Raw genomic sequence first — 144,179 nt, 5'->3', positions numbered from 1 at the left:
ACTTGACCAAATTTTGGGAGATGAGGAATTCTCTGGAGGGTGTGCTCTCAGAGCTCAGTAAATGGTCCTATTGGTTTGAGCCGTAAAGTTAGCTCATGCTGGTACCAAGTACCGATAGGAGATTTGTCAAAAGTCAGGGCTATCTCTACTCAGAATCCCTCTATGGTTACCAAATGTGAACCCTGAAAATTTGAAACAGGTCTCAGTAAATTTAGAGAGTTTATTTTGCCAAGGTTGAGGATACACACCTGTGACATAGCCTCAGGAGGTCCTGATGACATGTGCCCAGCATGATCAGAATACAGCTCAAACAAGCTCTGTTTCAGACTTTCAGTAGAAGCTCTGATGTTTGATAGGAACACATTCCTTGGTGTTATCTTTCTGGTGCCTTAGGGATCAAGATTTTGGAGCCTAAAATGAAACCCTACCTCTTACTATGTTGTGTGACCATGGGCAGATCACTTAAACTTTTCAAGATTTGAGCTTCTTATATTTAAATACTTTGCATATATTAGGCACATATTAATTGCTCAATATAGGGTTACTATAATTATCCTTATAAGCATGGTAAGATCTGAGAGACATAAATTAGAGTGTGATGCTTGGGGAAATACAAGGACAAAGCTCAACAGAACCATGATAGGTTTGGAATCAAAAGAGGCCTGGTTTTCAAAGTAGACACCTTAAGAGTACACAACCTAATTTCAACAATGACCATGTCGCTCAAGACATTATTGGAACTACTTTTTAAGGATTTTCTTTAGAGCTTATTAACCAAAGACACAATAAAAGGAATTCTGCCTGAGAGCTACAGTTCAATTTTGCTATTAACCAGCCTGAACATTCACTTATAATCCAGACCTCACTACAAGTTTTTTTTTTTGGAAGTTTTCTCAACTCTGAAGATAAAGTTTTCCTACTTGGAGCTTATTAAAAATTTGTGTGATTCTAAGCATAACTGCTCTTCCTCTTTATCACGTTTCTCTACCACATTTCAAGTCATTATTAGATGCCTTCTCTTTCAAAGAAGTACCACCATTCATGACATAATTTTAAGAATAAACAATTTGGTTCATGAGAGCAAAAGAATACATGATGTGATCTGCTTTGAAGCTATAATATCCTGCATTTCTTAAGAATAGGATGCACGCCTGTAATCCCAGCTACTTGAGAAGCTGAGACAGGAGAATCACTTGAACCTAGGAGGCTGAGGTTGCAGTGAGACAAGATCATGCCACTGTACTCCAGCCTGGGTGACAGAGCGACAGGGTGGGACTCCATCTCAAAAAAAAAAAAAAAAAAAAAAAAAAAAGAATAGTTGTTATTCTACTACTGCAGAACATTCAATTAACTGTTAGATGCTTTTTTTGACTGAGGGTTGAAAACCCCAAAGACACTAAGAAAGGAATGCATGGAACATGTATAGAAATGAAAATTGGTCCAGGGTGCCTGAAGCAAAATGTCTCTGTTGAAGCATGGTGAGATAAATGTGGAGATTGGGTTGTGAGCTTATTGTAGAGGACTTTGAATAGCAGACTGAGGTATTGTCTTTTGTTCAGTGAGTAATGAGAATCCACTGAATGTTTAGAGCAGGTAAATAACGTTATATAATGAGTCTTTAAGAAACTTAACCTGAAATATTTTCATTAGGCATATTAGAATATAAAAAGACTGAATACAAAAATATCAGTTAGAGAACTGTTAAAATAAGCCCAGGAGATGACCCAGTACTAAAATAATACTGAATCTTGGTGATAGAAAGGTAGGAAAAGGTAGGGGAGTTAATGTGGGGAAAAAAACGCTAGAGGTCTTATAACTTAGTGAATTTTGGGCTCAAGAAAGAGGAAAGAGTCAAAGATTAGAGTGGCTGGATGTAAAATGCTGTCATGAACAGAAACTAGAAATCAGAGGACAGAAATAATAAGAGGCAGAAAAAAATAATGTTTTGAAAATCCTTGTTTTGATGAGTAAGTAGATGCATAATGGACAGCTTGAAATGCAACATTGGTTCTTAGAAGGGGAAGTGAGAATTGAGACATTCATTTCATAGACAACTATGCAGAGATGACTTTTGAAACTATAAAAGTTAAGAAATAAAGATAAGAAAGCCAAAAATGGCACTTTGGAGGAATACCCACATTTAAAAAGTGGCGAAGAAAGGAAAACCTTAAAGAAACACATTCCAAGTGGTCAAAAATAGGATTATGGTAACAATTTGATAACTATACTCTCTGCCTCTACTTTGGGCTTCCTGGCCATCTTCTACATGAACTAGTAGAGTGATATTTCAGTGTTAGAATCTGACTGTGTTATTTCCCAATTTAAAGTAGTTCAGAGAACTTTAGCATCATGTGGCTTTGGATTCTAAATTCCCATTAGAGGTGTTGTGAAAATATCACATACATATGTCATTAAAGTCTCAAAAGGAGAGAAAAGAGAGAAAGAGGGAAAGAAGCAATACTGGTAGAGATAATGGCAGATAATTTTTCAAACCTGAAGAGATACATTAAACTACAGATTCAAGAAGACCTATAAACGTCAGGCAGAATAAATAATAACATATCACTCCTAGGCACATCACAGGGAAACTTCTTAAAACCAGTGATGGGGGGAAAGTGTCTTAAAAGAAGCTAGATTTGCAAAAAGACTTCCTTTCTACCAAAGCAGCAAAAATAAGAACGGCAAGTAACTTCTTAAATTAAAAATGAAAACCAGCAACAAGTGGCATAACTTCAAATTACTAAAGTAAAAATGGCCAGACTGTAATTCTACACATAACAAAAAATATTCATCAAGAAGAAAATATGTTTTGCAGTTAAAAAATCCATAGGACTTTATTCTTAACCCAAATGGGGCAGAATGGGAAAGAGAATTTGCAGATAAGCCAGTAGAGACCCTTCTGGTTTTACCAGAAGTCAGGGCAGTGCTTACATAACATGAAGCCTTAATTTTAGGCCTCATACCACAGCTGATCACAAGATCAATATTTTAACAATGCATTCCTATATGCCAACAACAAATGATGAAGTTTTAAAATGTCATTTGCAGCCAGGTGTGGTGGCTCATACCTGTAATCCCAGTATTTGGGGAGGCTGAGGCAGACTGATCACTTGAGCCTAAGCATTTGAGACCAGCCTGGGGATTCTATCTCTTCAAAAAAAAATTTTTTTTTAAATAATTGGGCATGGTACTGTGTGTCTGTAGTCCCAGCTATTCAGGAGCCTAAGGTGGGAGAATCACTTGACCCTGGGAAGGTTGAGGCTGCAGTGAGCCAGGATCATACCACTGCACTCCAACCTGGGTGACAGAATGATACTCTGTTTCAATAAAAAGAAAAAAACAACAACATATAAAATATATATCATTTGCAATGGCACCAAAAGGTAACAAACACTAGTAACTCTAATGAATAATATGTAAGAACTCTACACAGAAACCTATAAAACATTTGAGTAAGAAATGAAAGAAAACCTAAATAACTAAACTGTTATACCACGTTAATGAATTGGAAGACTCAATAATATAATTATGAGACTCCTCCCCAAAGTAATCTGTCTATTCAGTGCAATCCCAATACAAATATCAGCAAGTTTTTTTTGTGTGGAAATTGGCAAACCAGTGCTAGAGTATATGTGGGAGTACAAAGGGTCAAGAATATTCAGACAATTTTGTATAGACACAGAACAGCTGGAAGGTTTATACAACTAAATATCAAAACCTATAAAGCTATAGTAATTAAGATATTGTAGTACTGCAAAAAGATAATGAAATAGACCAATGGAAAAGAATAAAGTCCAAAATAGATCCACATTTATTAAAACACCTAAATTATGAAACAGGGTGGCACTGAAGAGAAGTAGGTAAAGATCTCTCTTTTTTTTTTTTTTTTACAATAAGTTGTGCTATATCAATTTATATCAATTTAATATGACAAACAGAAAAATCTTTGTCTTTACCAGAGATACAAGTTAATTCTATGTAGACTGTAGGTCTAAATATAAATAGTAAAACAACAAAACTTGCAGAGGAAGTAGCATTTTGTGTCCTTGAGGTAAGAAAAGCTTTCTTAAACAGGATGTATAAAGGCTAACCAAAAAGGAAATGATAATGATTGATAAACAACATTAAAATTAAGGACATCTGTTCATTGATGTCACAACAAAGAGACTACTAAGGTAAGCCTCAGTATGAAAAGATATTTGCAACACATAATTAGCAAATAATTCATACACACAAGGTAGAATATAACAAACTCAAAACAATAAATAATAAATGACAAATATACCAATATAAAATTAGGCAGAAGACTTCAACAAGTATTTTGCAAAAGAATATGGCCAATAAACATATAAAAAGTCCATAATCACATTACTAATAATGGAACTTCAAAATAAAAACATGAGATACAATTAAAAAAAAATCAGAAAAAGAAAAATCTAAAAATCCAATAATGCCAATTGTGAGTGAGTATGTAGAATAACTAGAACTCTCAAGCATGGCTGGCAGGAATGATGAATGTTACAAACACTTTGGAAAAAAGGCTGGCTGCTTTTATAAAGTTAAACATACATTTACCATGTGACCCAAAAATCCACTCCAAGATATTTACCTAAGAGAAATGAAAACATACCTGCATATAAATAATTGCATATGAATGTTCACTGAAGCTTTATCCATAATAACCATAATAGCCAAATGCAGGAAACAACCTAAGTGTCCACTAATCAATGAATTGGTAAACAAATTGTGTATCTGAACAATGGACGACAACTTAAAAATAAAAAAGAACAAATTACTTATACATGCAACAACATGGATGAACATCTAAACTACTAAGAAAAGTGAAATAGACTAGATTCAAAAGACTGCCTGTTCAATGATTCCATTAAAATGACACACTGTAAAAGACATAACTGTAGTGACAGGATACAGATCAGGGGATGCCAAAGCTTAGCAATGGTGTAAGGAGATTAAATACAAAGGGCCACAAGAAAACTTTTGGGGATAATAAAAATATTCTATATCATAATTATGATAGTGTTTATATGGGTGAAAATATTTACAAGGCTTATCTAAATGTATGCTGGAAATGAGTGTAATTTCCTATATTTAAATTAAATTTCAAGAAAGTTTATTTCCAAAACTAAACAAAAAAGTGCTAAAGAAGATAAAAAGTAACTAATAAAATTCTGACATTAAATGCTGTTAAATCAGCAATGAAACATTCAGTGTAAGTGATTATACCTTGAAAGATAAAAAACTATTCATCAGAGACACAATTAACAGGCTAAATAGGCAAGAACACAATGTGAGAAAATAGTCACAAAACATAACCAGCAGGGTGGTATCATGAAACATTCTCCCCTCTGTAAAAGCAATGAGAAAACTCATAAAAATGGTCATCATCAACATTTTTGAAACTCCAAATTCACCAAAAGCTTACAGCAATACAGGGAAGATTTACTCAAGAAAAATGGTGAAAGTTTGGTAAGAACAGTGAGCTTTGGAAATATTTTTATTTACACAATTCCTATTCCCCTCTCTTAAGCTCTGTGATGCCCTTAAAAAAGAGCAGAAGATCAAACACCGCATGTTCTCACTCATAGGCGGGTGTTGAACAATGAGAACACATGGACACAGGGAGGGGAGCACTACACACTGGGGTCAGTTGGGGGGAAATAGGGGAGGGACGGTGGGGGGTGGGGAGGTGGGGAGAGACAGCAAGGGGAGAAATGCCAGATGTAGGTGATGGGGAGGAAGGCAGCAAATCACACTGCCACGTGTGTTCCTATGCAACAATTTTGCATGTTCTTCACATGTACCCCAAAACCTAAAATGCAATTAAATAAATAAATGGGGAAAAAAAAATTAACAGCTAGCTATCATGTTGAAAACCAGTAACCTGGCAACCACCAGAGGGGCAGAACAAAATTGGAGGTCCTTCAAAGCCTCATTCCCAGAAAAGTGTTACTTTCCATGACTGTTACTTCCCTGGAATATTTCAGTTGCTGCCTAACTTAATAGAACCTGACTCACAGCTTACCCAACACTAAAGTCTTTTCCCAGGGGAAGTTTGATGGAAGCATTTAGAGGTAGTTTGAATTTGAGGCTGTCTGAGGAGGGTGAAAAGAGTTTCGTAAATGTTATGCTAACTAAAAACGAAAAACTGAAGAATAAGATATCCATAAGGAATTTGAAAAGCTCTGACATAGTCCTGGGAATTCAGAAGACCACAAGCATGTGCAGGGCTATGTACATACCGAGAGACATGTACATGCTCAGGAAAGACCTAAAAGGCCCTAAGCGGTCTTTTCTGGCTGACCTTGAAACTCTGCACAAGGAACAAGTATAGGCTAGGGTAGATTTATCAATTACCTGGCCGAGTATTGTAAATTTGACCCTACATGCGCACATAGCATCTCAGCAATAATGAGAAGACTATTCATTCCAGGTATTTAGGGGGAAATTTCTGTTGATTCATCAGTTTATAAGTCAACTAGCTAAGTGAGCAGAGAGTTTAGTGACTATGCACAACAAAGAATATAGACTTTACAGATTTAGTTCAGTAAAGTAACTGAGAAGCAGTCAGTGGCAACATTAAAAATAACAACAAAAACCAGCATTGGGAAGGGACAAAAATCTGATTTCTGTAGTAGACACATTATATTAATTAAAATGTCCAGTTTTGAACAAAAAATTTGAGACATGCAAAGAAAAGAGAAAATAAAGCTCTACACAGGAAAAAAGGAAATCACAGAAACTATTCCTGAGGAAGCCAGACATTGGACACACTAGAAAAAAATGATAAATCAGCTATTTTAAACATGGTCAAAGAGTTAAAGGAAATCATGTTTTCAAAACTAAAGGAAAGTATTAGAATGATATTTTACCAAACACAAACTATCAATAATGAAACAAAAATTGTCAAAAGCCCAAATAGAAATTAAGGAGTTGAAAAATACGGTAACTGAAATGAAAAATTCATTAAAGTGGCTTGACAGCAGAATTTAGCTAGCAAGAGAAAGAATCAGCAAACTTGAAGAAGAAAGTTGGAAGACTCATACTGTCTGATTTCAAAACATACTACAAGCCTACACAAATTAAGACAATGTGGCACTCGTTCAGAGTTAGGCATGTAGATCCAAGAAACAGAATTGAGAGTACCGAAACAACCTTTAAATCTCAGGTCAACTGATTTTCAACAAAGGAGTCAGAAAAATTAAATAAGGAAAAAGTAGCCTTGTCAGCAAATGATACAAGGACAAATGGATATCAGCAAGCAAAATGATGAATTGGATCATCATACACAAAAATAACTCAAATTTAATCATATGTATAAACATCAGAGCTATAAGTTTAAAAATCTTAGAATAAAATATTGGAGTGAATCTTCATGACCTTGATATGACAACAAAATTACAAGTGATAAGTGATTAATTACAGTTTGTTTTTATCAACATTAAAGATGTTTGCGCTTCAAAGGCCACCATCAAGAAAATGAAAAGACAGGGAAAAAATATTGCAAATAATATAACTTATAAGTTTTCATTTGAACACCTATTTTCAATTCTCTTGGATGTATACCTAGGGATATATACTAGAATATATAAAGAAAACTTACAACTAAACAGTAAAATGACATATAACTCAATTAAAAGTGGGCAAAGGTTTTAAATAGGCATTTCTCCAAAGGACATGTACAAATGGGCAGCAAGCCCTTGAAGAGATGTTCAGTGTCATTAGGCATTAGGGAAATGCAAATAAATAACACAGTTATATAACACTTCACACCCACTAGAATGGCTACAATCTAAAGGAGAACAGTAACAATTGTCGGTAAGGAAGTGGTGAAATTAAAATCCTCATTCATTGCTGGTGAGAATGTAAATTGGTGCTCACTTTGGAAAAGAATTTGGCAGTTCCTCAAAAAGCTAAAAAGAATTACCATCTGACCTAACAATTCTATTCTTAGATACGTAACTGAGAGAACTGAAAATAGGCATTCAGACAAAAACCTATTCATGAATATTCACAGCATTATTATTCATAATAAACAAAAAGTGGAAAAAACTCAAATGTTCATCAACCATCAATCAATGAATGGATAGACAACATATGGTATATACATATGCGAGATTATTATGCAGCCATAAAAAGGAATAAAGTACTGATTCATGCTACAACATAGATAAACCTTGAAAACATTATGCTAAGTGAAAGAAGCCAGACATAAAAGGTCACATACTGGATGATACTATTTATTTGAAATGTCAGTAATAGGCAAATCTACAGGCAAAGAACATAAATTAATGGTTGCCTGTGGTTGAACAAGGAGTTAGAGAAAGGGAAATGATTGCTAACGGGTAAAAGTTTATGTTTGGAAGATGGCCGTTTAGGAACAGCTCAGGATTGCAACTCCCAGTGAAAGCGCAGAGGGTGAGTGGACGCCGCATTTTTATTGCCCACAGACTAGGAAATTCCCAGGCAGAGGAGCTCCATGGGTCACCAGCGTGGCTGTTTCGGCCAGCGTGGCTGTGTTGACCAGCGCCGCTGCTTTGCCCCGCATCGCTGCTTTGTCAGTGCCCTAAATCCCTGGGACAGAGCACCTGGGAATAAAAAGCGCTCTATGAGTTCTGCTGCAGCAGACCTAAACGTACCTGCCCAGCAGCTCTGAATGAACAACGGAGCTCACAGCTCAGCATTTGAGCTCCTATAAAGAACAGACTGTCTCCTCAAGCAGCTCCCTGACCCCTGTATATCCAAAGAGCCACCTCATAAAGGAGAGATCAGACTGACACTTGGCGGGTATCCTTCTGGGACAAAGATAGCAGAAGAAGAAAACTGGATTTGATACTGTGCATGCTTCGTGAAGTTCTCGTGTTGCGTTTTTCAGCTCCATTAATTCACTTATATTCCTTTCTATTTTGTCCATTCTCGTTAGCATTTCGTCCAATCTTTTTTCAAGGTTCTTAGTTTCTTGGCATTTGGTTAGAACATGTTCTTTAAGTTCACAGAAGTTTCTTACTACCCACCTTCTGAAGTCTGATTCTGTCATTTCATCACACTCGTTCTCCATCCAACCTTGTTCCCTTGCTGGTGAGGAGTTGTGATCCCTTTTAGCAGGAGAGGTGTTCTGGTTTCAGGTGTTTTCATCCTTTTTGCGCTGGTTTCTTCCCATCTTTAAGGATTTATCCACCTGTCGACTTTGTAGTTGCTGGCTTTCAGAGTGGGTCTCAAATCTTTCAGATTGACGTTCTGTTTGTTGATGATGAGGTTCTTTCTGTTTCTTGGTTTTCCTTCTGACAGTCTGGCCCCTCTGCTGTAGGTCTGCTGAGGTTCACTCCAGGCCCTGCTTGCCTGGGGTTCACCTGCAGCAGCTGCTGAACAGCAAGGGTTGGTACCAGTTTTCTTCTGCTGCTATCTTTGTCCCAGACGGATACCTGTCTAGTGTCAATCTGATCTCTCTTTTATGAGGTGTCTTTTTGGATATATAGGGGTCAGGGTGCTGCTTGAGGAGACGGTCTCTTCTTTATAGGAGCTCACATGGCGAGCTGCGAGCTCTGTTGTTGTTCATTCAGAGCTGCTGGGCAGGTACTTTTAGGTCTGCTGCAGCAGAACTCATAAACTGCTTTTTGTTCCCAGGTGCTCTGTCCCAGGGATTTAGGGCTTTATTTATGAGTTTTCATTATGCTGCCTCCTTCTTCTTTTTTGTTTTCCTTCAGACCTGCCCAGCCCAGCAAGGAGGCAGCCTAGTCACTGTCAGCCTATAGCAGCTTTGCTGAGCTGCTGTGGGCTCCGCCCTGCTGCTGAGTGAACTTCCCTGCAGTCCTGTTTATATGGGTGTAGTTAGAACTGCTTTGGTGGTGATGGCCCGCCTCTATTGAGGCGGAGTCTCTTTGCTGTGGCGGGTTGCCTTGGCAACAGCGGGCTGCCTCAGCAATGGCGGGCTGCCTCGGTAATGGCGGACGCCCCTCCCCCACGGAGCTGGACCGTCCTGGGTTCAGCTGCGCTTGCTGTGAAACTCTCAATCCAGAGTTTCTGGTTGCTGTTCTTTTGTGGGGGTGGGGCCAGCCGAGCCTGATCGCCTGGCTCCCTGCCTCAGAGCCTTTTTTAAGTTGGTGTTCCAGTCGCCTGTTGAAGAGGCGCCGGGGTCTGTTTGTTTTCCCCTGCGGCCACTCACTGCGCTGGCTTAAACAGTGGCACTGAGGTTTGTGGCGCTTTTTTTTTTTTTTTTTTTTTTTTTGCCCTGGAGTCTACTGTCCTGGTTCTCTGCTCAGTCCCCTTTTTCAACCGGCGATTGGGAGACTTCCCGTGGCTCCAATCGCCAGCCAAAAGGGCCCCCGGACCGGTGTATTTTGCACGGAGAACCGCGGCTCCGGGGCGCCGACAAAGCAGCCGCGCGGGGCAAAGCAGCGGCGCTGGCCGGCACAGCCGCGCTGGCCGAAACCGCCGTGCTGGCGACCGTGGAGCTCCTCCGCCCAGGAATTTCCTAGTCTGTGGGCAATAAAAACACGGCGTCCACTCACCCTCTGCGCTTTCACTGGGAGCTGCAATCCTGAGCTGTTCCTAAACGGCCATCTTGGATCGTCCCCCCCGTACACTCTTTTAGCTGGAAACAAAGGACTCCAAAGCCCTAAGAGATGGTAAAGATTCAAAATGAAAGGTGACTGTCCTTGAATTGCCAAATGGAAGGCTAAATCCTGAACACGCACATTGGACTTTACATTAATGACAAACTACTATTGCATTAAGACACTGGGATTTATGGGTGTACCTGTCAAAAGAACAACTCTTACCTTAACTAATGCATTCATAGAAGATATAATTACCTATAGAGAAAATGCAACGAATATATAAATGAATAGAAATAATGACCATTTTGCAAAGGGAGTGAATGTAAAATCAATATATAAAAATCAATTTTCTATACCAGCAACAAACAGAAAAACATAATTAAAAATTATTTCAATAGCAGCAAAATATTAAAGTGCATTGGAATACAGTAAGTAAAGTTGTGAAAAATCTTTACATAGAAAATGATAAACTTTATTGCAATAATCAAGAAGATCCAAATAAATAGAGAAATATATTAGTTTGTGGATAAAAGTGTTGAAATTAAAAATATGTCAATTCTACTAAAATTTATACATAGATTTAATGGTATTCTAATAAAAAATCCAACAGTTTTTCAAGGAACTTGACAAGCTGATTCTAAAATTTATATGTAACAGCCAAAGGGCCAAAAATAGCTAAGACAGTTCTGAAGAAGAACAAACAAAAGGACCAGGAGGAGGAGGAAGGGGAGATATGGTACAAAAACTTGCCCTACCAGATCTCAAGACTGATTATAAAGCTATAGAAATTAAGACAGTGTGGTTTTACTGCAAAGGTAGAAAAATTGATCAATGGAATAGAATAGGAAGCCCAGATTCAATTTCATTCATATGTGATAACAACATATGGCAAAGCACATTGTAAATTACTGGGGAAAGAAGGGATGGCTGAATAAGAGCCAATTTAACAAAATAAAATTGGATCCCTATCTTACACCATTCCCAACATTTAATTCAAGGTGGATTAAAGACTTAAATGTTAAAGACAAAATTTTAAAACTTCCAGAGGAAATATAAAAAGAATACTTAAATGACCTTAGGATAAGCAATGATTTCTTATACAAAGCAACCAAAGGACTAACCATGAAAAAACATTCTTAAAACATCTATTTTTTTATTTCCAAAGTTTTATTGTATTTAATTTTACATAGGATTGTAACTGCTTACCTGATTGTTTACTCCACTAAGCTGTCAATTACTTGAGAATAGAGACTATATTTCATTTGTTTTATTTTCTCCCTTACCCTGGCATGTGTTAGTTGAGGATATGAGACATGATAGTTTTAGGAAGCCATGGTTAGATTTTACTTTTCTTTTAATATGGAGCTCTAGGGCTTTTCCTTCCCTGACAGCTACCCAAGTTTTATCTCCTTGTTAGATATGTGAAGTCACATTCACACAGCTATAACACTATTCTCCTCAGAAGCCATGTTTTTCATTGCCCATTCTTGGTCATCTTCCCCATTTGTAAACCCTTAGTCCCATATCACATTCCTTCATGACCTGAACTTCTGGGCTTTCAAAGGGAACAATTAAATAAAAAATAAAGCTCTAATAAAAACTAAAGAAAAAATCCATAAGACATCTTTCCCTGTATTATTTGTTCATTTCCTAATTAGATCTCCTGAGGTTAACCTCCAGAGGAGAGATTATAAAAGTGCAATTACAATTCAGAGTGAGAGGACTACGTGACTGCAGACCAGTCTTAGATCTGGAAGGCTCTTCCTGAGATAATCTGGTCTAACTATGCTTCCAATGTGAGAATTTCTTCTGTTACATTCTTGATCGTTAGTGAAACTGCTCAGCTGTAGTCCTTCAAACAAAACACTTCTGGTAACAAGGGGCTCATTGCTTCACAGAGAAGCCTGTTCCATTTTGTTTTGCCCCACCTCATTAATCTAAATCTAGAGAAGGGAACACACAGCCTTTGGGCAATAGGAGCTCATGTACATTATCAAAATTTCCAATTTCTGTAGGTGGTTTCCCAAAGTATTTTCTTCAGAAAGTTTTTCAACATAACGCCTTAGATTGCATAACTAATGACAAACACAGAATGCCCCAAAGCCTCTTGTATACAGAAAAGCAACTAGTAGAAGCTAGTCACCATTACGTAAAATCTGCATTCCAAGAATATCGAGTCATTTGAAAAGACAAGAGAAATTGAATCATAAAAATGGTACACCAGTCACTTTGTAGGGTATGTCAATAATGCAATTAACAATGAATCAGAGAAGAATGCTTAAGGCTGCTTTGGAAAAAAGTCTAAACAAGACATAAGGGCAGAGTGTCAACCAGTTTTATTAAAATAATCAAAATATCTCAAAGTATCCTAGAGATCATATAATCCAGCTGTATTATATAGAATACTAGTCCTGCAAGAGATTCTGAATCAGGAGGATTTCATGGTAAGTATGTGTAAAAACCTACATCATACTAACTTCCCCTCTAGAGGTGTCTAGATGACATTAACATGTTACAAGATCTTTATGATTGAAAGAAACCTACAAGCATTGCTTAACTTAGGGCATTCCAAACATATGTAGCTAATCACCCTTTTATTTAGTAATAACTAGCAAAATATTAATGCATCTCAAATATACTCCAAGAAATGCTAATCTAGTTAGATTTTCTCATTGTAAAGATGAGGGAAAAAAAGACTCAGAAAGTTCTGTGAAACGCCTAAATCAACAAAACTGCTTAGTAGCAAAGCCAGGACTACAACTCAGGTATTAAACCAGTTTATTAAGTCTGGAGCTTTCAACCACTCCTGCTTTCACTAGACTGGCTGACTGCTGTTTGTCCTTTCTTTCCTTCAGAAAGCCTTACATAAGGCTCAGTTATGTTCTCTTCATATGTATTTCAGTGTGGCTGAAAGACAAATGAGGTAAAGAAACAGAGAGAAAGGGGGTGGGAGGAACCAAGAGAGTGAAATGGTGGAGATGCATATGTACTCAGAGATAAGTGACATAGTGAAGAACTAATGAGGGACCAGATCATGAAGGGTCTTGTACCTCATGCAGTGAAATTTGTCTTTATCAATACAGCCATAGTAACACATAGAAAGATTTAAGCAGGGGTGTTATATAATTGGATTTGCATGATAGAAATTTGCTCAGGGGAAAAATCCACACTGTCATAGAAGGAAGTTTTTATTGTGCTCAAATTTTTCTGGGGCTTAATTTCTATTGTTTTAACCAGTGTAGCCCCTGGTCTGAGTGTGGAATGATTAATCTAAAAGGACCTAAAGAGGGATTATGGCAATCTAAATAACTCAGGGATTAAGGTATAAGAGTCAGTATAACAAAATGGCACAGCTGACTCAAGCAGTAACGGGAATCACCCCAGTCAGTATTTCAGTTGGAATAGTTCAAAAGGAAACTCACACTTTCTATTTCTGCAAGATAAGAGATTAAATGGGAATAATATTCTAACTAAAGAAATGAAAATTTTGAATTTTCTCTCATAATGTACTTGAAATCTTCATTCTTAGAATCAATTGTCCACCAAATTTTCTCAACCACTTTTACCTCAAGACATACATTGAAGAAGCTCATTACCACAACTGTTTTAAAGATCCTGCAATGATTGTAATGTAGTGACCCTCATGACCAATCTACCTGAAGAATGTTCATTTTACAAGGAATTATTGTCATGAAGGTGGCCAACTGTACTAGGGCCCTGTCCAGCTTAATTGTCATGGAATCTATATAACTCCGATGTCATATGACCATTCTTTGGTGCCTTAAATTCTTTGTCATCTTCAAGTCCCTATAAAATCCCTAATAATAATTATATAAGAAACAAAAATAATATGAATAATGCAGTACTTTCTATGTGCTAGACACCACATGCATTATCTCATGCATGTACAAAATGAGTTAGATACCGTTAATATCCCAATTTGACAGACGAGGAAATGAGCCCTTAGAAAGATTAAGTAAATTGCCCATGGTCACACAGTTGTTATACAGCACCTAGTATATGCTTGAAACTGTGGCAGTCAATTTATAAGCACACTATCATTTAACCTTCATACTGACCTAGCAAAAGGTAATATTATTCATATTTTACACATGAAGAAACTGAAGCTCAAAAAATTGATTTAAATTGTCGATGATTATACAAGTAGAAAGATGCAGAGGCAGGATTCAGATCTAGATTTCTCTGATTCTAAAGCTGTATGCTGTGCTTAACCACGGGTAGTTTCCAGGTATTCCCTATAGAACACCATAGCTCTGCATGACTGGGTCAACCTGACTATGTTAAAGGGAGGACCTGGCCGGGATTGCCGAAGGGAGACTGCATTGGTCAGTTCTCACGCTGCTAATAAAGATATACCGAGACTGGGTAAGTTATAAATAAAAAGAGTTTTAATGGACTTACAGTTCCAGATGACTGGGGAGGTCTCAGAATCATGGCAGAAGGCAAAGGAGAAGCAAAGTCATGTCTTACATGGTGGCAAGCAAAAGAGTGTGTGCAGGGGAACTGTCCTCTATAAAACCATCAGATTTCATGAGATTTATTCACTACCATAAGGACAGCATAGGAAAAACTCACCCCCACGATTCAATGACCTCCCTCTGGGTCCCTCGTATGACATGTAGGGATTATGGGAGCTACATTTCAAGATGAGATTTGAGTGTGGACACAGCCAAACCATATCACCTACAAAGGGATTATGCCTATCTTTCCCATTCCTCTTATAATGGTGGCACTTTGGGTTTATCCATTTTCTATTTTAGTGTTAAGACCACCAAACCAACACCAGACACAAAATCCCAAACATGACCAAATCTCTCACACTAGAAGAAGGAAGAAACAAAAACTTTGCAAGGGTATATACAGTGTTTCAAAACATGTTGAAATCTGAAGTCTTTATAAAGTGATTTTACTCATTTGCCAAAGGTTTTGCTTTGTTATAGACACCTTGTCACAGCTATTTCATTGTCAAAAATGAGTAAAAGAACATTCTAGCTATTATATTTGCCTCCCCTGATCTCATCTATTTACATCCATGGAAAATAGAGGGACTGAGTGACTGAGTTTAAAAAGGTACTAATAGTTTATTTGCTTGGTTAGCTGGAATATGGACTAAAAGATGGCCCACTGTGAACGAACTGAAAGTGCCTGATCTCCCTCCATTTAATGTAGAGGAAGAAATCCAAAGGCTTAGGGAGATTGGAATGGTGGAGTCGATTAGTTACTTTAGATCTACTCATCCCAGCTTGGAGGGTCCAGAAGATATACCCTTGACCAATGCCTTGTGAAATAGATTTGTGAGGGCCGCAAGTGCATCTTTGAAGAGCTCTGGATCCAATTATTCCCATTGTATTTAAATTTTGTAGTTGAGTGACTATGGTCCCTACTGTTAGATCTGACATACAGAGAAGAGCAATTACAGGGCTCTTCAAACTGTTGAAGAGCCCCTGTGCTCTTGTGACCATGGGCAACACTGTCAGTGGCATTTGGAAATTTCCTGTGGATAGAGAACTGGATGGACACCTCATGCAAGCATGCCCATGCTTCCCTCATACCTTTACTGAGATGGGAGGTGTCATACTGGCTGTGCATTCATGGTGGGCCACTGCTCTGCCCAGGGATTCTCTGCCCTTGAATCACCACACCACCAGATCCCCCACAAATATGCCCCACAATCCACTCTGACTCTGGTAAGCACAGGGGACCAACAGGTCCCTGGAGAGTTGCAGGACCCCTGGAGATCTAATTTTAGGTAGGGGCCACCCATAAGGGACAGTAACATAGCCCACCAGAGTCCCCCTTAGGACAAAGAAAACACAGGGGTGGCACCAGTCATTGAAGGGGGTAGCCCCAGCAGCCAGGAATGGATTTGGAGAGGGAGTCAACTCCCACTCCCCTAGTCTACTGTTTTGGATACAACAGAGGTTCTCTGAACTGGTTGCCAGCACATATGCACTTGGAGAAAGTGCTTTTTGCACTTCACATGGTAGCTCCATCCCCACTGAAAATGAGCCCACACAACTTAGGCTTGCATGAAGAATGGAGCCCAACTCACCCTCCCTACACAGAATGGCAGTGTCTTGGTAGTGGAGGGCAAACAAACCACAAGAGTTGTTAGACCAGAGGAGGAAGCTCTGCCCCAAGCTCATTTTGATGAAAGTGTTACAGTAGGTAGCTAGTCAGGCATGAGAAGGGCAAGAGAGGGCTCCCCTTACACCCCACCAGAAAAGTCAAGTGACCATCAGGTGGTGGTCAGACAGTTGTTAACTGTCCCTTTAAAATAATAATTAGACACAGCCAGCACCAGGGGAAGGCAGTTTCCCTATAGATAGGAAACACATGAAACTGGTGATCAGCACCTTTTGATCTTCAGGAGTTGGGCGAGTGGGCTCACACATGCACATTAAGAGCAAAATGAGAGATTTTAACTGGTATGTGACCCTCTGGGGTGTTCCACCAGAAAAGGGATGCAAGACACCAGAAGTAAACCAGCATAGAAAATCCTAAGTCCAACATCAAACGGGGCACTTTACCTCCAAGTTGGCTGCTTGGCCCTCTTCCAATTGTACTTTACTTTCTTTTCATTCCTGCTCTAAAGCTTTTTAATACACGTTCATTTCTGCTCTAAAACTTGCCTCAGTCTCTTCTTCAGCCTTATGTCCCTCAGTCAAATTCTTTCTTCTGAGGAGGCAATAATTGAGGTTGCTACAGACCTGTATGGATTCACCACTGGTAACAATAGCTACCAGAGCGGTATATCTGTGCCTCCTTTCCTTTCGCCAGAAGCCAAAAGACAACGTCTATTCAAACTGAAGGTCATGAGCCCTGGAACAGGGGCATGATAGGGAAGAAGATCACTTTCCTGCCTGCTCAGGAGGAAGAGCTAGTGCACTCTCACCTTCCCAACCCTACAACTGAGACCTCAGCACACTCCAACACAATCTCCCAACCACCACCACCTGCCCCCACAGTGGGGCAGGTGTTTCTACTAATTAGCCTACCTAAGGACAAACTGGATCTTACTCTTAGGAGTCACCTACAGACTAAAGCCTGAAATGCACTACCAAATAACATGCTTCCCGAAGGGCGTAGTGCTAGTGCACAAGATAAGCTTCCTGAGACATCCACACCCTTAGCCCTGCAAGAGATAGTGTGTTGACTCATATGTTCAGTACATGGCTACAACAAGCAGTGTAGGAAAAAGAAAAGAGAGAAAAGAGACAAATTGTTTGGAAATCTAAGTCTTCTCTCAATTAATGAGTAAAGGTTTTTGCCTTTTTAAAATTTTTGAGTTATTTTGGCTAAATGAGTGACTGATGGTAACCTGGGATTTGATATTTGTAAATGTTCCAAAATTAAATTATAAATTGTGTCTTTTTCTGACCTAATTAATCTTTTAGGCATTAGGTCCCCTAAAGTCCAAAACTAACATGTTTGGTTTATTTGGTATAAAAACCATATGACTTAGTGTTTGTTATCAATGGTTATAGTTGTTATGTAAAATTGTTACATGCCACAGAAGTAACCAAAATTTCCCTTGTCAATTGTGGCTTTAAAAGTGGCAGTCCTAACTAAAACTGTTTGTCATCCATGGACACTTGTTGTTTTGTTGGGTCCTCTTTAGCAAGTGGTTGTATCATCAGCTATACAACTCTAACAGGTGTTCTTGAATGCAGATTTCTAATAACTTTGGAAATTGTGACATTAGAATGGAGGAAAAGACTTTCAGGACTCTCATGGAGAGCTGAAATGTTCATGAATATCAAACATAACAGGAGTTAACTGCATGGACTGAACTAAGAGAAGATTGAAGTAATCTTTTTGACTTTTTGCTTAAAACACTGCTGATCCTTTGTTTTGTTTTATAGAGTCCAGAAAACTTTTCTTTTGAGCTGTTTACAGCTTTTAACAATTGATTAAAGTATACTCATTTAAAGAAAAGTTGAAGCGTATTTCTCTCTACCTGATTTCTCCAAATTTGGAAATTAGTGAATATTCTTAACTTATGGCAATATAGTTATTTGTGTAAGTGCACTAATTATCTGGGTTTTTTTTGCAAGAGGACACAATTGGAGAAACTGTTTTACCAAGGCTTTGGCTGAAATGGCATGCTTTCCTTTAAGGAATCAAATCTGACATATAAAGCCAATAAAAGCCCCTTGGAAAAACAGGCCTCATACCTTGTTTACACAGTCCCTGTGCAGGGTTTCTGACCTGTGGTAAGTAAAGAATGCCACTTTCCAACAGGCCCAGGAGCCCCAAGTTATCTTAGGATCTCAAGAGGAGCGGAATTTAACCAACTTATAGGTATTTGAGGATAAACACCAGGGCTCAGCTTAAAAAAATCTTATCTGAGATTCCTTTTATGGAACAAAGTTCCATCAAAGCCAATTTTAAAAAGCCTATATGAAGGCTGGGCATGGCGGCTCATGCCTGTAATCCCAGCACTTTGGGAGACCAAGTGGGCATATCACCTGAGGTCAGGAGTTTGAGACCAGCCTGGCCAACATGGTGACACACTGTCTCTAATGAAAATACAAAATTAGCAGGGCATGTTGGAACATGTCTGTAATCCCAGCTACTTGGGAGGCTGAGGCAAGAGATTTGCTTGAACCTAGAAGGCAGAGGTTGCAGTGATCTGAGCTTGCATCACTGCACTCCAGCCTGGGCAACAAGAGCAAAACTCTGTCTCAAAAATAATTTTTTAAGATTAATAATTTAAAAATTATTAATTTCTTATTAAATTAATAATTTTAAAAAATATTTTATGTGAAAAATAATTATTTTTGCTATACTTTATACAAATAATCAGGCCAATTGTAATAAAGCAAATCAGTCTTATCATGATTTGTCTTTAGTAAAAATCAGTGACTGGAGAGAGAAAAAAATTGTTTCAAAAACTATGGTACACCTGGCATTAGATTATATTCTCATTAGTTGTTTTTAAGGTTTTTTTCTGCAACTTTGACTATTGATTCCTTTGAACCAATCAGTGATCTCTGCAGCTCAGAAGAAACAAGGACAGCTAATGTAAAAATCCACATCAGTATTCTAATCCTGGATATGTATTATAATCAGCTAGCAACCCTATATCAGCTTGGTTCCAACAATTGCCCAATTCATGGAAAGCTTTCTTATTTAGATTACTTGGGGTCATTTTACTTATTTTGCTTTACTGTTGTAGAATATATTGCTGTTGCACTCTTTGTGTAGGAGTGTAGGATAAGCTTACTCAATGTTTTCTTACATTGAACCCTTATTAATCTTTCAGATATCACATTTTGTCAGAACTCAGAATTATGAATGGCTCTCACCATACTGACTCTTTCTGAGCTCCTCTGTACTCCAAATACAAGAGATCCTAATAGGCAGAAATATCATCGCCCCTATTCAGCCTGAAGAAGTTGCAGAAGATGAATCTTTGTACCTCTACAACCCTCAGGATTAAGGGTTCCCTTGTAAAAGGAAGGAAGAAATATGTCAGAGGTGATTATACCAGAGCGACTCCATCTTGAATAGGGACTGGGTAAAATAAGACTGAGACCTACTGGGCTGCATTCCAAGGAGGTTAGACATTCTTAGTCACAGGGTGAGATAGGAGGTCAGCACAAGATACAGATCACAAAGACCTTGCAGATAAAACAGATTGCAATAAAAAAGCTGACCAAAACCTGCCAAAATCAAGATGGCAACAAAAGTGACCTCCTCACTGCTCGTTATACACTGATTATAATGTATTAGCATGCTAAGAGACATTTCTGCCAGGGCTATGACAGTTTATAAATGCCATGGCAACGTCAAGAAGTTACCCTATATGGTCTAAAAAGGGGAGCAACCCTCAGTTCCAGGAATTGCCCACTCATGAATAATCGACCCCTTGTTTGGTACATAATCCAGAAATAACCACAAAAATGGCCAACCAGCAGCCCTCGGGACTGCTCTGCCTATGGAAAAGCCAGGCTTTTAGTCCTTTACTTTCCTAATATAGTCACTTTCACTTCAAAAGAAGATTCAAATAGTATATATAAAGCACCTAGCACCGAAGCTGTCTTATAATAGACACTTGATAAATGGTACTGCTCCCCCCTTGAAGCAGATGACTAACTCAGTCTGGATAGCTATATATTTACACTAGCACAATGTCTGGTATCCTGTATGTGTGCAATAAATGTTTAACTTGATTGAAAGATGAGTGAATGGATGGAAGGATGTCTGGTTAAAGTGATGTATAAGGTTTCAATCACTGATTTATAAATATAAAAATATGGATGATGCTTAGGTTTTACTAGTACAGCCTGAAAGACTGATCAGAACTGATGGTGGCTTTCAGGAGTGGCTACATAATTACCAGGCAATGATGAAGAGTAAAATATGTGGCCTCTTCAGAAATTATTAAGAAATTCAAGATGGCAACAGCAGATCATTAAATCATGTTTGGGCCCCTTCCAAGCACTGGGCCCTGTGTAATTGCACAGCACATATACTCAGGAAGGCATCCTTGCTCACTTTAGCCTTATAGTAGAGTCCTGAGGGACTCCTTCTGTGCCAGCTGTTAGTCCTTAGTTGCTAGATCTTGGGAAGTCCTAGGAGTAAGGATTCAAAGTGAGGGGCTGGGGCAGCACCAGGTGGCAGAAGACAGATGGGCAGGAGGGGGCAATGACTTAAGCCACTGTCTGTGTACCAAGCATTTGGGAAATATTCAATACCTTGAAACTCCCTCATAATGCAAAAAGAAAAAAAAATTAGAGTTCAAAAAAATTTAACTTCAGCTGGGTATAGTGGCACACACCTGTAGACCCAGCTACTTGGGAGACTGAGCCAGAAGGATGACTTGAGCCCAGGAATTCAAGTCGTATAGGTAACATAGCAAGAACCTGTCTCTAAAAAAAAATCAATTGTGATCATTAAAAAAATCAGGAGACAACAGATGCTGGAGAGGATGTGGAGAAATAGGAACACTTTCACACTGTTGGTTGGAGTGTAAATTAGTTCAACCATTGTGGAAGACAGTGTGGCAATTTCTCAAGGACCTAGGAATAGAAATTCCATTTGACCCAGCAAGCCCATTACTGGGTATACACACAAAGGATTATAAATTGTTCTGTTATAAAGACACATGCACACGTATGTTCATTGCAGTACTGTTTACGATAGCAAAGACTTGGAATCAATCCAAAAGCCCATCAATGATAGACTCGATAAAGAAAATGTGGCACATATACACCATGGAATACTATGAAGCCATAAAAAAGGATGAGTTTATGTTCTTTGCAGGGACATGGATGAAGCTGAAAACCATCACTCTCAGCAAACTGACACAAGAACAGAAAGCCAAACACCGCATGTTTTCACTCATAACTGGGTGTTGAACAATGAGAACACGTGGACACAGGGACGGGAACATCACACACTGGGACCTGTTGGAGGGTGAGGAGCTAGGGGAGGGATAGCAAGGGATGGGGAAATTGAGAAGAGATAACATTAGGAGCAATACCTAATGTAGATGACGGGGGAATGGATGCAGCAAACCACCATGGCATGTGTATACCTATGTAACAATTCTGCACAATCTGCACATGTACCCCAGAGCTTAAAGTATAATAATAAAAAAATTAAAAATTAAAAAAAATTTTGGGCTTACATTATTGTAATATTAATAAACTTACATATCTATCAGGTCAGGAGTTCCAGGGGTCTTTGTGGAGGGTCCAATCTATACACATTTGGTGCCACTTGATTCCATTTTGTTGGGGCAATTCTGATTGGGGTTTCTAGGTTTATGGTACAGAGTTCAGAATTCCTTTAATTAGTAGGGCTTGTTGTACATGCACTAAACAAGGGAATTAGAATACTAGGTTTCCAAGATGCATGCAGCCTCTCAGGATGAGGTTGCCTGCCATATCCCTACCTCACCTTGACGTCTTCACATCACATTCCTCCTTCCTCCCCTATGCCCCTTAACTCACTAAGAACAACTTCAGCAAGCTCTAGTTTGACAGTAATTGCCAATCATATTGCATCTTAAGTCACACTATCACAGGAGTTTTAATGTTTAACAAGGACAAGGCTACTTAGGGAAATGGTGGTACATCCTATCATTGATTACAAGTGACGGTAAAGGATGATATTCTGGTTTACACTTCAGTTTTAGCTTTTTTTTTTTTTTATCTTTTAGAGACGATCAGTGGCAATGATGAGCACAGCTGTAGCTACCCTTCCCATGAGCTTACCTCTGCATTATATTATTTTAGCATTTTGTATTCTAAAATACTGCTATAAATCAGTGCTTTTCAAATTGAGTGTGCAAATGAATCATCTGGGAATACTCTTAAAATGCAAATTGCTAAATGAGTAGGTCGGGATTGGAGCAATTCTAATAAGCTCCCAGGTGATGGCCACTCTACTGTGAACAGTACTAAATAGAAACTAGTCCAAATTAAAGCTGGGCTCTTGATTGTATTCCATAATCTTGATTGGAGTCTATTATTCCTTAAGTTTTAAAGCAATTATCGATACCTAGGATGCCACATTCCCTGAAGGTTGGGTGTCCTTTTAGAAAGCTTCTTACTAATTTCAGAGGTTTGTGCCTTTTGGTCCTTGAACCAAAAACAAATCCACACCATCAGAAAATATAGGAAACTCTCAAGCTTTTACTGTGTAATTTGTGACTTCCAATTTTTTAAATATGATTTCTAATCATTTTATTAGTTTTAACCTTTTAAGCACTGCATTCTTCCCACATTTTTCTTCATGAAATCCAAAGCATATATTTAGGACTATGAATGTATTTAAAACTTCTTGCTTCCTAATACTTTTCACAGGTTACATTTAAAGCCAAACAATTTTTTGATAGTGTATACTTTCATCCCAAGTGCAGTTTAAAACAAACAACAACAAAAGCTAGAATCTCATCTTCCAAGATTTGGTAATATCTCTGTGACTTAGTGCAAGCTGTGAAGTCACATTGTTTTATTAATACATCATAAATATAAAACCTGACTCATACCTTGATTTTTCTACATACAGCACTCTTACAATGAATTTATGAGAAAAGAAACTATTAACAGTTTCTTTTCTATTAACAGAATCCAGAAACTGTACTACTAGCTGAGGCTTTGAGTACTCAAAAGCCTATTTAAATAAAACAATACTTTTAAATAAGATGTATTCAACATTTGCAGGAAAAATTCACTTTATTGAGACTCGTATTTAACATTTGGCCATGACTGGAAACTGGTGAGTCAATACCATGTCTCTTGAAACATGAACTCTTCATTCATCGTGGAAAAATTCTGGAATTTAGAAAGAACTCTGTTATTAACAAATCATCATTAATAACACAAACTATTTCACTGAATATTAACAACTCAGATAATAAGCATAAGAGCATTCAGCAAACAGTGAAGCATTCTATACACATTCATTTTTCTGTCTATCTTGAAAAGATGGCATTGAGATATTTTTCTCAGTGGGGCACAGTGGCTGGCACCTGTAATCCCAGCACTTTGGGAGGCCAAGATAGGAGGAATGGCTTGAGCCCAGGAGTTCAAGGCCAGCCTAGGCAAAATAGTGGGACTCTATCTCTATATAAAAAAATTAAAAATTAGCCACCATGCCTAATTTTTAAATATTTTTTAGAGATAGACCCTTCTATGGTGTTGTATGCCTGTAGTCCCAGCTACACAGGAGGCTGAGGTGGGAGGATTGCTTGAGCCCGGGATACCAAGGCTGCAGTAAATCATGATTGCACCACTCCTCTCCAGCCTGAGTGACAGAATGAAACCCTGTCCCAAAAATATATTTTTCTTCAGATTACAGCTCCTCCTTACAGCCCCCCAACCCCTAGTGACCCTACTGTGTTCTGAAATTCTATAACATTATCTGTACAACTCAAATGGTAATCATCTGAAATAATCTCATAGGTTATATTTTTTGTATGGATGCTGCCTCCCTTAACTTGAGTGTGTGCTCCAAAGGCAGGCACCATGTTTTATCATTTGTATGTGGTCTTGTGCCTGTGGCACACTGGTAATATGTTTCAGTTTATGACCATTTTAATTCACTCTTCTCTTTATCCCAACCCTGCTTTTCTCTTGTAACTGTCTCCTTATATCACTCTCCAATCTAGAGTCAAATAGTATTTCATGTTCTAAAGTTTGATTTTGAAAAAAGTAAATCCACCTCAAAATGTAGTCTTGTAAGGTTAATTTTTTAAATTACTGTATTTTCTGAAGATATCATCATAATCCATACAGAACCAATTGTACACCCTCAGTGAACAGGCAAAATTATAAAATGTAGCTCCATCAGTTCTAATGCAGAACATTTAAAAAATCTCCTATCTCCGACTAAACATCATAATGTTACACATCTCACCATTTCTAAGGAGGTGTTTGGCTTATTCGAAAGTAGACCAGTTATAAATACAATAAATATTGAGATAAAACCAACTGGTATCAAGAAAAGTAGCAAAGCTTTTTTCAATAGGTCTTCACCTAGGATTAAAAATCACACAAAAAGGGGAAGTATTAGATATTTATCACTGTTTTTGAAACTGAATTATTGTATAAATAGTGAAGAACTGACTTAAGTTCAGAAGCCCCTGCCATATTTGCCAGTGCATAAATACCACAGTTGTGTTTGAGTATAGCATTCCTTTCATTTGTGCACTTTTTATATAGAACAAGTATTTTACTTAACTGTGACATATTTCATTTTCAGTTAGAAAAATAACTTCCCAAAGCACAATTCTTCTTTCCTGAATGATTTTGTTTAAAATTTGACCTTGTGAATTATCCATTTAAAAATGAAAAAATATTAGCCTAGTGATTAGACAAACATGTCTTGTGTGTCTCTTAACTCTCAGTAAGTCAAACATATACTTAGAGCATAGGATACTGTACTGAGCAAGAGGTATATTTCAATAAAACTTCCTATGTGAGTAATGGAAATAGTCTTTTAAGGTTACTTTTTAAAAGTTGTCTCATATTTTAAAGACCAAAGGGGGGGATAAGGTTTTTCTTTTCTTTTTGATTTTGCTTTGTTATTTTAAGGATGGAGTTTTAATGGTTCTTCTGCATAGTAAGAAATGAGAAATCACTAGGCAAACTTAAAAAGTAGGTGAGGTTTGACCTCCCCAAACTAGTACCTCTCACTTGTTTTGGAGTAATACAAAAGATCTTGAATCTTAGCCATACACCTACAAACCCCCCTTGATCCCACTTTTTCTTTGTCTTATTTCTTCACAATTTTGTTTTTCACTAGAAAATTATCAGTCAAATTCAGGTTCAGATAAGATTTGCAAGAATATAATACAGAGAAATTACTAAGTTATCTGTTATGCAAAATTAACAGTGGGAAGGCAGGAAGCTCCTTCACTGAAGTTCTACTGGCTTTCCCTATACAGAGTCAATCCTGAAGAGGATATATTTTTATTTCCAAAAATATTATTGTCCTATTTTTCTATAACTTGAAATATCCAATAAGAAATGTCCTAAAGAACTGAGACCACATGCAACTCAATAAATTATTTGCTCCTAATTTCAAAGTCATTATGATTCTATGAAGAGGGCCAGGCACAGTGACTCATGCCTGTAATCTCACTTTGGGAGGCCGAGGTGGGCAGATCACCTGAGGCCAGGAGTTCAAGACCAGCCTAGCCAACATGGTGAAACTCTATCTCTACTCAAAATACAGAAATTAGTCAGGTATGGTGGTGCATGCCTGTAATCCCAGCTACTTGGGATGCTAAGGCACAAGAATCGCTTGAACCTGGGAAGTAGAGGTTACAAGGAGATCACGCCTCTGCACTCCAGCCTGAGCAATGGAGCAAGATTCTGTACCCAAAAACAGAAGAAGAGATTTCCCTCGAAGCAAAAGAAATCTTAGTCATCACTATCACTGATAAGACTGCATGTAAAATACAGGAAAGAATATATATTTTGAGGATATAGCTAAAAACTCACCATATCCACTTTATATAATGCATTGACTAATGACAAGATATAATTCAAGACATAACTTTAGAGTTTCCTGATTTTTTTAAAACACTGACAAAAATGAAAAATATAAAACTAGTAAGTCTTCTTTCTCATTCCACATATCTCTTGGTTGAGTTTTCCCGTCTTGTTATTTTTTTCTCCATAATCCTTAGTGATTAAATAATTTGTTAGGCTTCTTTGTTTATTGCCTATCTCTACCCAATTTGGTATAAAATATAAATTCCCTGAGGGTAGAGATTTCTTTACTGCCATATCTCCAAGGCTTGAAAAGAGTCTGATACATAGTAGGTGCTTAATAAATATTTGAGGACTGAAAGGGATCAATGAAGCCACTATATTTGTAGAGTTAATGGAGATTCCACTATAGTAGAATATGAAAGGAGATAAATGATTGATAGATATGCCAGTATCTGTATCAACATCAATATATATATTTATAGCTGCATCTATATCTATGTACTTGAAAGAGCAATGCTGAGTTAACTTCCATCAGTTTCGAACATTTATTAGTCATTTCTACTCTTAAAGCTAGTATATTGTGAAATGTAATCACATTTTACCTCATTACTTAGGCTTTTTAATTTATATTGCTGTGTAATTCAAATTTCTTTATCATAAATCACTTTAAATCAGTGTTGGAAGTGAACGGAATGAATATGTATTTTACTAATCATGACCTCTTAATTTGAAAAATATTCCTTTGGAATAGTATTGGGCACTCAGAAACAAATGTATGCTGATCTATACTTGCTTTAAGATTTCTGTTCTCTTGAATACTGAAAACATAAGAAAATATTGATTAAAATATGCTCCTGTTATCCCTTCAAAAGACCTAGGATATTATCTTTATGGACAGAAAAACAAGAATGTTGATAATAGAAGTATAACAATATTCATAGTCCTCACTGAATATTAGGCTTTTAATAAATCTGTGTTCCACTGAGGTGCTTGCTAACTTATCCTCTCTGTTTGCAGACTACATGGGAAAGTCTTTCGCTTTTGTAATTACAAAATATACGGAAAGAAAATTAATTTTGCGAGCAAATAGCTCATTATTTAGTTACTCTCCTTTGAGCTCATACCTTCCCAGCATTGCTTATCACTCCACTCACTCCAAATTCCATCATCTGAGCAATATATATTCACTTTGCTTCTTACTAAAAAGCATAATTGTCGAGTTTCATTTGTTGTTTTCAAGGTGTACGTTTCATTTTCAACTGTAATAGTCTGAAAGCCAAGGACAAAATAAGATGCCATTATTTAATTTAATTGCAGCTAGACAGATTCCATATCTGACCCTTTCAAAGCTGGTTTTAGTACATAAAACCTATGCATCAAAAGACTAGAAAAGCATAATCCCAGCAGTAATTAGCTCTCTGTATAGTGGGGGTTTCTAAATCATTGTTTCTTCCCTTCTTTATTTATATTTTATATCTACAATGATAATGGATCACTTATAGTGAAGGGCAGCATGTGTGAGAGGGCAAAATTCCTAGGTAGCCTTGGTGTTTATAACACTCAGTATGTGGGCTACTGTCAAATTTCCCAGATTCTATGAACTGGAAAATGCTACATACACTGAGTTACCAAAAGACAGAGACATCATGTGATGGAAACTATAGAGTTCGTATATTAATATATAGCTTTTTCTTTTTTCCTTATTCTTCCTTCCTTATTCTGATTGTTAATAAGAACAAGGAAAATCTGTATAACAATGTTAAGGGCTTGGAATAAGAATAAGGAAATAAAACCTGAATAACAGTACTCAGGGCTTGGTACAAAACAATTGCTACAGTCATGAGACTATCTCAAGGTTGGGTGATCTCAGAGTAAAAAGAAATCACTGAAGCAATTGCTTCAATTTTGCATTTCAAAGACCTGAAGAATTTTTCTCATCCAGTATATTAGCTTTTCCTTTGATACAACTTATCTTAGGAATCAGCATGACGTAGTGTAGACTTGAGAGGACTGGGAATCAGATCTGAAATCTAGTCCTAGCTGCATAAATTGATTGCAAGTGAGTTTTCATACCTGAGATCTATAAGTCAATTCAACAACCAGTTTTCTCATCTGTATATGAAATGAACGAATTAGAACTATTGGCTCACCAACTTCTCTCTATCACTCTCTAAACTAGAAACTAATAAGTAAAAATAACATATCACAATTAAAGGTTAATTGTGATATGTTATTTTTATACATATCATATTTATTTTTTAAATCACTCCGTATAGTGATTTAAAAACCCCCACTATATAGAAGTTAAAGGTATCACCACATTGTTGGTGCTGGGGGTAGTAATTAGTTTTGCAACCATTGCCTACTTCCCCAGCTAGCCCTTCTTGCCTGGTAAAACCAATTCTCTTGTAAGCCTGTCATACTGTAATTTTGACCTGACGGTTGTCTGGTTGTCCCTCAATAAGAGGTCTTCGTTTTTTTTTGTTTGTTTTTTTTTTTTACTTGAGGCCTCTCCACAATCCATCTTAGGCTTTCAGCAACTTTAATTTATTGACACAAAGTTGAAAACAAGTGACTTGATAATCTTTGAGGTTCTATATAACTTTAAAATTGGTATAATTAATTTTACTTTTATCCACTAATTTATTTGGCTTTCTGGAAATTGAACTAAGATACATATCATGTTCTTTCCCTCACATAAATGCAACTGATTTTGGTTCTCATGTTTGGTATTTTATTTAAAAGTCTATATTTATGATTTTTCCAAATAAATGCAATATTCATACCACCAAGGTAGTATCATCTTCTATGATCTCAATTTCATAAATGAAACACCTTGCTGGAATAGGTCCAAAAGGTATGCTCCATTTCAGCTGAACTTCATATACATTCTCCCGAGTAACAGTAAGATAGCCTGGTGGCAGAGGTTTAACTGAAAAACAAAAGGGAACCATTTCAACACGGAGATTGTTGAAGTTTAGTAGTAGCCTTTATCCAAAGCTAGGGACATCTAGTAACAGAAACCTCCAGGGACAAACCAAGTGGCTCAATAATATTCTCTATGATGTGTATTAAAATCGAAGTTGCTTGCCAGCCAAGATGAGTTTATTGACAAACTTGGTTATTTTTGTGGAAACTCATTTTTGACAAGTCACCCACTGACAAATATTTAAGCCCAAGAGAAAAGTTAGAAGACCCAAATAATTACAACCATGTTTCCATTTTGTAGCATTAGAAACAACAACCACAATCAGTACTACTACTACTTTAACAAATAGATAACTCTTATTTAGTACTTATGCTATGTCAGACACTGTAAGTATCAAGGATGTTACATCATAATCTCATTCATGTCTCACAATAAACCTATGAGGTGGTCCTCTATTATCCTCATTTTACTAATAAGGAAATTGAAACAGAAATGTTAATTAACTTGTCCAAAGTCACACAACAAGAAAAATGATAGACCTAAGATTCAAACCCAGGTCTGGCAGACTCTAGAACCCATCACTCTCATAACTATTACAACTGAAAATATAGACTCAGTAAATATCCAACCATTTGTCTATTGAGGCCTGGGAAAAAGTGTATTCATAATTACTCCATCACTAACACTAGACAAAAGTACTGTGTAGCAGACAAACTGAAGATGGAAAATAACATTGTGAGTTCTAAAATGAAAATGATATTAACCTTTATTCAATTTCTTATCTTTCATACTTATATATTTAATAAAAGCTTCCTCATGCACTCTGCTATTTTCTTTTTTTGCATTTCCATAGCACGCTCTCTCTCTCTCTCTCTCTCTCATTCCTTCCTTCCCTTTTTCTCTCTCTCCCCTTCTTAAGTGGTTATAAATGGCCAAACCAGAAACAATAAATTTGAAGTTGTTTGTTGGTTTACATCACCTATATTTTGAAGCTGAAAAATGAAATAACTGGATCTGATAGGCTCGTCTTCTGATGATCCATTAACACAAATATAGAAATCTTTATAGTCTGATGACTCCAAATAGGGAAATCTGCATCCAATATTTTGTCCATCAGCCTTGATGTAATCAACACACTGTAATGCACGATCTAAACCCTCATACCTGTAAAAATAAGCATTGTAAAAACTGTGTTTCACAATCTCTTCCAGTATCAAGGTGCTCCATTTTGAATTGTCTTAGGATACCATGTGAGTTTAAAAATCATTTAATAATGTACAATATTTACTAAGCACCTACTATATGCCAGGCCCTATGATAAGCACTAGGGAAAAAACAGTAGGGAAAGCAGACATAGTCCCTGATTTCATGGAGCTAACAAACTGATTAAAGTCTTCGCAAAATCTCAAAGACAAGGATTCTTACTTGTGTACTTAGGTTATACTGACTCATCAACAGCGATTGTGAATCAAAGAATAATATTCCTAATTAGAAAACCTGTGATTTATACAAATAATCCTGTATGATTTTGCCTTTTAAATTATTTTACTGAAGTTATTTTAAAAGAAAGCAATTTTTTTTTAAAGCAGACTTAGAAAATATTATGTTTAATCAAATGAATGAAAATCCCAAGGATACAACACACATCAAGAGATAAACCTCAGAAAAGCCACCTGGAGGGCAAAAGAAAAGGAGGAGTTGTTTGGCAACTAAATGTTTAATTTTCTTATCTCTTAAGTGAGAAATGTTACCCTACCATTTAAAGTTAACCTCATTCCAGTAATAAAGCTAAAAGGAACTAGGGGTAATTCCCTACTGAATTCCAAAGCAACAAATGCCTGGCTATTTTCCTAAAGAATAGCTTGCAATGCAAAGCATGACATTATTTGTAAAAGCAGCCCAAATCCCTGTTGAAATGAGGCCAATATAGCAGCTGATAAGGTGCCAGTATAAATATCTGGACTCTGCTAAATTAACTTTATGCCAAGTATTTACTTTAGGCAGAGTTTGAAAAACTGTCTCTTGGTTAGTTCATCTGATTAGAGTTTGGGAAACTTGAATTCCAAGCTTAACTTCATACAGACTTACTTTGTGCCAGCAGGGAAGCCTTCTGATACCTTTATTTTCCATTCTCTAAAATATTAATATTTATTCTTCCCTCTTTCACTAAGATGAGGATCAAATTATATTAAATATGAACTACAATGTACAGGAGGGCAGAGACTTTCTCTTATTCAAGCTTTTGTCCTTTTTATCTAGAACACTGCCTGGCATTTAAAAGATGATTAATATTTGTTGAATTAATGAACAAATAATTTAGATCTTTGAAATTTATCTATCCAATTGCAGATGAGGAAACAAAAATACTAAAAGGAAAAATTACTTGCCCAAGGCCAAAAAGTTAAATGATGCTAGAGCAGGGATTAGAACCCAGGTCTCAGGATTGCTAATAGTTTATAGCTTATCATTTATATATTATTATTTTCTAAAGAAAGATGCCATAATTTGGAACTAAAACTCACCAATATTAATGCTTAGTCATCTCTTGATTTGTCCATTATTTAGTAAATGCATATGCTTAGATATTTACCTATCAGTTTATCAATGCTATCGCTTGTTTCATTTATGTAATAAATAGTGATAATCTGCTATGAGCATAGAACTTTGGAGGTAGTCAAGAGAAATATAAGAAACGATTCATGCCCACCAATCCCTTAAACATTTGACAGGAGACAAAACACACATATATGAGAAAAATTTAAATGTCATCTGGACAATAAATCATTAAGAGTTATAAAAAATAATAGTTCAAGCCCAGGCATGGTAGCTCATGCCTGTAATTTCAGCACTTTGGGAGGTTGAGGTGGGTGGATCACTTGAGGTAAGGAGTTTGAAACCAGCTTCGCCAACATGCTGAAACCTCATCTCTACTAAAAATACAAAATTAGCCAGGCGTGGTGGCACACGCCTATAATCTCAGCTGCTTGGGAGGCTAAGGCATGTGAATCGCTTGAACCTGGGAGATGGAGGCTGCAGTGAGCTGAGATTGCACCCCTGCACTCCTGCCTGGGTGACACAGCAAGACTCTGCCTCAAAAAAAAAAAAAAAAAAAAAAAAAGGTAATAGTTTGAGAAAGACAAAACAGAAGCTGACATGAGCAATTAAAAGTTAATGAAACTCGGGAGCAGATGAGCTTTAATAAAAATTGGTGAAAGAAAGATAAAGCTAGAGGGCATTCCAGAAGATAATGCAAACAAAGGTATAAAAGACAGTAACATAAGTGGGAAAAAAATGTAGAGATGGATTTTAATGGAGTGGAACATTCACGTTGGTAATAGTAGACGATATGGCAGCCTAGATTTTATCCTGGGGCAATGAGTAGACATGGGAGGTTTTTGAACAAGAGAGTGGTATATGAAAATGGTAGTGTAGGAAGATAAAGCTGGCTACAGTGTGCAAAAATGAATTTAAAAAGGGAGAAATTGCAAGGGGAGAGATTGGAAGCAGAGCAACCATCATTTGGGAAGCAATGTCAATCATCCAGGTGTGGAATGAGGGAAGCCTAAAGTACAGCTCTTACAGCAGAGATGGTAAGAGCACTTAAGAGATGTGCAACCTTCCAAAGGAATGTCAGAACATGGTGATTATGTTACCCTGAAACAATTAAGAAATGAAGGAGATACACGAGTCACAATGGCCAAGTTTAAAAGCTTCACTGACAGCTAGCAAAGGTAGGGAGTCAGAAAAAAGATCCAGTATTTTTAAAAAGACCAGAATATAAAATATGCCAAAACTGTTTAGGTTCTAACTTCCTGTATCTAAAGGATAAACATTAACCCAGTACAGAAACAATTATTGCATTCCTTATATCACCCATAGAATACTTTCCAGTATCTACATCCTAAAACCACTTACACCCATTGAAAGCCTCAAATAATTGTAAACAATCACCATCATAAATACAACTCTGACAAGTATAATTAATTTAACTTATTGAAAATATAGTTATTCATACTATGGATTAATTTGAGTAGACATTTTTAAATATGAAATTCTAATTATAAAAATGCTTACCAGTAAAACAAGTTGTAATTGGTATCAAGAAGTACACCTATGCCAGGTTTCCAAGAACAGAGTAAATATTGCCAATTGTAATACACACAATCCATATCCTGAACTTTAGTTTCCGGAATTCCTAAGGAACAAATCAATCGTGAATCCTTGAAAGGCTTGGTGATTAATCATTTGTGAAATCATTATGCAATTTTACTTCATTTCCTATGATCTCACCATTTTATTTTACAATCAACATAATCAGGATTATTTCAAAAGGAAGTTACTGGAAATCACTTCACTATGAGAGGGACATGTAAAACCAAAGAAACATTTGAGGGCTTATTTACTGATATTAGTATAAGCATATCCAAAAGTATTAAATTGATTATTCTAGGATGCTCTGAGCAGATGAACAAACACTCATGACTGTTTACTAATATGAACCCAAAACTGGGAACTATATCAATAAAATAAGACATAGGTTTTACCAAAGGTATTTGGTGTTTTAAAAAATTTTTAAAGGCTAATCACCAACTACAAGAAAGATTCTATTTTTTGCCACAATGTCACAGGATCTTATACATACAACCTGGTACATAAGGGACTTATTCCCAAGTGAATTGTTCTGAGAGTATTAAATATGAAAAGAAAGCTTTATTTTAACCTTGTGACGATATCCAATAAGTAGTTTCTGCCCAGGAACTTTGAACTTCTGATCCATTTGTGCATTGCCATGGTAAAAGTGTGCGTATCTTTGCTTCAATGCCCTTGTTAAGATCAAACCCATCTTTGTAATGTAAATTCTTAGTAATGATGGTCTGTTTGATAAAAAGATGAGACAAAGTCAAGCTTACAAACCTCCATGGTATAGTGAGCTATATTAATAAGACAAATAAATCATTAATACCCTGGAGAGTTCCCAATATCTGAGACAGTCCTAATGACTATTTGATACAATACCACAGATACATTTCCAGCAGAGCTCACCTCTGTATGTCATATCATTTGATAAGATCATTTGAATCTTAACATCTCATTCCAAATAAAAATGAAAACTTTTGGAAGGGAAAAAAACCTATGGCATGAACTTGAGCTATAACTGCTTGGAATCGAATAGATAATTTTCATATACCATATGTACATTACTTGGCAAATTATGTCACATTTCAAATATAATATGAAACTTTCAGCAAATACATAAAGTAAAACCCTGGAAGTAACCAGAGAAAGCCAGGCAAATCATGAGCTTCTGAAGGACAAAAAGAATTATTATGTATTCTTATATTCCTGACACCTAGTAGAATGTCTAGCACAAAGCTGATCAATAAATGTTTGAATTTTCTAGTCCATTGAAACTATCTAGCTGAATTAGGGAGGTAATAGAATGCCATCTACAACAGAAATCTTTGAATATATGTGTTTGTTGAGTATATAAGTAGTTAATAATTCAAAAAATTTTCATTGAGCTCTTACTACAATATACACAATGAACCATAATCCTGCCACCCTCTGTGGGAAATGTACAAAGATAAATAAGCCTTATCTCCTTCAGTGGAAAAGCTCACAGTTCAGTAGCATGTATAAGACCCATATCCAAGAATAAAATGCTCTTCTAGTGAAGTGCTCTTCACGTTCATATGGCATGAGACCAAGTATTTTTTTTCCTGTACTTCCAATGGTAGTTGTAACAGTGGATGGGGTGAAAGCAGATATAGCGGGATGAATAGGAGACAGAAGCAGATGTGGAAGCTTTTTATATCCTAATAAGAACCACTGAGATATGGGAACTGGAGTGGACACTAAAGTCAGGAATCACAAAATAACACTTGATCACTCTGATACTGTAAATGCATGCTTTACTTACTGTCCATGTTTCACTACCAATGTTTCGGTATTTTAGTTCATATTCCACTGTACATTCCTTAAAATTATCCAGAGACAGTGGGGGTTGCCATTGCAAATAGAGATAACCTAAATATCCAGGATCCACAATCTCAAAATCCTGAGGAGGGTAAACTGAAATAAAATCAATAAAACACTTTAATTTTTTCTGTATTTTACGACAAAGATTGCTAAATCTAGATGGCTTCCAAATGTCCACCAATTAACAGATAAACAAAATGTGCTACATGTATGCAATTAAATATTATTCAGGCATAAAAAGAAATGAAGTATTAATTCATGCTAAAACATGAACATTGAGAATATTATACTAAGTGAAAGAAGCCAGACACAAAAGACCATATATTGACATAGTTCCATTTCTATGAAATATCCAAAATAGACAAATTCATAGAGAAAGAAAGTAGATTCATGGTTGGTAGGCGCTTGGAGAGAGCAACAATGGAGTGTGACTTCTTAATGGGTTTAGGCCTCTTTTAGGGGTGATGCAACTATTCTAGACTTTGACAGTGGTAATTATTACACAACTTTGTAAATATACTAAAAACCAATGAATAGTACATTTTTAAATAATTAGTTTTGTGTAAATTATATCTCAATGAGACTGTAAAAAAAATCTAGATTACTGGTATGTAATTGTTCCTTCTTTGAGAAACCACATATGCAAAATGTGACTTTGCCTCACTAGGTATTAGTTTTTCAGGGAAGCAAATCCTTCAATGTGGCTTTATCTCTGTGGTCATGTATGCCAGAATTTGGTCCAAGATGGGAACATTTTATTTCAAAAATCTCTCTAATAGAAATAACAAATCAATATTAATTCAATGTTTATTATATGTATATAATGTGGCAAATACAAAACAGGGATAGAAAATATGAAATATGGCCTCCATAGCAAAGCGTCTTAACAATTTGGGGAACATGCAGATCTTGTTGATCCATTCTAGTTAACTGAATTATCTAGGTAACTAAAGTTTCACTCTTTGGAAGGATTCAAGAGAAGGATTCAGCTGTGTGATATGGGGAATCAGCCTATATTACTATTTCAGAGGGGTGCAGTAGGAGGCAATGACTCCATCAGGTGATTTAAAAAGCAATAAAACAAATTATATATATATAATTTTATATTTTTATTATATAATTTTAATATATTTTTATTATATAATTTTGTTATATAAGTTTATATATAATTATTATATATCTATAATGTAATACCAATGTTATATTATTATATATAATATATATGTTCATGTGCATTCAATAATTCTATAAACTTTTCTACTAGCAAATCTAGTAGTACTATAGTACTGCCCTCATGTTGCCTTTTTGCTAATAATTTTCTCTCATTTATATTACATTGTTCATACATATTTCATAATACTTATTGAAGTGAGAAAAAGAATCCACAGAAAAGAAATGGTGGCACCAGTTATGGTTTGACCTGGGACACCCACGTACCTATAAAGAAGGTCGCTATTGAGGATGAAATGAGAATTCTATCATTTCAACACTTAAGGCTAAATTATTTGTCAAATGCATTGTTCAAATTACCTTCTTCAATTAAAAAGTTCATATAATAATTTAATAATTGCATAATTATTTTTAAATTTCACGTTAAATTTCTGTACGTTTTTAAATTTATCTAATTGTCATAAAAGCTAAGGAGAGTAATTAAGAAATCGTTACAGTTAGTTTAGTAGCAGGCAATGAGGTTTCAGATATCAGATCTGTTAAAAAACTACTATACAAAAAGGTATGAACAATGTCTTTTAATTTGGCTTTTATCCCACAAAATGTGTGTCAACATCAGTTACCTTATACAAGAAAGTGGCTAGTAAGTACATAGCTTTTGTTCACGGACCTCCTGAAATAGTTTCAATAACAATTCATCTACTAGTCAGTTATGCACTTCCATAAGGTAGGTCAAAAAGACAGTTAATTTTCTATTAAAATCCATTTAACTTTACTTTTCCTAATTTAAAAACTATTCCATTAAAATCCATTTACCGTCTGTCTTGGTGTCCGAAGATAAAGTATAGCCAAATGTTGTGCTTATCAGAAAGCTATATAAGCATCCGATAGCCAAGCAAACGAAAGCCATTTCTCCAAGATTTAATATCTTGACGTTGTCTCTCTATAAAGGAAAAATATAACATTTTAACTTTATCTTACATCAAATAGTCAAACTAAACGTGATTAAAAATATTTTGGAAAGCTCTTTGTGTGCTTTCTACCAAGAATTAGGAAAACTGTGTCCACCTCAGACCGTGGAAACAGAAATAATCAAGTTAGGAACCAATGTATTTGGGAAGAAAGGATTCTAGTCTCATCCTGCTTATAAGAATAAAAACAAAGCAAAACAAAAACCCTGGTAGCTCCTCACCTCCCCGCCGACACACACTTCTCCTGACCAGGTTATGGTGACTTCAAACAGCCTTCATCTGGAAGACCGTTAGACCCACCAGTATTCTTACTGGTTCACCGGGAGTGTTTATCATCCATCTCCATAGCAACCGTCTCCCTAGCAACAAATAAAAAACTGTCAAATACTCTCATTTCTGAGGGGGGAAAAAAAGTGTTTGAAATCGGCTGGGCGTGATGGTTTACTCCTATAATCCCAGCACTTTGGGAGGCTAAGGCAGGCGGATCACCTGAGGTCAGTTCAAGACAAGCCTGGCCAACATGGTGAAACCCCGTCTCTACTAATAATACAAAATTAGCCAGGCGTGGTGGCATGCGCATGTAATCCCAGCTACTCGGGAGGCTGAGGCAGGAGAATCGCTTGAACCCAGGAGGAGGAGTTTGCGGTGAGCCGAGATCGTGCCATTGAACTCCAGCCTGGGCAATAGGGTAAGACTCCGTCTCAAAATAAATGAATAAATGAATAAATAAATAAATAAAATAGAAAATTATTTGACCACTGAAAAAGTTCAGAACCTAAACCAAAGCCTCAGATAGTTCAAAACTTTGCTCTGTTTCTTCGTAAATATTTCTTTACCTAAGGGGAAAAAAAAAAACTTTATTTAGCGCTGGCGCCCCCTGCTGGGCGACTGACTTTCTTCTTTGCTCCTTTTCCTTTTAAATAATTTTTTTAATTAAAATTTTTTACTTCTGTCTACTCTCATTGTTGTTCCACTTTTTCCTGTGTTTCTCGTATTAGTAAATGGCATTTCCATCCTTCCAGTTGCCCAAACCAGAAATCTGGGAGTCTTCCTCAACTCCTCTCCCATCCAACCTCTCCATTACCACTACCACTTCCTAAATGGAGGATCTTATCAGCAGGGATCTCCTTAGTCAGTCTTTCCTGCCTCTGATCCATTTTCTACACCACATACTGCAAAAGTGATCTTTCTAAAGAGCAAATCTAAACTTTTCATCTCTTTTTTAAAACTAGAACAGCATTTCATTGCCACAGAATACAATTTAGTCATCTTTCTATTCTTGAGGGATATTGGTTTTACGATCAGACTTTAAAGGATTCATGCCTTCATATACCTACTCAATTTAAAAAATACTTTACTTTTAAAAGAAAAATGACTACTCCCAGTCCCATATACTTCTCTTCGAATTTATATTCTGGAACCAACAATTTCACAGAAAGTAAAGGATTAAAAGTCACTTATCCCCACATTTCGGGACTCCCCTTCTTTTCCCATGCATAGATTAATTCAGTAGGATAGACCCTCTCTTCCACCCCATCCTCTTCCTCCTACCTGATCCATCTGTAATATTGTAACATTGGTAAGCTTCAATGGCTACTTTATAGAATCTTAGGATCAAATTGTTACAGCCAATATGTATATCAGAGACAATGGTAGTCAAATTCTCATATATAAATTTGGAAGTAAAACTCCGACTTGCCCAAGATTACACAGCAAGTTAGTAACGAAGCTGGAATTAGGACAGAGATCTCATAATTCCCAGTCCTGTGTACTTCCACCCTATTCTGCTGGGTCCCACAGGCTTGACTCAGGATTATGAAAGCTTTTCCTCTGGGACCCCAGTGATTAAGTCTTCCTTTAATTAACTAACCAGGCTGAATCAACACCATGTTATTTTTAAAATTCTGTGCCTCATAAAATCAGGAGAGAATGCCATTTCTCTCACTGAGGCCCAACAAATCTCTCTTTCTCCCCAATTCCTCTCCCTCTACTTGCCAGCCCATGGCTGCCCACTAATGCATCGGTAAGTACTGGGTAGATTTGGCTACCAGAAGCTTACAGATCTTCCACAGAGCTACTCTCATAGATTAAGATGAACACAGTGGTTACTACTAGGCTCAAGGACATAGGTCTGACAAAGAGAAAACCTTCCAAATCACCTATAAGGACTAAGACAATCAGGCTGCCCTTAAAATGCTCTCAGAGAGATTCTAACAAAATTTTCTCTCACCTATTGATCTGTTCTTTAAAATTTCATAGTGTTGTGTCATGTATAGTATAAGTGCTAAATAAAGAGTTAAAAATCATTTGCTTTTATTCCATTTATAGGCTACTGAAATCTGACTCAGGTTATCAAATACCATTTCATGGATCAGATCAATCAATATACCTAAGCAAAGGTGGAAAATGGGATAGCTAGCGTCTAGCATCACGTACAGACAAACGCACAAAAGTAGTTGCTACGTTACACCCAGGGCCCAACCAAGAATTTCTTACCGAAATGAACACAAAGACAACTCTTTCCTTGGCTTCTGGGTTACAGAATTGTCACTAGCACAATGAGGGGCTTTATACACTATGTGGTTACCCGGAATACCTGAGTTTTTCACAAGGAGGAGCAGGGCCTGAAGACAAAAGGAAGATTAGAAAAGCAAATACAGACATATTAGATTTAAAATTTTTTATATATATATTTCACACTCTCAGACCACAGTTCATAACCACTCATCTGGTCTCAGCTTCTCATTTTTAGAAATAGGCAAATAGCCAGAGAGAAAGATAAGCAGGCCAAGTATACACAACTTATTGGTGGCAGAGCTGTGACTGAAAACCACATCTCCTGAATCCTTTCCACTAACTAACAAATAAATGTTCTTATCATAATGAATCTATCCTGCACCTATTTCACTAGAAGCCTCTCCCTAACTTCCAACCTTCCTCTACCTCCTGTCACCACCCAAACCATCCAGCCCACCACAGTTTTATCATTCATGACATTTCTGGCAGAGTAATAATTCAATAAATATTCATTGAGCATCTTTCGAGTTTATTTTGCCAGATACTATCCCAGCTAAATCTTGCAGAAGATGCAAAGTGAAAGTGGTAACAGTCATAGTATCTGTCATCATAATAATACCTCCTAGTATTTATTTAGCATCCCAGGCACTGCCCTGTACTACACGCTTTATATGCATTATCTCATATAATCCTCACAATCAGACTTGGACATATATACTATTTTTAGTTCAGTGTTATTTGTTTAAATTTTCTTTTTAAGTTTAATTTAATTTTTAATTGATATATAATGGTTGTGCATATTTATGGGGTACAATGTCATGTTTTGATACATGGATACATTGTGTAATGATCAAATCATGGTAATTAGCATATATGTCACCTCAAATGTTTATCAGTTCTTTGTGGTAAGAACATTCAAATTCCTTTCTTCTAGCTTTTGAAATATATAATACATTATTGTAAGCTAAACTCACCTTACTGTGCAATGGAAACCAGAATGTATTCCTCTTACCTAACTGTAACATTGTACCCATTTTCCAACCTCTCCCTATCCCAGCTCCTTTATCCTGTCTCCAGACTCTGGTAACTTCTATTCTACTCTCTACTCTACAAAATTAACTTTTTACAGGCCAGAAGCTAAGACATACAGAAGTTAACCGGCATCCCTCAAGTCACACAGGCCATAAATGGTGAAACCTGGATTTAAATCTAGACAATCTAGTACCAGAGCCCTTGATGGTAACCACACACTAGGTATTTTCTGTGCATAAGATCAATGTGGAGGGCAACTTTCTAATTCTACCCTGTCAGTTTTACACAACACTATTGTTGGGATAGTTTCTCACTGAGAATCTCCATTGGAATGGCAAACCTAAAGTAACTGCCTCTTCTCAGCCTTGCTTCCCCACCACTTCCAAGTCATGCAACATAATACTCTCACTTTAAGAGCTGGCTGCAATCCGTGCATTGTTGGAGAAATTCCAGGTACTTACCAATCATATGGTTTCTCAAGAAATAGATTAACATAGGCAGTTATCACAGGTCCTCTTTTGTTCTCCCCTCTACTTTAGAGACATTAATTAGAATCTCTAATACTGTCCTTCAATCAAGCACATAGAAAATATTAAGTATTCCTGAAATAGTCCCAAGGCCAGGACAAAGATTCCATAAGTCACAAGATAGGGGAGGCTATGGGTGGGGCCAAAAGCCATCCAAAGCAAATTTGGAATTATAGCAAGGTGCTGTAAAAGCTGGCAGGACCAATTATTCTTTGGATCAAAAACAGATATATAGTCCAGGAGCTTGTTATAATAAAAGGCACAATGGTATAAGTATCAATCTGGATTTCACTCCTGCCTCAACCACTGTGATAAGAGGTAAATTATATCTCAATTTGCATCTATAAAATGGAGGTAATGATTCAAGCCTGGCAGGGGTGTCTTGAAGATTAAATAAGATAATGTATGTGAAAGTGCTAGGAAAATAGTAAATTGCTCTATATCCTTGAGAGGGGTTTGTCACTAAGCAACACTTGAAAATAACTTGCCACAGCCTACACATTTGCCTTTATTAATTCAGCACAACAGACTTGTCCATGGTAGATAATTAGACACTTATTATTAATTTCCAATTTCTACCACCTTTGTTGATCCAATGTGCTGCCTCTACTGATTTTATTTTTTGCCTTAAAAACAGTAATTTCTTTCATTTGTTTAGCTTTTCATAGTTTGTAAAGAATATGTTGATATTTTTAACAGGTCTGTAAGTGTATAAGTTTTGTACTCCATATTTACAAACAGCAAAACTGGAGCTTAGAGAAGTGATATGACTAGCACAGGGCCCCACAGCTGATACAATCTATACAGAAAGGATAGGAAAAAGAAGGAAGAGACAGAAAAACATTGCAAGACTAATAATACATAATACGGTTTTTTAGAAACATTCCTTCCTTCTGTTGACAAAGGGAAAGAAAAAGATTCTTCTAAGGTATCCAAAATGACCACAGGATTTTTGTTTTATTTTATTGTAAAGGCAGTGACCAATTTGCAAAGACAATTATTCATTAGAAAATGATAAATGGAATTTTGCAATGTCACTAAAAATGATTTCTTTTAAAAACATACATTAGAAACTATGGACATGTTATTTCTGTTGCCTTTGTGTAAAAAAAAATCAATTATAAAATTTGATACTCTCTATTCACATTGTTTAAGGTATCTAAAAATATTGGCCAAAGCAAGTCCAATCTGAGGAGGGAAAAATGGAAACGCAGTGAGATTGCAGACTTAAATGTCATTTGCAAATGAAGTGATAAATTGATATAGTCTTACATGGAAGGCATTGACTAGGAGGCCTCGGCTCTGTCACCAGCTTTGCCAGGTGACTCTGGAAAACAACAATAATAATAAGGATTATAGTTTATTTTGCCTTTACTAGATGTCAAGCTCTGTGCCAGGTGCTTATATGGATTAGCTCACTTAAGCCTTACAAACTTTTATGACTACGATTATTATCATGCCAATATTACGAATGAGGCATTTGGGGCTCAGGTTTCAAAAGGTTATGCAGTTTAACCAATAAAAATGCCAATATCTAATTCTAAAAGTCATACTCCTTTTAAAATATAATACTCTCTTTCAAGTAGTCTCACTCTGCATAGGTCAATTTTCTCTCATACAAGTTATCCCTGGGCTATAATTCTCCATTTCAATGGTTAATCTGTCATGTTTCCATCTGTGGTTTCAGGATGTGACTCAAGAACACTGGCTTCCTGGATAACTAATCTTATTTCGAGAAGGCCGCCCGACATGTATAAATGCGTATTCGTAGCTTCTAGAGTATAGTCATGACTCAGCACAATAAAGAGAGTCTCGAACCTGCCAGGTTACACACTGAGATTAATACATAGCTCAATAATAGTACAATCAGACTATGACCTGGTGGTGAATCAAGTCCAATTTAGGCAATAACTAGCAAATAACATGTCCTACAGTGGAGTAATTTATAAAGAATGCTGAGGATGACTTTGTACTAACTAACAAAAAAGGGCTTTGAATCACACAGATGCATCATGTTTTCCACTAGTAAAATGATGTCAGTCATGTCCTATACACATACACAGGGAACTTACGAACATGCTGAATTATGAAAATCACTGTATGGAAATGAAACACAGATAAGATTTATTTTTTTAAAATATCACTTTAATATCCAGGTTTATATAGCATGATTATATTTGCATCCCTAATAAGATTACATACGAACATTATTTATTGATATTTATAAAATACTTTCAGTAAATCTACAATTCTTGTAAAAACATAGGCAGTCATTCTGGGGCATAATTATTTTCATTTTATTTATTTATTTATTTATTTATTTATTTATTTATTGTAGAGACGGGGATCTCGTTATATGACCAGGCTGGTCTCAAACTCCTGGGCTTAAGTCATCCTCCTGTCTCAGCCTAACAAAGTGCTTGGATTACAGCCCTGAGCCAGAGCGCCAGGCCGCATAATTCTTTTTTAGATGCTTTTACTATATAATATCCTGAGTTCATCTGGCTAACAAGTTTGCTGCAACACTGTCAAAGACAGACAATTCAGTTTTGAGCTACCATAGCAACATCTAAGTTTACAGTGTTAATTCATGAAGCAGTTTACAAATTTCAGAATTTATCCCTGAGCTGAGATCACAGCGTTATTAGTTTATAATTCTATCCAACAAACCACCAACATGCTTTTTTAAAAACAACCCACTAAAATTTTTTATTTGCAGTCCTTTAAATAAAATCCCCCAGGTCATCAATTAGTAAATATTTCTTGAAACAGGTCAAATAGTTCTTACTAAATATACCTTATATTCTACTCCAGTGATGTCATGGCTGAAGAACAATGCACTGCCTTGAAAGGCACTACTGCTCTGGAATTAGCAAAAAAATCTCTTTTGTTCAACACCGTTCTTCGTACTCCCAGATGCCCCCAATTACTTGTTTGCAAACAGGCAGGGAATACCCAAAACATTCATGTCATGCAACCCCTTCAAAAGTAAACAATAAGATATACTCTACCCACTCAGTACTCAGTAAAAATAGAATACAAAATGTACAACAGCAATTTTTATATTCCTTCCAGGTTATCTACCAGTATGTTATTTATAGGCTTTAAACACATGGGAATGTGGTATTATATTACATATAGTGCCATCAGTTATAGAAAAGAATGTTAAAAACAATTATATATTAATATTTCTATTATATATTAAGTATGCAACAATTATTTTGGGAAGCTTACCACATGCTAGGCACTGTTATGGGTACTGGAAATACAGCAGTGAACAAGACAAAGTAGTTACCCTCATTTCTGGTGTGGAAGACAGACAATAAACATATCAGATAATCACAAGTTGTGTAAAGAAAAATAAAGCAGGATAACATGAAAGAGAATGATGAGGGACTCGTTTTAGGTAAGGGTAGTGAGGGAATGCCTCTCTGAGAAAGTAGCATTAAGGACTTCAGTGATGTGAGGGAATAAACCAGGTAAAGGTACAGGGAAAGAATGTTTCAGGTAGAAGGAATAGCACATCCAAAAGCCCTGTGGCAGGAATCAGCTTAGTAGTTTCAGGAATGGGAAGACCAGTAGGACTGGGAACACAAAAAGTTAGATGATCTCACAAATATAGGAGAGGGTAGGCCATGGTAATGAATTTACCATTTACTTTTAGTAAAATGGGAAGCAAATGGACAGTTGTGAGCAGTGACTTTGATGTGGACAGGAGACAGGGAAATGCTGGGTAGAAGAGGGCAGTTCCCAGGCAAAGGCCCCACCCTCAAACCTGGAAACCCATTACCCTAAATTGGAACAGGCATTCCTGTTTTCATGTCCAAAATGTCTTTTGGCCCACCATGCCCCCTTATCCTGTACATATGTAAATCCCAAACCCTATCCTCCATTAGGGGACAAACAGAAGAGCAGAAGAATGGCAGAAAGGCACAGCAGAGAGAAGAGAAGGATCGTCTGAATGCCGAGAGGAGTTTGGCTGGAGACAATCGAAGAGGAGATCAGCTGCTGAATGTCAAACTCCACGGGAAGATTATCCTCCCACTCCACCTCCATCCCACTGAGAGCCACCTCCACCATTCAATAAAATCCCTCATTCATCCTTCAAGTTTGTCTGTGACCTGATTTTTCCCGGATGCTGGACAAGAGCTCAGGATACAGAAAGCTGTCACACTGGCCCTCTGCCCTTGCAAAAAGGCAGAGTGTCCACTGAACTGTTTAACACTTAAGCCATCCACAGATGACAAAGCTAAAGAGTGCACTGTAACACACGCCCACTTGGGCTTCGAGAGTCGCAGACTCCCACCCCTAGACACTGCCATGGGTCCGGAGCCCAAAGCATTCACCTTGGCTCCTGCACCTGCCCTTCTGCATGCACACCCCCTGTTGCCAGGGAGCCACACCCCCTTATCACAGGTTCTGCGAGGGATCCAGGGAACTCTCACCTCAACATGATGTAGATTACATTTTAAAGGGATATTGTAAGCAATGAAAGGGTAGAAGCAATGACCCGGGCTAGAGCTGATGGTGACTTGGACCAGGTTGATAGCTCCTCCTCCCATACCACCTTGTCCCCAGAGAGCCACAACCCCCTGTCACAGGTTCTGCGAGGGGGTCAGGGAATTTTCCTACCTTAACATGATGTAGATTATATTTTAAAGAGCTATTGTAAGGAATAAAAGGGTAGAAGCAATGACCCAGGCTGCAGTTGATGGTGACTTGGACCAGGTTGATAGCAGTGGAGATGCTGACAGAATTTACTGGTGGATTGAGGATAAAGTATCAGAAGATGATGGCTCTATTTTTGGCATGGGCAACTGGATAATTGTTTATGGGGCCTAGGGATGATGGTCAAGAGTTCAATTTTGGATAGCTAAGTTGGAGTTGGCTAATTAATATCCAAGGGGAAAAGATGAGTAGGCAGTTGGATATTTGACTCTGGAGACAGGAGGAAAGACCAGAGCTGTAAATAAATTTGGGAATCATCAGCATATAGACAGCATTTAGAGCCATGTGATTGATTGAAGTCATCTAAGGTAGAGTTCAGATGAGATGAAAAGAAAAGAGGGCCAATGACTGGGACCCTCCATACATAAAAGGCTAAGTAGATTGTGAGGGGCTACCAACGAAGGAGACAAAAGAGAGGCCAGGGAATTGAAAGGAAAATCAAGTGGCAAAAATATTTCAAGAATAAAGTGATAGACAATGTCAAAAGCTGCTGATAGGTTGAGTAAAATGAGGCCTGAGGATGGGCTAATGGTTTAAGCAAAGAGGAAATCATTGATAATATTGCTAAAGGGATTCAGTCAGTGGAATGTTGGGGGCAAAACCTAGAATACAATGAGTTCGAGAAAGAATGGAAGGGTAAAAATACAAGACAGTGAGTATAGATAACTATTAGGGATAGGAAAAAAGACAGTGTTTTTCCTATTCTCACACAGGCAATACAACACAGAATTCTTCATCTCTGGTCACCAAAACGTATGGAGATTTCTCCTTCACCAATCACTTCTCCACTAATTCAAGTCAATTCTAAGACTCGACCAGGAGATAGTATCAGATCCCTCAAGTTAAGATTTCAGTCCCTCATGACTGCCCCCACTTCAGATACCAATAGAAAGCCCTGGGTTGTGACTTGTGTTTCTGACTGATTGACTATAAATCAAGACTCCCACAACCCACTTCTGGGTATGATTAATTTGTTAGGATAGCTCACAACTCAGGGAAACACTTTACTTACTTTTACCCATTTATTATGAATGGTACTACAAAGTATACAAAGGAATAGCCAGATGGAAGAGATGCATTAATGAAACACGAGACAGAGGGCACAGAGCTTCCATGCCCTCTCCAGGTATCTCCACATGTTTAGCTCTCCAGAAGCTCCCCAAACCCAGTCCTTCTGGGTTTTTATGCAGACTTCACTACTTAGGTATAATTGATTATATCACTGTCATTTGGTGATCAACTCAACATTCAGCCCCTCTCCCTTCCCTGGAGATGGTGGAGATGAGGACGGTGAGGAGATTGAAGGAGGGTGGGGCTGAAAATTCCAACCCTCTGATTGTGTGGTTGGTTCCCTTGGCAACCAGCCCCCATCCTGAAGCTATCCAGGAGCCCCCAGCTGTCATTTATCTCACTAGCATACCAAAAGACATTTACCACTGAAGAGATTACAGGAATTTTTGAAGCTATGTGCCAGGAAACTAGCCAAAAACCAAACCCATGTATATCTTATAAATCACAATAACACAGTTCACCTCGCCTTTTTCAAACACAGATTCTTTACATCAAAATAATTATATAAGTCAAAAGATACTGGCATGTTACTAGAAGCCCATTCAGTTATTAATACAGTCATGCACTGCATAATGATGTTTTGGTCAACAAGGAACAACATATACAACAATGGTCCACTAAGATTATAGGTGAGTTGAAAAATTCTTACCACCTAGTGACATTGCAGTCATTATAATGTCCTAGTGCAATTACTTTATTTTTTATAAATGTAATGTAACCTAAGTGCACAGTGTCTCTAAAGTCTACAGGAGTGTACTGTAATGTCCAAGGCCTTCACATTCACTCACCTCTCACTCAATGACTCACCCAGAGCAATTTCCAGTCCTGCAAGCTCCATTCATGTCAAGTGCCCAACACAGGGATACTATTTTTTATATATACCATATTTTTATTGTACACTTTTTATTTTTAGATATGTTTTGATACACAAATACTTAGTGTTGTGTTATACCTAAAGTATTCAGTACAGTCATATACTGTACAGGTTTATAACCTAGGAGCAATAGGCTATACCATTTAGCCTACGTGCCTAATAGGCTATACCATGTAGGTTTGTGTAAGTACGCTCTAGGGTGCTTGCACAATGATGAAACTGCCTAACGACACATTTGTCAGAAATTATCCCCATGCTTAAAAGACAAATGACTCTAATTAGTCCAGTCCATTATCATGTCTATGAAAATGTCTCCCAGGGTGGGGCCACTCAGGTTTGCAGGCTTCCAAACCTCACAATAACTCCTTTGAGAAGTTTGCTATAAGGAGCTATAGCTGAGGGGAAATCTATTTTCTTCCCTCTTTAAAACATGGATGGAGAACAATGCACATGAAGCCTTAATCCTGCTCTTCCTTAGATTCTTGTCATAGCTATTGAGCAGTGATGCTCTTCTTATTTTATGGATACACGTCAGAGTACTTTAGGATATACTTATCAAAAGGTGGCATATTAAAGCAAAGCATTTTTTCTGAGGCAATTAGAAACTACCAAAGTTTAGTTTCACCAATGATTACATTAACAAAGATTTTCCATCTGCTAAAATAGTTTTGCAGAGCTATCTCCAACTTCTGGCATTTCTAATAGAATATTATTTTTAAAAAACCCGCCCTTTCTCCAGTCTATAAAACATTTCTACTTTCTGTGTGTAATCTGAGGTTTCATTTGTTTTCTTCTAAATTTGTTTCCTGCAGCAAAACTCATCAGAAAAAAACTTATTATTATATATTTTTGTAAGGCAGTTTAAAATTCTGTTTGTTAGTCTTTGACTCATATGATTCAGACCAAAGATCTGAATCAAGGGAATGCCAGAAATCCTGGTTCTATTCCTGATATCAAAATGCAGAATAGGAACACACAGCCTTTAGTGTCTTTTGAAAACTTTGAAACTAAGGGATCAAACAATATATCTGCGCATATAGCCAAAGAGTTTCAGTAACTGCATATCTCTAGGCAAAATTCTGTTTATTCTAGCTTAGCTAAGCAGGCTGTTTGGAGTCCAGAATGCAGATGGCAGCTGGTTCATCAGCTCAGGCTCGTGCTGTCTGCTTGTTTCTCATGCCCCCCCTCTCCAGGTCCTCTCCTCTTCTTTTCTTCTTTCTACTTTTCTTTTTCTCCCTCTTTTCGTCTCTCCTACTGATGTTCCTCTTTTCCATTAATGAAAATTAATATATTTTTGCATAACTGGCTGTCCTTATTTTAAAATACTGGGGCATCTTCTCTTCTCAGTACATTTTTCATCAGTTTTTGGCTTCAGAAAATATTTTCCATTATGTCACTTGTAGATTAAATTTTCAACTTTGTAAGCTTACTTTTTAAAAGTGCTTATGACTAAAAAAAGTTACTGTTCACTTGCCTGTAATGAGAGCTTTATTGTTTTGCAGTGGACTGACTGCCCTTCATAAAAATGAATTTCCAGCTTTAAGATGACTGGTTCCTTATAATCGTCAGCTTAAAAACTAAATCCACCTCATAATCCTAAGTGGTAGGTCTACTTACTTCTCCCACTTTTTCACTGTTTTGGTAACTGCTTTTGAGCCTAGGCTAGACAGTGTTTTTTAAGGTTCCTTAGAGTCTCTATTTTTATAACCTGTGCTTAATGTATACCATTGCTTGCTGTATTTGTGCTGACATGGCCACAGGCATCCATCCAGATCTTTATTTCACAGGCATTTCCTGAGCATCCATTTTGTAGTCAGTGCTGCAGACATGAAAACAAGCAAGACACAGTGTTTCTGCCCTCAAGTCTATTGACAGGGCAGACAAAAAAAATTAAAAATAGTCATAAAGTGTGGGCTTTCTCTCAGACTACTGATAGAAATGTAAATTGATGCAATCCTTTTTGGAGGTGGTATGGCTGAGATGACCAGCTGTCTCCTAATTTTCACTGTCCCCTCCTTCAGTGGTAGCAGAACCCCCAAGTTGTAGTTGGGCACATGGCCACACAAAACAAATACTACTATTCTGAGTGTCCTTTCAGCTATATGTGGCAGGTGATTAAGTTCTGGCCTTAAGAGATATAAATGAAAGTGTTATCTCCAATCTCTTGAGTGAGGCCTTTAAACAGAATAGATCTTTTCTCCCCTTACCTTTTCCTCCTTTCCTCCTGCCTGCTTGTTAGAATGTGGTTTTGGCATTGAACCACCCTTGATCAAACAAATGAGGGAAACACCCTAGGCATAGCAGAACAAGTTCAGAGTAGCCCAAGGCCCTTGTTGGCCTCATGCAATAAAGCTGTGTACTCTTAATGCAGCCCTGGCTGGATTAGCTATCCCCAGACAGTCATATGAGTGCAATATAAACCACTGTCTTTTTTAAGCAGAACCTGTGATCTAAAACTAATAGAGGAGTATTGAACAATGTATATCAGAACACCTTAAGAGTTCATATCCTTTTAGGCCAGGCACAGTGGCTCAGGCCTTGGGAGGCTGAGGCGGGCAGATCACTTTAGGTCAGGAGTTTGAGACCAGCCCAGCCAACACTGTGAAACCCCGTCTCTACAAAAATACAAAAATTAGCCAGGCAATGGTGGTGCATGCCTGTAGTCTCAGCTACTTGGGAGGTGGAAGAATTGCTTGAACCTGGGAGGTGGAGGTTGCATTGAGCTGAGATCTTACCACCACACTCCAACCTGGGTAATACAGCCAGACCTTGTCTCAAAGAAAAAAAAAGTTTATATCCTCTTAACCCCAAATTTCAAGGTAATCAAAGAAATACGTGTTTCTACAGTCAGACACCTCTTTTCCACATTACCTTTGAGTCTGAAACTCCTGCAAAATTCTTGTAAAGGGCTATATTTAGCCTATATAGCATTTCCCTTGGCTAAAGCCTCTGACCAAGTACCTGGGAAATAAAACATACTCAGCCACCCAACTTGCAAATATTACAACCACAAAATGCTGAAGTAGAAACTTTTCAAAGGGACAAAAATACAATATGACAATACTTCGATGTCTCTCCCCCTTTGAGGTCTTCAAATTTTGAATGTTGTAAACAAGAGGATATAAGTGGGCCAGGCACTGTGTGGCTCACGCCTGTAATCCCAGCACTTTGGGAGGCTGAGGTGGGTGGATCACTTGAGGTCAGGAGTTCAAAACCAGCCTGGCCAACATGGTGAAACCCTGTCTCTGCAGGCAGGTGCCTGTAATCCCAACTACTCAGGAGGGTGAGGGAGGAGAATCACTTGAATTGGGAAGCGAGACTGCAGTGAGCCAAGATGGCACCACTGCACTCCAGCCTGGGAGACAGAGCGAGACTCCATCTCAAGAAAAAATAAAAATAAAAAAGAGCATATAAGTGCTGGAGGACTCTCTCTATCTTTCTGGTGGTTCTGCTGCCATGAGCTGCTCACAGGTGCCATAGCACTTCTTCCACCATCATGAGTTGTTGCCATAGTTTTCTGAATGCTGTTCTGGCGGTGCACTCACACAGCTTTAATCTTTTGCTGTTACCACATTTTCCAATGACTGGCAGCTCACTCCACATGCTGTGGTTATTATCAGAATATCCTGAAATTCAAGTTGTCTCTCCATGAATCAGTGTTATTTCTATCAACAGCATATACTGTTATTCCTGCAAAAGTGCTAAATAAAGAAGATAGCTGATTCGATAACCAGAGATTAATCACTGCTGGATAACCAAAGTCAAGCATGCCAGGGAAAGATAACTAGGTGGAGTAGAATCATCCCAAAGAGCATGGGTTTGTCTTCCTTTTTGAAGCATCCATAGAAGTTTAGAATGACTAACGCTTCTTACCCTCCATCCCCACTATACTCCTTAGAAGAGGGTGGGGTTCTCACTTTAGCAGCACACATACTAAAACTGGAATGATACAGAAAATATTAGTATAGCCCTTGCACAAAGCTGACACATAAATTCTTGAAGCATTTCATTTAAAAAAGTTTTTAAAAAAGAAGTTGGAGCACTCTTAGGGAGCTCCTAAGTCCTCCTTATTTTCTTGATACTTACGACCAGAAGACAGTGACGTATATGTACAAATTTTCATACAGAAACACATTCTTGGCTTCCGCTGTCTATCACCATGGCTTAAATACAGATGTAGAAATAGAGGCCAGAAAATTTAAATGATGTTCCATCAATCTTCTTTCTTTCTAGTTCATGTATTTAAGTATTGCCACTGTGATCATTTTTCAGCTTTGCAAAAATTTCAGTTCACAGACTTGTCCATTTTTTCTAAATCCATCAGCCAGATTTTGCTTTTTTCCCTTCTTTAGTCAGTTGAGATCAGCTTGCATTTCCCAAACTAAACTTATCCGTCTGCCTTTTTATTACAACTTTCTAACAAAATCCCAATTTGGATGAATCTCTCAGATTTTCTCTGTGCTTGTACCTGAGCAGCTGAGTGCTAATGAAAGAAGTTCCGCTATAGATCAGTTCCATGATAAGTGCATAACATTTCACTTTATATAAGCCCACAGTACTACTCAGAAGTCCTATTACTTGTCTCTGTTCAACTGCATTCCATTACTGACCGTTACAAACCTTAACCATTCTCAAACCATCTCATCCCTTCTCCCCTGATCTCAGCACATGACCTTGCCTCTTCCTTTAACAAACAAAATTGAAACCATCACATGGAAATTCCCTCATCTTTCTAATTTGAATCAAGAATCTTTCCACATCCTCTCTTCTTTCCCTCCTGCTCCTCATGTCTGTTTTGAATTCCAACCCTGCTCACACTTTCAAAAATGTTACACTCATTTTTTCATCTCTTATATATCTTCCACAAATATAAGATGTATGTATTGATATACACATCTCAGCTAGATGCATCTCATTAGCTTTTAAACCTGTTCATTTCACCCCAATCTTAAATATAAAAACAAATTACCTTGCTTAATTTTTCTGTACCTACTGCCCCAATACTCCCATCTTCTTCACAGCCAAATTTCCAGAAAGAGTTGTCTATTCTTGCTATTTTCATCACATTTCCCCCTCACTCTTCATCACTCCATTTCTTTCTGGGTTCTTCCTTCACCTCACCACCAATCAATGGCTCTACTGAAACAGGTCCCACTAGAATAACTAATGACCTCCATCCTACTGAAACTAATTAATATTTTAACCCCAATCTTATTTATATTTCAGCAGCATTCACTCATTTATCATCATCTTTCTTGAAACACTTTCCCCTTGGCTTTTCTGACACCATTTCCCGGGTTTCCTTCTACCTCTCTGGTCACTTTTTTCATTTCATTTTCAGGCTTATGCATTACTTATCCTACTAATAAATGTCAGAGTTCTCTGAGGTTTGCCCCAAGGCCTTCGCCTCTTGTGATTCTATATTCTCCCTAGGTAATTTTATCTGCTCCCACAGCTTCCATTACCATCCTCCATACCAATGACTTCCAAATATATATCTCTGATATACTTTGGATATTTGTCCTCTCCTAACCTCATGTTGAAATCTGATCCCCAGTGTTGAAAGTGGGGCCTAGTGAGAGGTGTTTGGGTCATGGAGGCAAATCCCTCGTGAATGGCTTGATGCTATCCCCTTGGTTATGAGTCAGTTCTTGCTCTATTGTTAGTTGATGTGAGATCTAATTGTTAAAAAGAGCCAGGCACCTTCCTCCCCACTCTCTTCTTCCCTCTGTTGCATGTGACACGCCTGTTTCCACTTTGTCTTCCAACATGACTGAAAGCTCCTTGAGGTCCTTACCAGAATCAGGTACCAGCACCATGCTTCTTATACAGCCTGCAGAACCATGAGCCAAATAAACTCTTTTATCTATAAACCATCCAGCCTCAGGTATTCCTTTATAGCAACACAAAGCAGACTGAGACAATCTCCCACGTGAACTACTCTCCTGAGCTCCAGGCATGTATATCTAATTGGTTTCTGAATATCTTCACTTGGAAGTATCAAACATACCTCAAATGCAAAATGTCAAACGCTAAAATCATGATCTCCCACTTGAAAACAAGTGTTCTTGCAATATCCATTCAACAGTAGAAGCCAGAGAGTCACTTTAGACATCTACGCCTCACCATGTCCAATCCATAGTCAAGTCCTGCCCTTTTCTCAAATATCACTCATCAGTAACCAAAGTATTTTTCTCAACAATATTTTTAAGCTATATAACTAACAAATTTATTAAAAAAAAAAAAAGGCACGGAGAAGAAAGTGTTTCTTCCTGGAATAGTACTAAAATTTTTCCTTAGATTATCTTAAATTATCTAGATAATCTTTCATTACATGATTTCCAATTACTGATGGATGATATAATTCAGTTTTCTCTGTGTCAAAGAACACGAAATCCATGGAGATTACAAATACCCAAAACATTAACATAACTTTTTTTTTTTTTTGAGACAAGATCTCACTTTGTCACCCAGGCTGTAGGGCAGTGGCACAATCTCAGCTCACTGCAACCTCCATCTCCTGGATTCAAGTGATTCTTCTGCCTCAGTCTCCCAAGTAGCTGGGATTACAGACAACTGCCAACATGTCTGGCTAGTTTCTGTATTTTTAGTAGAGACAGGGTTTCACCATGTTGGTCATGCTGGTCTCACACTCTCAACCTCAGGTGATCTGCCTGCCTCAATCTCCCAAAGTGCTGGGATTACACGTGTAAGCCACTGCGCTTGGCCAACACAACTTATTATCTTCCTTTTTGTTTATTTCTTTTATCAAATGTTACGATGACTTCCCAAGCCAGAAAATTAGAAGTCATCTTAAATTCTTCTCTCTCATTTATCCTCAACCACCAGTTCCGGCATATACACAATATCCTAAAGATTCAATTCTCTAAGCATCTTTGCAGTCCATCTGTATCACTCCTCCTTCTTCACTGCCATGATAGACTCTAGCCATCACCATCTCTTGACTAATCAACAGCAATAATCTCCTAATGCATTTTCCGTCTTATAATAAGTCAGGTTCTGGTCATTCTCACACTGTAGCTGGTGTGACCTTTTAAAAACTCAAATATGTCCAAACCTTTTGTGCTTCTGGTGTGAAAGTGCTTTTCTGAGCATTTCACTGTATTAATTCACTTAATCCTTACCATGGTATTATGAAACAGGTATTGATGTTATCACATTTTACCAATATAGAAACTGTGACACAGAGAAGCTACATGATTTCTGTGGGGTCTCATAGCTATCAAGGGATGGAGCCAAAATTCAAAGCCCAGCAATATCATTTCAGAGTTTGTGCCTTTAACCTCTATATTGTGTTGTCTTATAAAATAACACACAAACCGTTTAGCATGGCAAGCAATATTTTTCCACTTTTAGACTCATCTTCTACTTATAGGTCTTGAAAACTCAGGTCTCATTTTATCTCTAGGCCTTTTCCCACTGATATCAATACTGCTTTACCTCGTCTCGTCATTGAGATTTAGCTCAGGAACTACTTTACTCTATAAGCTTTCTCTATTCACTTACCCAGACTGGATTACGAATCTCCTCTGTGCTCTCTACTAAAATAAAAGGGAAAAAAAATTCTGTAATATTTTAAAAGGCACTCACCATTTAGTGAAGAAGACAGTCTTCTAACCAGACAAGTATGTGGCAACATTATTTTGAGACAATCATTTGTGTTTTGCTCTAAGTTTTTTCTCTTTTCTGTCCCATTTCAAGAAGATAGCTGAGCAATTTCATTGTTTCTTACCCAAGGGAATTCCTCCTCCTCTGTTGCCAGGACCCAAAGAAAAACTTGCCCACACTTGCCTTCCTGCCTTTTATTTTCCCAAAACCCAGACTCATGGGAGAGAGCGAGGGTCTCAAGAAAACAGATGAAATTCCTTTTAGAGTACTGGGACAAGGAAATGGGACACAGACTTTAGACAAAAATAAGTCAGGAGTCTGATTGGAGTTGGTGGTAGCAGGGAAAACAGGGAACAGCTCAACATTTGATGGCAGCAGCCTAAAACAGGGGTAAAAACTCAAAAAATTTCAATGAGTGTGCTGAGTCTGAGGTACTGGGGACCCAAACTCAGCAGTTATCCAGTCCCTTATGCCCCTAAGCATAGCACAGGAGCAGCAGCAGCAGCAAACATGAAAGGACCATTTCAGGTTGAGGCAAATGGGGATGGGTATCAGAGAATACATCAGGGAGTTGACAGAAGATTCAAGATCAATACCCTAAAGGACCTCCCCAATATGGATGGTCTCCAACTTACAATCATTCAATTTACAATTTTTTGACTTTATGATGGTGAAAACCATCACAATTTTGACATACTTTGAATTTTGATCCCTTTCCCAGGCTAGTGGTATGCAGTTACATGAGAGAGTCAACACTTTATTATAAAATAGGCTTTCTGTTATATGATTTTGCCAAATGGTAGGCTAATGTAAGGGTTGAGCACATTTATGGGAGGCTAGGCAAAGCTATGATGTTGGTAGGTTAGGTGAATTAAATGCATTTTCAACTTATATTTTCAACATGCAATGGGTTTATTATAACCTTATCACAAGGTGAGAAGCATCTGTATTTTGGTATAGCCTAAGGCCTCAAAATATTTGCGTAACCCGGCAGGAGGCTTGAGTATTGACTAAAATTGTGTATCTTACTTTCCTGGCAGAATGTTGAATACAGGGTAGCTTAAAGAACATTTTTAAATGTGAAATTTCTTGCATATCCATTTGTGGACTAGACTCATACTAATGTCACTTATAATAAAATGTAGTAAGTTCCAGGAAAGAGGCAAGCACTTAGAAGCACAGAGGACAGGTATTCAATCTGGTCTTGGGAATGGTGGTCATGTAATTAAATAAATGCAGAGAGTTGATAAAGTTCAATGAATTCAGGGATCTCCAAGTAGTTTGTTTTGGCTGCAGTATATGATGTACATAGGCATGTCTTCTGAGCATCAGCCACATTTAAAGACTTTTGACTTAATCCTGAGAGCTATGAGTACTAAAGGATTTCTTAGCCTGAGAGATATATCCAACTGACAGCTTTGTTTAACACATATAAACTGCAGGAATATGGCTTTTGCCGCCCTTGAAAGATTTGAGGCGGACAAGAAAGGAGCCAGAAGCAACAAGTTAAGAGAGTTTAAAATAGTTCAGGATAGAGATGATGAAGGCCCATACTATGAAAATAATAATGCTTTAAAAAAGATGGAACACATAACATATATTAAGAAGGTAAAATGGAGAGGCTTTAGTGACCAGTTGAAAACAGAGAAGAGAACTGGAGAGATTGTAGAGGTCATTTGGGGCGCTGAATTTGCAGGTAGCATTTGCAAATGAGTAGTTCACAAATGAGACTAAAGAGTTACCAGAAAAGTGTGAGGAAGGAAAGGAGAAAGTGGTATCACAGAAACTAATGAAGCAGAAGATTTCAAAGAGAATATTCAAAAGCAAAGTGCCTCATATGTCAAAAAACCTTGGGGGGTTGGGAAAGTAGGACAAGAATTTAAATGTGTTTGTTGCATTTGGAAATAAAAAGTAATTAGTTGCCTTAGTAAAGCAGTTATATGTGTGGACCACTTTTTATTGAAGTTTCGTTAAATAGGTTGTACAGAACTTGGTTATACAGAGAATGGTCAAGAAAAGATGTCTCTTTTATTTACTTTTTATTTTTTGTCATGAAAAAAACTTAAATGGGAGAAAAGAGGTTAAAAATACCAAGAAGTAAGAGAGTAATTATGAAAAGGGACCCTGAGAAAGCAAGAGGACACCATGGGCTCTAAATCACAGATAGATTGAACTTGGACTGATAGGGGGTAGTGTTTCCTCTCAGACAAGACAAAAGCGTGGGTGAAGATACAACTCAATGTGTGTGTAAAAACAGGAAAGTGGGTGGATAAAAGATTCAAGCAGGCGTGATGGCTTTTATTTTCTGTGTGAAATAGGAGGCAGCCCCATCTCCTGAGAATAAATGCATAATAGCTGAGTTGGAGGCTTAAAAAGAGAGGAAAAAGTCTGTAATAGCCACTAAAGAGGATATAAAAGAGCTGAGGGAATTCCAGAAGAATCTGAGTAAGGATATGCAGAAAGCTGATCTGGTTAGCACTGATTCATTCTGCAGCTCTCAACTCAGATGTCACTTGATCAAAAAAGATGAAGTCCCTGTTACATGCTTTCAGAGGACTTTTTTAAGAGGCTTATCATGGTTTTAATCTTCTATTAATTTGTGAGATTATCTGATTAATTTATGTTTAATTGGACTGCAATCATATTTGTGAGTTCAGGGATCATATTTATTTTGCTCATCATTGTATCATTTAACCCTTAGTTGCCCATCTCTAAAATGTGGAGAACAATAATTCCTCTCTACATGACCAGGATATGGATATAGTTAGGTTAGCATGAATCTGGAATTTAAGATATAAGAAGGCAGAGACTTTCGATTGTTCATTGTTGTATCCCCAGTGCCCAGTACAGTGCATGACACATTGTAGAAGCTCCGTAAATATTTACCTGAATGAATGAAACACATATGGTTTCATATTTGGTGTCATAGGACACCAAGTCTCCTGACTTCCATTCTAGTGCTCTTCCCATTCTACCAGAGCTATCTATAGCAGATGATTGATACATTATGTTTATTATGCTAAGGGTCAATGCAGCTAGTAAGCAGTGGATCAAAATTCAATCCTAGGTCTGCCTCACTCCAAAATCTGATCTCTTTCTTGTATTCCACACTGCTTACTAAGGTATTAGACAATAAAAGGTTTCATACATGAACCTTTCTAGGGGTATGCGTAGTTGAAATTGAAACATTCCTATCAACCTCCCCACTGGTGAAGAAAAATAAACAAACAAAAAAGTAATGATTTTAGTGGTAAAAAATCTCAGGAAAAGTGACTATGACAGGCCAATGACGATAACATTTATGGGCATTCACCTATTACTGCCTCCCACATCATACCATGGAAGCACCTCCTAATCTACCCTATGTGACCCTATACAATATTCATCTCCCCAGCATAAATTTTAAGCCCACAGGCACAATGGAAGACCTAAATCCAAAGAACTTATCTTCTCAGAATTGTCTCAGAGTGACCAAAGAAGCAGCATGGAATAATGGAAAAAGACACATAGATCTTGGCATGATAGTGATACAGGAGTGGGGCAGGAAAGTGCTGGGTAGAGAAGGACAAAGGACGGGGTCCCTGGCAAGGGCTCCATCCTAGGGCCTGTGCCCATGGACCTAAGTGAGAACAGTAACTCCCTGTTTTCATGCCCAAATGAAGCCTCTACCAATACCACTCTGGTCCACCATGTCGCCCATCCTGTGCCCATAAAAACTTGAAACCATAGCTGGCGTAGACACAAGCAGCTGGACATCGAGAAGGCCAGAGGAACACACCAGTAGACACCAGCAGACATTGGCAGACCTGCGATGGCACAATGATGTGGACACCGAGGGGAGTTCAGCCAGGGGCGGCTGGAGGAGCATCCGGCCACTGGGCGGCCGGAATCCAGGGGAAGATCACTTTCCCACTCCATCCTCCTTTTGGCTCCTCATTCATCTCACTGAGAGCCACCTTCACCACTCAGCAAAACCTTGCATTCATCCTCCAAGCTCATGTGTGATCTGATTTTCCCAATACACCAGGCAAGAACCTGGGATGCAGAAAGCCCTCTGCCCTTGCAATAAGGCAGAGGGTCTAATTGAGCTGATTAATACAAGCCATCTGCAGACAGCAAACCTTAAAGAGCACACTGTAATACACACCCACTTGGGCTTCAGGAAACATACACATTCACCCCTAGATGCTGCCATGGGGTTGGAACCCAAAAGCGCTCCCCACAACCTCTGCACCTACTGGTCTGCATGCTCCCCCTGGGGGTTTGAGCAGCCTGACACCAAGGAAACGACCCTTGCAGCATGCCCTGTGAGGGGGATAAAGGAACTCTCCTGTTTCAATACTTTACCTATCTCTATCCCAATTTTCTTATCTATAAAATGAAGGTAATATTACTTGCCTACATAAGGCTTAGGAAATGATTAAATGAGATAGTATATGTAAAATGTTTGTAGCACAGTGGCAAAAATAATTCAATTGTTAGCTGTCTAGTGCCTCCCTCATATCCAGAAGCCACCTCCTATTGATTCCTTGAAGACATTGAAAAATATATTAAAAGGAACAAGCAACACAGCCCACCCCACCCTGACTTCTCCAAGTTGTAGCAAAACACGGATGATATATTTCTTTGATTAAAATGAAATGCCCTGGAAGCAGCAGCTAATTATTTACAGGTAAGATGACAGCACCAAAAAAATAAAAACCCAATAGGTATTCTGCCTTTCCTTTGTCTTATTCTACTGTTTAAATAATTATTTATAACATTTTATTGCCGTTTATATCATTAGGTAGAGTCAGGACATCTGGTTCATTTCACAGATGAGGAAACTAAGATAGGGAGGGATGGGGTGTCCACCCCAAGGTCACACAGTTATCCAAAAGAACTAGAAACCAGATCTCTTAGTCCTTAGTTTAGTACTCTCCCCACTTAATAATAATAACAATAGATCTGTGCAATTTACTTGAGTCGCGAACTCTCTAAATCATTCTAGAATGTATTAAAATATCAATCAAAAATAGCTGAAATCTTTTATTGTCTAATACCTTAATAGGCAGTGTGGAATAGGAGAAAGAGCTTAGATTTTGAAGTAAAGCAGACCTGGGATTGAGTTCTAATTCCACTCTAAAACATTCCGGAGTTTTAAAATTTTCAATCAAAAACAGCTGGTGTGTGCTTGCAGTACCAGCTACATGAGAGGCTAAAGACGGAGGATTGCTTGAGCCCAGGAATTTAAGTCCACTCTAGGCAACAGAGTGAAAACCAATCTCTTTAAAAAGTTGCTTTTTAAGGAGCTGGTTAATCCTTGGTGTTCATTTCCTGGTTTTATGTATCTTTCTCAAATATTTTAAGAAGAAAACCAATCTGGAAGCATCCAAATTGGGTGCAGTTTGTAAAAGTGATGTTCATTATTTAAGTGTTAACTATAAAGAAAAACAAGTATCAGAAGATGATAGTACATTTCAGAGCAAAAGCAGTGAAATTTGGAAATTTTATATGAATAACTCTACTGTATATGAAACCATAATATATGAACAAATTATATCTCACATGAGGACATGCATATTCTATAACTAAATTCAAAACATCATACCATATAATGAAATCATTCATCATTCATTTTAGAGAAGTTCTATAATTATCTGTGAGCTTAAGAGATAAAAGTTGCTGCAAAGTTGAGGATTTTCATTTATAGAAAACCACATAGAAATTAATCTCAGAGAACATTCTAACTGTAAAATGCAACTACCTTACCATTACCAAAAAAACCAGGTTTGCTTAAAAGAGGTATGAATTTTATAGAAAATAAAGGCTAATAAGAAAACAACAATAAAAATTAAAGCAATAGTGCTATCCATACTGATGATCCAGCACTCATTAGCTTCATGTGGAAAAAAAATGCAGTGCTCCCCAAATTATTGCTGTATCAAATCAAACTACTTTTTGCCCAAAAAAGATTCATGAGCCCATTAGGAAAAGGCAAAGAAAGTGAAACAAATATTCAAAATAACTTACCCCTTATCTGCAAACTTTATCCTTTAAAGAAGTTCCAGACTTATTCTATGTGAATAACATATTCAGTTGTAATCAAATTCTGTAATACCACTGAAGTCTGTCTCAATGAACAGCTCCTTGGCTTAATGGATTTTAAATGATCTTACAACTAAAGCCTTTCTTTTAAAAAGTAGGAGGAGCTCTTGTTTTATCCATGAAAAATACCAACTGTCATTAGAAAATCTGCATTCAAAACAGGTCAGCATTTAAGGTTACATTTGTCAAAAGATTCAGAGGAAATTACAAAGTTCATCTGAGTGATTTTTTCCCCCTTTTAATTAGTTCCTGATACAGCATCTTAGTATGCCAGTGTTTTTTTTTCTTTCTTTCTTTTTTTTTTTTTTTTTTTTTTTTTTTTACTATGTGACTCATCATATTGGGAATTAAAAGATAATCCAAAGGTAAGCATGTGATTGCCAGGTTTATGTTGTTTCCTCAAAGTGTTCTACCCAAAGGCATCATTATTTTGAGTTTCAAATACCTTCAAATACTAAAGGAGTCATAAATAGATAAGGGATCCAGAAACCGGATTCTACTCTAGGCTTTTCCTCCCAGTCAGCTCTGTGACCTTGGGCAATTTCCTTAACCTCTTTGGGCCTCAGTTTCAAAAATATATTGAATGGGATCTCAGAAGTCATCTAGTCAAACCCTCTATTCCCAAACAAAAATTGCCTCTGTACTTCCCCTAAGCAATTGTTAGTTTCTCATGTGTAAAATGAGCCAATAGAACTATGTCAAGTCTAAAGCTCCCTTGAATTCTAAAATCCTTGGTGTTGTAATTAAAATTCAGTAAGTGTTATGTATACACTTCATTTCCCGTGGAAAATTTATCAAATCATTCTTTACACAACCAAACAAGAGTTTATTTCAGCCCAGATAAAATTAAGTAAATTCAGGCCACCACCAAATTGTCTCTCATCTTTCAAGTCTCCAGAGTTTCTGTCTGCCCCTGGTTTAATCTCCATGTCCAGGAATCATGCAAAGCCATAAGAAGCCAGAATACTTTTGATGCTTTTCTGGAGCAAATGAGATGTCAGTCATTCATTCCCAAAAGGGAATGGATTAAGGTTGGATCCAGTCTCTACACCACCCAATAGATACAAATTGTCTTCCTTGCTTTGGAACACAGGTTCAGACTTGATAACTTGTCTCAGATTCTAAAGATATATTTTACACTAAATATGTGAATAAGCAAATAAAAGGCAAGAATCTGAATGAAGAGAGGGCCAGCCATGTGTGCAGTCTTCTCTCCATTATTAGCTTTATGTTTTACCCCATGATGTTTTTTATCCCTAGATGTCTTTCTTTTTTGTTCATTTCCATAGCTGATGTTTCTCCCTAAATTAAAGTTAAGAGGGTGAGAAGAAACTGGGAATTGTTTAGGGAGTTTGGTACTTACTTTTCAGATGTCAGCTGGTTTGGCTCTCTCACAATAATTTGTAGTAGAAATTATTTATCAAGCCTACAGGAGGAATTTTCAGAATTTGCTGACATGATGGTAAGGAAAAAAAGATCTAGATTCAAAATCTTCTTTCTTTTTCCTGAGACTGCATTTTCAATTAACTAATGTGTCTTCTTCTATTTAAAAAAAAGAAAAAAAAACACCCCCATGAAGTTTTCTTCAAGTTTCCTGTTTCCCCTGAATCCTCTAGCTCTTGCAAATATTTCACTATGCTGTAACTTATCTTACAATGCCACTGACCCAGCTTTGTGATATTCTTATTATATACCATGATATTGGAGAGGTACAATTCAAAGAAATAGAAGTATAATAATATCTTAGAATAATAAAGTACATTTATTTGTAGATATGCAAACCATAAGTTAAATTTAGTTAATCAAATACAACTGGAAACAATAATGCACCATGCCTCGGTTGTTAAAGTCCATTAGATATTCCCTTCCACCTTGATTTGATAGCTTAATTAATGAAAGCATAAGGTAAGCTTTGCTTCTTGGTGTGAAAAAAAATACACTAAAAAGATAATTCATTTTAATCTGCTAAAAGTCCTATTTGAATGCTTTCTAATGGCATCAATAAAAATAAATATATTCTTTGTCATTGATACTTGTATACTTGTACCTTAGCAATCATTAATCTCTGCTCCAGAAGGCATATTTCAAGTCCTAAGAAAAGAAGTTTGGGGAGTAACCTTGAATGGTGCAGAGAAAGGAGGATGGGTAAGACTACTTGGGGCAACCCCTCTCCAGCTGCAAGATGGTCTACACCAAATTGAAGAGAAGGTGTAAGCCCATATTTGATGCAGCAGGATAAGTGTTACCCAAGGTGTGTTGAGTGAAGAGGTACACAGAAGCCTAAGAATGAGGAAGCTTTTCTGGACAGTTGAGATTAAGTTATTATTTTCAAGGAACTTAGCAAGATGATATAAATGATGCAAGCAGTCAGCAGTGCCTGGAAAAGGGCCAGCAGAACCAGAAAATGATTTAGGCCTGGCCCTCAATTTCCACAGAGACAGAGGAAAAATTGAGCTTCCAGATTGGAGTCAATTAAATAGCCAACATCAGATGGTAGAAAGAGGAAAGAGCTAAAGCCTGGTGCTTACAAAGATTCCCACAGGCCGAAATCAATTCCAGAGGCATAGCACAAACTAGGCTATTTCCAGACTTCAACTTGGTAAAAGAGAATGGTTCATTGGGCCAGGGCCATGTCAGGGCTCAGACTTCCCAGGCTGACACAATTAGCTGCAGCTAGAATGGGGCTAGGCTAGACAAGGACTTTCCATAGCCTCTCCAGCAGGAACATGTATATTACTTTATCTGTTATCCCCCTCAGATAGCCAAGTGGATATTATGTTAGTTTTACAAATGGCTATAACTAAAAGTTTCAATAGGTTAAGTTACTTTCCAGAAATCAAAAATTCAGGAAGAATCAAACCTAGGTCACCTAGATTTGACATCTAGGCTTACGCTCTTACATCCACTGCTGGGATTTTTTTCTTTTTTTTTTCATACCTCAGTAGCTAAAATGGTCAACTGGCAGGAGTCATTCTGTAAAGCTTTATAATCCCAAGTATTCTGTTAACTATCAAAACAGGAAATGAGTATTCTTAACTGTTGTACAAATGAGGCAATCAGCAAAGGCAGCATTTGATGTCTCAAGTATTTAATGGCCTTGTTAAGGTTAAAGGGAATTAAATAGGCAAAAAAAAAGAAAAATAAACAACCCTTTGACATTTAGTTTGTATGTATATGTACATGTACACACATGGTTTTAAACAAAATTCCCTGAATTTGGTAACAATTTTTAAACATTCATGCAAATGGCAAACTTCTAAGGTTCTAAAAGCATTTTTTTTTTAATCAAAACATCCCTAGAAGACTTACTTGAAAAGTTATTTAGTAAAGTTGGCATACTGCATAGAACATTAGTGTCCTATAAAGAACACACTCTGTGAGATAGAGGGCATCAAGATTGCCTGCTTTCCCCCAAATCCAGTTAGTTTGATGAAACTAATTTATCAACTCTGAATTCACCCTCTAGACTACTACAGATTCAACAGCAGGAAACCACTGCTGAGATTCTCAGGAAACCCACAAGACTTGGAAAATTTAATTAGCAACATTAGGGTCTAGTCCCTAGAAACTTAATGGAATTAACACCACCAGTCATGAACAGAGACCACAGAGGTTAGCTGTGCCAGACTGTTTACCACTCATTCAACAGTTACAGAGCAATAATGTGTCAAGCATTGTAGCTCACATTCTAGTTAAAGGGATAGAAACCAGAAACTATGAAATACTTACAGTACAATGTGAGAAGAACAGTACACTATGATAGAGGTCATTGGCAGCAAAGAGAGCTCAGAGGAGAGAACAACGAATTCTACCTGTGTTGTCAAAAGGGTGATATCTTCAAGCAGAGATGGTTTGGAGGACCACCCTGGCTCCTGATAATATCAAGTTGTAGAATAATAAAATATGCATTTGCCTTTTTCCCAGGTTATCTGAACAGAGTGCCTAAAACCCTCGAAATTTCCCAAGTAATAGGAATGTCTTCTATTATTCATAATGAGCCCCTTTCAACCACACCTGAGTTTATGCTAATGAAGTGACTCTTGGAGGACAGGGGCTAGTGGCCAGAGGAACCAACCACTCAAATTAGAGGGTTGGAAATTTCAGCCCCACCCCTGACATCTAGGGATGGTAAAGGGTTTGGAGATTGAGTCAGTCACCAATGGCCAATGATTTGATCCATCATGCCTACATAATGGAACCTCCATTTTAAAAAAACAAACCTAAAACAAAGGGTTTGAAGAGCTTCCACGCTGAGGTACTGGGAGGGCAGCATGTCTGAAGAGTGCATGAAAGGTCCACAACTCCCTATCCCATACCTTGCCGTATGAAGCTCTTCCATTTGACTGTTTTGAATTGTATTTTTTATAATAAACTGATAATAGTAATGTTTTCCTGAGTTCTGTGAGTCATTCCATCAAATTATTGAAACTGAAGAGCCAGTTGGTCCAAAGTGCTGGGACTTGCTACTGGCATCCGAAGTGGGGCAATCTTGTGTGACTGAGCCCTTAACCTGCCATGACTGTTGCTAACTACAGATAGTGCCATAACTGAATTGAATTGTTGCATGCCCAGCTGCTGTCAGAGAATCAGAAATTTAGAGAATTAGTTGATATCAGAACACACCCCAGACAAGTCAACCTTCTGTGAAAATAAATAAAATTTAAAAGCTGTTGGAATCCCAAAAGACACTTTAAGAGAAACGGAACTGTGATCCAAGTCACATATGGTTACAACTTCTGTTCTCAGGTTATACATTGAATCACTTTTTTATTTTTCTGATACTGTACAATGACTAGAGATAATTAAACAATGTCAGGGATAAAAACCTCCTGCCTTCTTGATGAATGACTCTTGTTATAGATTAACTTCCCCTCTGGTGTCCTGCTTTGCTCAAACCAGATGACAGAAAACCCATGATGATTACATTCTCTGTAAAAAATGTTAAATATATCCTTTCCGAAAAGAAACACTGACCATAACCAATCAAATTGCTATAACAATGCATCAGCCTTGTATGAATAATGTTGTAATCCTGCTAAAAACTTCTTTGTCTCTGCCTATATAAATGAAATCTTACCTTCCCTACTTCAGAATGCTGACTCCATTCCCTTGGAATTGGTGTTTCTGGGTGGTCCATCCTCACATTTTGCACTTGAATAAACTTTCTTTAGATTAGATTTTTACCTTTTTGATTACCTGATGTTGACACTTCTTTATAACACTTTATCAAAATGGCCCACCTTTGCGTAAAGGCCAACGTCTTTAGGAAGCTAATCAAGATAAAATTGTCGATGAACTCTGGCAGAGACTAATTATTTCCCAGTGTCAATTCTACTATTTTTCCTTTTATTATACTAATAGAAACTCATGAGTTTTCACTGTGTACATGGCCTCCAAGCTAGAGACTACATTTTCCAGACTGCTTTGCAGCTTGGTATGAAAATATGACTGAAATTTATACAATGAGATGCAAGAAATGATGTGTGCAACCTTTGAGTCATGTTTTGACAAGAAAATCATTTCTCCTCTTCTTTTCCTCCCCCAACCCAACCAGCAGGCTGTAGCCCAGATGTAATAGTGGGAGCCATATTTAACCACATTGACAATGTCAACATACACTAGGAGGTGGCAAAGCAACAAGATAGAAGGACCCTAGGTTTTGAGTGACCTCCTGTGGCAGTGCTATCTTCCCACATTTTCATCTTTTGCTTGAGTCATCATATTTTGAGGTTTCTTGATTATAGCAGTTTGCCCTGTAGCCTAATTAATACAGGAACAAATATCCATTAAAGTGCTAATTGACATTACTTAAAGTGTTACTCTTCCCAAAGATATTTGCTCATGGAATCCAAAAATCAAAGAATGTACAAAATCCAAAGGGAAAATATGCTAACGGTGTTTCAAATCCAGTGGCGGGCAGGAAATTTTTGTGTTTTGGTTTGTTTTTACTTCCCTTTAAATCCTAGCATAAAATTCCCTACTCTGCCACTCCGTTAAGCTCAGCCCTGACTAATGTTTCTACGTCTGTTTCTGATCTTAGCGTGTGATTTCCTTAGGGGCAGGCAGTGTGCCTTACTTGCCTCTGTAAATCCATTTCCTAGAATATAGCATGTTTCAAAAAATGTTTATTAAATGTAACCATATTTCCTCCCTTATTTTTAAAAGCTTCCTCCACCTATAATTTTATTCTAATAATGCAAATAACCAAATGATAAACATAATAATGACAGCTATAGGCTGATATTGCTGATTTAAACTGCATGTCAGGCAGTATGTTCAATGACTACTCATATTCTTTAGTCCTCCCAATAACCCCATAATGTAGAAACTACTATTGACATTTCCATTTTACAGAAGAGGAAACTAAGGCTTAGAAAAGTTAAATCACTTTCCCAAGGTTTCACTTTTAGGAAGTGGCTGTAATAGGCATTGGAATCCAAGATTGCTTGACACCAAGACATTTTCTTAGCTACAACACAGTCTGCCCCACTTTCTTCCAGCAACGGCCTGGCAATGTGTAGGATGTCAAAGAGAAAATTCATCCTGGATTTAAGAATTAGTTACAGATAATTAAGCCAACTTAAACTATACATTGTGGGTTACCAAGTCAGTACAAATTATAATACACTTATGAAAAACTTTTGCTAGTTTTCTGATCAATAAATACCTTCACCTTGAAACTCTGTACACAGGGAAAGTTTGCAATCTGGTCTAAACCTTGACACAGTACCCCAAAATTGAAGAAAACTGCCCTGGAATGAACATAAAAGGGGCTGATATTTTGTTTAAAGGTTTCAGAGGACAATGGAAGAAAACATTATAGACATAAAACAGACTTTGCAATATCAGTTTAAGTGTAGTAAATTATCTATCATAAAATGTATTAATTATATTTCTAAATTTGCTATTATAAGAATATTCAAACATACACAAAAGTAAAATTAATATAATTACATCACATGTACCATTTATCAGGCTTCAACAATGTTCAAGATAACAAAATATTTATTAATCTATCATATCATGAGAACTGATTCTCCAGTGCTCAAAAGGCAGGAAGTATCAAATTCACAGAATCTTAAACTGGTATGACTGAAACAAATCTAAGCACTCTAGTCTAACTCCCTCTTACAGACAAGGAAATCAAGGCCCTGAAAGGAGAGAAGACCTAATCAGGGTTATTTAGTTAGTTAGTGACAAAGCTAATACAAGAATCAGTTTTCACTAGATCACACTGCCCTTTAATAATAATCTTTAATTTACTTGAATCATTTGAAAATAATTAATGTAATCTGGTAAAAAACTCCTTTCTCCATATATGCATGAAAACAGACTAGGATATTCTCTAGCATTATCAGATATAAATCTTTTTCTACCTATTTTTTCCAAGAATAGAAATTACAAAACAATTCTTTTTTATTTATCCCCTCAGTGTCTAAAACGTATTATAAAATAAACAGTTCTTCAATCAAAAGTGTTCAGAGAAACAATTATATAGAATTTTGCCATAAAATCATGATCTTTCCCAGTTTGTTCTTGATAATGCTGAGACAAGAACAAACACATAATGAACTTGTTAATGAACTATTAAGAGGAAACCAGAAGATACATATGTGTGTCCTTGGATTGAACCTTAATAAAATAAAGAAGTTAAGTCCCAGCTGGAGACTGGACAACTAACAGAAAATCCCTAAGACTCAGGACACACCATAATTTCAGAAAAACAAGCATCACAAATAAATATTAATTTTCTCAAGTTGTCATTTTATTAGTGCCATGTGGGTTTTAAAATGCTTAAACAAGTTACTAAACAGAGTTTCAAACGCACCTCATCTATGAATCTTTTTATTTAATCTAGAAGAAAATCACGGATTTTATGGATCATATTCACTACATATTAGCATTGACTTTAAAGTTGCTGTATCGCCAGAAAAGAGAACAGCTGGATTTTTACATTAATACTGCGGTGATCTTGTAAACTATTTTAGATTAGCAGAATATCTTTTTTTTTTTTCTTTTTGAGATATAGTCTCACTCATTCTGTCACCCAGGCTGGAGTGCAGTGGCGCCATCTCAGCTCACCTTTGCCTCTCAAGTTCAAGCGATTCTCCTGCCTGAGCCTCCCTAGTAGCTGGGATTACAGGCCCCTGCCACCAGGCCTGGCTGATTTTTATATTTTTAGTAGAGATGGGGTTTCAGCATGTTGGCCTCGAACTCCTGACCTCAAGTGATCCTCCCTCCTTGGCCTCCCAAAGTTCTGGGATTACAGGTGTGAGCCATCATGCCCAGCCAAAAATAAATAATTTTCACATGTTGTCGTTTTATTAATGGCATGTAGGTTTTAAAATGCTTAAGCAATTTACTAAACAGAGTTTCAAAAGCACCACATCTATGAATCTTTTTATTTAATTTAGAAGAAAATCACAGATTTTATGGACCATATTCACTACATATTAACATTGACTTTGAAGTGGCTGTATTGCCAGAAAAGAGAATAGCTAGACTTTTACATTAATACTGGGGTGATCTTGTAAACTATTTTAGATTGACAGTATATCTTTTTTTTTTTTAAATGAGACGGAGTCTCATTCTGTCACCCAGGCTGGAGTACAGTGGCGCCATCTTAGCTCACTGCAACTTTGCCTCTCAGGTTCAAGTGATTCTCCTGCCTGAGCCTCCCAAGTAGCTGGGATTACAGGCACCCACCACCACGCCCAACTAATTTTTGTATTTTTAGTAGAGATGGGGTTTCACCATATTAGGCAGGCTGGTCTGGAACTCCTGACCTCAAGCGATCCTCCCACCTTGGCCTCCTAAAGTGCTGGGATTACAGGCATGAGCCACCATGCCGAGCCAAAATAAATATTAATTTTCTCAAGTTGTCATTTTATTAGTGGCATGTGGGTTTTGAAATGCTCTAACAGGTTACTAAACAGAGTTTCAAAAGCACCTCATCTATGAATACCTTTATTGAATTTACAAGAAAATCATAGATTGTATGGATCATATTCACTACATATTAGCATTGATTTTAAAGTGGCTGTATCACCAGAAAAGAGAACAGCTGGATTTTTACATTAATATTGGGGTGACCTTGTAAACTATTTTAGATTATCAGTATATCTTTGAAGACATGTTTTAGTTCTTTCCTAAGACTAAGACCTACTATCACCCTGTCACTGCAATTTCATGATTCATTCATTTAGTAAGTCATTTATTCAATTAATAGTTATTGAGTTCTGTACTAGGTAATAGGGATATAGCAATAAACAAATTCTTACACTTGAGTTTACATTCTAGTAATGGAGAGAGACCATAAACAAATAAACAAGCAAAAATATGTTAAGTAATTATAAACCATCAAAAAAATTCATATAAGAGGCTACTTATTGACTGGGTGCCTGAGAGAATGAGGCTGTTTTAGAAAGTGTGATCAGGAACATCCTCTCTGAGGAAGGACTCATGAAGATAATTCAGTAGAGAGTGCTTCAAACAGTTGAAATAGCAAATGAAATGGGCCTGAAGTGGAATTGTAACTGGCGGATTGTGGCAAAGAAGCCTGTGTTGCTGGGGCAGAGTAAGCAAGGAGGAAAGTAGAAGAAAGAAAGGTCAGAGAGGTAGAGGGGGCAGTTTGTATGGTGCCTCAAAGGCCATTTAAAAGATTTCGGTTTTTAATCTAAGCGAGATGGTCAGCGTTGGAAGGTTTTGATCAGAGAGGTGAATGATATTAGCAGTTTTTGAAAGATCACTCAGCTGCTGAGGAGACAATAAACTGGATGGGTGCAAAATGGAATCAGGGAGATGACAAGAAGCTCCCACAATTGTCTAGTCAAGAGATGATGGTGACTTGCATTACGATGGCGAAAAGTGCCACATTCTGAATACGTTTTGAATGTAGGGCTGGTATGGTTTTCTAAAGGATTGGATGTTGGTTTTGGGAGACAGAGGGCAATAAAAAATGATGCTGGCCCAGGGCAGGGGCTCACGCCTGTAATCCCAGCACTTTGGGAGGCCGAGGCAGGTGGATCACGAGGTCAGGAGTTAGAGACCAGCCTGGCCAATATGGTGAAACCTTGTTTCTACTAAAAAACACAAAAATTAGCCAGGTGTGCTGGCACACACTTGTTTGTAGTCCTAGCTACTGAGGAGGCTGAGGCAGAAGAATCACTTGAACCCAGGAGGTGGAGGTTGCAGTGAGCCAAGATACCATCACTGCACTCCAGCCTGGGTGACAGAGTGAGGCTTCATCTAAAAAAAAAAAAAAAATGATGCCAAGTATTCTACCCTAAGCAACTAAGTAAATGGTTATGCCATTTATTGAAATGAGGCACACTGAATAAAGAATTCAGTTTGGGATATGATAAGTTTGAGCTGCTCATTGGACTTTCAAGTAGAGATACAGAGTAGAGAGTGGATACAAGAATCTGGAGCTTAGGGTGGAATTTAGTACTAGAGATAAAAATTTTAGAGTTAGTAATATATAAATGTTACTTTAAAGCCCTAAGACTGAATGAGATTGCCTAGTGGTCATTTATGTAGCAGGCTTAGGCATAGATATTTCTAAAACTAGAAAATTATGAATTCTAGAGAATTAACACACTACTAAAGATGAATATTTATTGATGGGAATAATTATCAAATATCACTAGATAAAGTAAATGATGTTCATTGATTGTAATCTTTTTTGCCCTTTATTCCAATTACAAAAGTATATTTTCTCACATGGTAGATAACCTGTCATATGAATTCTGCACTCTTTCTTACCTACTCTGTTTTAAACAAAGTTTCAGCAATGTTAACACTACATTAGTAAACAGCTTTTAAAAGCTACATAGTCTTTTATTCATCTTATAAGACTCATTCTTTAAAAGTTCTTATACTTTTATAGAACATTTCCTTGCCTGGCTCGTTACATTACCACTTCAAAATATGATTTTTCCTACTTGTAGATATCTCATTCTCTTCCTTTTCAATTCAAATTTGAGGACTAATTTTAAAATTTTGCACTAATGTAACAACTATGAAACAATAACTGAAGATTTTCCTGAAGAGGCTGGGCATGGTGGCACACACCTGCAGTCCCAACTACTCAGGGGGCTGAGGCAGGGGTATCAGTTGAGCCCAAGAGTTTCAGCTCAGCCTGGGCAACATAGCAAGATTTCACCTCTAAAAAATAATGATAGAAAAAAACAAAATAAAATAAAATAAAAATATTTTCCCGAAGAGAGAGCTGTTTAAAGTTTTATACTCTCAGGACTCAAACCTTTATAAAAAAAAAGAAATCTTTTTTCTTTCCTGTGTCACCAAATTGCTACACCAATTTTCTATTGGTGCTAGTTTCAGTAGATCTTTTTGGGAGATTCCCCATTAATCTTTGGGCCTTTAGGTGTTGAGAGCAAAGATATATACCATTTTCCTTGGTTCTGAGTTTCTCTCTAGCAAACAGATGTAGCCCACACTTAGAAGACACAGAGTAGCTGACAGTAACACAGATTTACCCATAAATTAATCAAACCAGTTTCATATTATAGTATATTGGCCAAGAACATAAATCTGAAGCCCGTCTGCCTGGATTTGAATCTCAGTTCCATCACTTACGGACTGTGTGACCTTGGAAAATGTACTAAAGTTCTCTATGCCTCAGTTTCCTCATCCTATAAATAGAAATAGTAACAGGGCTTAATCCACAGGATTGTAGTGAGAATTAAATTAATAAATATGTGTAAAGCACCTACTATGTGCCTGGCACATAGTAAGCATACATGTGAATTAGGTGATGGAAAGTTTTGATTAGAAGAGTGGGCAGCGGATTGAGTAAAATAAAGCTCCACCTGTCTATAACTTGCCAGGATTTACCCCTTGCCATGTACTAGGATTACAAGTCCCAATATTGGTATCACTCCACTGGGTCTGGATCCCAAGGCAGGAATTATTTTCTCTAAAAAATCCATTGATATTCACATAAAGTACTCAAGAGGGCTATGTGGGGAAGAAGCAGGTATGTATTAGTCTTTTACCTTTGCACACTTGCACAAGATGACATTCTTTTCTTGAGTATTTTGCAAGGCACAGAGACTAGGAATGGAAAATGTTAGTAATGTGTAAACAATGAATGTATGGATACATGGATGCATGAATAAATGAAATAATAATTCTAAGAAAAGGAAAGGTAAACATAATGACAAAATATCAAAACAGAGGAAGATGGGAAAGCAAGAATAGCTAAGCCACAATAGACCTCATTGCCAAACTTGGCAACTGTGCTTAAACCTCTTGAATCTTTTTTCAAGTAAAAGAACTATTTTCAGTAAGTGCTTAACAGAAATTTTTCAAGGTCCACTGTTGATATATAAAAGGTCCTTCCTTTGGATAAAATAAAGCAGGGAGTGTCTTGGGATAGAAGATCCACAGATAATTGTAAGTCTCAAAATATCAGATAACAATGACAAGATCACTTTCCTAGTTTATCAATTTCATATATTTGAGTTGCAGAATCCCAAGAACCCAGAGGATAGTATAAAGAATTTAACGATAGCTAACGTAGAAAAGTACTGTCATTTATACTTTTTTATAAAAGTTTGAAAATCTAAATTAGGGGAACAGGGTAATGGAAAATATCCTACAAATCTTTTAAGTAAAATTGGTCACACACATGAATCTGATTTGTGACATTTGTTAAGGTATTTATAAAGATTTAAATGTCCTTTGCACCCTTTAATAAGTATTAAAATGTCACTTTTTCCTGAATGACCTCAATGGTAAGGTGGCAAAATGCAAGTATTCAGAAGCCTTTACAAAGTCCTCACTCATGCCCACAAGTTAATTAGGCATTTCAGAAGGTATAGATGGATGTATAATGTCTGCCTCTGAAAAGTACAAGGAAATACGGAAAACTAAAGGACTGGGACAGGTCAGTATGGAATCAAGGGCTAACTTTTCAAGGATGGATTCTAAAAGCATTCGGAAAAGGCAAAGAAGGTAGAGCATATGCTGCTTTCCTGAGCTGCAGACCATTATATCAAATTGCTTACCAGAAAATTATACCTTGATATCTCCCAGGCAAGTCAAATTCAACATGTCCAAACTTGAACTTATCATCTTCCTTCCTCACTCAGAAGTGTTCCTCCTTGTGTGTCCCATATTTCAGTGAATGGCCCACTATCTACTTGTTCAAGCCAGATAAGACAATCCTTGTTCTCTCTCTTCTGTCACCTACCACAATCAATGCAACACCAAGTCCTGTTAATATTAACTCCTATATATCTCTGGAGTCTGTCTACTGCTCTCTATTCCTACCATCACTGCCCTAGCTGAAGATGTCATTATCTTTTTATGATGACTCTTAACTATGTTTCCTGCCATCATGCTTACCCTCTTCTAATTCAATCTAATCTTTGCTTAGATGTCACAAGATCAAAATGCAAACTGGACTGGGTAAATCTTCCACTTACCAGCACATTCAACTGCTCTTCTATTTCTGCAAGACAGGGTTCCTGGTATACAAGCCATCTTATGATTTAGCCTGTGCTCATCTTTTTTACTTAGATTCCTCATGCCTTCATAACGTCATACCAAACATTTTGCCTTTTTCCAAATATTCCCTGAATTTCTTATGCTTCATTCCCTTTGGACTTGAAGCTCCCTGAAAATGTAGAAGGCAAGCATGTTGGCAAGAAGTCCAATTAGGGACTACTTTCAATAATCCAAGGAGAAGATAATGAGATCTTCCTATTTAGCATTCAAAACTCAGACATCATCACCTCTCTGAAACCAATAGCCTGGGTTTCCATTGACCCGTATGGAAAAATGCTTCCCTCTATTCAGTAGACTGCCTCATAATTGCTTACCTGTCTACCTATCTCCAGTATTGGACTATGAGATTCTTGAGGATGGAAAATATATTTTTATTCATTTTTAAGTTCTTGCAGTGAGTATGCGGTAGGACCAGAAAAGATGGGTTAGAGGGAAGAAAAATATGACAGAGAGAAGGAAGAGAGGAGGAGTTAGAAGGGAAGGAGAACGGCCTACAGTTGTTTGCAAAGACAGAACTTGAGATGTCAAGACAAAATAGTTAATGGTGTGTAGATTTGGGTTATCTGCTTTTTCCTTCATTTACTGTATCACTGATATTGGCCTTTCACATTACCATGAGGCTTTTAAACTGCCACACTGCTTGACAATTTTTGTTTGCTATGTTGCCCAAACACTTGGTGACACAGGAAGGCTAATTCCAAGCTACATAAATGTTGCTTACTATGGACATTTTAGAAAACAACTTAATAGTTGTAAACATTCTTTTTAATAAGGTTTGGCGGGATTTTGTTTTTGTTAATATATGCCACATTTAATTTATTAACTATCTTCTATGGTATTTAATATGAGTCAAATTCCCATGATATCAACTATTTGTATTTTCATGAATGATTCACCAATATTACTTTCTAATCTTCCCCTCCTTTTATTCTAGAAGAGTTTCAACATGAAAAGGTTGTCTCTAAGGTCATGAAAAATATATTCTTTATGAGTCTCCTTTTGCCATGGTACTCTTCCCGTGTCCCTCTTCTTTAAGGGACTTTTCTTCTGAATCACCTTTCACTTACATTTCTATGGACCAAAAAATTCTTAACCCTAATAGACATACACAAACTCATGCTACCTCACCAGACAAATAACCACCAAAATAGAGCAAGATGTAATGATGTGTGTTGTAAAGAGCTCTAGACTGTGAGTCAGAGTACCCTAAAACTACCACTGGTACCTTGGATACACTCTTTATTTTCTCAGGATTTCAGTTTTCTCAACAGATGAACCATAAAATCATATCCAGTTCTAATTACAGATGGTTTCTGACTTACAATGGTTTGACTTAAGATTTTCCAACTTTATGAAAGTGTATGATGTGCCTTCAGTAGAAACTACTTCAAGCACCCATATAATCATTCTGTTTTTCATTTTCAGTACAGTATTCAATAAATTACATGGACTATTCAACACTTTCTAATACAATAGGCTTTGTGATGATTTTGCCCATCTGTAGGAAATGTAAATGTTCTAGGCATGTTTAAGATAGGCTAGGCTGAGCTATGATGTTTGGTAGGTTAGGCATATTAAATGTATTTTGAACTTATGATATTTTCAACTTAACAGTAAATTTATTGGGAATGATCACATTATAAGTTGAGAAGGATCTGTACTCTTCAAAAATACATTAAAATATATTTGGCTTTATTACAAATATATTTATCTTATACAATTTTGTTATAAATTTTATGAAAACTAAAACTTACCTTTCCAAATGTATATGAGATTCAGCCACTTCTCGTGAATTATCTCTACAAATCCTATGTAAATAAAGTAATATGGATTAAAAACAAACAAACTCATAGAAAAAACACTTTTAATCTGGTGATCTCCTGATCAAGTCTGAGGAAAGAAAATTATTCAAATAAACACTGTTTTATTTTCCAGAATGCTTAACATAACAGGACTTGTGTGGAATGGCATAGCTCACACTATTTTCCCTCCTTTCAAAAAAGAATGAGTAATATTAATACTAATCATCACTGATGAAATAATAATTACTGAGACAGCAAAGAATTATACTAAGCATATTATTCAAACTGTCATTAAAATCCTGTTTGGAAATGAGAAGAGACAACTAAACATTACAATTTTATTACAGAGCATTTGTTTTTCAAATATATCACTTGACCACTTGTTTAAATACAAATGATGCTAGTGCACCCCAGCAATATATAAGGGCAACATGATTCCAAAAGAGCTGGTGTATCAAATCTAGCCCTACAGAAGAAACCTTGGGATCCCTAGCTCTTGCTGCTACACTCAAACCATCACAGACAGTTAAGATTCTCTCCTATTTAAAAACCTGTCTGGAGGAAAGATTCTACAACTTTCCACAGAAACCATTTTCAGTGTTTCAGTCAGGATTCCTCCTTAAGTCTAACCAAAATTTCCCATGGCCCTTCTTAAGTCTACTTAATTATCTAAGAATAAATAGAATATTTATTGACTACTTCTGTACCTAAGTCATGGCTACATTTTTAAGACAATTATTAAATTATCTCTCATGCATCTCTTCTCCTGGGTCCATAAATACAGTTTCTTCAACACTCTCCTCAGAGGATGTCTCTTATATCCAGTGATTGGTCTTCTGATTCTTTAGATAAATGCCATACTTCAGGGCTTTGGTGGGATCTGCCTGACTTTGAGTTTTTCTTCGAATGTTTTGCACTCTAAACTTGGTATTCGGAATTTTGATGGGGTCTAGAGAATCTGGTCTTTCTCTAAGATTTTCTCTCCCGGAATAATATTAAGCAATACTGCTCAGATTTGCCAAAATACAGCTGTATTAACACAGTGCAAAAAATACAAGTAAAAAAATTTAAAAGTCCTGGCTCCAGTTCACAAAAGAAAATAAGGACAATGTAGTTTTTGCTTTGTGATATCCTGTCCAGAGGCCAAGAAATGATTCAAGTGGTATTTCTCAGGAAATAAATGTTTAGACTCCCGGGAAGAAGCCAGAAAACTTTAGTGGTGCTACAGTTCTTGCTTCCTCAAATCTTATGTCACCAGAGAAATATTTTGGCTGAGCACTGGATATTCATCCTCATTTCCAGACCATTTATGCTTGTAAAGTTATATTTCTTGGGGAATTATATAGCACATCTCAAGGTGCCTTTTTATGGTTTAATTGTCATATGTTACATATTTGAAATCTGAACTTTTGGAATTTATGAAGATATGGCCAATACAAAAGCTGTCTTCTCATTTATTTCTCAATAACATGAGAACTAATGTCTCTGTAAGGCTTCTGTCTGCAGTTGCTGAATCAGACTCTCAGCAAGAGAAGGGAATGGTGCCTTCTCAATTTAATGCTGACATGGGTTACAAATGGGACAAGCTCTAAATATAAGCAGAATAGATGTACACTTTGTAGTGTGATTTGAGGTGCCCTAAAAGATCATTCTGGTTCAGGACCTGACTTACTCCTTTTGGTTCTCAAATGTCTCTTCAATAAAACCTACATCATGGCCATCGAATTCACATTTGGAACATGCACCAACCCCTCCATCCACAACAGCATACCTACATTTCTTTCTTTTTTGTCATTTTTTTGTTGTTTTGTTTGTTGAGACAGGTTCTTGCTCTGTTACCCAGGCTAGAGAGCAGTGGCACAATCATTGCTCACTGCAAACTCAAACTGCTGGGCACAAGTGATTCTCCCACCTCAGTCTCCTGAATACCTGGGACTACAAGTGTGCACCACCACACCGGGCCAATTTTTTATTTTTGTGGAGACAGGGTCTCACTATGTGGTACAGGCTGGTCTCAAACTCCTGACTTCAAGCAATCCTCTTGCCTCACCCTCCCAAAATGCTGTGATTACAGGGATGAGCCACCACATCCAGTCTATAATTTAACATTTTAATTGAAAAATTAAAAATATATATACTTATCATGTATATCATGCTGTTTTCAAATATATCTACATTGTGGAATGGCTAGATTGACCTAATTAACATATGCATTGTCTTCCATACGTAGCAATTTTTGTGGTGAAAACACATAAAATCTACCCTCAGCAATATTTAAGAATACAGTAAAGACATATCTCGTTTTACTGCACTTTCCTTTATTGCACTTTGCAGATATTGCATTTTTTACAAATTAATGGTTTATAGCAACCCTGCATCAAGTAAATCTATTGGCCCCATTTTCCCAAAAACATGTGCTCACTTTGTGTCTCTGTGTCACACTTTGGTAATTCTTACCATATTTTAAACTTTTTCATTATTATTTTATCTGTTATGATGATCCGTGATCAGCAATCTATGATATTACTATTGTAATTGTTTTGGAGTGACATGAGCCACAGCCATATAAGATGGCAAACTTAATGGACAAATGTGTATGTTCTGACTACTCCACCAACCAACTGTTCTCCTGTTTCTCTCCCTCACCTTGGGTCTCTTTATTCCCTCAGACACAGCAATATTGAAATTAATGATTATTAATAATCCCCACAATGGCCTCTAACTGTTCAAGTGAAAGGAAGAGTCATATGTCTCCCACTTTAAATCAAAAGCTTAAAATGATTAAGCTCAGTGAGAAAGGCCTATGGAACATCAAGATAGGGTGAAAGCTAGGCCTCTTGACTTACAACAGCCAGGTTGTGAGTGCCAAAGAAAAGTTCTTGAAGTAAATTTAAGTGCTATTCTAGTGAACACACCAGTGATAAGAAAGAGATACAGCCCTTATTGCTGATAGGAAGAAAGTTTTAGTGGTCTGGATAGAATAGCAATACCAGTCACAACATTCTTTTAAGCTAAAGCTTAATGCAAAGCAAGGTTCTTACCTCTCTTCAATTCTATAAGTTCTGAGAGGTGAAAAAACTGCAAAAGAAAAGTTGGAAGTTGGCAGAGGTTAGTTTGTGAGGTTGAAGGAAAGAAATCATCTCTATAACATAAGTCTAAGTTGAAGCACCAAGAGCTGATGTAGAAGCTGCAGCAAATTATGCAGAAAAATCAAGCTGAGATAATTGATGAAGTTGGTTACACTAAATAACAGATTTCATGTAGACAAACAGCCTTCTATTGGAAGAAAATTACATCTAGGACTCTTATAGATAGAGCTTCAAAGAACAGGCTGAATCTCTTGTTAGGGATTAATGCAGCTGCTGAATCCAAGTTGAAGAAACTGTTCATTTACCCATGTGGAAAATCCTAAAACTCTTAAGAATTACCTAAATCTACTCTTGCTGTGTCCTAGAAATATAACAAAGCCTGGATGATGGCACATCTGTTTACAGCATGGTGTACTGAATATTTTCAGCCCACTACTGAGACCTACTTCTCAGCAAAAAAAAAAGGATTCCTCTCAAAATATTACTGCTCATTTAAAATGTATCCAGTCACCCAAGAGCTGTGTTGGCGATGTGCAAGATTAATGTTGTTTTCATGCCTACTAACACAACATCCATTCTGCAGTCCATGGATCAAGGAGTAATATTAACTTTCAATAAATACATTTCATAAGGCTATAGCTGTCACAGATAGCATTTTCTCAGATAGATCTGGGTAAATTGAAAACCTCTAGAAAGAAGTCACTATTCTAGATGCTATTAAGAACATTTGCAATTCATGAGAAGAAGTCAAAATATCAACATTAACACAAGTTTGGAAGAAGTTGATTCCAATTGTCATGGATGACTTTGAGGGGTTCAAGACATCAGTGGAGAAAGTAACTGTGGATGTGGTGGAAACACCAAGAGAACTAGAATAAGAAGTGGAATCTAAAGATGTGACTGCCTTGCTGCAATCTCATGATAAAATTTGAACAGATGAGGAGTTGATTTTTATGAATGAGCAAAGAAAGTGGTTTCTTGAGATGGAATCTACTGCTGGTGAAGATGCTGTGAACACTGTTGAAATGACAACAAACAATTTGAAATATTACATACATTTATTTGCTAAAGCAGTTATAGGGTTTGAGAGGAGTGACTCCAATTTTCAAAACAGTTCTACTGTGGGTAAAATGCTATCAAACAGCATCACATGCTACAGAGAAATGTAGCAAAGGAAGTGCCAATTGACCTGACAAACTTCATTATTGTCCTATTTTAAGAAGTTGCCACAGCCACTCCAACCTTCAGTAACCACCACCCTGATCAGTTAAGCAACCATCAATATCTATGTAAGGTCATGCACCAGCAAAAAGGTTTCAGCTTGCTTTGCTGAAGCCTCAGATGATCACTAGTATTTGTTTAGCAATAAAGCATTTTTAATTAAGGAATGTGCAGCTTAATATATAATGCTATTGCACACTGTAGACTACAGTGTAAAAATAACTCACATGCTGAAATCAAAAAAATTCCTGTGATTCATTTTATTATATTTGCTTTATTGTGGTTGTCTGAAACTGAACCCACAGTAACACCATGGCATGCCTGTAATTTAGTAATCATGTTATACAACATAGCTTTCTCTTTTTCCCTCTCTGAGATTTTGTAACATCTCCCTAAAGCCTCCTTCCCAGCTCCTGATAGCCACCATTCTATTCTCTGCTTCTATGAGTTCAGTGCTTTTAGATTCCACATGTAAGGGAGATCATGAAGTATATGTCTTTCTGTGTCTGGCTTATTTCACTTAACATAATATTTTCTGCAATCATCCATGTTGTTGCAAATGACTGGATTTCCTTCTTTTCAAAGGCTAAAAAGTATTCTGTTGTGTATATATACCACATTTTGTTAATCCATTCATCAATTTATGGACCCTTAGTTTGATTCCGTATCTTGGCTACTGTGAATAATGGTGCAATGAACATGGAAGTACAGCTATCTCTTGGATATGCTGATTTCATTTTTCTTGGATATATACCCAGTAGTGGGACTGCTAGATCATATAGTAGTTTTATATTTAGCTTTTGGCGGAAGCTTTATACTGTTTTCCTTAATGCCTGTACTAATTTCCATTCCCACCAACAGTGTGTGTGTTCCCTTTTCGCCACATACTCTCCAACAATAGTTATCTTTTGTCTTTTTGATAATAGCCATTATAACAGGCACCTACTATATCTATGTTTTCTGAAGCACATATTTTTTCCTAATATAAAATATTTATTTATTGTTTGCTTGTCATTCATTGCCTACTTATCTTCTCCTATACTCTAAGCTCTAGGTAGCAGATATTTTTCTCTATTTTGTTCACTGATTGAATCCCAAGTACTTCAATCAATGCTGGACATACATTAATTGCTCAACAAATATGTTCTAAATGAATGAATGAATTGAACAATCCCTATGGAGAATATGTAGTATATTAGATTGACACTATGTCATACAATATTTTGATAAACTAGTGAAGGCAGCAATGTCAGTCCAATCATTAAGCTAAAAATAGAAATAGTAAGTATAATTCATTCAATTAGAAAGAATTATTGCATGCTGCTTTCATTCATTATTTTTTAAACATTAATTCAGTGCTTACACATTAAACTTCACCATCATTTATATAGCTATATCCATCCATAAACACACGCACATATGTGCTATTTATAAACACTTGGGACAGGGACACACATGCAAGAAGTAAAAGTGGTGGGGTAGAAGGAACAAAGTAGAAGGAAAATGAGAACAAAATAGGCTTGTTCATGAAGTGTTAGGACAGCATTTGCTTTGTGGGGCGCAGAAGAGATAGTACAAAAATGTTCAAGAAAAGAAGTGAGAGGTGATGTCAGAATTATCAGAAAATGTCTCTCACCTGGGTCTCTCATGAATCTTAACTTTAGTTAGGTAGGTCAGCCTCATTACACATAAACCTCATTCCTTTTATTCCTGCTCCTGAGATCCCTATATATTTAAAACCTTTGATTTTAATATCAATCTTCTTAATTCCAAGATATCAAATCTCCCTGGTTTTATTAAACTGCATAGTACATTTCCTGAAACTGAAAAAAAAGATATTCACTTACTTTCCATAACAAAATAGAAATGAAGTATTAGACTTGCACACTCCTGCAATTGTAAGTCTTCAGATTCTCAGAAAATAAGTTCTCAAACAGAAGAGGGTAGCTGCACCATTGGTTTTCTTTTGCACTTTCCATTTTCATTTCTTATCACTACATGAGTTCTTTTTAAGTAGAATTGACTGCAACAAGAACAAAGAGAATGCTGACACCACTTGGACTATAAAAGGCATCTGGAAACATCTACATCTACCTCCGGCTTCCTTTCAAAAAATCCTGTAACATTTGCAGTTTGCTAATTAAAACACTTTATTTATTTGAACAATTGGAGGAAATTGTCAGCATTCCAAAAACTAACATGTAAAAAGGCATTTATTTTTATGTCAGGACATATCTAACATTTTTCCCCTCTGTCATTTTCCTCTCTTAGTTTTTCATGTTACTAAGCTTTCAAAGTAAAAAATATTTTTTTGATATTTGAAAAATAACGTTAACATGTCAGAACTATACATGGCCTTAAAATTTATATTTATTTTTTCATGTGAGTTTTATAAGAAACCATTTGGATAGTCAGAATAGGAATCATTCACCCCATTTTCTACATGAGGGAAATAAAAGTGCAGTTTTTAAGATCACATAACCAAAAATTGTTCATTTGGTAATAGATATCAGGCTGCCTTATTCCTTGCTTGCTTTTAATGCTGGCTGTGAACTTGTGTTTCCCTTTAGCAGATATTAATTGAGCACCTCCCACTGCAAAATCAAGAGCTACATACTTTAGGTACAAACATAAGATACGGTTCCTCTCCCCTCAAGAAAATTACTATCTAATAAAGAAAAAAGACATATGGATATGTATTGCCAATACTACAAAATAAAATGTTATATTTAGACAGATCTGCAGGCCAGGCACAGTGGCTCATGACTGTAATCCCGCAACTTTGGGAGGCCAAAGTGGGAGGATCAGTTAAGATCAGGAGTTCAAGACTAGCCTGAAAAATGTAACTAGACCTTGCCCCGCAAAAAGAAAAAGAATTCAGCCAGACAAGGTGGTTTACCCCTGTAGTCTTACCTACCCTAGAAGCTGAGGTGGGAGGATCTCCTGAGCCTGGGAAATGAAAGCTGCAGTGAGCTGAGTTCATGCCACTGTACTCCAGCCTTGGTAACAAAGCAAGATCCTGTCTCAAGAAAAAAGAATGAAAAGAAAAGAAAAAAAGAAATGAAAAGATAAGTCTCCAAACTTTGTAGATAATATACCCTGCCATGCTTTCTTATTTTAAACACATCCCCTCAGTAGAACTATATGTATTTATAAATTATATACATGCAGTGTGATACATGCAGTGTCATAATTAGCTTATGTCTTAAGACCAAACATATTTAGGTCAAAGTTTACTACACAAATGTAAATGTATATATCAAAGTCTTCTTGCTATTTTTTTTTTAATTTTACTTTAAGTTCCAGAATACATGTGCAGAACGTGCAGGTTTGTTACATAGGTATACGTGTGCCATGGTGGTTTGTTGCACTTATTGAACCATCTTTTCAGTTCTCTCTCCTCACCTCCCGCCCCCCACCAAACAGGCCCTGGTGTGTGTTGTTCCCCTCCCTGTGTTCATATGTTGTCATCGTTCGACTCCCACTTGTGAGTGAGAATATGTGGTGTTTGATTATCTGTTCCTGTGTCAGTTTGCTGAGGATGATGGCTTCCAGCTTCATCCATCTCTCTGCAAAGGACATGATCTCATTCCTTTTTATGGCTGTGCAGTATTCCATGGTGTATATGTACCACATTTTCTTTATCCATTCTATCACTGATGGGCATTTTGGTTGCTCTTCTTGCTAATTTTGAATTTTTAGGCCGACATTTTAGCAAGTAAGACTGAATCATCATGGTTTTTAGATTTGTTTTATTTTGTATTTATACTAATAATGTGCCAGACAAAGAATGCTGTCAATTTGTTGTTCAGTTGAGCTTTTGTTATTAGTAATACCTTCAATATTCTTTGCAGTAATCTTTTACATTCATTTTGTGAGGCTTAGTTTATTTCAAACTAGACAATGTGATTGGGAATTCTAACTGGGAACATGTAAACTGCAATATCTTGCAATATGGTGAACATAAACTAATAAATTAATGTGTCTTTGTTCACTACTCCACTCCCAGAACTTCAGGAGGTAAAGGTGAGAGAATCCCTTGAGCCAAGGAGTTTGAGGCTGCAGTGAGCAATTACCATGTCACTGCACTCCAGCCTTGGGTGACAGGGTGAGAACCCATCTCTATTTAAAAAAAAACAATGAGCTACAGATATAACATTTCACTTATGTGCATTTTTTTCAAGCATCAGGCTTTCCAAATTACTTAGATTTATAGGAGTACTTTCCAGTGGGAATTTTCACATGACTTTTGAAGTAATTGTTAAAATAGAACACTTTCCTGTGTTTTACAAACTACTAGGGTTTTAATCCAATGTGCCTTCTTATTTATAAAATCCCTCTCCAGTGTACATTATTATGTGTCTTTCAATAGATATGAGAGAAACGAAGGCCTTCCAATGATGGTTTATGTTCATAAAGTTTTTCTAAGGAAAGAGTTTTTCCATCTCTTCCAGCAGATCTGGAAATGAAGGCCTAATCATATGTTTATATTCATAAGGGTTTTCTTCCCTGTGAATCTTTCTATGTTTCAAAAAGAACTGGAATAACTGAAGGCTTTATCACCTTTCTCACAGTCATAAGGGTTTTCTCCAGTGTGAACCCCCTCATGTCTTTGAAAGCAATTGGGAAATTTGAATCTTTTACCACATTTTTTTAACATTAAAAGAGCTTCTCTCCAGTATGAGTCCTTTCATGGTTTTGAACATTACTGGACAAACTGAAGACTTTACCACATATCTTATATTCATAGAGGTTTTCTCCAGTACTAGTTCTTCCACATTTTTAAAGGGAACTGGGAAAATTGCATGCTTTCCCACATTCCTTGCATTCACAGAACTTCTTTTCAGTATGAGTTCTTTCATGTGTATAAAGGGAACCAGAGCCTCTGAAGACTTTACCAAATTTCTAACATTCATAGAATTTTTCCCACAGGGAGTCCTTTCGTGTAGTCTAAGGAAGCTGGAATGTATGAAGGCTTTACCACATTTTGCACATTCATAAAGTTTTTCTTCAGAATAGTTTTTTTTTTTTCATGTCTTTGCGTGGAACTGGAACAACTGAAGCCTTTATCACATTTCTTACATTCATAGAGTTTCTCTCTGATATGAGTTATTTTATGTTTTTGAAGGAAACTGGAAAGACTGAATGATTTGCCACATTTCTTATGTTCATAGGCAATTTAAAGTCACAATGAAAACTTTTACATCATTAAATGAAACTGGGTCAATGGGATGCTTTCCTTTATTACTTAATTCATAGGGTTTCTCTCTAGTGTGAGCTATTTTATGTATTCAATGAGTACTGAAGAAAATGAAAGCTTTACCACATTGTTTATAAGTTTTCTTTCCTGTGTATGTTCTCTGATGTTTACAAAATGAACTGAGAAAATCAAAGTGTGTGTTACTCTGTTTCTCTGAATAGTCTTGAGAGAAATGAAGACTTTCCCACATTGTTTACATTTATGTGACTTATCTCCACGTTCCCCACACTCATGGTTTGAGTCCAGTGTGACATACAATATGCCTCTCAAGGGATTAATGACATGAAAACTTTTCCACACACACTACATTAACATGGTTTTTACTCCTGTAGGACTTTTCTTGTTCAGATTAACATTTGGAATCTGGCTGAAGGTTTCCCATGATGACGTGACTACCTTCCTTACTTCAACACAGTATCTCTATGATATAACTTCTTGAATTTCTCCCAGGATTTTTGAACTGATCTCCAATGTTGTCATCATCCTGTTTGTTTCCTACAGAAGCCAAGTTCCTGGAGGTTTTCTCCATCACATCTCTATCGAGATTCTTCTGAGAAGGATCCAACAAAGCCCCCTTCTCCTGAATGAAGTTCCCTGCCACATCTTCAAATGGCCACTGAGTCATTTTCTCAGGTTCTGGTATGTCTCAATGTCCTACCTATGGATCTCTCAGTACCTTCAGTAACAGGGCAACAGAGGCTATGACAAAGCCACTTGGGACTTCTGGCAGCAGAGAAGATAAATCAGTGGAGATGAAATCCCCAGGTATTCTTATGTTTCCATTCTCAAGTCCAATGTCAATCTAAAAAAAATTCAGAGTGTATTTCTGTAGTTTTGGACACCGTTGCATCAGTTTGTTCTATGATCAGAAAATGAATTCCTAGAAGGTGGCTGGCAAGATGGCACAATAGGAACAGTTCCAGTCTACAGTTCCCAGCGAGATCAATGCAAAAGGTGGGTGATTTCTGCATTTCCAACTGAGGTACAGATCATCTCATTGGGATTGGTTAGACAGTAGGTCCAGCCCACAGAAAGTGAGCTGAAGCAGGGTGGGGCATCACCTCACCTGGAAAGTTCAAGTGGTTGGGAAACTCCCTCCCCTACCCAAGGGAAGCAGGGAGGGACTGTGCTATGAGGAATGGTGCATTCCAGCCCAGATACTATGCTTTTCTCACAGTCTTTACAATCGCAGACCAGGAGATTCCCTCAGGTGCCTAACCACCAGGGCCCTGGGTTTCAAGCACAAAACTGGGTGGCCATTTGGGAAGACATTGAGCTAGCTGCTAGAGTTTTATTTCATACCCCAGTGGCACCTGGAATGCTAGGAAGACAGAACCATTCACTTCCCTGGAAAGGGGGCTGAAGCCAGGGAGCCAAGTGGTCTAGCTCAGCAGATACCACCCCAATAGAACATAGCAAGCTAAGATCCACTGGCTAGAAATTCTCACTGCCAGCATAGCAGTCTGAAGTCAACCTGGAACACTGGAGCTTGGTGAAAGGAGGCGCATCCACCATTACTGAGACTTGAGTAAGCAGTTTTCCCCTCACAGTGTAAACAAAGTTTCCAGGAGGTTCAAACTGGGTGTAGTCCATGACAGCTCAACAAAGCTGCTGTAGCTAGACTGCCTCTCTAGATTCCTCCTCTCTGGGCAGGGCATCTCTGAAAGAAAGACAACAGTCAGGGGCTTACAGATAAAACTCCTATCTCCCTGGGACAGAACACCTGGGGGAAGGGCTGGCTGTGGGAATAGCTTCAGCAGACATAAAAGTTCCTGCCTATTGGCTCTGAAAAGAGCAGTGGATCTTCCAGCACAGTGCTCAAGCTCTGCTAAAGGACAGACTGCCTCCTCAAGTGGGTCCTTGACTCCCGTGCTCCTAACTGGGAGATACCTCCCAGCAGGGGTTGACAGACACCTCATACAGGAGAGCTCTGGCTGGCATCTGGCAAGGTGCCCCTCTGGGACAAAGCTTCCAGAGGAAGAAGCAGGCAGCAATCTTTGCTGTTCTGCAGCCTCTGCTGGTGATACCCAGGCAAACAGGGTCTGGAGTAGACCTCCAGCAAACTTCCAGCAGACCTGCAGCACAGGGGCCTGACTGTTAGAAGGAAAATTAACAAACAAAAAGAAATAGCATCAACATCAACAAAAAGGATATCCACATAGAAACCCCATCCAAAGGTCAGCAACATCAAAGACCAAAGGTAGATAAATCCATGAAGATGAGGAAAAACCAGTGCAAACAGCCTGAAAATTCCAAAAACCAGAATATCTCTTCTCTTCTAAAGGATCACAAAACTAGATGAAGCCAGCAAGCGAACAAAGCTGGATGGAGAATGAGTTTGATGAATTGATAGAAGTAGGCTTCAGAAGGTGGATAATAACAAACTCCTCCAACCTACAGGAGCATGTTCTAACCCAATGCAAGGGAACTAAGAACAATGGAAAAAAGGTTAAAGAATTGCTAACTAGAATAACCAGTTTAGAGAAGAACATAAATAACTTGATGGAGCGGAAAAACACAGCATTAGAACTTTGCGAAGCATACACAATTATCAATAGCTGAACCGATCAGGGGAAAGAAGGATATCAGAGATTGAAGATCAACGTAAGAAATAAAGTGTGAAGATGAGATTAGAGAAAAAAGGATGAAAAGGAACGAACAAAGCCTCCAAGAAATATGGGATTATGTGAAAAGACCAAACCTACATTTGATTGCTGTACCTGAAACTGACGAGAAGAATGGAACCAAGACGGAAAACACTCTTCAGGGTATTATCCAGGAGAACTTCCCCAACCTAGCAAGACAGTACAACATTCAAATTCAGGAAATACAGAGAACACCACAAAGATACTCCTTGAGAAAAGCAACCCCAAGACACATAATTGTCAGATTCAGCAAGGTTGAAATCAATGAAAAATGTTAAGGGCAGCCAGAAAGAAAGGGAAGGTTACCCACAAAAGGAAGCCCATCAGAATAAAAGTGGATCTCTCATCAGAAACCATACAGCAAGAAGAAAGTGGGGGCCAATATTCAACATTCTTAAAGAAAAGAATTTTCAACCCAGAATTTCTTATCCAGCCAAATGAAGCTTCATAAGTGAAAGAGAAATAAAATCTTTTACAGACAAGCAATGCTGACAGATTTTGTCATCACTAGGCCTGCCTTATAAGAGCTCTTGAAGGAAGCACTAAATATGAAAAGGGAAAACTGGTACTAGCCACTGCAAAAACATACCAAATTGTAAACACCATTGACACTATGAAGAAACTGCATCAACTAATGGGCAAAATAACCAGCTAGCATTATAATGCAGGATCAAATTCACATACAACAATATTAATCTTAAATGTAAATGGGCTAAATGCCCCAATTAAAAGACACAGACTGTCAAATTGGATAAAGAGTCAAGACCCATCAGTGTGCTATATTTAGGAGACCCATCTCATGTACAAAGACACACCTAGGCTCAAAATAAGGGGGTGGAGGAATATTCACCAAGAAACTGGAAAGAAAAAAAAAGCAGGGTTGCAATCCTAGTCTCTGATAAAACAGACTTTAAACTAACAAAGATCAAAAAAGACAAAGAAGGGTATTACGTAATGGTAAAGAACTCAATGCAACAAGAAGAGCTAACTATCCTAAACATATATGCACCCAATACAGGAGTATCCAGATTCATAAAGCAAGTTATTAGAGACCTACAAAGAGACTTAGACTCCCACACAATAATAGTGGGAGACGTTAACACCCCACTGTCAATATTAGATCAATGAGACAGAAAATTAAGAAAGTTATTCAGGACTTGAACTCAGCTCTTGACCAAGCAGATGTAATAGACATCTACAGAATTCTCCACCTCAAATCAACAGAATATACATCCTTCTCAGCACCACATCACACTTATTCTAAAATTGACCATATAACTGGAAGTAAAAAAACTCCTTAGCAAGTGGAAAATAACAGAAATGATAACAAACAGTCTCTCAGACCACAGTGCAATCAAATTAGAACTCAGGATTAAGAAACTCACTTAAAACCACACAACTGCATAGAAACTGAACAACCTGCTCATGAATGACTACTGGGTAAATAACAGAATTGAGGCAGAAATAAGTAAGTTCTTTGAAACCAATGAGAACAAAGATACAATGTACCAGAATCATGGGGACACAGCTAAAGCAGTGTTTAGAGGGAAATTTATAGCACTAAATGCCCACAGGAGAAATACCCACAGAAGAACAATCTAAAATTGACACCCTAACATCACAATTAAAAGAAATAGAGAAGCAAGAGAAAACAAATTCAAAAGCTAGCAGAAGTCAAGAAATAACTAAGGAACTGAAGGAAATAGAGACATGAAAAACCCTTCAAAAAAATCAATGAATCCAGGAGCTGATTTTCTGAAAAGATCAACAAAATACATAGACCAACAGCCAGACTAACAAAGAAGAAAAGAGAGAAGAATCAAATAGACACAATAAAAAAATGATAAAGAGGATATCACCACTGATCCCACAGAAATACAAACTACCATCAGAGAAAACTATAAACAAAACTCTATGCAAATAAACTAGAAAATCTAGAAGAAATAGATAAATTCCTGGACACATACATCCTCCCAAGACTAAACCAGGAAGTCAAATCCCTGAATAGACCAATAGCAAGGTCTGAAACTGAGGCAGTAATTAATAGCCTACCAACCAAAAAAAAAGCCCAGGACCAGACGGATTCATAGCCAAATTTTACCAATGATACAAAGAGGAGCTGGTTTCTTCTGAAACTATTTCAAACAATAGAATAAGAGAGACTCCTTCCTAACTCATTTTATGAGACCAGTGTCATCCTGATACCAAAACCTGGCAGAGATACAACAAAAAGAGAAAATTTCAGGCCAATATCCCTGATAAACGTCAATGTGGAAATTCTCAATAAAATACTGGCAAATCAAATCCAGCAGCACATCAAAAAGCTTATCCACCATGATCAAGTCAGCTTCATCCCTGGGATGCAAAGCTGTTTCAACATATGCAAATCAATAAATGTAATCCATCACATAAACAGAATCAATGACAAAAACCACACGACTATCTCAATAGATGGAGAAAAGGCCTTCAATAAAATTCAACACCCCTTCATGATAAAAACTCTCAATAAATTAGGTATTGACGAAATGTACCTCAAAATAATAAGAGCTATTGATGACAAACCCACAGCCAGTATCATACAGAATGGACAAAAGCTGGAAGCATTCCCTGTGAAAACCAGCACAAGACAGGGATGCCCTCTCTCACCACTCCTATTCAACATACCATTGGAACTTCTGGCCAGGGCAATTAGGGAAGAGAAAGAAATAAAGGCGTATTCAAATAGGAAGAGAGAAAGTCAAATTGTCTCTGTTTGCAGATGACATGATTGTATATTAGAACACACCATCATCTCAGCCCCAAATCTCCTTAAGCTGATAAGCAACTTCAGCAAAGTCTCAGGATACAAAATCAATCTGCAAAAAATCACAAGCATTTCTATAACCCAATAATAGACAAACAGAGAGTGAAATCATGAGTGAACTCCCATTCACAATTGCTACAAAGAGAATAAAATCCCTAGGAATACAACTTACAAGGGATGTGAAGGACCTCTTCATGAACTACAAACCACTGCTCAAGGAAATAAGAGAGGACACAAACAAATGGAAAAACATTCCATGCTCATGGATAGGAAGAATCAATATTGTGAAAATGGCCATACTGCCCAAAGTAATTTATAGATTCAATATTATCCCCATCAAGCTACCATTGACTTACTTCACAGAATTAGAAAAAACTACTTTAACTTTCATATAGAACCAAAAGAGAGCCTGTATAGACAAGACAATCCTAAGCAAAAAGAACAAAGCTGGAGGCATCACACTACCTGACTTCAATCTATAGTACCAGGCTACAGTAACCAAAACAGCATGGTATTGGTACCAAAATAGATATGTAGACCAATGGAACAGAACAGAGGCCTCAGGAATAACACCACACATCAACAACTATCTGATCTTTGACAAACCTCGACAAAAACAAGCAATGAGGAAAAGATTCCCTATTTAATAAACAGTGTTGGGAAAACTGGCTAGCCATATGCAGAAACTGAATCTGGACCCCTTCCTTACACCTTATACAAAAATTAATTCAAGATGGACTAAAGACTTAAACGTACAACCTAAAACAATAAAAACCCTAGAAGAAAACCTACGCAATACCATTCAGGACATAAGCATGGGCAAACACTTCACGACTGACACAAAAAAGCAATGGCAACAAAAGCCAAAATTGACAAATGGGATCTAATTAAAGAGCTTCCATATAGCAAAAGAGACTATCATCAGAGTGAACAGGCAACCTACAGAACAGGAGAAAATTTTGTAATCTATCCATCTGACAAAGAGCTAATATCCAGAATCTAAAGGAACTTAAACAAATGTACAAGAAAAGAACAAACAACCCCAACAAAAAGTGGGCAAAGTATATGAACAGACACTTCTCAAAAGAAGACATTGATGCAGCCAACATATGACAAAAACCTCATCATCATTGGTCATTAGAGAAATGCAAATCAAAACCACAATGAGATACAATCTCACGCCAGTTAGAATGCTGTCATTAAAAAGTCTGGGGCCAAGACCCCATCATCTCAGCCCAAAATCTCCTTAAGCTGATGAGCAAATTCAGCAAAGTCTCATGATACAAAATCAGTAAGCAAAAATCACAAGCATTCCTACACACCAATAACAGACAAAAAGAGCCAAATCATGAGCGAACTCCCAGTCACAATTGCCACAAAGAGAATAAAATACCTAGGAATACAACTAACAAAGGCCATGAAGGACCTCTTCAAGGAGAACTACAAACCACTACTCAAGGAAATAACAGAGGACATAAACAGATGGAAAAACACTCCATGCTCATGGTTAGGAAGAATCAATATTGTGAAAATGGCCATACTGTCCAAAGTAATTTATAGATTCAATGCTATGCCCATCAAGCTACCATTGACCTTCTTCACTGAACTGGAAAAACACACCTTAAACTTCATATGGAACCCAAAAAGAGCATGCATAGTCAAGACAATCCTAAGCAAAAAGGACAAAGTTGGAGGCATCATGCTACCTGACTTCAAACTATACTACAACACTATAGTAATCAAAACAGCATGGTACTGGTACCAAAACAGAGATATAGACCAATGAAACAGAACAGAGGCCTTGGAATTAATGCCACACACCTACAACCATCTGATCTTTGACAAATCTCACAAAAACAAGCAATGGGGAAAGGATCTCCTGGTTAATAAATGGTGTTGGGAATACTGGCTAACCATGTGCAGAAAGCTGAAACTGGATCCATTCCTTACACCTTATACAAAAATTAACCCTAGATGGATTAAAGATTAAAACATAAGACTTAACACCATAAAAACCCTAGAAAAAAGCTAAGCAATACCATTCAGGACATAAGCACAGGCAAAGACTTCATGACTGAAACACCAAGAGCAATGGCAACAAAAGCCAAAATTGACAAATAGGATCTAATTAAAGAGCTTCCATACAGCAAAAGAGACCATCATCAGAGTGAACAGGCTACCTACAGAATGGGAGAAAATTTTTGCAATCTATCCATCTGACAAAGAGCTAATATCCAGAATCTAAAGGAACTTAAACAAATTTACAAGAAAAGAACAAACAACCCCAACAAAAAGTGGGCAAAGTATATGAACAGACACTTCTCAAAAGAAGACATTGATGCAGCCAGCATATGACAAAAACCTCATCATCACTGGTCATTACAGAAATGCAAATCACAACCACAGTGAGATACCATCTCGCTCCAGTTAGAATGGTGATCATTAAAAAAAATCTAGAGATAAGAGATTCTGGAGAGGATGTGGAGAAATAGGAATGCTTTTACACGGTTGGTGGAAGTATAAATTAGTGCCACCATTGTGGAAGACAGTGTGGCAATTCCTCAAGGGTCTAGAAATAGAAATATCATTTAATGCAGCAATCCCATTACTGGGTATATACCCAAAGGATTATAAATCATTCTATTATAAAGACACATGCACATATATGCTCATTGTGGCACTGTTTACAATAGCAAAGACTTGGAACCAATCCAAATGCCCATCAAGGTTAGACTGGATAAAGGAAATGTGGCACATATACACCATGGAATACCATGCAGCCATAAAAAAAGGATGGGTTCATGTCTTTGCAGGAACAAGGATGAATCCGGAAACCATCATTCTCAGCACACCGACACAAGAACAGAAAACCAAACACCGCATGTTCTCACTCATAAGGAGTGTTGAACAATGAGAACACATGGGCACAGGGAGGCGAACATCACACGCTGGGGTCTGTTGCGGTGTGGGGAGCTAGGGGAGGGACAGCAGGGGGTTGGGAGGTTGGGAAGGGATAACATTAGGAGAAATACCTAATGTAGATAATGGGGGGATGGAGGCAGCAAACCACCATGGCATGTGTAGACCTATGTAGCAATCCTGCAAAATCTGCACATGTACCCCAGAACTTAAAGCATAAAAAAAAAGTCCTGGGCCAGGCGTGGTGGCTCATCCCTGTAATCCCAAAACTTTTAGGAGCGTCAGGTGGGTGAATCATGAGGTCAGAAGATCAAGACCATCTTGGCTAACACAGTGAAACCCCGTCTCTACTAAAAATACAAAAAACACAAAAATTAGCTAGGCTGAAGCAGGAGACTTGCTTGAGCCCGGGAGGCAGAGGTTGCAGTGAGCCGAGATCATGCCACTGCACTCCAGTCTAGATGACAGAGCGAGACTCCGTCCCCCTACCCACCCCCCTTCAAAAAGTCCAGAAACAACAGTTGCTGGAGAGGATGTGGAGAAATAGGAACATGTATACTTATGTAACAAACCACACACTCTGCACATGTATCCCAGAACTTAAAGTGTAATTAAAAAAAGAAAATGAATTCCTGAATTTTGAAAACCCAAAAAAGTGAGGACTAGAATACAAATCATTTTCCATTGCTTTCTGATCCTTCAGCAGGAAATCATCTCACCAAGCTGTCTTAAATTCAATCACCAAGACTTCTAGCTGAGTTTTTACTATATTTACGCTCTCTATAAATCCATACCTATATCTATCTATCTATCTATCTATCTATCTATCTATCTATCTATCTATCTGAGACAGAGTCTAACTCTTGTCACTCAGGCTGTAATGCAGTGGCACAATCATGGCTCACTGCAGCCTTGACTTCTGAGGCTCAAGCAATCCTCCCACCTCAGCCTCCAAAGTAGCTGGGACTACAGGTATGCGCCACTACACCTGGATAGGTTTTTCATATTTTTTGGAGACGGGGACCTATGTTGCCTCCCATCTCATCTTCCCAAAGCACTCAGATTACAGGCATGAGCCACCACACACAGTCTATATTTACTCTATATTTAAAGATTACTTAGAAATGAGTGTAAGAAGTCATAAGTTGATTACCAGATTAATAAAATAGTTCTATTAATTGAGTAAGATTACATAGCTCATGTGTGACAACTATATTGAGGGACTTATTGGGTTTTCAGGGATTACACTTTGCTCTGAAACATTATATCCTCAAAATTACAGATCTAAACAAAAAAACCTAATGCATTAAACCAAACATATCTTTAAGGAAGCATGATGTATTGGAAAGAGTTTTGTAGTCAGACAGGTTTGAATTTGAATCCTGACTTAGCTACGTAGGAGCTGTGCGGCCTTGGGAAAGTGCCTTAACTCTCTGAGTTAAATGCAGATGATATCGTCTACCTTATGAGGATTTTTTGTAAAAGATGGTAATACATAAGTGTTCAATACTTAAATATCAATTACCATTTAAAATGAATAAAATTCTGTGTGAATGAAGAAATTTTGCAGCTTAGCATTCCATAGTAATTACACATTTTAGGAGATCTTTCATGAAGGGGCTAGTGTAGTAGCTTATTAATTCAACAATTATTTATTGAGCACCCATTCTATGCTGAGCATTGTGCTGCGTATTATAGTGGATACCATGCTCTCAAGGAACACAGTAGGGTAAACTAAACTGCTATAATAAATTAACCCAAATATGTAATGGTTCAAATGCAACAGAGAGTCAATTCTTGTCTGTATAGCAACCACCACGGAGAATATAGAGCCACTAGGTGGCTTTTCTGCTTTCAACATGTGGTTTCCAATATTGGTTTGTTTTTCACCATTCCTTTCTGTGGAGAGCCAAATAAAGTTCCGAAGTGTATGTGTGGAGGTTCTATGGGCAAGTCTTGGAATTAACACATGTAATTCTTCGGCTCCAATTCTATTGGAGGGAATTTAGACAGATGGTCTAACCTAACTGGAAGAGAGGCTGGAAAACTGTAGTCTAAGCTGTGTGCCCAGGAAAAATGGGAGAACAGAGATTGGTAAGCAATAATAATAAATCCAATTTATTACTATCTGTCTTTTATTTATTCAAACTGTTCTTTTTCAATGGGTCATAGAAGAGCTTCATACTAAAGCATATGATTTCCTTATCGACTGGCAAGGCTTATATTTTCTCTCCCTCTTTCTCTTTCTCTTTCTTTCTCCCCAGTCCACTTTAAGACTGGGATGGCCTCTGTAGAGTTAACCCTATGTAGTCCTTCTCTCCTCCTATATTTCTGAAGGCCATCTTGGCTGTCTCCTATAGTTCCGTAGAGCAACAGGGCAGAAGTATCTGCCCCTACGGTACCTACTGCTCCCCTGCAAAATGGAGAAAAGCCAATCAAATGTAATACATACACACACACACACACACACACACAGAGGAGAGAGAGAGGAGAGAAAGAGAGAGAGAGAGAGAGAGAGAGAGAGAGAGAGAGAGAGAGAAACTTGCCAAACAGATTCTTATAACTTTTAAAAAGCTTATTTTCAAGCGTGTATCACAGATCTGCTAATCACAGTTCACTGTAAAAGAATTTGAGAATAAGCTAGCAATCAGTTGATTATAGATACAAGAAGAGTTTCCTAAAATAGATAAAAATCCTCTTTCCCCGAATGCAATGGTTGAGCAAATGTCTCTTGTGGGAAAGGTTCTTATGTTATTGTTTGTTGTTTGGATGAATTGAAAGTGTCTTTATCACTCTGAGAATGGAATTATATCTCTCAGTAAAGTTTGCAAATCTGTCCCTTCTTGAGTGTGTGTGTGTGTGTGTGTGTGTATGTGTGCGTGTGTGTGTACATACATTTAGGTATTGTTCTCCCTCCCACAACCCCCCACACAGATATTCACCACATACTTTTCTGGTAAGAATACTAACATCTTCTGAGAATTGGCCAAGTACAAAGCCTGGTCAGACTGAGATAACTAGTAGAATGAGTTTTTTAGGGGGAAGCAGATAGGAAAGTGAGAGGTATGGAAGCAGGGACACAAAGAACACACTTATAGAAATGGTGAATCAAATTTCATTAAATCATTAGTGATTCATTCTTTGGGCCTCAAAAGCATTCTAATCTGCAATAGACGTTTTGTAACATGCAAAAGCCTGGGAAAGGGATAATACTTCTAGATGTGCCCACTAATACGTCTACTAGAGGAAACAGCTGATGAGACAGCAAAGGGCAAGGCCATATAAAAGGAAAATCAGGCTAGGCATGAACAGAAGGAAAGTGCAAAAGTAGGAGGGTGGAGATGGGAAAGGAGACTGAATAGGAATAGAAGGCACCAAGATAAGAGTTTGTCTCCTTCATAAATTCGATTGGGTCCATGTTCAGATCTTCTGATTTCCTCTTTGCTTTTCTTTTTCTGCAGTTTCCTCAAGCTATTTCATATTTCTTTTCCTAATCTCTATTTTTTTTAAATACTAAATCAGATTCAGGGTTGATCTAGAAGATTGAAAGATGTGGAATTAGTGTGAAGTTTCTGGGCACAAATAGAGGAAGAATACAAGAGTGGAAAGAAGTTATAAGCAAGAGAAATATATAGTATAGGCAAATAGGTATTACGGCTTTTTCTCTTTTTCCCATTAGAGTGTTTCCATCTTAAGTTTGTTTTCTCACCCCAAATAACACTCAGAATCAAAATTACATTAGACCAGCTTTAGAACAAACAAAACTGGGAGATAGTCCAAGGAGAGAATATTTATTTTAAAAAAAAAAAAAAAAAAAAGCATCCGGGAAGATGGAGTTATAGCCTTTGCTCATTACACAAAATAAACTAAATTAAAAGAAGAAGAAATCGGTGGTGGAGTTGCCAAAAGAACAAACTTGCTTTGGGTTAGTGGAAACAAAAACAAAAATCACCCATACCTTGAAACTTTTGAGTATCCTAGAATTCTTGAGGTTGTATTTAAGTCTCATAAATTTATCATTTATGTTAAAGTATTTTTCAAAATGATAAACACTTTGTAGCTGAAAGGTTTATTATCTGACTTTCCTGGGAATATATGACAGACATCTTTGTTTACATGTCATGACTTGAAAAACCCTAATGAAAATAGAGATTTATTACCAATGTTAAAATACTGCACATGCTGCTATTCTTGGAAGGCACAGATCATGACCGTAATTAAGGAAAAATTCTTAAGAACCCAGTGTCTTCTTGGATGTTGTTTATTAGTGCATAGCAAGTTGTGCATGTTCCTCCATGACATCGTGTTGGCTTATTTTCTCTCTCTGTTCATTATTTTTTCTCCTCTAGGGAATTTATTTTTAGAACTTATTGAAATTAGAGAGTTCAGTGGAATTGGATATAATAAATAAAAACAGCTTGACAGAAAAAGAAATTCAAGAAAAAAATACTTGGTTTATCTTTGCGGAACAAACCCTTGGCTTCTAAGGAAAAATAACCATTTTATCTAATTAACTTTTGCAATTCCTTAAGAGTCAACCTTTGGGGTGATTATTCTTGTTTGAGAAGTTAAGTGGCTCTAATGACTTCATAAAGCTTATCAAAAGTAGGTACACAGACCAGTAGAGCCAGAGAGCAGCATGGGGTGGACGTGCAGGGTGAGGGATGCGGGGCCGTGGCGTACCCCCTACCCACCCAGAGGCCCTGAGAGGGAGAAGAGCACTGCTCCAGCCACCCAGCGTCACCTGGCTTAAAGCCCTTACCGACTTTGTCATCTCAGCCTGTCAAGCAGGGGAGTCCTGGCGGAGCCCTCCCTTACCTGGTCAGGGATCCACGTAACAGGAAGCAGAAGCCATGGATCCTGCGCAGCAGCCACCACCTCAACCAGCCCACCAGGGCCAAGGGAAGCAGCCTGGGCAGCCCTCCCAGGGGCAAGCTCTGCCATCTGGGCTGGGGCAACCAGCACCCCCCGGCGACCCAGGCAGCACCATAGTCACTCCTCACAGGGCGCCAGATCATGCACATCCAAGAGGACTCGGAGACCGATCCAGAGGCACTCTTGAGCACCTTCATGAACCCTATGATGGCCCACATATCCCAAATCGTGCCCATGAGGCTCTGGAAGCTGCCCGACTCCTTCAAGCAGCAGGAGCCCAAATCCCACTCCCAGCAGGCCAGTACTGACAAAGGCTCTGCAGGAACCCTTACTCCACAGCATGTTCCAGCTTATTCCTTGCAGTTGGGAGCTGTTTCTCCTGGGACATTGACTCCCACTGCAGTAGTCTCTGGCCCAGCAGCTACACCCACAGCTCAACAACGTTGACAGTCTTCTTTGGAGATACCTGATGATGTAATGTATCTCTGTCAGCAGGCTGGGAAATGGCAAAGACATCTTCTGGTAAGAGACACTTCTAAAATAACATAGATCAGACAACATGGCAGGACCCGAGGAAGGCCATGCTCTCTCAGATAAATATTACAGCCCCCACAGGTCCACCAGTGCAGCAGAGTATGAACTTAGCCTCAGGTCCTCTTCCTGCTGGATGGGAACAAGCCATGACTCAAGTTGAAGAAATTATTATCTAAACCATGAAAATAAGATGGCGAGACCCAAGGCTTGACCTTTGTTTTGATAAAGAGTTATCTCCAAACCTTTTTAGATATTTCTGATTACCATCTTTTGTATATAAATTTGGGAAAGCACATTTAAATAAAATTGCATTGCTTTGTAGTATTTTTTTAAAGTAGATACACAAATCCTTTGAGAACAGATCTTTCCTAGAGTTTTAATCCAAGTTTGCTCAAATATTTCAAAGTTAGACTGCCAATGTGCAGCCCAGGGAATGATTGCTTGATTCCTGGTTATCTCTAGGTTAAACTATTTTGCTCTCTGTCATGACCACCTGAAATATGTGTGTTGTTTGTATTACTTCAGTTTCCTCTCTGTGATCCAAGTAGAAATATAAAAGAAAATGAGAGGGAGGAGTTTCATTTAAAAAAATCAAAAGAGGCCGGGCGTGGTGGCTCAAGCCTGTAATCCCAGCACTTTGGGAGGCCGAGGCGGGTGGATCACGAGGTCAAGAGATCGAGACCATCCTGGTCAACATGGTGAAACCCCGTCTCTACTAAAACTACAAAAAATTAGCTGGGCATGGTGGCGCGTGCCTGTAGTCCCAGCTACTCAGGAGGCTGAGGCAGGAGAATTGCCTGAACTCAGGAGGCGGAGGTTGCGGTGAGCCGAGATCGCACCATTGCACTCCAGCCTGGGTAACATGAGTGAAACTCCGTCTCAAAAAAAAAAAAAAATCAAAACAAACAACAGTAGGAAGTGATGCCCTCTAGGCAACTCGAATTCAATATATGTAGAACTTATCTTCTCTAATCCAAATCTGCTTCTCCTACTAACTTACATTGCTAATGGCATCACCAGCAACGTGATTCAAATCAGAAAGCCTGGAATATTCTTGACGTCTCCAATGCCCACATGTAGCCACTTATCAAGTTCTGTTTATTTCACCCCTAAAAAAAATCTCTCATGTCAGTCCCTTCCTCTCTTACCACACTGCCACTGACCTACATTTTGCTTTCATCATTTCTCACAAAAATCTCTTAGTCCCTCAGATGTCCTCTTTGCCAATCTTCCCCATTTAACTTGTCTGCCACACTGCCATCCACACATTTCTCTAAAAGTTCAATCTGAGTATTCCTTTGCTTAGAGTCTCTCATTCATGTCCATTACTTATAGAATTATGGCTAAATTACTCAGCATGAAGTTAAAGGTTTTTTATAACCTAACCTAGTCTACCTTTCCAATCTCATCTAGAGTCATTCATTTCCATGCATCTTATACACTAGTACTCACTAGTATCCAGCATTTACGTAGTTTCAGACCTGTTTTTGTTTTTTTTTTCTAATGATATTTCTGTCTATCTGGGATGCCCTCACCACCCACCTTCAGCCGCTATTAACTCATGCTTAAGATCCAACCCTCAAATATCACCTTTGTTCTTCAGCTTGCCCTTCTTTTCATAACCCTCCAGCCACCCTAGGCACATAGAAATAATTGTTCCCTCATGTATGTTCTTATGAGAGCTTTTCTTATAGCTCTTACAAATTTATATTGCATGTGGGTTATATGTGTAAACTAGTCATGCCTTGTCTGTTTCTCGCATTCCTGCTGAGTATATATCACTATGATCTATATCAAGTGTCCCTGTTGACCCTCATTCTATAGCTGATTGGTCCAAAGGAGAAACAGTGCTTCACAATGGACAGATCTGGTGGTCATCACATTAAACAAGTGGTCAAGGTTGACATCACTAACACTGGAACAGCTTAACATTATATGCCTATTGATGTGATACTGTGAGAAGTATACACACTGCCCTGGTGATCTTGGTAGATAAGTCTCACCTGAGGCTAATCACAAGTAAGCATTCAAATAAATCCAAAATGTGAGACATTCTGCAGAACATCTGGCCTAGGCTCTTCAAAAAACTCAATGGAATGAAAATGAGGTGATAGGAACCTCACATCTACTCTGTAAATCTTTAGCGCTATCAGTTAGAGCCTTGAATTCAAATTCAAAGGTAATAACCCCTTCTTGTGAATGCAGCATGTCTCAAAACCTCTCAGAAGTGTAACCCACCTACAGCTATTCGCTGCCATCCACTAGGGAAAGGCCAGGATTTTCCCGTAACTGTCAAGCAGCTAAATACACATATTCTGTTATCCTTGATCACCTCCCAAGATGTAAATTCATTCAGCTGTCTATTCTTCCTTTAACTACTATTTATTTTCCCCTGACTGAATTTACCACTGATGGCTTAATCTCTTAACTCTCCACTGTGCCTTTTAAAACATTACATTTTAACAAAACGTGCTCCTTCACTGATGGTTAACTTTCTTCTCTGACCTTAATTTAAATAGAGTTATCCCTGGATAACACATCTCTTGCCATACCATCGAATGGAGGCTGCTATTTCTTCCACATTCAATTTAGCTCTGGGTCAAGTGATGGGATCAATATCCTTTTAATTTTATACTACTGCTTCCTGAACTTCACACATCTACTTTGTGAAAACCTCAGTTCATGCAATCAGCTATAACCGCATCTTCTTTGGTTGCAGATTCTACCAATTACTGCTAATGTTCCTCCATTCAATGAAGATTAAACACATGTTCCAGTGCTGAAGTTCTAGGGTATTTTCAACCTATGTTAATGACTCACTCAGCATTCTGAACTTTCAGTACCTTAATCTCTTTATCTTCCATGACTTCTACCCCATTTCAGCAATCTACTTCCATGGCAACACTCTGGACCTTGTAATCACTAATTACCTCTGAAATAACTTTGGCCACTATACAATTTGGCAAAATTTTTAGGAATCTTACTCTGTCAATCTCAAGACATCAGTTCTACAACCATAGCTCGAAGACCCATCTACTTCATCCATATGAACCATCCTTTGCCTTTGCTTTACCTCCCTATCAAACTTAGGTTGGATGGTCTATCACTTCAACCCTCTCTTGGCAGTGTCCTTAATTCCTATGTTTTGTGGCCTACCACTTGCTTGATAAAGTGTTCTATCTAAAAGTATATTTAAACATACATGTTAATTGTGCTGTTAAAATCTTCTTTATCCTTACTGATGTTTTTTGTCTGCTTGATGACTCAAACACTGAGAAAGGTATGGTAAAATATTTGTGATAGATTTGTTAATTTTTCATTTTGTTTCTATAAATTTTACTTTATGTATTTTAACAAAGATATTGGATGCATACAAATTTAGGCTTTTTAATAACTATATAATGAGGTGAAATTTTTATTATATGGTAAGTTTTTCTAGGAATATGTCATATTTATTGTCCATTTTGCCCCATTATAGAATAATATGTAAGTTCTCTACTGTTGAAACGTATCTTCTAACTTCACCAGGATTTTACATTCAACCACTCAGTGTATCTTTTAAACAGCATATACTTGGATATTTTTATCTCTTATATTTTAAAACTCAGTCTGTCAGTCTTTGTCTTCAGCTGGAAATTTTGCTCCATTTACATTTATTGCTTAATTTCCTTAGCTCTTTCGTCTTGCTTTTCTCCATATTTTGTAATCTTTTTAAAATTATTTTATTGAGATATAATTTACATATCATAGAATTTACTCTTTTAGTATAAAACTCAATTGTTTTTAGTACACAGAGTTGTGTAACCTTCAACACTATCAATTTTAGAATATTTTTATCATTACCAAAAGAAACTCCATATGCATTGACAGGCACAGCCCATGCCCTGCCCCAACTTTATCAGCCCTAAGCAACTGTTATCTTTGTTCTGTCTCTATAGATTTACCTATTCTGGATATTTCATATAAATGAAATCATATAATGTTGGTCTTTTGTGACTGGCTTCTTAGCATGTTTTCAAGGTCGATCCATGTTGTAACATGTCAATTAATCATTCATTTTCATAGCCTAATAATATTCCATTGTGTTGATATACCATGTTTTGCTTATTTATTCATCAATTAATAGACATCTAGGTTGTTTCCACTTTGGGCTATTATAAATAATGCTGGTATAAACATCCATGAACAAAATTTTGTATGGACATATATTTTTATTTCTCTTGGGCGACACCTAAAAGTAAAATTCCTGCGTCAGAAGTCCTAGCCACAGCAATGGGTCAAGAGAAAGAAATAAAGGGCATTCAAATTGGAAAAGAGGAAGTCAAACTATTTCTGCTTGCCAATGATGACTGTATGCCTATATAATCCTAAAGACTCCTTCAAAAGACTCCTAGATTTGGTAAATGAATTCAGTAACATCTTAAATTACAAAATCAATATACACGAATCAGTAGCACTGCTATGCACCAAAAATAACCAAGCTGAGAATAAAATCAAGAACTCAACCCCTTTTACAATAGCTTCAGATAAAATAAAATATGCTCAACCAAGAAGTTAATAAATTTCTATAAGGAAAACCACAAAACACTGCAGAAAGAAATCACAGTTGACACAAACAAATGGAAGTACTTCCCATTCTCATGGATTGGAAGAATCAATATCATGAAAATGACCATACTGCCCAAAGTGATCTACAGATTCAATGCAATTCCTATCAAAATACCAACATCATTTTTCATGGAATTAGAAAAAACAATCCTAAATTTTATATGGAACCATAAAAGACCCCAAATAGTCAAAACAATCCTAAGCAAAAAGAACAAATCTGTAAACATCACATTACCCAACTTCAAATTATATTACAAAGCACAGTAACCAAAACAACATGGTACTGATATAAAAGCAGGTACATAGACCAATGGAACAGAATAGATAACCCATAAATAAAGCCAAATATTAAACTACCAACTGATCCTCAACAAAACAGACAAAAACATAAATTGGGGAAAGCATACCCTATTCAATAAATGATGGTGGGCAAACTAGATAGCCACTTGTACAAGAATGAAACTGGATCCTATCTTGCACCATATACAAAAAAGTCAACTCAAGATGGAGTAAAGATTTAAATCTATGATCTGAAACCATAAAAATTATAGAAGAAAACCTGGGAAGAACTATTCTGGACATTGGCCTACACAAAGAATTTATAACTAATATCCCAAAAGCAAATGCAACAAAAATAAAAATAAACAAATGAGACCTAATTGAACCAAAATGCTTCTGCACAGCAAAAGAAATAATCAACACAGTAAACAGACAACCCACAGAATGGGAGAAATATTTGCAAACTATGCATGCAACAAAGGACTAATATCCACAATCTACAAGGAACTCAAGAAAGAAACAAATAATCCCATCAAACAGTGGGCAAATGACATGAATAGACATTTCTTAAAACAAGGTATTCAACATATGAAAAAATGTTCAACATCACTAATCATCAGGGAAATGCAAATTAAAAGCACAATCAGATACTGCCTTACCCCAGCCAGAATGGTTTATTTATTTATTTGAGACAGGGTCTTACTTTGTCACCCAGGCTGGAGTGCAGTCGCACAATCTTGGTCACTGCAACCTCTGTCTCCCGGGTTCAAGTGAGTCTCCTGCCTCAGCCTCCCAAGTAGCTGGGATTAAAGTGTGCACCACCATGCCAGGCTAATTATTGTATTTTTAGTAGAGATAGGGTTTCATCATGTTGGCCAGGCTGGTCTCGAACTCCTGACCTCAAGTGATCTGCCCACCTTGACCTCCCAAAGATTTGGGATTAAAGGCATGAGCCATCTCATCCAGCCTCAGAATGGTAATTACTAAAAGTCAAAAAACAATAGATGATGGTATAGATGTAGTGAAATGGGAATTTTTATACACTGCTGGTGGAAATGTAAATTAGTATTACCTGGACGGAAAATGGTATGGAGATTCCTCAAAGAAACTAAAAGTAGATCTACCATTTGATCCAACAATCACACTACTGGTATCTACCCAAAGGAAAATAAGCCATTAGATCAAAAAAACACCTGCATGTATATGTTTATCACAACACAATTCACAATTGCAAATGTAATGGCCCAACAGATTCACCTTGCCCACTGCCTAAGCAGAGCACCTGTCAGCCAAGTAGTGTGCCTTATCAAGACAGGGGAATTGCAATAGAGAGAAAGTTATTAACACAGAGCTAGCTGTGCAGGAGGCTAGAGTTTTATTATTGCTCAAATCAGTCTCTCTGAGAATTTGGGGATCGGAGTTTTTAAGGATAATTTCGTGGGTAGGGGCCAGTGAGTCGGGAGTGCTGACTGGTTGGGTTGGAGATGGGAGTTATAGAAAGTAGACTCTGTTCTCTTGCACTGAGCAGTTGCTGGGTGGGGGCCAAAAGATCAGAAGATCCAGTTTATCAAACTGGGTGGTGCCAGCTGATCCATCAAGTGCAGGGTCTGCGAAATATCTTAAGCACAGATCTTAGGTTTTAAAATAGTGATGTTATTCCCAGGAGCAGTTTTGAGAGGGTCAGAATCTTGTAGGCTCCGGCCACAGGACTCCTAAACCATAATTTCCGATCTTTGGCTAATTTGTTAGTCCTACCAAGGCAGTCTAGTCCCCAGGCAAGAAGGGGGTTTGTTTGGGGAAAAGGCTATTGTCTTTGTTTCCAAGTTAAACTATAAAAATGTAAAACTACAAAAAGTAAAACTATAAAAGTTCCTCCCAAAGTTATTTTGGCCTACGCCTGGAATGAACAAGGACAGCTTGGAGGTTAGAAGCAAGATGGAATTGGTTAGGTCAGATTTATTTCACTGTAAAAATTTTCTCAGTTATAATTTTGCAATGGCGGTTTCACAAAGATATGGAACCAACCTAAGTGCCCATCAACTGATGCATGGATAAAGAAAATGTGGTATATGTATACCACACACATACCACAGAATACTACTCAGCTCCCCCACCCAAAAAAATGAAATAATGTTTTTTGCAGCACCTTGGATGGAGCTGGAGGCCATTATCCTAAGTGAAGTAACTCAAGAATGGAAAACCAAATACTGTATGTTCTCATAAGTGGGAGTTAATCTATGGGTACACAATGACATATACAGGGGTATAGTGGACATTGTAAGGATGTCAGAAGGAGGGAGGGTGGAGGGGGATGATGGGTAAAAAAAAAAAAACCTTCATATTAGTACAAGGTACACTACTTGGGTGACAGATGCACTAAAATCTGAGACTTCACCACTATACACTTCATCCATGTAGCCAAAAACCACCTGTACACTTAAACCTATTGAAGTAAAAAAAAAATTCCTGGGTCATATAGTAAGTGGTATGTTTATCCATTTCAGGAACTGTCACGCTGTTTTCCAAAGTATCTGCACCATTTTACATTATTACCAGCAATGTACAAAAGGTTCAAATATCTCCACATCTGCACTAACTCTTGTTATTGTCTATACTTCTGATTATAGCCATCCTAATGAATGTGAGTATAATCCTAATGAATGTGCGTATATTACATTTACCATCCTAAGGTAAACGTAAATATAATATTTTATATGTCTCATGTCTTTTTGATTCCTCTATTTTACCATTACTTTCTTCTTTTCTGTTAAACTGATGTTTTCTAGTGTATCATTTTGATTCCCTTATTTACTTTATTCTATTTTATTTTTAGTTATTTTTCTTAGTGGCTGTCCTGGGAGCTACAATTCACATCTTATCTTTAAACAGTCTAGTTCAGATTAATAAAACTTAGTCTCAACAGTAACTTTGCTGCAACACAGCTGTTTTCTCCCCTATCCTTTGGTCTAACATTGTCATACACATTACATATTTATACATTATAAACACATAAACTGTTTTCTCATTATTGCTTTATGCTGATGTCTTTCAAGTCAGATAGGAGAAGAAAAGTTATGAACAGAAATGCATTTACATTGAGTATTATATTTACCTATAGTGATGTTCTTTATTTCTTCATATTGATTCAAGTTACTGCTCAGCATCCCTTCATTTCAGGTTAAAAGATTACCTGTTAGTGATTCTTTTTTTTTTTTTTTTTTTTTTTTTGAGACGGAGTTTCACTCATGTTACCCAGGCTGGAGTGCAATGGCGCGATCTCGGCTCACCACAACCTCCGCCTCCTGGGTTCAGGCAATTCTCCTGCCTCAGCCTCCTTAGTAGCTGGGATTACAGGCACGCACCACCATGCCCAGCTAATTTTTTGTATTTTTAGTAGAGACGGGGTTTCACCATGTTGACCAGGATGGTCTCGATCTCTTGACCTCGTGATCCACCCGCCTCGGCCTCCCAAAGTGTTAGTGATTCTTATATGGCGGGTCTGCTAGTGATGAATTCTGTCATCTTTTTCCTCCGTCATTTTTGAAGAATAATCATGTAAATTACAGAATTCTTATTTGAATCTTTTCCTTTCAGCACATTGAATGCCATCCCACTGCCTTATGGCCTCTATTTTTTACTGATGAGAAATTAGTAATCTTATTGACGATCTCTTGCACTTGATCAGTCATTTTGCTCTTGCATCTTTCAAATTTATCTTGTATTTTTACAAGTTTGAATATCATTTGTCTCGGTGTGGATGTATTTCAGTTTATTTTACTTAGTTTATTGAATGTCTTAGTATGTAGGTTTTCATCAAATTTGGAAAGTTTTCAGCCATTATTTCTTCAAAATATGCCTACTGGCTGGCTTTTTTTTTTTAAATTGGAACTCCTGTTATGTGTAAGTTGGTACACTTGATGGTGTCCCACACATTTCTGCTCCTTCTTCATCATTTATTTCTGTTCCTCAGAATAGATCCTCTCAAGTATCCTACTTTAAGATTTCTGATTCTTCTGTGAGCTCAAATCTGCTTTTGAGCTCCACCCTCACCATACTCCTGCACCCTAATGAACTACTTTTCAAATACAAAATTTTTATTTGATTCTGTCACATAGATTTTATCTTTGTTGATCTTCTCTATTTGGTGAACATCATTTTCACAATTCCTTTAATTCTTGAAGCATGGTTTCCTTTAGTTTGTGAACATATTTATAATTGTTTATAAATTTTGCATAGTGTATCAAACATCTGGGCTTCCTCAGGTTTAATGACTACTTTTCTGTGTATGCACCATAGTTTCCATTTCCTTGTCTCTCTCTCTCTCTCTCATATATATACATGTATGTATATATATATATATATACACACATATATATATACACATACATACACACACACACACACACACACACACACACACACACACACACACACACACACATATATATATTTTTTAGTAGAGATGGGGTTTCACCATTTTGACCAGGATGGTCTCAATCTCTTGACCTCGTGATCCACCCGCCTAGGCCTCCCAAAGTGCTGGGATTACAGGCTTGAGCCACCGAGCCCGGTCATGTCTTTAAATTTCTTGTTGAGAACTGGACATGTTATATAATGTGGCAACTCTGGAAATCAGACTCCCCCCTCCCACCCAACCAGGGTTTGTTATCACTGTTTGCATAGTGATTTCCCTGAACTAATTCTTTAGAGTCTGTATTCTTTATTGTAAGCAGCCATTCATGTCTCTGTTCAGATAGTTTGGTGGTCAGCAAAGAGATTATCTTAAATGGCTTCATTCAATAAGTGTGCGCTCAGGGCTCTGTTTATTTGTTGGAGAATGCATTCAATACTCTGACAGTTTGCAACTCTGCCTTATCTTTCATTGCTTGACTATGCAGAGCTTCAAGATCAGCCAGAGGCAAAAAACTAGGGTCTTCTTAGGCCTTTCTTGTGTATATACCCAGTCTGCCCTTTTGTATGGCCATCGAAATCACGAGAAATACGTCAGAGCTTTTCAAAGACCTCTTTGGACATCTCATTCTCCAAATTTTTATGTTTTGGGGCCTACTGTTTGTTTCATCCAACTGTTGCTGATGCCTTAAGAAATTGTGATGTCAAATAATTGCTTCTAAATTTTTTTAATGAAAAATATGCTGGGGACAGGCTTTTCTTCATTGAGCAAGTCATGAATCAAACCAAATAAAAGACCAGTTCTGAGAATAAGGCTTTTCCAAGAACTGCCTGAATGATCAAATAGTGACAATTATTGAGATAGGACTCTTGGAAGCTCCAAGACCATTCTGCCCCCTTCTGTATTTGCTAGATTGCAGATATGCACATATACACATGGTTCTATGGCTGTTGGTTTTCAAGGCTATCACAGAGTAGGTGAGAGGATGGAAACAGAGCATGCTAAAATGGCATTATTCTCAGCATTCTTACTGAAATTCAGCCATTTTTCTTAAATAAATGTTCCTTGGATTGTTACAGACCTTTGGTTAATTTCCAGAATCAGGAGAAAGTTAATTTTGGCAATTCTTGCTAGTGTTCTTGCTACTGATGAAGGGTCTTGACTACAAGTTGTCCAGGTTCTTGGTGTGTTGATCAAAGAATTGAACAAAATGCACAAATCAACAAAAGAACAAAGCAGTGAAAGCACAGGTTTATTAAAGTGAAAGTATACTCCACAGGGTGAAAGCAGCCTCAATCAAGTGGCTCAAGATCCCCAGCTGCAGTATTCTCTGGGTTTAAGTACCCTTTAGAGGTTTCCCATTGTTTACACCATATGTAAATGAGGTTTTGGCCCATGACAATCGTAGGCTGAAGGTTTGGCCTATGAACAATCAGAGGCTGAAATGAAGGTTTGGCTTGGAACCAATCAGAGGACAAAGGTTTGGCCCATGACCAATCAGAGGCTGATGTGAAGGTTCCCTGTCTCTTGACTCAATTCTCCTGCCTCGTTGTCATTGTTTTTATGAAGGAATGAATGAATTCAGAGGTCTTTACCCCACCAATGCAGAAATGTAACTTCATCATCCTTCATTTTTTCCTCTTCAGTCGTTTTACCCTCTTATTTTAGAATATTCTCTCTTTAATCATTTAGTGGTTAACCTTGGTATTTTTTCAAGCATACTTATGTCTAAAGTTGAACATTTTACCTCCTTTTGAGAAGACAAGGGTCACAGAACATTAACTCAAATGATATCTCCCTCATGTGGTATGTGATATGGTTTGGCTGTGTCCCCACGCAAATCTCATCTTGAATTCTAGCTCCCATAATTCCCACATGTCAAGGGACGGACCCGGTAGGAGGTAACTGAATCATGGGGGTGGTTCTTTCCCATGCTGTTCTCACAATAGTCAATAAGTCTCACAAGATCTGATGTTTTTATAAGGGGGAGTTCCCCTACACATGCTCTCTCTTGCCTGCTGCCATGTAAGACTTGAGTTTGCTCCTCATTCACCTTCAGCCATGATTGTGAGGCCTCCCCAGGCATGTGAAACTGAGTCAATTAAACCTCTTTCCTAAATTACCCAGTCTTGGGTATGTCTTTATTAGCAGTATGAGAACAGATAATACAGTAAATTGGTACCAGGTAGTGGGGTACTGCTGTAACGATAACTGAAAATGTGGAAGTAATTTTGGAACTGGGTAACAGGCAGAGGTTGAAACAGTTTGGAGGGCTTAGAGGACAGGAAAATGTGGGAAAGTTTGGAATTTCCTAGAGACTTGTTCAACGGCTTTGACCAAAATGCTGATAGTAATATGGACAATAAAGTCCAGGCTGAGGTGGTCTCAGATGAAGATGAGAAACTTGTTAGAAAATGGAGCAAAGGTGACTCTTGCTATGCTTTAGCAAAGAGACTGGTGGCATTTTACCCCTGCCCTAGAGATCTGTGGAACTTTGAACTTCAGAGAAATGATTTAGGGTATCTGGTGGAAGAAATTTCTAATCAGCAAAGCATTCAAGAGGTGATTTGGATGATGCTAAAAGCATCCGGCTTTATGTATTCACAAAAATATGGTTTGGAATTGGAACTTATATTTAGAAGGAAAGCAGAGCATTAAAGTTCAGAAAATTTGCAGCCTGATGATGCAATAGAAAAGAAAACTCCATTTCTGAGGAGAAGTTCAAGCTGGCTGCAGATGTCTGCTTAAGTAAGGAGGAGCCAAATGTTAATTGCCAAGACAATGGGGAAAACAAACATCTCCAGGGCATGTCAGAAGTCTTCAGGGCAGCCCCTCATGTCACAGGCCCAGAGGCAAAAATGGTTTCATAGGCTGGACCCAGGGCCTTGCTGTTTTGTGCAGTCTTGGGACTTGGTGCACCATGTCCCAGCCATGGCTAAAAGGGGCCAACACAGAGTTTAGGCTGTCGCTTCAGAGGGTGCAATCCCCTCATGCCTTGGAGGCTTCACATGGGTGTTGGGCCTGTGGATGCACAGAAGTCAAGAATTGAGGTTTGGAAACCTCTGCCTAGATTTCAGAGGATGTATGGAAATGCCTGAATGTTCACGCAGAAGTATGCTGTAGAGGCAAAGTCCTCATGGAGACCCTCTGTTAGGGCAGTGAGGAAGGGAAATGTGGGGTTGGAACCCCCACACAGAGTCCCCACTGAGGCACTGCCTCATGGAGCTGTGAGAGAAGGACCACCATTCTCCAGATCCAAGAAAGGTAGATCTACTGAGAGATTGTGCCATGCACCTGGGAAAGCTGCAGACACTCAATGCCAGTCCATGAAAGCAGTCAGAAGGGGGTTTTACCCTGCAAAGCCACAGGAGAAGAGCTGTCCAAAACCATGGGAACCCACCTCTTGCATCAGTGTGACCTGGATCTGAGACATGGAGTCAAAGGAGATCATTTTGGAGCTTTAAGATTTGACTGTCTTCCGAATTCTGAACTTGCATGCAGCCTGTAGCCCTTTTGGTTTGGACAATTTCTCCTGCTTGGAAGGTGTGTATTTACCCAATGCCTGTACCTGCATTCTATCTAGGAAGTAACTAACTTGCTTTTGATTTTACAGGCTCCTAGATGGAAGGGACTTGCCTTGTCTCTCATGAGACTTCGGACCGTTGACTTTTGAGTTAATGCTGAAATGAGTTAAGACTTTGGGGAACTGTTGGGAAGGCATGACTGGTTTTGATATGTGAGGACATGAGATTTGACAGGGGCTAGGAGTGGAATGATATGGTTTGGCTATATCCCCACCCAAATCTCATCTTGAATTCTAGCTCCCATAATTCCCAAGCATTATGGGAGAAACCTGGTGGGAGGTAATTGAATCATGGGGGTGGTTCTTTCCCATGCTGTTCTCATGATAGTGAGTAACTCTCACAAAATCTGATGGTTTTAGAAAAGGGAGCTCCTTTGCACATGCTCTGTCTTGCCTGCTGCTATATAAGACCTGACTTTGCTACTCGTTCACCTTCAGCCATGATGGTGAGACCTCCCTACCAATGTGGAACTGTGAGTTACTTGAACCTCTTTCTTTTATAAATTACCCAGTCTCAGGTATGTCTTTATTAGCAGGATGAGAACATACCAATATAGTATATAAATATGGTCTGTTATTTTATTTTCATCTTATATTTTCTTTAATTCCTCAAAGTAGTCATTGTTGTTATCACTTAGTACGGTCAATATTTGTTTTGATTTTCCCACGTACTAACCTATACTGCCTCCTTCCCCAAAATTAACTCTAGAGAAACTACAAAGGGAAACATAAGCCTCAAGAACAAAACATCCTTGAAACCCCCTGTGAAGACATGAATGTATGTATTTGAAGTGGAAAAGGGGGCTGCACCTGGTGCAAACATTAGCTGGAGGCAGCAGAGAGAAGAATGGTTAGGAAAAAGAAATGTATGTTTTGCTTTTGCCTCTACACTGCATTGCTTTGAGACAATCATTACATTACAATAATGAGAGTAGATGCATATGACCATAGGGCTAATATCAGGGTAGCCAACTGAAATACAAAGTACTATAAAATTACAAGGCTGGGCATGGTGGCTCACGCCTGTAATCCCAGCACTTTGGGAGGCCAAGGTGGGCAGATCAAGGGATCAGGAGATCCAGACCATCTTGGTGGAACCCCATCTCTACTAAAAATACAAAAATTAGCTGGGTGCAGTGGCGGGAACCTGTAGTTCTAGCTACTTGGGAGGCTGAGGCAAGAGAATCGCTTCAACTCAGGAGGCCGAGGTTGCAGTGAGCCAAGATTGTGCCACTGAACTCCAGCCTGGCGACAGAGCGAGACTCTGTCTCAAAAGAAAAAAAAGAAAGAAAGAAAGAAAATAAAATTACCAGTAGGATTTTTCTCATCAATATATTCAGTAAATTTATTCATGTAAATCATCACATAATAGATTATTGGATTAAATTACAATTGATGCAGGAAAGTATTTGACAGGTTCATCATCTCCTTTTGATTATTTTTAAAAATCTAGAAAACTAGGATATTTGATAAATATTCAAAAACCTACAGAAAATAATATGCTTAACGGAATAACATTAATTACATTCCTATTAAGACCAAGAAGAGAACACAGAAGCTAGCCAACACCAGAGTTTAACATAGTATTGCAGGTCCTGGCCAATGTTATAAACAAATAAGAGATTCGTATATTAGAAGACCTTAAAAATCATTATTATTTGAAAATTATATAGTCATTCATATAATCAGTAGAATCAGCAAATCATAAAAACTAAGAATAGTTAAGCAAAATTACTAAATACGAAATCAACATTTTCCCATGCCAGAAATAACCAATTAAAAATGTACTTTTAATAAGATACCACTCACAATTCCCTCAGAATAAGAGCTAGGGATTAAGTTAATCAGGGCCTCCTGATTTTCTGTATGGAGAAAATGACAAAACTCTAAAAAGGGACACAGATGAGCTGAATAGAGATACATTCAATGTTCTTGAATAGGATGACATTATAAATATATAAATTATCCCCAAATTAATATTTAAACTTAATTTGTAACCTCAGGAAAAATTCCAGTTGAAATTTTTAAGTTAATAAATATATTAAAATGTATATAATAGAGTAAGGTCCACGAATTGTTATGCCAAGCTTAACAAGGATAAGGAAAGGACCATAACAACATTTTACATTTAAAAAAATCTGTGATATTGGTGTAACTAATCTAATAGACCTATAGAACAAAACAGAAGTCTCAGAGATAGACACATATATATGTGGAATTTAATAAATGATAAAGGTAGCACCACAAATCAAAGAAAAATAAAGGATAATTTAGTAGGTACTATTGAGAAAATGTACTCTCTATAAGAAGAAAATAAATGACTTTATAAAATCTCTGCCACCACATCTGTCCCCATTGCCAAAAGCAGGACTCAGAACTCCATCTGGACCAAAATTCCTTCCTTTTTAAATAAATTGTCTTTAAAAAACACAACGATAATGTTTCCCTAATTGCAACATTTAAAGAAATGTTAAATATAAGGTATTTTAAACTACATACAAGGTCAAGGAAGTTTTTTACTCTGGCACCACTTTGCAGTAGGTAAATCAGCCCCTTTGCAATCTTACAACTTTTATTTCAGTGCCTGCAAGCTCTACCACTACTGGTTAATATTTATAAATACCATATATTTTGTCAACTGCTTGTAGAATGTACCAGTACCATTTTAATGAAGAAAGTATGAACAAAACACAACTTCTTTGATGGCTCACCAAGCTTCCAAGTTAAAAAAAAAAAAAAAGTGAAGATGCGTGCTAGATCATATCTAATTACCATTTAATCTTGTTAATTGAAAACCTCTGGAATAAGTCAAGACAGGAACTTACTCATGGAACTCACTCATATTTTTAATCAAATGACAAGAAATATTAGTAACTGGCCCTTCTCTACTTATCCCTACTGTCATCACATTTTCCTTTATCTCATTCAGTGACAGACAGGGAAGCCCACTGGAGGCTGGGAGGTATTTCTCCTGGCTTTGTAGCCCCGTGTTTTACATATTGCAGAATTCTCCCTACCAGAAAAGTAATCATCCCACCAGTTACTGTTCATTTTATTAACTGCTTTAAGTTTGTTGTTGTTGTTGTTGTTGTTGTGGGTGTTTTTTTGTTTTTTTGTTTTTGTTTTTTCTCCTTTGTGAGATGGAGTCTCTCTTTGTCATCCAGGCTGGAGTACAGTGGAGCAATCTCAGCTCACTGCAACCTCCATTTCCCGCGTTCAAGCTATTCTCCTGCCTCAGCCTCCTGAGTAGCTGGGATTACAGGCATGTGCCAACATGCCCGGCTAATTTTTGTATTTTTAATAGATATGGGTTTTCACCATGTTGATCAAGTTGGTCTCAAACTCCTGACCTCGTGATCTGCCCACCTCAGCCTCCCAAGTGCTGGAATTACAGGCAGGAGCCACTGTGCCCAGCCAACTGCTTGAAGTTTAAAGCTGGAAACCTTTAAACTTTGTGTAAGTTTAAAAGCCCTGAAAAGGGTCTTTTTTGTTGTCAAAATTTTTTAAATCACTGGAAACTCCAATCTTTGGAAAACCTTTTACCCTAAAGGTTCAGGTATAATTTAGGCAGGAAGGAATCAAAGTAATATTCACCCCATTTCCAAAATGCTCTCTCCAAAATTGAAATTCATCAATTTCCTAAATATCTCCTCAAAATTCTGTCCTTTCCCCCTTTCTTTGCTTCTCCTTTCCTCCTGAAAATCCTGTTTTAAAAACACAGTGGTCTTCCTTTGACTATTATGTAACTCTCCATTTTAATGCAATTGAGAAGTTAATAATGACATAAGAATTTTACAGAATTTAATGAAAAACATCTGACCTGTGAATTTATAGATTGGAGTCATCTATGAATCATGCCATAGTTCCCAGGGTTTAATATTTCTTCACTATCGTATAAAGTGAACTAGGTGGGAATGATTCCATCTCTAACATTTCTAAGAAACTTGATATAGTTTCCAATTTTTTTGATATGCCATTCATTGATTAAACAAACACTAGGAAAATCATTCTTAAAAGTGTATGAGAATGTCTAAAAGGGACCTCAAACTTGTATGTGGCAGGGAAGGAAGGGTGTTGGCAAGGGGTTTCCTGAGAAACCTTGTCCCTGAATGGTAAATTGGAATTTGCCAAGGTCGGTGAGCAGCAAAGGGAGGTTCAGGCAGTAATTTCATTTAGTTATCTGGGGATATTGATTAAATCTATTTAGTCATACCTCAAATTTGTATTGAGCTCCACTAGGTATTCCACTTTGTTAGCTGTTAAAGACACAGTGACGAACAAAACACATTAAGATCCTAGCCCTAGTGAATCTTATAATCTAGTGTGGAAGTGTTATGAACACATCAATTGTCTAATTGAGAAGTACTATGAAAGAAATAGGCTGCTGTGTCACAGAATAACAGGGGAGAACTCTAGAAGAGGAGACTTTTAAGATGAGTTTTAAGAAGTCAGCCACTGAGAAACTGCATTTCAGGCAGCATACAAAGAGCCTGATAATTCATGAGGTCAGTGAACAGTAATGAGGCCCACATGGCTGGAGCATGATGGGTTGGGAGAAGAAATATAGTAGAGTGTAAGTTGAAGAGGTTAAGTTGTGGTTTATTCTAAGAGAGATGTTTTAAGGAAGAGATGACATGATAATGTATGTCTTTAGGTCATTTGAGTTTGCCATGTGGAGTATGGATTGGAGAAGCAAATGTAGAAGCAAGGCCAGTTAGGAGGCTATTGCAGCAGTCCAGACAACAGGGGACGGTGGCTTGGACTAGAGTTGTGACAGTGGAGATGGAAAAATGAGACGGTGTTGAGGTAAATTCTAAAAGCAAAACTAACAATTCTTACTAACAACTTGAATATAGAAAGTAAGGTTAAAAAAATCAAAGACGACTCCCTGTTTCTTGTCATGAGCCATTAACTTCTATGAGTAAGAATGTGCTTGAGGACAGGGTACAGAATCAGCAGTTCTTTATGGGACATTTTGGGTTTGAGGAGTCTGAGACTCAACAAAGTGATGTCAAGCAGGCAATTGACTACATAGATTCAAACCACTGAGGAAAGGGTTGAGCTACAGATACAGGTTATATGGCTACATATTAGTGGTTCTCAATCCTGGCTGCAAATGGGAATAACCTGGGAAGGCTTTAAAAGTACTAAAGCCCCAGTCTGATATATCTGTAAAGCTTGTGACTTAATTAGTCTGGAATGGACACTGGCATTTTTCAAAAGCTCCGTAGGTGACTCTATGCAGCCAGGGTTGAAAGGCATTGACAAAAATAGAAATGGATGAGCTCTCCGAAGGAGGAAGTATATGGAGAGGAAAGGCACAGAAATGAGACCAAAGGATTAGAGTTTTTCAAAATTATGATTCGTAAGTTATCTACATTATAATCTTTTGGAATGTTGGTTAAAGATAAAAATTCCTAGGCTTCTTAACAAGCTTCCCAAGTGATTTTAATGTACATTAAAATTTGAGAACTATTTATTTAGAAGTAGAGTAGGAGTACCCGGGGGTAAGGAGAGAAACTGGGATACAATAGGATCACAAAAAGCTGAGAAAAAAAGAATCTTTCAAAGAGGGTGGAGTCAGCTGGGATGAAAGCTGCTGAGAGGTCAAAACAGGTGAGTATGAAGTGACCATATCTGGCAATATGGAGTTCATGATGATTCGGCAATATGGAGTTCATGATGATTCAGCAATCAATTTCAGTAAGGAGATGAGGCAGGAAGCTAAAATAGAGTGCGTTTAAGAATGAGTGGAAAGTGATGAAGCAGAAACAGCAAATATATAGTACTCTTTTAAGGGACTTGGGTTTGAAGAACAGCATAAAAACAAGTCAATTGCTTGAAGTATTATGGGAATTTTATGGTCATTTTCAAACAGGAGATATCAGCATGTGCTTTTATGCTGAATGTTAACAATCCAGGTAGAGAGGGAGAAATCAAAGATTCAGGAAGAATAACCATCCTCAAAATTGAAGTACTTAGGAGTTGTTTATTTAGAGAATATGTGTCTTTTATAAGTAGAAAGACACATCTTCCATTGTAATCATACTAAATAATCCAATAGGTGTAAGGGTAGTTAAGTAGTATCTGGTGAGGGCCTGTTTCCTGGTTCATAGACTTTTCTTTTTGTCGTGTCATTGTCAGAAGGGGTGAGGGAGCTTTCTGAGGTCTCTGAAAGATGAGGGCATTAATCACATTCATGAGGGCTCTGCTTTATGACCTAATCAACTCCCAAACGCTCCATCTCCTAATACCATTGCACTGGGGGCTAGGATTTCAACATATGGGAGAGACATAGACATTCAGTCAAGAGTATTCTGCCACTGACCTCCACAAAATTCCTGTCCTTGTCATACGCAAAATACATTCATTCCATTCCAATGACCCCAAAAGTCTTTACTCATTCCAGCATCAATACAAAAGCCTAAAGTCCAACATCCCGTCTGAATAGCTGTTAGATATAGGTGAGACTCAAGATATGATTCTAAGGAAAATTCCCCTCCAGCTGTGAATATGTGAAATCAAACGCATTATGTACTTTTAAAGCACAATGGCATATCGGTCAGGGGTCTACAGAGAAACAGAACCAATAGGATAGAAAGACATATATAAAAAGAGATTTATTATGACAGATTGGCTTGCACAATTATGAAGGTTGAGAAGTCCCATGATCTGCCATCTTCCCAGGAGCCCACATGATTATGGAGGCTGAGAAATTCCACAATCTGCCATCTATCTGCTCAGGAAAGCTAACAGTGGGCTCCAGTGCAAACTCCAAAGCCTGAGAACCAGGGGAGTGAATGGTGTAAGTTACAGTCCAAGTCCAAAGGCTAAGAACAAAGAGCACTAATGTCTGAGGGAAGGGGAAGATGGATGTCCCAGCTTAAGTAGGGAGAGCAAATTCACCTTTCTTCCACCTTTTTGTTCTCTTAGGGCTTTCAATGGACTGAATGATGCACACCCACATTGATGAGGGTGATCTTCTTTACTCAGTCTACTGATTCAAATGCTAATCTCTTCTAGAACCACCTTCCCAGACACACACAGAAATAATGTATTACCAGCTACCTGGGCATCCCTCATTTAGTCAAGGTGATACACAAAATTAACCACAACAAGCAGTAATAATCTCTGTAATTTGTATTTTTATGAGTGATAGAAGCCTTAGAAATAACTCTTAAACAAGGCACTCCATATGGAATAATCCAATGACTGTGAGCCCCCTGAGGGTAATGACACCTGTCTTAATCACCGGTAAATACCTGGCCCTTATACAGAATGCTTGGTGCAAAAAAGGTACTCAGTATGTCCTGAATGATTTACAACTCAAGTGTTGAAACATGCCATGGAATGTAATGTTATTATTTCAAAGATGCAATTTCATCAAATTTCTCAATACAAGAAGAGTTTTAATACCCATTTTAATATCTGTAGGATATTAGCACACATGCATGTTTTATTTGAAATTAAATTATTTTAATATATTAAAATTTATACTAAAATATTTAATTATTACAATGCAAATATGTATATGGTCTAATATTCTGTGGAGGTATACAAATAAAACAGATATATACATATTTCTCTTTTTTTAAAACGTTTAAGTTCAGGGGTACATGGGCAGGTTTGTTATACAGGTAAAATTTTGTGTCATGGAGATTTGTACAGATTATTTCATCACCCAGGTAGTAAGCCTAGTACCCATTAGTTGTTTTTCCTGATCCTCTCCCTCCTCCGACTATCCACCCTCCAGTAGACCCCAGTGTGTGTTGTTTCCTTTTATATGTTCATATTTTCTCATCATTTAGGTCTCACTTTTAAGTGAGAATATGCAGTATTTGATTTTCTGTTCCTGCATTAGTTTGCTAAGGATAATGGCCTTTATCCATGACCCTGTAAAGAACACGATCTTGTTCTTTTTTATGGCTGCACAGTATTGCATGGTGTATGTGTACCACATTTTCTTTATCCAGTCTATCACTGATAGACATTTAAGTTTATTCCATGTCTTTGTTATTGCTGGGCAAACTGACTAGCCATAGGCAGAAAATTGAAACTGGACTCCTTCCTTACACCATATATAAAAATTAACTCAGGATTAAAGATTTAAATATAAAACCCAAAACTATAAAAACCCTAGAAGACAACATAGGGAATAACATTCTGGACATACGAATAGACAACGATTTTATGACAAAGATGCTAAAAGCAATTGCAACAAAAGCAAAACTTGACAAATGGGATCTAATTAAACTAAGGAGCTTCTTCACAGCAAAGGAAACTATCATCAGAGTAAACAGCCTACAGAATGGGAGAAAATATTTGCAAACCATGCATCTCACAAAGGTTTAATACCCAGCATCTATAAGGAACTTGAACAAATTTGTAAGAAAAAAAAACCATTAAAACGTAGGCAAAGGATATGAACAGACATTTTTCAAAATAATACATACATGTGGCCAACAATCATATGAAGAAAAGCTCAACATCACAGATCATTAGAGAAATGCAAATCAAAACCACAATGAGATGCCATCTTACACCAGTCAGCATGGCTATTAATAAAAAGTAAAAAAAAAACAGATGCTGTTGTGGTTTCAGAAAACAAGGAATAGTTACACACTGTTGGTGGGAATGTAAATCAGTTCAACCATTGTGGAAGACAGTGTGACAATTCCTGAAAGATATAAAATTAGAAAACAGATATATACACTTTTCAAAAACCAATATAGCTTAATCCACAAAATAAGCAGGTATAATTAATTCCTCAGAAGGGACACAGAACTATTTCTCACAGGTATTGTGGTAGAACAAACATTCTTTGATGTTGCATATATTCGGAATTCTAGATTTTCCACCTACAACATGGGTAAACTTGAGCAGTTTACTTAACCTCTGGCCTAAGTTTCCTCATCTGTAAAAGTAAGATAATGACAGTACTCTTCTCATAGCGTTATTCTGAGGATCACACGAGATAATGCTTAACACATACAGTGCAATGCAATGTATATATGTAATAATAAGAACTCAATAAATCTTGGGTTTTATTATTCAGCAGTCCCACTTCATCCCTTTAGCAATAAAACATACTTCTATCAAGTCTCCCTAAAAGACACTTAGGTGTAGGCCTTAGGACTAAACAAGACAATGTGTGGCATCCTTCTCTTTCATTCCTATGGTTCAACCAGACAGAAAAGTACAGAAGCAACATTAAAGAGACATGTTGATTTACAAAAATATTTAGTGGAGAGAAAAATCAACTGCAGGTTTGCCATAGGAAGAAAGAGAAAACAATATATATGTACACAATATCAGAACACCTAAATACATAAAGTAAATAGTAACAGAATTGAAGGGAGAAATTGATAGCAATACAATAATAGTAGGGGACTTCGATACCCCATTTTCAACCATGGATAGACCATCCAGACAGAAAAATCAATAAGGAAACAGTAGACCAGGACAACACTCTAGAGCAAATAGACCTAACAGACATATATAGAACTTTGCATTCAACAGCAACAGAACACACATTCTTCTCAAGTGCACATATAACAATCTCCAGGATAGGTCATATGTTAGGCCACAAAATGAGCCTTAAAAAATTTAAGAATGAAATATTATCAAGCAGCAATTCTGACCACAATAGTATGAAACTAGAAATCAGTAATAAGAGGGAAACTGAAAAATTCACAAATGTATGAAAATTAAACACACTTCTGAACAACCAATGGGTCAAAAAAAACAAATAAAAGGGAAATCAAAAAATAAATGGAGACAAACAAATATGGAAACACAACATACTAAAATGTATTGGATGCAACCAAAGCAGTTCTAAGAGAGAATTTTACAATGATAAATGCCTACATTAAGAAAAAAAAAAGATCTCATCTAAAACATCCAAATCTGTACTTCAAGAAACTAGAAAAAGAAGAAGAAATTAAGCTAAAAGGTGGCAAAATTAAAAAAATAATAAAAATCAGAGCAGAAACAAGGCAAATAGAGACCAGGAAAATAAGAGAAAAAAAATCTGTGAAATATTATAACAAGTTAGTATTCTGAAAAGATAAACAATTTACAAACCTTAAGAAAGACTGAAAAATGACAGATGACTCAAATAAATAAAATTATAAATAAAAGAGGAGACCTTACAACTGATATTACAAAAATGGAAAGAATCATAAAAGACTATGAACAATTATACTGAAACAAATTGGATAACCTTGAAGAAATGGATCAACCCATAAAAACATACAACATACCAAGAATCATGAAGACATAGAAAATTCAAACAGGGCTGGGCACGGCGGCTCATGCCTGTAATTCCAGCACTTTGGGAGGCCGCGGGGGGGTGGATCACGAGGTCAAGAGATCGAGACCATCCTGGCCAACATGGTGAAACCCCATCTCTACTAAAAATATAAAAATTAGCCGGGTGTTTGGGACATGCCTGTAGTCCCAGCTACTTGGGAGGCCAAGGCGGAAGAATCGCTTGAACCCGGGAGGCAGAGGTTGCAGTGAGCCGAGATTGCGCTACTGTGCTCCAGCCTGGTGACAGAGCAAGACTCCGTCTCAAAAAAAAAAAAGAAAAAAGAAAATTGAAACAGATCAGTCAAGAGTGAGAAGATTGAATCAGTAATATCAAAAACCTCTCCATGAAGAAAAGCCTAGGAATGAAAGGCTTCACAGGTGAATTTTACCAAACACTTAAGGAAGAATTAATACCAATCCTTCTCCAACTCTTCAAAAACATTAAGAGATGAGAATACTTCTAAATTCATTTTACAAGGCCAACATTACTCTGATACCAAAGCCATACAAAGAGAGTACAATAAAATAAAATTACAGGCCAAAATCCCAGTTGAATATAGATGCAAATATCCTCAATAAATTAGTAGTAAACTGAATTCAACAGTGCATTAACAGATCACACATCATGATTGAATGGGATTTATCTCTCGGATATGAGAATGGTTCATCTTTCACAAGTCAATAAATCTGATGCACCACATTAACAAAATAAAGGATAAAAATCATACGATCATCTGAATAGATGCAGTAAAAGCATTCAACACAATTTGAAATCCTTTTGTGATTAAAAAAGCTATCAACAAATAAAGTGTAGAAAAAATGAAACTCAACATGATAAAAGCCACATATGATAATCCTGCAGTTAGTATAATACTCAATGGTGAAAAGCAAAAGCTTTTTATCTAAGTTCAGGAACAAAATAAAGATATCTACTCTCACCACTTCTATCCAGGATGATCCTGAAATCCTAGCTATAGTAATGAGGCAAGAAAAAAAAGATATCCAAACTAAAAAGGATAAAGAAAAATAGTATCTTTGCAGATGACATAATCTTATGTATCAAAAACCCTAAAATCTCCACAAGAAAATTGCTAGAAATAATAAATTCAGTAAAGTTGTAGGATACAAAATCAATATACAAAAATCAGTTGCATTTCTATATATTAACAATTAACTATTGAAAAAGAATAAAACAATCTCATTTATAAGAGCATCAAAAATAAATAAATAAAATATTTAGGAATAAATGGTTTAAAAGGAGGTGAAATATATGTACAATAAAAACTATAAAAATTGATTAAGACACAAATAAATGGAAAAATATCTTGTACTCATGAGTTAGAAAAAATAATATTGTTAAAATGTCCACACTACACAAAGTGATCTGCAGATTCAACACAATCTCTATCAAAATTTCAATGACATTTTTCATAGAGATTGAACAAAATAATCGTAAACCTAATATGGAGTCACAATACACCCAGAATAGCCAAAGCAATTTTACTAAGAAGAACAAAGCAAGAGGTATCATATTATTTCATTTCAAAATATACTACAAAAGCTATAGCAATCAAAACAGCATAGTACTGAAATAAAAACAGGCACATCAAACAATAGAATAGGATAGAAGGCCAAAAAATAAGCCTACACATCTACTGTCAACTGATTTTTGACAAAAGTCCTAAGAACACACAATAGGAAAAAAACTGTCTTCTCAATAATAGTGTTGGGACAACTGGATATCAACATGCAGAAGAATGAAACTGGACCCTAATCTCACACCATATATAAAAATCAACTCAATATGGATTAAAGGCTTAAATGTAAGACCTGAAACTGTAAAACACTAGAAGAAAACATACGGGCAAAGAATCTGAACATTGGTCTGGACAATGATTATTTGAATATAATCCCAAATGCAAAAACAGACAAACGGGGTTGTATCAAACTGAAAAGCTTCTATGCAGAAAAGAATCAATGATGTGAAGAGACAATGTATGGTATGGAGAAAATATTGGCAAATTATATATCTGATAAGGGGCAAATATACAAAATAAATAAGAAACAAACAGGATTGTATCAAACCAGAAAGCTTCTGTACAGCAAAGGAAACAATCAACAAAGTGAAGGGACAACCTACGATATGAAAGAAAATATTTTCAAACTATCTATCTGGCAAGGGGCATTCCAAAATACATAAGAAACTCACTAGCAGGAAAACAAATAACCTGATTAAAAAATGGTCAAAGGACCTGAATAGACATTTCTCAAAAGACATACAAATGGCCAATAGGCATATAAAAAAATACTCAACATCACTAATGATCAGGAAAATGTAAATCAAAACCGCAATGAGATACCACCTCATACCTGTTAGGATGGCTATAATTAAAAAGTCAAAAGACAACAAGTGTTGGTGAGAACATGGAAGAAAGGGAACCTTTGTACAGTATTGGTGGGAATATAAAATGGTACAGTCATTAGGGAAAAAGTATAGATGTTCCTCAAAAAATTAAAAATAGGACTAACATATAATCCAGCAATCCCACTTCTGGGTATACATCCAAGGGAAATGAAATCAGTATCTTAAAAGAGTTATCTGCACTTTCCTGTACATTGCAATGTTATTCACAATAGCCAAGAAATGAAATCAACCAAAGTCTCCTTTGATGGAAGAATGAATAAGTAAAAGTTTTCTCTATACACACATATAGTAGTATACACATACACAAAATGAAGTATTATTCAACATTAAAAAAGAAGGAAATTCTGTCATTTGCAATGATACAGATGAACCTGAAGGACATTATGCTAAGTGAAGTAAAACAGGCACAGAAAGACAAATAGTGTATGATTTCATTTAGATGTAGAATCTAAAACAGCCAAACTAGACATATAACTAAACAGCAGAATGGTGGTTGCCATGTTCTGAATGTGTCTGTCCCCAAAATTCATATGTTGAAACCTAATTCCCAGTGTGATGGTATTAAGCGCCTGGAATTTCAGAAGGTGATTGATTTATAAGGATGGAGCCAAGTTTATAAGGAAAGGCCAAGATAGCTGACTAGAAACAGCTGCGGTAGGAGCATCCCATGAGAACAAAAATGATGAATGACTCCTGCACAGGCAACTGAGGTATACAGGTTCTCTGATTGGGACTGAGTAGGCTATTGGTGCAACCCACAGAGAGCAAGGAAAAGCAGGGTGGTGCAACGGCCCACCTGGGAGCCACACAGGACAAGGGGAGCTCCCACCCCCAGCCAAGGGAGGTAGTGAGTGATCCTGCTACCCCATCCAGGAAACATTTTTCCCACAGACTTGTGCAATGCAAGGATCAGGAGATCCTCATTGTGAGCCCACGTCACTAGGGCCTTGGGTCCCAAGGACAGAGTTGTGCAGATTCCTCAGTGGCCACTTGGCTGGAGACTGCCTAAGACTACCAAGTTCCCGGGGGAGGGGCAACCATTATCACTGTAGCTGCCTGCTGCCTAAGATGACTGAGTTCTAGGGCGGGGGGTGGGGAGAAGCGACTACCATCACTGTAGCTCCAGGCTGCCATTTGTCTCCTGCTGGTGCCAGGGAGAGTGGACAGTTTAAAACCAGGAGGAATTCCCAAACCATGCAGCACAGTGGTTATAGCAGATTGTGGCCAAACTGCTTCTTTAAGCTGGACCCTGACCCATCCCTCCTCGCCGACAGGGCCTCCATGTAGGAATTTCAGCAACTCCAGCCAGGTGTTTAGGGACAGAACCCTGATCTCCCTGGTACTGAGCACCTGAGAGAAGGAGCAGCTACAGTCTATGGGCATCAGCAGACTTAGTCTTTCTTCCTGCTGGCTCTGAGGAATCTGAGCAGTCTGGATGAGTGGGACTCCCCCACTCAGTGCAACATGCTCCATCTGCCAAGGCACAGCCAGAGTGCTTTGTTAAACGGGTCCCAGATCTGGTGCCTCCTAACAGAGTGAGACTCCTAACAGGGGTCACCAGATCACCAGTCACGTTATACAGAAGTGTTCACACTGGCACCAAGTTGGTGCCTGTCTGGGATAGAGATCCCAGAGGAAGAAGCAGGCAGCCATCTTTGCTGTTCAGCAACCTCCACTGGTGACACCTCCAGGAGTGGGAGGGACCCAGGAAGCTAGGGTCTGGAGTGGACCCCCAAAAAATCGGAGCAGCCCTATGGAAGATGGGCCTAACTATTAAAAGAAAAACAAACAGAAAGCAACAACAACAAAATCAACAAAAAAGTCCCCACAAAACCCCATCCAAAGGTCAGCAGCCTCAAAGATCAAAGCTACGTAAATTCACAAAGATAAGAATCAGAAAAAAAATGATGAAAACTCGAAAAGCCAGAGTGCTTCTTCTTCTCCAAATGATCTCAACACTTCTCCAGCAAAGACACATAATTGGGTAGAGGCTGAGATGGATGAATTGACAGAAGTAGGCTTCAGAAGGTGGGTAATAACAAACTCTGCTGAGCTAAAGGAGCATGTTCTAACCCAATGCAAAGAAGGTAAGAACCATGATGAAACATTACAGGAGCTGTTAACGAGAATAACCAGTTTAGAAAGGAACATAAATGACCTGATGGAGCTGAAAAACATGAGAACTTCACGATGGAACCACAAGTATCAATAAGTGATTAGACCAAGCAGAGGAAAGAATTTCAGAGCTTGAAGACCATCTTGCTGAAATAAGAGAGTAAGATAAGATTAGAGAAAAAAGAATGAACAATATCTCTGAGAACTATGGGATTATATAAAAAGACTGACACTGTGACTGATTGGGTTCCTGAAAGAGATGGGGAGAATAGAACCAAGTTGGAAAACATACTTCAGGATATATTCCAGGAGAACTTCTCCAACCTATCAAGAACAGGCCAACATTCAAATTAAGGAAATTCAGAGAACCCCAGTAAGATACTTCTTACTTAACCCTAAGACACAAAATCATCAGATTCTCCAAGGTTGAAATGAAAGAAAAAATGTTAAGGGTAGCCAGAGAGAAAGGCCAGGTCACTTACAAAGGGAAGCCTACCAGACTAACAGTGGACCTCTCAGCAGAAACCCTACAAGTCAGAAGAGACTATGGGCCAATATTCGACATTCTTAAAGAAAAGAATTTCCAACCCAGAATTTCATATCTGGCCAAACTAAGCTTTATAACTGAAAAAGAAATAAAATCTTTTCAGACAAGCAAATGCTGAGAAAATTTGTTACCACCAGGCTTGCCTTGCAAGAACTCCTGAAGGAAACACTAAATATGGAAAGGAAAAATCACTACCAGCTGCTATAAAAACATACTGAAGTACAAAGACCAATGACACTGTGAAGCAACTACATCAACAAGTCTGCAAAATGACCAGCTAGTATCATGACAGGATCGAATTAACATGTAACAATATTAACCTTAAATGTAAATGGGCTAAATGTCCCGACTAAAAGACACAGAATAGCAAGCTGTATTAAAGAGTCAAGAAGCATCGGTGAGCTGTATTCAAGAGACCCATCTAATGCACAAAGACACACATAGGCTCAAAATAAAGGGATAGAGGAAAATTTACCAAGTAAATGAAAAACAGAAAAAAGCAGGGGTTACAATCCTAGTCTCTGACAAAACAGACTTCAAACTAAGAAACATCAAAAATGACAATGAAGGGTATTACATAATGGTAAAGTGTTCAATTCAACAAGAGCTATCCTAAATATATATGCACCCAATACACGAGCAACCAGATTCATAAAGCAAGTTCATAGATATCTACAAAGAGACATAAACTCCCACACAATAATAGTGGGAGACTTTAACACCCCACTGTCAATATTAGATCTTCGAGACAGAAAATTAACAAGGATATTTAGGACTTGAACTCAGCTCTGGATCAAGTGGACCTGATAGATACATACAGAATTCTTCCCCCCAAAACAAAATAATATACATTCTTCTCAGTGCCACAGGGCAGTTACTCTAAAATCAATCACAAAATTGGAAGTAAAACATTCCTCAGCAAATGCAAAAAAACTGAAATAACAGTCTCTCAGACCACAGAGCAAACAAATCAGAACTCAAGATTAAGAAACTCACTCAAAACCACACAACTGTATGGAAAACGAACAACCTGCTCTTGAATGGCTCCTGGGTAAATAATGAAATGAAGGCAGAAATCAAGAGTTCTTTGAAACCAATTAAAACAAAGAGACAATGTACCAGAATCTCTGGGACACAGCTAAAGCAGTGTGAGGAGGGAAATTTAGAACACTAAATGCCCACAACAAAAAGCTAGAAAGATCTCAAACTGACACACTAACATCAAAACTAAAACAACTAGAAGACCAACAGCAAACCAACCCCCAAGCTAGCAGAAGACAAGAAATAACTGAGATCAGAGCAGAACTGAAGAAGACAGATGCATGAAAAACCATTTGAAAAATCAACAAATTCAGGAGCTGGTTTCCTGAAAAATTTAATAAAATAGACTGCTAGCTAGACTAATAATGAAGCAAAGAGAAGAATCTAATAGATACAATGAAAATGATAAAAGGGATATCACCACTGAATCCACAGGAAAACAACCAACAGAGAATACTATAAATACCTCTATTAAAATAAAGTAGAAAATCTACAAGTGGATAAATTCCTGGATATATACACTCTCCCAAGACTGAACCAGGAAGATGGAATCCATAAATAGACCAATAACAAGTTCTGAAATTGAGGCACTAATAAATAGCCTAGCAACCAAAAAAAAGCCGAGGACCAGATGGATTTACAACTGAATTCTACCAGAGAGACACAAAGAGGAGTTGTTATAATTTCTTCTGAAACTATCTGAAACAACTGAAAAGGAGGAATTCCTCCCTAACTCAGCTTATGAGGCCAGCATCATCCTGATACCAAAACCTGGCAGAGATACAACAACAGAAACAAACACTTCAAGCCAATATCCCTGAAGAACATTGATGCAAAAATCCTAAGTAAAATACTGGCAAGCCAAATCCAGCAGCACATCAAAAAGCTTACTGCCACAATCAAGTTAGCTTCATCCCCGGGATGCAAGGCTGGTACAAATCAATAAACGTAATTTATCACACAAATGGAACTAAAGACAAAAACCATGTGATTATCTCAATACACACAGAAAAGCTCTTTGATAAAATTCAACATCGCTTCATATAAAAAAAAACTCAATAAACTAGGTATTGATGGAACATACTTCAAAACATAAGAGCCATTTATGACAAACTCACAACTAATAACATATTGAATGGGCAAAAGCTGGAAGCATTCCCCTTGAAAACCCACACAAAACAAGGATACCCTCTCTCACCACTCCTATTCAACACAGTATTAGAAGTTCTGTCAGGGCAATCAGGCAAGAAAAAGAAAGAAAGGTATTCAAATAGAAAGAGAGGAAGTAAAACTGTCTCTTTTTGCAGATGACATGATCCTATATCTATTGTCTCAGCCCAAAAGCTTCTTAAGGTGATAAGCAATTTCAGCAAAGTCTCCCAATACAAAATCAATGTGCAAAAATCGCAAGCATTCCTATATACCAACAATAAAAAAGCAGAGAGCCAAATCATGATAAACTCCCATTCACAATTGCTACAAAGAGAATAAAATACCTAGGAATACATACAGCTAACAAGGAAAGTGAAGGATCTCTTCAAGAACTACAAACCACTGCTCAAGGAAATCAGCAAGAACACAATTCCATATTCATGGATAGGAAGAAGCAATACTGTGAAAATGGCCATTTTCACAAATTAATTTATAGACTCATTACTATTCCCATTAAACTATCATTGACACTCTTCACAGAATTAGAAAAAAACTACTTTAAAATACATATGGAACCAAAAAAGAGCCCATATATCCAAAACAATCCTAAGCAAAAAGAAGAAAGCTGGAGGCATCACGCTACCCAACTTCAAACTATTCTACAAGGCTACAGTAACCAAAACACATGGTACTGGTACCAAAACAGACACATAGACCAACGGAACAGAATAGAGATCTCAGAAATAAGATTGCACACCAACAACTATCTGATCTTCAACAAAGCTGACAAAAACAAGCAATGGGGGAAGGATTCCCTATTTAATAAATGGTGCTGGGAAAACTGGCTAGCCATATGCCAAAAATTGCAACTGGAACTCTTCCTTACACCTTATGCAAAAATTAACTCAACATGGATTAAAGACTTAAATGTAAATCCCAGAACTATGAAAACCCTAGAAGAAAATCTAGGCAATACTATTCATGACATAGGCAACCTACAGAATGAACAGACAACCTACAGATGGGAGAAAATTTTTGCAATCTATCCATCTGACAAAGGTCGAATACCCAGAATCTACAAGGAACTTAGACAAATTTACAGGAAAAAAAGAAACAACCCAATTAAAATGTGGGCAATGGACTTAAGACAGTTATGTAGCCAACAAACATATACAAACACACACACACACACACACATACACACACACACACATACACACACACACACACACACACACACACACACACACACAAAGCTCAACCTCACTGTTCATTAGAGAAACACAAATCAAAGCCACAATGAGATATCTTCTCATTATGCAAGTCAGAATGGTGATTATTAAAAAGTCAAGAAACAACAGATGGCAAGGTTGTGGAGAAATAGGAATGCTTTTACACTGTTGGTGGGAAGGTAAATTAGTTCAATCATTGTGGAAGACACTGTGATGATTCCTCAAAGACCTAGACCCAGAAATACCATTTGACCCAGCAATATCATTACTGGGTATATGCCCAAAGGAATCTAAATCATTCTATTATAAAGATACATACATGTGTATTTTCATTGCAGCACTATTCACAATAGGAAAGACATGGAATCGACCCAAATACCCATCAATGATAGGCTGGATAAAGAAAATGTGGTACATGCACACCATGGAATACTATGAACCCACACAACAGAATGAGATCATGTCCTTTGCAGGGACATGGACGGAACTGGAAGCCATTATCCTCAGCAAACAAATGCAGGAACAGAAAACCAAACACCACATGTTCTTCCTTATAAGTGGAAGCTGAACAACGAGAGCAAATGGACACAGGGAGGGGAATACCATACACTGGGGCTCTCAGGAGGTGAGGGGTAGGGAGGGAGAACATCTGGATAAATAGCTACTGCATGTGGGGCCTAATATCTAGGTGATGGGTTTATAGCTGCAGCAAACCACCATAGCACACGTTTACCTATGTAACAAACCTACACATCCTGTACACGTATCCCAGAACTTAAAATTAAATTTTTAAAAATGATGGAACCCTCATGAATGGCATTTGTGCCCTTAGGAGGCCCAACAGAGCTTGACTGCCCCTTCTACCATGTGAGGACACAATGAGAAAGCACCATGTTACCCAGGCTAAAGTAATCACCATGTTGCCCTGGGCTCAAGTTATCTGCCTGCCTCAGCCTCCCAAAGTGCTGGGATTACAGGCGTGAGCCACCATGCCTGGCCAATGATAAATTTCAATAACAAAATTTAATATTATAAATGTTGATTACATATCTATTTTAATGCAACAGCCAGAAAGCAGCAACTGAATTCCTTTGTAAAGCTCTCAACAAAAAGACAATGTCCTATTCATCACTATACCCACAAAGCCTGCAATACCAATACCTGGTATGTAGTAAGAGCTCAAAAAAGTGTTTTAAATTAACTAATTCAGAATTATTTTTTCGGAGTATAATGTTACCATGCTGCATAAAAACCGCCATAAATAAAAGCTTTAAAATTAAAGACTTAGGAAAAAAACAAAAATCACACATACAAAGTAAGTTTTAGTACAGTAGGTATATGATCCAGGGATGATTACAAAAAAGTTCGGTCCTTAAATAACTGTTCAAATCATATTTCTGGGCCTTAGCTTCCTAGCCTGAAGAATAAAAACATGGCAATATCCAAATTCTAAAATTATTTTATGGTTTTAAAAATTTTATTATAACTAGAAGTATCACAAACTATTATTTATCTTTCACCATGAAAAACCAAAAACTTTGATGGTACAAAATACCTAAAAATTATGCCCATATTTTAAAATGTATACTTATAAATATATTTTATTCACTACTAACCATGATTATATCCAAGTATGTGGGATTTTAAAATTTGAGTTACAGCATAATATTCATTTCTACTCAGTTGTTAATCTTAGATGTTAAAGACTATGAATGACAAACATAAAGATATGTTTTATTATTTATAATTCAATTATAGCAAAAGGTTCTAGTTCAATGTTTCACGTCTGTGCTTTTCCTTTTCAAATTTAATTATTAATATTTCCATTTATTGTCAAAGTAAATGAGTCATATCTTGCCACGAAAGGCATTTGACTGCCTTTGGCATTTCAGGCTAACTTAGATCTTAATTTGTTTTCTAACTAGCAATTTATCCAGAACCTTTGAAAAGCTATTAAAATGAGTAAAATGATTCCAAATGTTTTAAATAAATAATATTTATTTTAGAAAAAAAAGAATGAAGGAAACAGATTTTCTCATTTGTTTTGTGAGCAGGAGAAATTTATATGTACCTCAAAATTAAGCTCTGATCATAGAACATAACGATTATGTTAAATATCTATTAGTTTATTTGTATATGGTCTATATTTAACATGGTATCCTGAAAGAATAATTATGTGTTCAACTTAAAAGCAAGTGTAGCAAGAAAATGGATTGACATCAAAACTATAAAAAACTTAATGTAGTTTTCTAAATACTTCAAAAAAGATGTAATAAAACAAATATTATGTTTTAATATTTGTTAATTTAATATTACATTTGTTAATTTATCTTATTTAGATATATATGACCATTTTATAATCACACATACCTGTGACTAGTTTCATTTATCTTGAAAATTACACAGCTGTGTGTGTCTAAAATGATTTTTCAGAAATGAAAATGTGAGACAGTACTAATCACAACATAAAGTATACCTTTTTAAACCATAAAGAAAATCCCAAAGCCCATAATAAAGTAGAACACATTGCAGAATAGATTTTAAAATGTTAAGATCATAAAACATCACTTAAAGTACCAAACTACTATACCATTATACAGTAAATTGATATTACTACAGCACTTCAAGGACTATATGGCTTTATTATTCAAGTTAGCTACCAGACCAGCATCACTTGGAAGCTTGTTAGAAATGAAGAATCTCAGATCCCACACTTGACCTGTTGAATCAACCTGTGCTTCATTAACAAAATCCCTAGGTGATCTATATCGATCCATATGGATTTCTTAAAATCCAAAGTTTAAGAATCACTGTGCTAAGGTATCATTTTAATTACTACTTCATAAATTATACAGAATCACTTTGTATTTATTTGAATTGGAAATTAATGAGATATCTGAAGTTTTATAGCATTCAATTTGCTATTGAAAAATTTATTTCTATTCATCATTTGCATATATATACCCAATACATTTCTCACCTATTTAGGTAGATAATTAATTGATACATATCAATGGAATAGAGTAAAAATAAATTTATTTTTCTCTAACCATAACTGGCATGGTACTCAAAATAAAGTATCCAAGAAATGAGAAAAATATTACGCAATAATTTAAATTTTAAAATGATCACATTTTAAAGAAACTTCTGTTTTTATTTTTATAACTTTCAAATTATTCAATCAGCAACCTTCCATCCTAAACTCTTTGTGTAAGAATTCTCATAACTTCCAAACTCTGGTTTTCCAATGCATTAAGATTCTATTTTACTAAAACAACTGGAGCCTTACATGAAACACACACACACAGACACACACACACATACTACTGTGGAAATGCTAAGCTATTTAAACACTGTAAGCATAATGATACTTTTCATGTTTTAAAATGCAGGATTAGAAAAGTTTGCGCCTTAAGAAATAGACGACTTTTGATATTTTCCAATTTACCAATTCCAGAAGATATGTGGGCATTTCCACATGAATCTAATATACAGTAATATATCAGTACCCTGGAGTGCTCTAGATAGTGGGATAGGTTCCTGAGAATTCTAGGACCGTTCCATGTAGCATACCAAAACTACAGATTTACTAAAGAAGAAAACAAGCTTAGTACCATTATCTAAAGATAATTCAAAATTCTGTGATAAACTTAGAATTGTTTTCAAACAACTTAACACCAAATATTTACTTACTTAAGCACTTCTTTAAATCTGAAAGTTTAGGGTAACTATAAAACAGGGAATAATATTATCTTTAATAACATTGACCTGGATGGCTTTCTACTTGTAGGGTAAATCACAATTACCAATAAATAATTTTTTAATAAAATATATGGATTTTTTAAATATTAAATTTAACTAAAAAAAATTATTTTTTTATCACATAGCTTAATGGCAATTCAATAGTATACCTTTCACTAAAACTACAATAAAATTAATCACAATTGGCTGGGCCTGCTGGCTCACGCCTATAATCCCAGCACTTTGGGAAGCCGAGGCAGGCAGATCACCTGAGGTCAGGAGTACGAGACAAGCCTGGCCAACATGGTGAAACCCCATCTCTACTAAAAATACAAAAATCAGCTGAGTGTGGTGGTACACGCCTGTGGTCCCAGCTACTAGAGAGGCTGAGGCAGGAGAACTGCCTGAACTCAGGAGGTGGAGGTTGCGGTGAGCTAAGATGACTCTGCTGCATTCCAGCCTGGGTCAGAGCAAGACTCTGTCTTAAAAAAAAAAAAAAAATCACAATTTTACCTATTCTACATTTATTTCACATAAAGTTCTCTTATATTGGCTGTGTGTGTTGACTCACACCTGTAATCCCAGGACTTTCAGAGGCCAAGGTGGGCAGGTAACGTGAGGCCAGGTGTTCAAGACCAGCCTGGCCAACATGGCAAAACCCCATCTCAACTGAAAATACAAAAATTAGCTGAGCGCGGTAGTGTTGGCCTGTAGTCCCAGATATTCAAGAGGCTGAGGCATGAGAATAACCTGAACTGGGGAGGTGGAGATTGCAGTGAGCTGAGATTGCACTACTACACCCCAGCCTGGGTCACAGGGCAAGACTCTGTCTCAAAAAAACAGAAAACAAAAAAAGTTCTCTTATATTTATGTTATATAGTTTATCTTACATAAAGGCAATATTATTTGGTAAGGATATCATAAAAATTGTTTTTAATGAAAATATTACCCACTGAAAATAACATATTGTGAACTCCAAATATCTAAGACAGGTCTCAGTTAATTTAGACAGTTTATTTTGCCAAGGTTGACAACATGTGCCCATGACACAGCCTCAGGAGGTCCCAATGACATGTGCCCAAGGTGGTCAGAGCACAGCTTGGTTTTATACATTTTAAGGAGACATGAGACATCAATCATCATATGTAAGATAAACATTAGTCCAGTCCAGAAAGGCAGGACAACTCGAGGCAGGAAGGGGACTTCCAGGTCAAAGGCAGATAAGATTCAAATGGGTACATTCTTTTGAGTGTCTGATTAGCCTCTCCAAAGGAGACAATCAGATATGCATTTATCTCAGTGAGCAGAGGGGTGACTTTGAATAGAATGGGAGGCAAATTTGCCCTAAGCACTTCCCAGCTTGACTTTTCCCTTTCACTTAGTGGTTTTGGGGCCCCAAGATTTATTTTCCTTTCACATTTTCCCTATTTTGTTTTTTAAAATCTCTTAGAGAAAACATTTTAGAACATAATCTCTGACCTAAGAACTCCGGTCTTAGGTCTCGTCTGATGTCTCATGGCTAAGATAGTCCTGAATTGTTAGGAAAGCTCATTTTTAGCAGGGTGTAAAGTCTCACGTCCTATGAAGAGAAAACAGGGGGAGGAAGGGAGAAAAACAACACAAATAAAAGAACAATCCTGGAAAACTGATATTAGGTCACATTGCTCTGAAGTCTATACATCAGTAGGCAGGCATGAAAGTGGCCTATGTATTTAAATAGGTTGCTGTTATTTTCTTTTGAAGATTAAGTTGTTTAGCTTCAGTATACAGAGCTTTACAAAAGCACAGCTTAGTTTTCAGTCACTCCAAATTAGGAAAAATGGGGGAAAAAAGAAGGGAAAAAAAATGAAAGCATTGTTTTAAAGACTTGTAGCCAAGAAAAATTAGAATTCAGTCCAAACTGTGGAAAATAATAAAAATTGAAAAACATTAGGCAAGGCTAGAGTCTAACAACAGAGGTACTATAATTTTTGAAACATAATTTTTCTCTCTCCAATGTCCCATTTTTACTAAAGACAAAGCATGGTAGGATTGATTTGCTTTATTATACTTGGACTAATTATTCGTACAATGCAGCAAGAATAATTATTTTATTACATAGGCTTTTAAAGTGGTTTCGATGGAACTTTATTCCATAAAAGGAATCTCAGATAAGACCTTTTAAAAGCCAAGCCCAGCCATGGATTTATATTATCAAATACCTATGGGTTTTGTGAATTCCTCGCCTCTTGAGGTTCCAAGATAAAGTTGGGGCTGCTGGGCCTGTCAGAAAGTGACATTCTTTACTTACCACAGGTCAGAAACCCTGTACAGGCACTGGTATGATGCCAGTTTTCCCAAGAGGCTCCATAAGTCAAGTTTGATTCCTTAAAAGAAAGCACACCATTTCAGTCAAAGCCTTAGTAAAACAACCAGTTTCTCCAATTGTGTCTTGTTACAAATGAAAACAGATTCTTATTGCACTTATGTAAATAACTATATTGCCAAAAGTTAAGAATACTTACAAATAGTTTCCAATTCTGGAGAAATCAGGTAGAGAGAAAAAATGTGCTCCAAGTTTTGTTCATAGGTGTACACTAAATTGTTAAAAGCTGTCAATAGCTCAAAAGAAAAGTTTCTTTGACTCTGAAAAACAAAAAGGATCAGCAATGTTTTACACAAAAAGTTAAGAAGATTATTGCAGTCTTCTATTAGTTCAGTTCATACAATTAATTCCTATTCTGCTTGATATTTATGAACATTTCAGCTCTCCATGAGTCCTGAAAGTTTTTCCTCTATTCTGATGCCACAGCTTCTAAAGGTATCAGAAACCTGCATTCAAGAGCACCTGCTAGAGTTTTACACTGATTTAAAAACATCTGCCAAAGAGGATCAAGACAAAACAAAAATTGACCACAGATGACAAAAAGTTTTAGGGCAGCCACAGTTAAAGACAAAATTGACAAGAAAATGTGTGACCTCTGTGGCAGACAATAATTTAACACCAATTATAATTATTACTGATAATGTAGACTAAATCATATCAGAGTTATAAGAGTTTCCCATAATTTCAGAACACATACCAATAACATATTTATACAAATACAGCCCAAAGACAGCCAAACACCATCTCATATCTGACAATGCTTCCTATATAATTTTTATAATGAATAAGCTCAACTATGTCATTTTTGGACTTAGGGAATCTAATACCTTAAAGGATTAATTAGGTCAGAAAAGACATAATTTATAATTTGATTTTGGAAAGTTTGTCAAATATCAAAGTTTTAACACTTGATATCACAAAATAGGATCACAGGTCATTATAAAATAAGTCATTCATTTGACCACAGTGATAAGGATTTCAAAAAAGGCAGAAATCTTCATTATTTGAGAGAGACTTAATTTTCTAAACAATAAACCCTAATCAAAACAGCATGAAGCCAATTACATTTGTTTTTCAAATTTCTATAAATAATCTGTACAATTTTAATGTTGGCCATAAGCTGTAACTTCTATAAGCCTTTTATAACGTTTAAAACCTTTATTAAGGAGTTGGTTAATGCTTGAAGAAAACCTTGTTAATCTGACACAGGAGCCTATATGCTGGTCTTGCATCAGTGTGTCTTTGACATTAATTATTAATTTACAGAGAAACTGAATTTATTTTCGCTCTCAAAATTGGCCCTTATAATCTCACATGCCCACCCCTTTTGCAAATAGTCCCTGGGCCTTGAGGAGTGGAACAGCTTTAATTTCTGGCCCTGTGTCTCGAGAATTCAGTTTATTTTGATTGAAATCTTCTACCAGGCCTGAAGATGAGGCTTTAGTTATTGTCAGTGTTTAACATTTAGCAGGACTTGGTGTCCTTTTTAGACCCAGGAGTCAAAGCCCTGTAACTCAAAGTCACAATGAATTTAAAAGCACATATAGAGAGATACATGGATATAACAACATTAATTAAAAAAAAATTAATCTCAGTTTTTTCAAAGCAAACCAAAACTTAATAATAAAGGCATATGAATTGTTTCAATAAAATATAAAATCTGTTAGGCCAGTTACCAAAAGGCAAAAAAAAAAAAAGGTCTTCTGCACTGTACAGAATATTATGCTGGATAAAAACATTTCCTTTACACTTTTAAGAAAACATTATTAGTATCAGGCCACAACAAACAGAACCCACGACAATCCTTTTTTAAAATTAATTTTTTGCTAGGGATTTCCCTGTAGGGCTGCTGCAAATCTCTTTGGAGCTGAAAAAACTGTCTCTCATTTACCTGTGAAAAAGCAGTTCAGTTCATCACACAAATACACAAAGACAAGCTGAATCAAGATTAATTTTGAGAGAAAAAGCAATAGAGAAGATCCTTTAGAATGCATCTCCAAACTAGAATTAGGATCCTTAAACAACAACTTCCTAGGAAAAGGGAAACAACAGCCAAGATCACTTCCTGTACACTGTGCTCAGCCACCCCTAATTTTGTAGCTCTCATCCACCATTACACACACCAAGGTCAAATCCTCTCAGAGTATAAGGTCATCTCTGGTACTCCCAAAGCCAAAGCAGTCAGGTCATGCAATACAGGAAAACAGAGCTTTAGACCTAAGAAGAATCTGCCCATGACTCTTGAAACTCCGCAAAGAAAACAGAACACCCCAAAAGGAGTGAGTGAGGCCTTTCTTCTGAATTTTTTTAAAGGGGTTCAAGTCATTAAAAGCCTTCTCTAGATTATTTTTCCTTTTTCTTTTTTGGTACTGCAAATAGCAAAGCAGGGAGGTATAGGGTGGAAGAAAAGTAAATGAAAGAACATTTGTTTTTTCAAGTCAGGAAGCAAACACAGAAACCAAGTGCACAGTTGGCTTTATTTTTGTTTTTTCCTCTTTTGCAGCTGTGAGGAATTTTAGATAAATTAGAGAGATCTTCTTACCCATAATTTGGAATTCTCACTCGGATTTGAGCAAATCGGGTAGAGTTAGTCAAATCTGATGGGAGAAACACCAGAACAAACAACAACAATAAAAAACTCAACAATATGATCACTGAGCCCTTTAATGGGAAGGAGAAATTAAAACCAGCTTGTTAACTTTAGCCAAATCAAAACCCCATTTCAGTTACTTACCTAGGGATGGGTTTCAGGATGAAGACTGCTCTCTACCATCCTAAAAGCAGGAAAAAATTCAAACCCATCTTCCCTGTTGGGAGCGAGCTCAGACTCCATAAAAGAATTACCTGCCTTCCATTGTCATGGAAACAGGAAATCTTGCCTTCCCTGTTGGAGGCAAGTAAAACTCCAGAAAAGGGAAGCGTACAGCAAAATAAACTTTAGATTTTGACCAGATTTTGGGAGATCAGGGATTCTCTGGAGGAGGTGCTCCCAGACCTCAGCAAATTGTCCTTTTGGTTTGAGCCATACAGTTAGCTCACATTGGTACCAAGCATCAATAAGAGATTTGTCAAAGTCAGGGGTACCTCCAACTCAAAAATCCCTTCATGATTGCGAAATGTGAACCCCAAATATACGAAACAGGTCCTAGTTAATTTAGAAAGTTTATTTTGCCAAGGTTGAGGATGTGCCTGTGACACAGCCTCAGGCAGTCCTGACGACATGTGTCCAACTTGGTCTGAGCATAGCTTGGTTTTATACATTTTAGAGAGACATGTGACATCAATCAACATATGTAAGACAAGCATTAGTTCAGTTTGAAAGTTGGGAAAACTGGAAGCATGGGAGGGGGCTTCCAGGTCATAGGTAGATAAGAGAAAAATGGTTGCATTCTTTTGAGTTTCTGATTAGCCTCTCCAAAGGAGGCAATGAGATATGCATTCATCTCAGTGAGCAGAGGAGTGACTTCGAATAGAATGGGAGGCAGGTTTGACCTAAGCAGTTCCCAGCTTGACCTTTTCCTTTAGCTTAGGGACTTTGGGGCCCCTTTATTTTCCTTTCACAATATAAAGTGAATCTGAACCTTTAAATCACTTACTTTGAATATTCTCTCAAAGTCTGGATATTTTTCTACACTAGGGAACACAGACACAATCTATCAAATGCTGACAACAAATGAATGTTGTGATGCTAAGAGAGGAGGTAGAGAGGGAGAAAAAAAATTCCGGACTTAAATTTTTTCTTTCAACTTTATCCACAGTTTGCATTGGTAATATACATTTAAGTGTTCCATTTATTTTTAAATGCATCAGAAAATGAATTATGATAGATCTGTGACCAATACAAACATTTCTGAAGTATTAAAAAAATTCAGTTAAAAAAGTCATTAAACTAGCATTCTGCAAAGATAATTATTAAACAAATGGTAATGCCTTTTTCCTCCTTATTTCATTTCTAACATACCCAATGTCACTTCTTTCTTGTGCCATACAGTAATAAAATTTAACAGAAATAGCTATCTATTAAATTTTGGGGGCCTAATAAAATATTTTTGATTATTCAATTGTCACTAAATCACAAATCCCATTTAAGTAATGAAAATCATCTTAACTCAATAACTGATGAAATAGATAATAACCATAAAAACATTTAGAATAAATTTTACACTTAGAAACTACTAAAAGAAATACATCAGAGCCTTGGTATAATGTTGCAGGGGACTATGCTGTGAAACTGCTTTAGAGGTGGTGTTGCCATTTGGCACAAGAGTACATGAACTGCCATGATGTGGACCTCAGATAAGTCCATCTTAAATGGAATTTTGCTTTGCAGTAAAGAATGCTACAGTGAGGTTCTGCTGTATTTTCTTTTCAAAGGAACAATTAACTGACAAGTAAGTGAAAAGCAATAAGAAAATGGCCTACAATTTCACTACTACTTCAAAGATATGAAACAGGACAACACTTGTAAAATAATTTAACACTAGACTGGTTAATCAGAGACTATCATAACACCTATGAAAGCAGTATGAATGATTCCTGTGTTTTTAATGGTCACTTAATTTGTAATGCTGTCAAATTTTTACATAAAAAGTCATTAACTAAGGTATTTATTTGCCATTTCTTACATATATTATCCAAGTTTTCACCAGGGAGGTTATGTCAGTGAGTTTTTTTTTTTTTTTTAATCCACCTGAAAAATTAACAAATAATCAGCTCAAATATTTAAAATAATAAATTACTAATAATTTAATTATTAAACCATATGGTCAGAGAAGCTTTAATTCTTTAAAAGCTCCAATTTGACCCTTGGGGAATGTAAAAAACACATCTGTATTCTAAAGCCAAAATTTAATTTTATGGCTTCATGCCAACTGATCAAAAAAAGTACAGTTGATCCTATACTATTTGGCACACTAGTTTTTACCTTTTATATATACACTTTGAAATACCCAGGCCAACATTTTTAATAAGTTGCATCCACATTAAGAGGTAACAAGTGCAAATGATCACATACTTGAGCTATGATGCTTGCTTGGTTACTATAAAAGTAATTATTAAAGTTCTTCTATAGGAAACTCAGTTATTCATTACAGTAATGTTTTTGAAAGATTCCTGCAATACCACCAATGTAAATTTACCCATCTCTAAGTTAAACAAGGACTTTATGTAACATAGTATCTCATGAAAATATTTATAGAATGATCTGTGTTTAATTCAACATCAAAGTAATTGAAGATCACAAAGTTTACAGGATTCACAAATGGCCAGATTTTGAGTAAAAACATATTCCTCAACTGCTGCTCTCTGAATATAGCTAAAGACATCACTGATATAATGCTGCTGAAAGGCAAGATATAAACCAAAACTTTGGCAGTTTTATAAAAATGTCCTTGATAATGAGTACTTCACTTTTTCTCAAAAACGTTACTGTTTTGTGTAACATTTTCAATACAGAAATAACATACTCTTCAAATAATACATTTTAAAAGATGATTAAGTTTCACAAAATTAAATAGCATAAATTAATCATATTAACATTGGTATTTTTGACAACATGAAATAACCAATTTAAGAGAAATTGCAATGGACTAACTAAAAACACAAATGTCACAATGTGAGGTTC

At 37.2% G+C, this 144,179-nt stretch overlaps 2 protein-coding genes and 1 non-coding gene across 10 annotated transcripts in view; 1 reads left to right on the top strand and 2 right to left on the bottom strand.

The window, feature by feature from the left end:
• Positions 1-23,766: 23,766 nt before the first annotated feature.
• IL13RA2 (interleukin 13 receptor subunit alpha 2) lies at positions 23,767-84,664 on the bottom strand. 4 transcript variants are annotated; one of them, XM_032250769.1, is made up of 14 exons: positions 84,628-84,664; positions 83,558-84,149; positions 77,353-77,406; positions 63,429-63,607; positions 40,097-40,224; positions 37,446-37,572; positions 35,401-35,552; positions 34,201-34,354; positions 33,555-33,675; positions 30,460-30,644; positions 29,338-29,483; positions 27,676-27,820; positions 24,969-25,087; positions 23,767-23,884 (listed from the first exon to the last, which is right to left on the bottom strand). In XM_032250769.1, exons 6-14 carry the CDS (start codon positions 37,537-37,539, stop codon positions 23,834-23,836), a joined length of 1,167 nt encoding a protein of 388 aa, XP_032106660.1. In that variant the 5' UTR covers positions 37,540-37,572; positions 40,097-40,224; positions 63,429-63,607; positions 77,353-77,406; positions 83,558-84,149; positions 84,628-84,664; the 3' UTR covers positions 23,767-23,833. The 4 variants fall into 4 exon arrangements, with proteins under 4 accessions (XP_032106660.1, XP_032106661.1, XP_032106662.1 ...); XM_032250770.1 differs by lacking the exon at positions 84,628-84,664 and having other exon boundaries at positions 83,558-84,357; XM_032250771.1 differs by lacking the exons at positions 63,429-63,607; positions 77,353-77,406; positions 83,558-84,149; positions 84,628-84,664 and adding an exon at positions 61,991-63,422.
• On the top strand, positions 52,259-52,365 carry LOC116531955. The gene has a single exon (XR_004260653.1). It is a non-coding gene; the product is annotated as a U6 spliceosomal RNA (small nuclear RNA).
• Positions 84,665-142,289: 57,625 nt separating the features above from the next.
• The window catches only part of LRCH2 (leucine rich repeats and calponin homology domain containing 2), a 118,526-nt gene continuing 116,636 nt past the window's right edge, over positions 142,290-144,179 (bottom strand). For all 5 annotated transcript variants that reach the window (XM_032250764.1, XM_032250765.1, XM_032250766.1 and 2 more), the window contains one exon: positions 142,290-144,179. This exon is cut by the window's right edge and continues 830 nt beyond it. The gene's annotated coding sequence lies outside the window, so the exon portion shown is untranslated.

This window comes from Sapajus apella, unplaced genomic scaffold (assembly GCF_009761245.1).
Source record: "Sapajus apella isolate SASKATOON/1434 unplaced genomic scaffold, GSC_monkey_1.0 scaffold73, whole genome shotgun sequence".
In the NCBI taxonomy this organism is placed as follows: domain Eukaryota; kingdom Metazoa; phylum Chordata; class Mammalia; order Primates; family Cebidae; genus Sapajus; species Sapajus apella.
This window is presented reverse-complemented; position numbering and strand designations above follow the sequence as displayed.

Excerpts from the sequence above, each read along its gene's own strand:
- IL13RA2 (XM_032250769.1), bottom strand. The coding sequence starts at position 37,539 with ATGGCTTTCGTTTGCTTGGCTATCGGATGCTTATATAGCTTTCTGATA. Across the intron at positions 29,484-30,459 it reads TTTTCAGCTTCAAAATATAG|TTAAACCTCTGCCACCAGGC; the intron begins GTGATGTAAACC and ends TTTGTTTTTCAG. Across the intron at positions 23,885-24,968 it reads CAAACACCTCCTTAGAAATG|AATTTTTCCACGATGAATGA; the intron begins GTGAGATGTGTA and ends TCTAAATTCCAG.